At 38.8% G+C, this 121,896-nt stretch overlaps 2 protein-coding genes and 1 non-coding gene across 7 annotated transcripts in view; all 3 read right to left on the minus strand.

Moving 5' to 3' along the window:
• The window catches only part of TLR2 (toll like receptor 2), a 9,903-nt gene extending 9,781 nt beyond the window's left edge, over window positions 1-122 (minus strand). The window contains exon 1 of the mRNA XM_089527234.1: window positions 1-122. This exon is cut by the window's left edge and continues 2,203 nt beyond it. Coding sequence (XP_089383360.1) covers window positions 1-122 — 122 coding nt within the window.
• A 15,395-nt stretch (window positions 123-15,517) lies between these two features.
• Window positions 15,518-103,229, minus strand: TMEM131L (transmembrane 131 like). 5 transcript variants are annotated; one of them, XM_089525659.1, is made up of 35 exons: window positions 102,953-103,229; window positions 101,089-101,159; window positions 91,973-92,016; window positions 73,535-73,603; window positions 71,696-71,819; window positions 66,883-66,999; window positions 62,753-62,863; window positions 58,843-58,920; window positions 57,542-57,695; window positions 57,400-57,458; window positions 53,779-53,887; window positions 52,676-52,781; window positions 51,170-51,323; window positions 49,579-49,749; window positions 48,918-48,987; window positions 46,954-47,071; window positions 40,694-40,832; window positions 40,292-40,401; window positions 39,574-39,649; window positions 37,669-37,811; window positions 33,954-34,096; window positions 33,130-33,316; window positions 30,474-30,659; window positions 29,417-29,566; window positions 28,269-28,885; window positions 26,547-26,701; window positions 24,291-24,415; window positions 23,639-23,793; window positions 22,685-22,870; window positions 21,081-21,159; window positions 19,985-20,067; window positions 19,469-19,589; window positions 19,239-19,327; window positions 18,200-18,342; window positions 15,518-15,958 (listed from the first exon to the last, which is right to left on the minus strand). In XM_089525659.1, the coding sequence occupies exons 1-35, from the start codon at window positions 103,074-103,076 to the stop codon at window positions 15,680-15,682; spliced, it is 4,845 nt and encodes a 1,614-aa protein (XP_089381785.1). In that variant the 5' UTR covers window positions 103,077-103,229; the 3' UTR covers window positions 15,518-15,679. The 5 variants fall into 5 exon arrangements, with proteins under 5 accessions (XP_089381785.1, XP_089381784.1, XP_089381783.1 ...); XM_089525658.1 differs by having other exon boundaries at window positions 19,985-20,070; window positions 24,291-24,412; window positions 102,953-103,228; XM_089525657.1 differs by having other exon boundaries at window positions 19,985-20,070; window positions 22,685-22,867; window positions 102,953-103,228.
• LOC149312904 (small nucleolar RNA SNORA66) lies at window positions 60,315-60,446 on the minus strand. Its single transcript, XR_016281547.1, has one exon. It is a non-coding gene; the product is annotated as a small nucleolar RNA SNORA66 (small nucleolar RNA).
• Window positions 103,230-121,896: the final 18,667 nt, after the last annotated feature.

Raw genomic sequence — 121,896 nt, forward strand, 5'->3', positions numbered from 1 at the left:
CTGAAAGCCTTTGAAGAACAGTTCCAAAAATGAGTAGCAGCCTCAAACAGACAGTTCTCTTGGGCTGAAAGACTCACAGCTCCAGCAACAGAGATGAACCAAAGCTTCCAAGTTAGAATCATGATTATCTAAAAGATAAAAGAAAAAAAAGATAGCAAAAGAAGGATTATACAATTAGCTTCATGGTAAAGCCACTTGTCACATAGGCCCAGTACAAACCGCCGGTTTGCAGCAGCCTGGAGCCAATTCTAGGATTCTGGAGTGCGCAACATCCGCATGCTCCGGAACCATAGCACATATGGACGGTGTCATCTTTACGCGTTGCCATCCATATGGGGCGCACGTGCATGATGGAAGCATGGCGCCATGTCCACATCTCGAAGCATTGCATTTCTGTCATGGACAGAATGGCACACTGATGACAGCGTCCGCATGTGCCAAGAAGAACCCGTTTTTTCTGGGGGGCTTTGTCCGGAGGGACACCACATGGTTTGGCTGCTGTGGTGTCCCTCCGGAGAAAACTGGGCGCCTCCAGCCCACCTTTTCGGGGTGGTATGTACCATGCAATGGTCACTGGAGTATTTGTACATCCAGCATTTCCCCTCATCATCCCCTACTGATGCTGCTAAAAAAAACTTTTAGCTAGAAAGAAGAAAAGTAGGAAGGGGGATCTGGCCTGGGTAAATAGGCTTTACTAAAAAGAGCTTCTTTGTGAGAAGATTTGTTAACTGAGGTATGCCTGTACCTAATTTTACAAAGCCAATAGTGTGGGTGTGGTTTTATTTATAACTCAGCCAGCTTTTAAGTATGAACCCAAGGACTTTAGCTTTATTTTTTATATATTATAGCAGGGAGGGCATTTTTGTGCCCAGAGAGGGCATTTCTATAGTGGTAATCTTTTGGGGTCAAATGCCAGTGATCAGCAAGGCTGAAGCCAGTAGTACATGTGGGAAGAACCATGGGTTCCCTTTTCTCTTTCTCCTTCATATTCTGAACCTTGCAAGGTCTTGAAGAAAAGACAAATTGCTGTTAAAAAGATTTATTTTAATTTTAATTTTTTTTAAAAAAAATATTGCCCACCTTTCTCCCAGTAATGGGACTTGCCACTAACAACATATTTACAACAATACAACTTTAAATAACCATACCAAAGTGAAAATAAAAGTATAGGTTGAGTCTCTTATATGGAATTCCAACATCTAAAATAGTCCAAAAAGTGTACACATGGGTGGTTTAACTGTGTTTTAACTATGCAAAAGCACTCCTAGTTGCTGCTGAAACCTGGCCTCCAGGGTCAAAGCAGCAGTACCCCCCCCCCAACTGCTAACCTGCATTTTCAGGGGGAGTGTAACCTCATCTAAAACAGGCTGAATCCCTATTCTTAGATCTGTCTTTCAACTGACATGGGGCACTTCTGTTATGTCTAGATTAAGCTTCAGTTTTTTTACCTTTATCCAGGCCATTACAACTGTCAAGCTTTATCCAACAGTATCTTGGAATTAGATAAAAAGGAGTGATAGAGCTGGGTATCATCAGCATGCTGGCGATACCTACCCCCAACACTCCATACAACCATTCCCAGTGTTTTCATATAGATGTTAAATAGCATAAGGGATAAGACTGAACCCTGCAGGACTTCACAGACCAATGACCAAGGTCGAGCGTGAATACCCTCTGAGAGCACCCCCCCCCAGATCTTTACTTAAAATATGCTGAAGACCACAAGATCAGACTGAGGGCTATATGAGGACCTGAATCCACAGTTGCTCACCCTCATATTATATCCTGTTATCTTAATTACACTGTATTATACAGTGAGGCCTTACTTTATGCGGGGGATCTGTTCTGGAATTCCCCACATAAAGCAAATACCACCTATGCTCGAGCACCATTTAAATGAATGCGGCTTGTGCATGTGGTGGTGCGTCAGCGCGCATGCACCATAGGCACACGCCCCATTGATCCCTATGGGATGCGCCACCCCTTCTCCCCATGTGGCTTTCAGCGTATGCTGAAAGCCATGTAAAGCACGCCCACGTATGACACGGGTGCACTGCAATCATATGCAATCACTCAGTAGACCAAATAAAAACAAATATAAAGAAGGATATATTTACAACAGATTTCCCAGGTCAGGAACTCATTTAACAGAAGCTTTTTAAAAAGGAGGGGAGGCTGGATATGCCATGTGAGAATCTGAGCCTCAGAAAGAGAAAACTCTGACAGAGCTACTCTTGATCTTTGCAAAGAAGAATGCATATCCAGCATCCTCTTAATGACTTGAGCTCATATAAGTGTAGCTGACAACTGCATATGACCCTTTTTTTAATGGAGTGCAGAAGACTAGTCTTTTTCCCTTGCACTTTGTCCAAGGAACCACCCGGCTACTATCAGGCCCTAGCAGGACCCATGGTGCTGTCTTTTATCAATGGGGAGAGAATGGAGGAAGGGAGCAATTCAGACCATGAAGATCTAGTCCAGAAAACAGTGGGGTTTCCCCAAGTTCCAAATAGTTGTTCCCCTTAATATTCAACTTCTGTAAGGAAGAAAGTGATCCAAACCAAGAGGGTGACAAGCGAGTCAGTTTATTCCTTGATAAATCCAAATGCTCTAGCCTTGCAAGAGTGTGAAAAGCATCCTCCTCTATTGTTTGGATTAGATTAGACTGGAACAGAAGAATCCGGAGATTGACTGCAAACTTCAGGTTTGCTTCTCTCACTTGCTCGATCCTGCTGAAGGCCAAGTCCAGACCCAAGACATCACCTGTTAGACCAGATGGAACTGCACTGAAAGCCTTTGAAGAACAGTTCCATAAATGAGAGGCAACCTGAAATAGACAGTTCTCTTGGGCTGAAAGACTCACAGCTCCAGCAACAGAGATGATCCAAAGCCTCCAAACAGGAATCATGCTTATCTAAAAGGTTTTTTTAAAAAAAAAGAAAGAAAAAAGAAAGAAAGAAAGCAAGAGAAACATAATAGAATTTATTTATTCATTTACATGGTTTTACTGCTAAAAATAAACCCTCATCACAGTCACTACTTTGATACATTCTGATACGCTTTGTACTACCTTTACTAGATGTTTCACTAAGGGCTCGCCCAGAAAGAAAAAAAGTACCTATAAGTACTGATGTTAGAGGAACATCAACCATTTAAGATATGCAGATGATACCATACTACCAGCAGAAAATTGCAAAGATTTGGAACGATTACTGAAGAAAGTCAAGGAAGAAAGTGCAAAGGCAGATTTACAGTGGCCACAGAGAATTTTCATCATTTAGCCCATGGAGAAACAGCTAGTCAGATTTTTATGATGGTATCTTGTTAAGAGCAGTGCCCTGGGTTTACTGGTATAGGGGAGAATAACCTACTCCAGTCACTAGCTCTCTTTAGGACCTTGCAGACTGAAGCTTTTAAAAATGGAGAATTTACTAGAGTGACTTCATGTGAGAATGAGGTAGAAGGGAAGAAATCAGGTCGAGGCCAAGCTGATTTTGCCACAAAAACAAGTTTCTTTATTAGAAAGAAAAAGGTAGCAGTAGAAATCAACAGAAGAGTGTATATTCAATGCAAACTGTTTCTCAAAATATAAAGTGAAGCAATTGGCATGGGAGCTACTCCTAACCAATCTAAGGGAGGCTATAAGGATGTAGTCAAGAGACTACAGACTAAAGTCCTAAACACACTGCAGAAATAATCTAATTTGAGACTGCTTTAATTGACCTGACTCAATGCTAGGGAGTTCTGGGAGCTGTATCTCTGTGAAACATTTAGCCTTCTCTGTTTTAATGTTCTGGTGCCACAATAAACTATAATTCCCAGGATTCCCTAGCACTGAGCTGGGGCAATTAAAGCAGTTTCAAACTGGATTATTTCTGCAGTGTGTTTTGAACCTATAACCCAAACTGAGGAGTTTATCAGATAAGGAAAATTGGAAGTATAATCCAATGGCAATCTGAATGTAATCATGATAACCCACTACACACAAATTCGACAATGGGAAATCAGTCCGAAGGCAATCATGGGGTTTCATGTTATTGTGTGATAGACTGCCACATGCAAATTTGGGCAATGGCATGCTATTTTCCAGCAATGGGAAGCCAGTTGGAACGCAATGCGTATTCACGTAATTGCGCTAAACTAGCGACTTTAAGTGAATGCGTTCTGGCCCCACTTTCTTTTCATTCGAATTTAAGAGAAATTCCTCCCGTTTGATAAACTCCATAGATTTTCTCACCCTGCAATGTGAAGAGAAGTCTGAATGAATGGAGATCAAAGCAGCAGAAGTTGGTCTCCGTTTTTGTATTTCACCTTTTCCTAACTTGGGAGCTATCTCCTAAACATGAAGGGAATGCAAAACATGACCTCAGTATTGTTCGACAAAGGGTTAAACAATAGACTATGAAGACATTGAAATAGTTAAATATTTTCCATATCTTCAGTTTGTCATTAATCTGAATGTAGACTGCAGTCAAGAAAGCAGAAGAAAATTAAGATGTGAATTATGGGCATATGTCAGGAGTGCTTTGATAGTATATTCCTGGATGACTGGGCAATGGACTGGATTGCCCTTTTGATTTCTTCCAACTCTATGGAAAGGCAGCTTTGACAAAATCCTCAAGTGTAAAAATATATAACTTAAAACTTAAATCAGGATTGTCCGTGCTATCATATTTTTGATTTCTGGTTGTGAAAGCTAGGCAATGAAGAAAGCTAACAGGAAGAAAAATCAACTCATTTGAAACATGGTGCTGGGGAACAGTTCTACAGATATTCCTAAAAATGTATCACTCCTACATTTTCTCCCTATATTGTTACGATACAATGAAATACTATACTGAAGGCATTGTCCCAATACTATAACTACAGAGATAAATGTATCTACTCAGTTCATCTAGACATGGAGCCATGACAGTTAAAGTGGTGTCAAACTGGATTATTTTTATGGATGCACACAGGGTTTTGTATTGTGTTTGTATTGTGTATTTCAAAGGCCTAAAGATTTCAACTACTACTTCAGGTAGAAATGCTTCAATGCCTCTTGGCTCAGACACTGAGGGCAGGATTATATATTTTATATATATTATATCTTTCTGTAGAAAATATTTGTACTGTGGATGTTCAGAAGAAGATGGTACTGTATTCAAACAATTCCATGACAAAATAATTGGCCTGTAAGCAGAAAACTAGTTCTACAATCTGTGTATGAGTGACACTTATAGTAATAGTAGTTTTGGGTGGCAAATTCTCTTCTGAAATTGAACTTGAAGTCTTATTGTAAAGCCCCAATTTTTTTACTCTCTTAAGCACAATCCTCTACACCAACTGAGACCACATAGCAAAAAGTCTTGTTACCTAAATGTATATTTTATGTTTCACACCAGACCTGAGTTAAAAGTTATCCTACAGGACGTGCCTTTCATCAAAAGTCAAGTTCATACCTGGGACCTATGTTTCTAAGTACAATGCACACTCTAGCCAAACTTAACCAGAGTTAAGTATATGTTTAAGCCATTCCTCATGGAAATAAATAGGACCATGAATATTTTAACTTTAGGATGATCATAAGCATATTCTCTACTACAAGTAGTATCACTGAAATTGAAATTAGTATGGCCACAATCTTGAGCAGATATATAGAATTAAGGTAAATTGCCTTTTTAGTCAACAGGACTCAAGCATGTCATAGCCCATATAACAATGAATCTAACAGAAATGATCATGGTGGGAAAGTACATGCACCATCTTTTTTTTGACAGTTAGGCCCTATACAGACAGGCCAAAATAAAGCTGCTTCAGGTCACTTTGGAGGTATGGTGTTTCAATGATGCATGCGTCCTAAGAATCTGGAAGTTGCACCAAAGCTGCACTCCAGTCCTTAGGACCGTAGTGTGGCTTTAGTGCGGCTTCTGGACTCTTAGGATGCATGTATCATTTAAACAGCATATCTCCAAAGTGACTCGAAGCAGCTTTATTTTGGCCTGTCTGTATCAGGCCTAACTTTGGAAAAGGAGGCACTCATCTTGAGACTGTGTATATATGCATAAAGATACTTAAGCAGTTGTACTTAGCATAACAGTGACTTTGGAAGAACATCCACAACTGCAATCCTGTGTACACTTACTTGCCCTCTATGCACTACTGATTTCCATGCTGTGGGTCAGCCAACAGAATTGCAATCTAGCTTTTCATTATAAAGGTGAGCACTATGGTAAAGAAGTGTCATCATTTAAGCTGGAAGCATGCCTGGCATCATAATAAAAATTACAATAGCATGTGTAAGGAAGTGTTCAAGAGTTCCTCGACTCAAAGGGACAGTGATCCCTAATAAAAACAGTACATTGTCACTGGGAGATAATAAGAACAAATATGGAACCATAAAAATTAATGTCATACCAGTAAAAAAGGAATGCCAAGATAATAATAGAATTTAGATGTCTTTGAAACTAGTTCCTGATCAAAATGTAGTAATTGAGACATCTAACTCATTAAAAAATTGATCCATTTGGAAGATGTGAACAGTAAAATCTTAAATTTACTGCTATTTATTAGTTGCTTAGTAATACAGAAATAGCCAAGATTAGAAGTTAGATGGATCAGATATTTCTGAATAGTGCTATAGAAATGAAAACATTATGAAATAAAACTTCAAGTCTGCTTCTCTGTCCTGTTGAAGCCCAAATCCAGACCCAGAACATCAACTGTTAGTCCAGATTGAACTGCACAGAAAGCCTTTGAAGAACAAGCCCACAAATGAGTGGTAGCTTCAAACAGACAATTCTAATTCTCTTGGATGATGATGATGATGATGATGATGATGATGATGATGATGATGATGATGATAATAATAATAATAATTTGTTTATTTATATTTTCCCACCTATCCCAGATGGATCAAGGCAGGATCACAACCCAGTAAAAATACACAAAATACATAATAATTTACAATAAAAACTCCTAATTCCGTTAAAACAAGTTTTAACAGATTGACAGTGGGATGGAAGAATACAAATCCAAGGAAGGGAGGAACAGTATTTCTTATATAAAGCCAGGGGGATAAGCTAGTAGGAAGAGATCTGTCTTAAGTGCCCTCCTGAAAGCATCCAGGGAGGTGATAAGACAGGTCTCTTCCAGGAAACTGTTCCATAATTTTGGAGCCGCTGCGATGAAAGTTCTTTGAGAGGTTGAAACCAATCTTGTTTGTAATTCTAGTTGGTTCTTCCCCATTATTCTGAGAGTGTGGGGCGGATTATGTAGAGAGAGGCATTCCCTCAAGTAACTCAGGCCCAAGCCATGTAGGGCTTTAAAGGTAATAACCAACACCTTATACTGTGCTCCAGCAACAGAGAGTAGATTATGACTATTTAAAATTATTGTATAGATTTGTTACGATCAACTGATCAAACATCACAATTTTAAATAGTCATGAAAGTTTTGAATCTCACAGGCTTCTTCATCAGGCATACATGTTAGTCATTCTTAAGGGAAATGGAGACAATGGAGAATCACAGAGGTGCATCTTTTCTGAGATGTTAAAGCTGTTATTTAAGATGGTGGCAGAAGAAGAACTGATGAATGCAGAGGCACCCTTATAGAAGACATTGGGCCTGTTATATTTTTGAATGGAAAATCTATGTAGGACGTGGGCTCAGAGAAAGACAAAATGCTGTCTGCAAGCAAGCACATTGTAGCTATGGATGGAGCTTTATACAAATAAGCAGCATAGCAGCCAAAGAACAGGGGTGCTTTCACACTACACAGTTACAGTGCTATGATTCTCCTTTAACTACCATGGTTCCATCCTCTGGAAACCTGAGGTTTGTAGTTTAGGAATGGATATTTAGTATTCTCAGCCAGGGAGCTCAGGTTCTTCCTGGGGCTAGAACCTTTCCATGCATCATGCTACTATTAATATTTTGAAGAAGGTGTGTTTTTCAGGAGGGGGTGGTGGTTGTTTTTAGTAGGGCATTCAATGAAAGTATTCTTCCATTCCAGGCATTTTGACTTATCCATTCTCATAAGCACTGACAAATAGGCTACTGTTTTACCAACCTAAGGGAGGCAAGTGCTGTGTAAATTTACAGCGCTTCATAAATAAAGGTTAATAATAATAATAATAATAATAATAATAATAATAATAATAATAAATAAGTGATTCACTGCTCAGCTGTTTCGGGGCAACAACCAAATTCAGGCCTCTTGGAGACAAAGCTTAACTGAAGGAATTTACAGGCCTGGCTGTTCAGAAGCAACATTTTTTCCCTTTGTGCAATTTCAATTCATTTGGCATCTCTCCCACTAGTGGACATTAGAAGGGAAAATCCCTCTCGTTGTTCTTTGCCACTGCCCCCACTTTCATATTCAGGCAACAGAAGCCAAAGTGATTCATGCCAGATGTTTTGTTTTATTTGGAATTTCCCACATTTATATTATAAAGGACCGTGTGGCAATAGTGTCCTTAGAACATATCAATCTTTTTCTAGTTTGTTGTTGTCAAGTAGGAACCTGGAAACAAACATTAGTTGACATTGGACACCTAAAGGGGATTATATACCATACATTTGCTTCTGGATTTTGAGCACCGATGGGAATCATGATACTTTTGAGACAACCATGAAATTTCCTTTCAGTCACTAAACATCAAGTGCTACATTTGAGCATTTAGAAATATAGCTTAGGTATCCAAAGAAGAGGATTCTGACAGAATCCTACAAAATTAAATTATTTTTAAAAATGGTGCATTGTAAAGACATTTTCCCAGCTGTGTGTGAAAATTCATTCTCAACTTTGACATGTGCTGATACCAAATTTAGTAATCTTGGCTTTTGAGCATAACCTATTTGAAAGCATTACATGTGGACAATTTCTCTACCAGTCATTGAAGAGAGATTAAAATGCACTTAAAGCATCCCACAAATAAAGAAAAATGGCGAGTAATTGCATGAACAATTATCACACACAACTGCGTGAATAAAGTGATTATCGGGAATGCATTGTCGCTGCAAACCTGAAAGTACAAAGGAAGCGAAAGCTTCTTTGTGACCACTTTAGTGGCGGGTTTTGTGTGATGCTGCATGAAGTCGTTTCGCCAAGTTATGCGATTTTCCCGGGATGTTCACAGGAGAAATCTCCTTCATGGGAGTCATGGCAAAGCAGAAGGCAGGGGGAAAATTACAGGAGAGCTGGCCCTGAATTTGCAAGACCTGAGCTGCTGATGTCAGGCCGACTTGACCATCTCCCATTCATCAAAGTCAACTGCAAATAGGAACATCAAATAGTTGCAGTGATTGATTGGCACCCTATAAATGACACATCTGCTGGCGTATGTTGAATGCCATGTGCAGAGTGCTTTGCATTTATAGTTTTTTATGGGTTTTTCAGGCTCTGTGGCCATGTTCTAGCAGAGTTTATTCCTGATGTTTTGCCAGCATCTGTGGCTGGCATCTTCAGAAAAACCCACAAAAAACTATGTATGGGACTCTGGGGAACCTTGAGACCAGGGTTCAGGGCTCAGCCATGCAACCCACTGGGCAAGTCACACCCTCTCAGCCTCAAAGGAAGGCAATGGCAAACCCCTGGACCATTCTTGCCCAGAAAACCTCAGCATGGGTTCCCCTGAGGAAACCACTTGAAGGCCCACAACACCCACAACCGGTGCCCCCAGGAGAGGAGAGGAGAGGAGAGGAGAGGAGAGGGGGCAAAGGGAGAAAGAAAGCAAAGAAGGCTGCTGGGAAGGAAGACCTACCCTCTGACTTCAGACCAGACGGAAGAGCTGGAAGAAAAAGGCGGGCGTCTGGAGCAAAACCGCTTTCCACCCGCGTTTAGAGGGTGCCTATGCAGACTCCATTCTGAGCAACGCTTCTGGGCTGAGCCACAGCTGGAGGGCAGGATTTGAACTCCCCACCCGCCTGTCTGGCGCCTCCTCCTCAGCTGAAAACCGAAACCAAGGCTGCTTCCCCTAAAAAGAAAACTGGAATTCCCCTCACAACAAGAACAGCAGCTTCCTTTTCTTTCTTTCTTTCTTTCTTTCTTTCTTTCTTTCTTTCTTATTTCTTCCACTGGGAGTTAGAAGGCAAGACACCAAGGCTGCAGCCACACTGGAGAAATAATCCGGTTTGGGAGCGCTTTAACTTTGTCTGGCTCAAGGCTGTGGAATTCTGGGAGTTGGAGTTTGTTGTGCCAGACAAAGAGTTAAAGCGCTGCCAAACCGGGTTATTCCTCCAGTGTGGATGCAGCCAGAGAGTCCAAGCAGGACAGGGCTGACATGGAGGACATGGCCTGGAAAAGGAGGACCTCTGGTCAGGCTCAAAATGGAGGACATTTTGGCCTTCCTCCTGGACAACAACATCTTTGTCAGAGGCTTTTGTTAACTTTGGGGTACCAATATAGCAACGCATGAACAAGGACCAATCCCAAAGACTGTTGGAATAGGGAGCAACAATTCTTTGCTCAGTCCTTCCCATTTTGATTTTCTATAACAGGAGCTATTTTCAATTCCTGCTGACTTGTGGGAAATATTCATTTGGCATCAAGTGGCTGCTCAGCTACTGAGTGGCTTTCAAAAATGGTCATGCCCTTCTCTGCCAACCTTGTTTCTTAATAGTGGAGCTTCCAAGTGGTTAGGTGTGCCTCTGTGCAGTTACAAATGCTTTTGAAAGGACAGCTGTGTAGGCAGATAGATAGATAGATAGATAGATAGATAGATAGATAGATAGATAGATAGATAGAGTTCAACCCCCTAGTTCAGCTTCTAAGACCACTTTTCAAAAGTTTTGTGCTTATCAAATGTTAGAGGCTACATATAAAATAAAACCCAGAGTCCTTTTGAAAGTAGTATTATAACGATAGAATACAAACCTTCAAATGCAGTGGGAATTGTGTGGTTCTGCAAACGTTGTTGAGCTGCAACCCCCAGCAGCCCGACCCAGCATAACCAATGGTGAAGACTGCTGTGAGCTGCAGTTCAACAACATTTTTGGGACCACACGTTTCTCACCTCTCGTGTGTCAAACAATATTTGAAACATTCATTTCAAAAGAGACTTTTGCTAAAAACCATTAATAGGCAACTGGAAGGTCTCCTGATTCTCACTTTTATGTGTCACTGAATTTAATAATACATACTGGCAAATAAGTGTCTAGAGTTACTGCTGCTACTTTATCTACACTGCCGTCAGTTTTTTGTCTGGTTATATTATGCTAGCCAAGTCACTTTATGGTTAACTCATATTCATTTCCATATAGCTATGTATTTGTGGTGTAAGCTGTTTTGGTTGCAACTGTAAAAACACTGGATACAAAATATAGTAATACGTTACTGTGCGTTAATGTTTTTTGTCATGACCTCTGGTTTTGTATCCTTGTATTTTATTTTATATTAAGTGTTTCAGGATTTCTTAATAGCTTATGGCCAAATCAATTGAGCCGGTGTAGATAGCAAATCAGATATGACAAAGCTGTACAGATAGGAAGTTGTTCTTTAATCCTAAATAACTGGGTTCAGTTTAGCTTTACTCTGAGCACTTCACTTAACTGCAGTTCCTGGAACAGCACCCAGCAAAGGTACAATAAATGTTTTAAGTACAATAATCAAGATTCGACTGATCCGTTTGGAGATTACAGTGGACCCTTGTTATACACTGGGGTTTGGTTCCAAGATCCCCCATGGATAACAAAATCTGTGGATGCTCAAGTCCCATTAAATATAATGACATAGCAAAATGGTGTCCCTTATAAAAAATGGAAAATCAAGGTTTGATATTTGAAATTTATACTTTTTTGGAACATTTTCAAACCGTGGATGCTTCAATCCACGTAAAAAAAAAATCAGTTTATAAGAAGGGTCGACTGTATTATGTTCTGACTGTATCAGCAAAGCCAGTGTTAGATAAAGTTCTTGTGAATTAAACAATGCTATCAGTCAAAAGAAACACCCTTGCTGATGCATCTGGGCATTTTCTGTAGCTGCTCCCAAGCTCTGGAACTCCCTTCTGAGGCTGCATCCACACTGCAGAAATAATCCAGTTTGACCCAGCTTTAACTGCCCTGGCACCATGCTATGGAATTCTGGGAATTGGGTCGCTCAGAGTGGAGGTCAGATCAAGCCTGAAATCTCCCTGGAAGCCAAGATCAAACAGGCTATTATACTTTGGTTATATCATGAAAGGCTTAACTCATATGGTCCTATGCAGCGCCCCCGTCACATGCTAGGGGTTGGCCGCACCGTCCATATTGGCCTCACCCCTAGCACATGACGGGGGCATCAAAATGGCGGCGCCCTGTACACACGGGCAACGCCATTTTGACGTGAAGAACGCAGTGTCCACACATCCCAGCGCCTTTGTGATGCCGCAAGTGCGCCATTGTTGCATTGCAGTGTCACAAAGGCGCCACAAGAACCTGCTTTTTGCGGGTTCTTTTTGTTCCATGACGGAGCTACACGGTTTGTCCGCTGCGGCTCCCTCGTGGAGCAAACCAGGGCAGTGGGAGACTGCTCTTTTTGGGTGGTCTGTATCCCACCAATACTAGGAAAGATAGAGGGAAGTAGAAAAAGAGGAAGACTGCATGCTAGATGGATGGGACTCAGTTAGGGAAGTCACGGGTAGGAATTTGAAGGACTTAAGCAGAGCAGTGGAAGACAAGAGGGTCAAGATGTCTCATCTACAGGGTTGCCATCAACCTGAAGACAGTTAACAACAGCAAACCTTACTCTCTTTCTTACAACTAATGCCAAGGGGGTTATGTAAATCCTGAATCATTGTCTGGATGCAGTGTGAACTGAGATCTATTCAGACAAAACAGATGTTCTGTTGACTGACAGAAAAACAAACCTGGGATTGGGATTACAACCTGATCTATAGAGTTGCACTTTATTGGTAAAACCAGGTTCTCAGGTTTGTGATGTTCTTCGATCCAGCATTGATCCTAGAATGCTGGCCAGGATTGTCTTTGCCCAGGGTTTGCTTGGTGTTTTGTGTTCCTTCTGAGGGAGGGCAGATTTGGACACATTTGTACTACTGTGTTACCTCTTGATTAACCCCTGCAATGTGTTGTATGTGGGGCCATTCTTGAAAATGACAGCTCAAGTAAAATGCAGCAGCCATAATGTTATCAGGTGTTCACCTTAGAGATGACATTCCATTAGTTTTATACCAAGTGTACTGGCTACCAATCTGCTTCGGAGCTCAATTCGAAGTGTTAGTTTTGACATTAAAAAGACATTGTTTAGGACTTACTGAAAGACTGCCTTCCCTCCATGACTCTGCCTGGAATTTGAGGTGCTCAGCAAATACGCTGTTGTGTGTCCTAACACATTGAGATGCTAAGTTGGTGAGGATGCAAGACGGGGCTTTCTCTGTAGTGGCACCCTGGCTGTGGAGCCTCCAGTCAAGCTGGCTCCCATCTGTATTCAGTTCTGACAGTCAAGACTTTAAAAACTGAGTGGCTTTCCTATATGTTTTGAAATACTGTTTTAAAAAGTACTTTAGTCTGGTTTCTTAAAAGTATTTTTATATTTTTATTTGCTGTCGATTACTTCAGTGATGGTGTACTGAAAAGCAATAAACAAATACTTAAATTAATAAATGGACAGGCTATTAAATGAGTTACAGGCTTGTGGAGGGATTGCAAAATGCAAAGAACTTGGCATACTGTCTGCAGTAATGATGTAACCTACTGCATTTGGAAATGGCCAGCATGGTGTGATTTTTTAACTGCACTGTTTATCAAGACCTTCCTGAAAGCTTTGCAAACTCCCATGTATCTTAACAGAAGAATGAATTGTGAGGTGTTGTATGCCAATATGTTTATTTGATATCAGCAAATTTATGCAACAAGTAGTGGAGTGGCGGGGGAAGGGACCTGTTCAAGTGATGTAGTCTTTGCTGACAATCGCTGTTCCTGTTACTCGTGGTAGCAACTCACTTCCTAGCTCTACATTTTGCTGCCACTGCACTGCTCCCTTCCAGGTCAAGTTTGTGTTCTCACAGCCTGATCTATTTTTCTTTCATGTGTTGTTTCAATAACAAGAGGCCACAATGGATTAACAGTAAACTCTGTTACAGTCGGAAAACTAACATTTCATGTACTTCAGGCTTATTACTAAAGTCTTAAGTCCTCAATCTTATTACTAATGAACCTTCTTTTTTTCTTTTTTGTTTCACTTTCCATATTTACCTATAAACTACACAGAAGACAACCATAACCTCTGTTCAAGATTAGAGTTAACTCTGGTTGTGTATGTACAACTTCAGGGAGATGTTCAGCCTCCCTTAAGTATGCGCTTCGCTAAAACTATGAAGATTATCGCACTGGGGTTAAAATGTTCCCCGTCGCCGCAGGGCATTCCCATCACATTCCCATTGAATTCCAGGGGATGTCATTTCTGGTAACTGTTTCAAAGCGTCCCCAGAAATGGTGTCCCCTGGAACTCAATGGGAACACAATGGGAATGCCCAGCAGCGATGGCGGCATTCTGCTGTGTGGCAAAATAGTGTTCTGGGCCCCATCGGGTTCCCATCATGCTCCATGCGCGCCTCTGCGTGTGCACGTTAGAACGCACCGGGGAACGTTTTAACCCCAGTGCGATAATCTTGTATGTTACAGTTTTAATGTATTCCTGCTCATTTCAGCCCTTGGCCTAGAGAAAGGAAGAAGAGAGCCTGCCAGCTGAAATTGTAACCCGCCATCTTTGCCTTGTGAAATAAAGGGCTTTTAAGTAATTCAGTGTAAAGTGAGGGATTCCTGGCAGGGAACTGATGTTATTCACTAGAGAACAGCCTTGGATGTCCCATTATAAGTGCCATCTGGGAGGGACTGCTTAACTTTCTCCTCTTTCAGTGAGCTTCTGGCCAGGGGAACTTCAAAGTCTTCTTTTCTGTGCCATTCCAGGAAATCTAAGCCTCCATCCAAAACTTGGAAGATACATCAGTGCGTTTATACTCCAAACACAGAATATTTGGAAGGTATAGCAAGAATCATTTAGTTCAAACTTCTGGCAAAGCATGAATCCACAGTTAAAGCACCCCTTACAGATGGTCATTTAGCCTTTGGTCAAGGAAGGCAATCTGATTACACATCTCAATGCGCAGCACTCCAATGGACATTTCATTGGGCTATCGGAGGGAAATTGTCTATTTTACAGTGCCTTTTTAGTTACTGTTAAGCCACCAAGTGCTGGTTGAGGAAAGCATCCTCCCGAGCTAAACAAGTCAGAGCCCAGTAGTTTTTCATTCATTGCCACACACAGGATATTCTAGTACACTGTTTCTCAAACTTTTGTCCTCCAGATGTTTTGTACTTCTGCTCCCAGAATTCCTGACTTAACCAAGCTGACTGTGGCTGCTGGGATTTGAAAACTAAAACATCTGAAGGACCAAAGTTTGGGTATCACTGTTCTAGTAGCTGTAGCATCCACAGTAACTGTCATTTTGACAAATATACAGATGCAGGTCTGTTGCTTTCAACCACCACCTCAAACCTATTACTAAAGAATCTTCATATTTTGGAAACAGAACATGTAAATACTTCAGTAAAAAAAAAGTTTATTTTCCATACAAAAGTGCCAAAATATCCACCAACATTGAATTCTAGTTCAACAACCAGCTTATTCTAGTAATCAAAACTGAAAGCATATTTATTTCACATTTTTTTAAGAAAACAAAAACAAAACAATTTCCTTTTCACACATTTCCACAATAACCAGAGTCCCTAGAAAGAGGGAAATTTGCATTCCGGTTTGCTGCTGACGTCCATATGTCTAAATTCATATAGGCACGGAATGGGTTAAACCTCGGGTAATATTCCTGCTTACAAATAACTGCCTGGTTTTCCACCTGAGCTGAATGCTGATTTGTAGCACTGACTGGGCAGCAGCTTTCATAAACATCACTCTGTGGTGCCCAGATAGAACCAAACAGTCCAGACATGGGTGAGAGACTCCTTGTGCTTGAGAGGTAGGACTGAAAGACAAGAGAAAACACAGAGAATTTGATATACACGTGTACATTTACCGAAATCCACACTATTATAATACCGTCATTACACCAGCCAAAAAGGCACAAAATTGTGGCAAGATTTCAAAACCACACACTGCTTCACTAGGCAAAGATTTAAAAAATAAAAAGCACACCAGGGACAGAGGGAAATTATAATATTAGAGTCATGTACTCAACATGTTTTCTTAATACCTCAAGCAGCATTGAGACAAAGGAATTCAGAAACCCAGGAACTGAAACAGAAAGAAATTGAGGACAGGAGGAAGTTATACAGACTGCCCTCCAGATTTGCTGGGATTAGGGGTGCAGGACCCCTGTGAAACTGGAAAACCTGTGAATAACTCTAGCTGTAATATTAGAGCAGTGAAGTCTTGCATATCACTTAATAACTCAAATAATGCTGGGAGGAAGGAGATGAAAAACCCAGAGACTTGAATAGAAGGGATTGGACTGAAGTGTTCATATTAAACAATATATACATATGCCTTTAAATTACAGGCTAATGTTAAAACCCTTTACTGCATGGCCCATATGGAACTATGGATGAAAAGTGCATTGATTGCAGAAAATTAACAGATGGTATTGACTCAACAGTTGGGCTCCAGGAAGTAAAAATGATGACATGCATTCTATTCATCTCCTTAAATCTTTGAAAGAGTAAGGAAACTTGCCCTTAGCACAAAAAGTGATGGAACTAAGCCTGCTGCATCATATGGAGTGGGATATGCTGCACCATATGGAGTTGTAAGGCCAATACATTAGTAAAGTAAGCCTGCTGCTATTAATACTGGAGGGCTAAAAGGATGCAGTGTAATCAACCATTACCCAAACTGTTTCCCCAGAAATATCTCTCTCTCTCTCTCTCGCTCTCTCTCTCTCTCACACACACACACCCCAAATCTGTAAGTAAAAGCTGCAACACTGAAATGACAGAATGTTGGGCAAAAAATGAAGCACAGAGAACATCCTGGGCTACTCAAGAAATAGAATAACCGTACTGTTTTTTTGAAACGTTTGTCAACCAAGGCATAACTACACTTTTCTGGCTTTGTCAAAATAGAAATATTGCCAGAGCAACCTTTCTTGCTTTTCTTTACTGTTCATACTGAAAGCACAAACACTGACGGAGAAAGAAGCACAAGACTAATCAGCTTGCAAGCTTCCTTTCACTCTCTCATATACATATATACATATGTGCACACATGCATACACAAATATAAATAAACATGCACACTGTCTTCCAAAACAAGGATTTCATCCTTAGGACTGAAGAAACAACAAACTGAATAATCTATGCAAGCCACACTAGCTATAAAGCCTAATGTGATTGCTGCTGAAAGAAACTTTCCTGACCACATGTCTGTTTCCTATGCTATTTCACACTTCTGTTTCTATGCTAGTTCTCCATTTTTAAATGTCTGAAGAATGCCATGAGCAGATAGTTGTTAATTGCAAACTGACACAGCTGAAAGCCAACTAAAATGTCTATTTCCCAAGTAAATTTCCTTGTAGTATTTTTCCAATATTTGTTCAAGTTCCATAGATGAAACACTCAAATGCAAACTGAATTACATAACCAGCATTCAGAATATTTGTACCAACTGCAACAAAATTAGTACCAAATCAGGTGGAATAAAAACTGAAGACAGCTGGATTGAACTTCAAAATATGTCTATTTTATTCAAATCTATGAAAAAGAAATGAGTAGCAAAATGTATTCAAAGTACAGTCACAAATGACTAGAAAATTGCAACCATAACAGATCATATTAATATTTTTTTGTGGGTTTTTCGGGCTATGTGGCCATGTTCTAGAAGAGTTTATTCCCGACGTTTCGCCAGCATCTGTGGCTGGCATCTTCAGAGAATGCTTGCCTGGAAAAGAGTTGGGTATCTATATTGTGTGACCTGGGAAGGCAGGAGTGATTTGCATGTGCATTGTTCTGTTGCTAATGGCAGGCCTCAGGGTAGGAGGGTCTGCAAAAGAGGATTAGTGTCTGCTTGATTAGTGCTCATTGTCTGCTGGTAAACCCCTTGACCCTGGGAGATTTCTCATTTGCATTTGTTGAGTCTTGAAGATGCCAGCCACAGATGCTCTGCTAGAACATGGCCACATGGCCCGAAAAACCCACGAAAAACTATGGATGCCGGCCATGAAAGCCTTCGACTTCACAGATCATATTAATATAATACATATGACACTTACTGTTGGGTTGATATAAGGGGTGGGTTCCCAAGTTGGAGGGAGATTGGGTGGGGTGTTCCAAGTGGACTGACAGTTGTGATCAATGAAGGCTGTATTCTGTACTTCTGCATGGCATGGAAAGCCACTGTGGTAGTTCATATTTTCTGTAATTCAGAATAAAGCAAGTTTTCTGATATTGTTCAACCAAATGTACACGTCACACTGTTACCTATCTTCATACTTTAAAAAATGTTTGGAGTTGTGTTTTTTTTTGCAATAGTCTTTGGCTATCTCTTATATCTTGTTTTTTTGTGGGGGGGGTTGCTGAAGTTCATCTGGGAAAGACAGAGCAACAAAGGATGTTGTGCTAAGCAAGAGGATATGTGGACCTATAGAGGCACAACATCATCTGCCTGACAGGAGTCCAAATAGAATAGAGACCACAAAGGCCATGCAGTCCAACCCCCTGCCATGCAGGAACTCTCAGTCAAAGCATCCCCAACAGATGGCCATCCAGCCTCTATTTAAAGACCTCCAAGGAAGGAGACGCCATCACTCTCCGAGAGAGTGTGTTCCACTGTTGAACAGCCCTTACTGTCAGGAGGTTCCTCCTAATGTTGAGGTGGAATCTCTTTTCCTGCAGTTTGCATCCATTGCTCCGTGTCCTGTTCTCTGGAGCAGCAGAAAACAAGCTTGCTCCCTCCTCAATATGACATCCCTTTAAATATTTAAGCAGGGCTAAGTACTATTTTTTTTTGTATTGTATTGCAATTTTAATGTACACCGCTATGATCAATGCGGAATAGCGGTCTATAAATAAAAAAATATTATTATTATATTATTATTATTACTATGGCTACCCAGGTCACAGTGATCAGCTTGCCAGACAGACAAGGGAGGGCAGGATGAAAAGCATGTACAGAAACTGGGATGATACTCAGAAACTATCAATTAATGTCTGATGCTTCTCACTATAACAACATCAGATGGGAAATGACAAACCCTAGGCCAAGTGCACTTCTGCTCATATAGAACTGCTTATAGATCACTGGAGACTCACCTTCTGGAAAACTATTGTATTCATTCATTTCTACTGGACAGTACATGCTGGTAAACTGGCCATCACAAGATGCATTCCAATCAATGAAGCTGTAACAAGAGAAAGTTTCTGATTTTAGAAACCCTAATAAATTAAAAGCCTTCTTCAGTTATGAAAAAATACTTGCAGTGTCATAGAATGACATTATTGTTTTAGCAAAATATGTATGAAAGGAGGGGAAGGCCACTTACCCATTGTGTAATGAAGGGTTCTCCTGAATCATGCATGATATGTTGTTCTCAAGGTTATAGTTCACACTATTAGCCAGGCAGACAGATTGAGGTGGCCACAGGTCTCCTGTTGGATAGAGACCTAGAAAGGCAAGTAAAATGGTCAACTGTTTAACCTACAACTCAAGGTGCAATTCACTGCTGCTTTCTGCAACATATCCTACAAGCAGGACCAATAAACAGTAAATTCAAATTTCTTCTTTACACTTTGGCACACTGTCTCTTAATTAGTTGTAAACATTTTTCCAATGAAAAGATCCTGCCATTTTCATAACAAGCATTAGAACAATACACAAGAAATGTATGATCACTAAGCTCTCAAACATGAAAAAATGGACAGAAGAAAATTTGATTTTAAAACTTAAGTGGCAATTTCCTTTTTTAAAAAAAGATTATTAAAGGTTGTAACACTCCTGAGTAACACAGTGAAACATCAGTCAAGCAGCAATATCAGTGATGCAATTTCATTCAACTGACCTTTATTTTTATCTGGATCTACAGTGATGTCAGTGAAGTTAGGACACAGATTCTCTGGATATTGGGTGACACTATTCATATCCCTGCTAAAGACAAATTATAAACAACTTATTTTATATTTGGAATGACCAATTATAGTTGTCACAGTATGAAAGATATATATGCCATCAAGTGATCTCTGCATAGGTCGTAGTTCTGATAAATCTACATTCATTTCAGCATGGAAAATACACTCCACATACACAGGAATGAAGAACCAGGCAGATATTACAAGTATAAACCGGGCTAAATAACAATTAATGGGAAGGAAGGGCCACAGTTCTATCTTTACAATTAACTGCTTACTAGAAATAGAAAATATGCCAAAAATGCCAAACAAGAAAAAACTAAATACAGGTTGAGTATCCCTTATCTGAAATGCTTGGGACCAGAAGTTTTTTGGATTTTGAAATTTTTGGGTTCTGGAATATATGAATTTGCATATATGTCCATAATAAGATATCTTAAATATGGGACTCAAGTTTAAAGGGTGGTGCAGTGGTTAAATGCCTGTACTGCAGCCACTCACTCACAAACCATAAATTTGCAAGTTCGATACCAACGAAAGGGCTCAGGCTCGACTCAGGCTTGCATCCTTCCAAGGAGGTCGAGTAACCAGATTGTTGGGGGCAATTAGCTTACAGGTGTAAACCACTTAGGGAGTGTGTAAATGCACTGATAAGTGGTATAGAAATGTACTTGCTATTGCTATTAAACACATAATTAATTTATGTTTCATATACACCTTATACACATAATAGCCTGAAAGTAATTTTATAAAATAATTTTAATAATTTAGTGCATGAAACAAAATTTGTGTACATTGAACCACCAGAAAGAAAAGATGTCACTATCTCAGCCACCAATTGTAAAAGTTTTGTTTGTTGGAGTGTTTTGGATTTTGGAAATCCAGATAATGGAGACTCAACCTGTAGTATAAATTGGAATTACTATATAATACTTACTCCCCCTCCCATTCAGTTTCCTATACTAAGTAAATTTAGGGCTGAAGGGGTCAAACTGCTTTACAGAAAAGGATAATTATTAAAACATTTACCTGGTGTTGCAGATGTTGTGAGACAAGTTTAATGTGATGGGTGTTTCAGCTGGAAAATCACTGCATGAAATTGTTTCCCCTATAAAAAGCAGTAACAACAAATCAGACTTTTTAACAAGTATATTCATGTTAAAGCCAAGTTTAATAGTTCATTAACCACTAGGGGTATATGCAGTCTGGAATACAACAAGAGTGATCCTATCACAGAGTTTTCTTGGGAAGATTCTTTCAAAGCGGGTTTGCTATTGCTTTCCTCTAAGGCTGAGAGAGTGTGATTTGTTCATAGTCCATAAGGTTTTTATGGGTTTTAAGACAAAAGTCTTAAAACAGACCACTATACTTATACCACTATAACATAATAGCTCTCAAATATGCAAATATAGTGGCCCCTTCCCTTACACAGGGGATCTGTTCCACCCTCCACCCCCTACCCCCCGTGTAAGGGGAATTCCGTGTATGCTCAAGCTCCATTAAAAATAATGGGGCTAGGGTGCAACACGTGAGCCATGGGCGTGTGTGCCATTACCCCTTCCAGTGTATGCCAAGGCTTCTTCTGGTGGGCGCAGAAGATGTGGGCGCACTGTACTTTCTTTTTAAGGTGCCACGTACAACCTTAAAAGAAATGAGTATACAGCATTTTAGCTGCAACAGGAGAATCCTAAAGAAGAGGGAGCCAAGAGACTGACACTGAATTCCTTGAGGTTTCTACATCCAACAAAGGTACAACATTTTCACTGGGACTGCATTTGGCAGATTTTACTTCTACAGCACATAAAGGTTTTTCCAGATGCAACAGTTCACAGGTTTCTAAGAAGTTAATTTTCTCTGTTTAAGAAGTGGGTAAACGGCTTCACTCAGGATAGAAATACCCTGGATCTCAAGGGAAGTTATTTTTTCTGTTGTTAATGGAATTGGCAGTTTGTTGTCTGAATTGTATGAGTCTTTGTCTCCCAGTGCCCACATAGACAAAGTGGGGAGTGGCTTCTGTCTGCAATGATACTCCTCCATACCATCTTAACTGACAACAACATCTTAAAATGTAGGCCTGTAATTCTAACACTGTCATTTCTTCCATATCCATCTCTTATATGATCTTTAATACCTTTGCCTGATGAAGGAGCCAGTGGAGCTTAGAAAACTCACATGATTTATTTTGTGCATTTTTGGTTGGTATATAGGTATTGCTATTTTGTAGATTTTGGATGCATTGTATTTTGCTTTATGGCCAACACAACTACCCCTAGATATGTTTTATCTGTAATTGATAGTAACTTTCACTTAAAATTAACTTCTAGGGTTCCCCTCAACTCTGTACACATTTATTATACCATATTCAGGTAATCTCCCAATACTGAAATATGACAACACAGTTAACAGAGATGAAAGACAAAGTAGGAAAATTCTTGTTACCGAATTAAAACATTTAAAGAACTTGGAAACTACTTTGTGATACCTAGTAACTCTTATGCATATTTTTAAATATAATTTTAGGTTTTAAAATATGGTCCTCATGATATATAATTGACGTGGGTGTACAATGATGCTTTAAAAAAAGCGAACAAACAGAGATGAACACCCAGACACAGGCGTCTGGTTCCACTTACTGGAAGGAAGGAAGTGTCTGTTGGGAATCATTGGCTTTTTATCCCCATCAGAACTACTGGTGCTGCTCCAGCTGCCCCAGCTGCCCCGACTGGCACGTACACCCCCAGAAGAGCTTCCACAGTCTGAGCTTGAATCTGAGCAAAACCTTTCCAAGCACTTCTTTTTGGGCCATTGGTAGAAACCTTCTAGTGGAAAAATTGAAGGGAAATAGAGAAGAAATTCTTAACAAAACTAAACCATATGAGTATTGACAGCTTATTACCGCTAGTAGGCAAACATGCAATTACAATGACACTGGACATTCTCTTATATTCTCTCCCCCCCCCCCCCCCCTTCAGTATCTTTCCAAGTTGAGAGCATTTTCACAGTGGCTAACTGGTTGGGATAAGAGAACTCATTTCTAAATTGTTCTTTTTTTGCACTTTAACTTGCACTCCACAAGTGGTCACCAAGTGAGAATGTGCATTCCCAAAAAAGGACATAGAGCTACTACTAATTACAGTTGTCTCTCCCAATTCGCGTACTTGGAGTCTGAAGTCTCGCCTGTTCACAGACAGCAAGCAGGAAGGGACAAAATGGTGCATGCACAGAAGTATGCCACTATTGAAACCAATGGCAATTCCAATATTGGCAGTTTCCCAGATTTTGGGGGGGGGGGAGTGTCCCGGAATGCACAAATCGGGAGGGATGACTGTACAGTCGGCCCTCCTTACAGAGATTTTTTATATACGTATTCAAGCATCTACGATTTGAAAATGTTCAAAAAAGTATAAATTTCAAATATTAAATCTTCATTTTCCATTTTTATAAGGGACATCATTTTGCTATGTCATTATATTTAATAGGACTTGAGCATCCACGGATTTTGTTATCCACATGGGATCTTGAAACCAAACCCCAGCGTATAACAAGGGTCCACTGTACTTGCTTTTCATTCATGTTTCGTTACGTACCTGCTTCTCTCTGTGTAGAGAAGCCCATTTTCTCATCTCCTTTACAAGTTTCCCCATTGCTCTGAACACACCAATTTCTTATGTTAATGTTAGTTCTAAGTTCTGGTCTTTCAAATTCACTGCATACATGCTTCAGTTCTGTCTGTTCTGGAACCCTAGAACAAACCAACACATACATCAGAAAGATATTGTTTTCTCTTTCAATCATGATGTATTTTAAATAGCAGGTATGGAAACAACTGATATGTTTATCATTAAAAGAAGGAAGACTCTCACAGAGTTTTTCTCACAGTCAGTCTCAGAGAGTTGCTAATGACACTTTAAAGTCTTTGAAGGGGGGGGGGGATAATGGAAGTAATAAAAAAGAATGGCATGAATCAGAATTTGTCTCCTCCAAATAAGATTTCTTCTGTCTGTGGAAGTCTTCTAATCCAGCTGCTTTTTCCTCCCCCTGTTGTACCTGTGTCCCTTCTAATCCACTCTGGAGGATCAGGGACCCTCTGGAACAATGACAGAAGCTGCTGGCCAGATGGAAAATCAACAAAACCTCAGGGGCCTTCTGAGAAAATAGTCCAATAAATTTTAATTAGTAGAAATATTACAGGACTTCCTCTAATAAAAGATTGTCACAGATAGGGATAACAATACATACCGTGCAGATATATTAATATGCTTCTTCTTATTTTTTCTGTTTGTTCTATGTCGAATCCAACTTGTATTTGGTAAGTGTCCTTCTCTTTTCTCCTGAGATCTACTTTTCTGTTGAACATCTTCCTGCTGAAAGCAAAAACAAGCCTTGATCATATAACATATGTACTCAATGGCCCCTTCATGTAGAACAACATTTATGTTGGGAATGAGACCAGTCTAGTAATGAATACAGTGCGCCCTTGCCTTATGTAGGGGATCCGTTCCAGACCCTTCTGTGTAAGGCAAATTGCGTATATGCTCGGGCCCCATTGAAAATAATGGGGCTCGTGCATATTGCAACCCCGTAAAAGACGTTTGAGTATTATGTGGGCGCACTGTACTGCCCAATTACTCCCACTGTAAAACTTCCATTGTTGGTTTACCATGACATCTGAACTCAGAACTCAGTGGTCTGCCCTGTCTCTCCCATGAAAGTACAAAGAAATAATCCTAGGAAAGGGATGGCTCTCTAGATATTGGTGAGGCCAACTCCTGTCACACCTAGCTAAAACTCACAGTGGTAAGGGAAGATGGAAGTTGAAATGCAATACCATGAGGATGCACAAATCATCACTTCTGCACTGTGGGCCATGTTCACACGTTATGGCAAATGATGGTTTGGAAGGTGCATGATTTTATTCAGCCAGTCCATATCATGGAAGAATCAACAGAATAGTATGCATAACAGCATGCTGCTTCCAATAAGAAGAAATTCTACAGAGTTCTGGCTTGTTATTCTAGGCAAATATGCTTAAAACTGTAAGTCTGTGTGAACATCTCCCAATCAATCACCCAGTCAGTCAGTCAATCACTTTATTTATATCCTGCCTTTCTCCCAAGAATGGGACTGAAGGAGGAATTAACAGTCTGGTAGAGTTTAATGTCACAACACTATAATTAGAAAATAATAATCAAGCAAAAAGTGTAATTTGAGCCACTCTTAAGGACTGGTAAATAGCCTTCTGATGCTGAAATACAAAAATGTTTCATTCTCTTCACCCTTCATATTTCTTGATTCATTCCTCAACTAAATGCCACAGAGACATAAAAAGTTGAAATCCAAGGAACAATGGTCTATACAGTTTTTGTTGGATTAAAACCAGAACCATCTGTCAGATTTACGACCAGTTTAGTTCTAAACTCACCCACTATAAATCATGCCTTTCTTCACTTTTTCCCCCTGGCCTCACCTGTTCTATTCACCTGAATTGCTAATCTCATAAGGAAAAAAGATGCCTAAAAAGTTATTTCAGATTTAAATTGTACAGCTACAGAAATGCTTAACTCTTTTCAGGCTGCTGCCATACTGCAGAATTAATATAGTCTGACAATGTTTTAGTTGTCATGGCTCAATCATATGGAATCCTGGGATCTGTAGTTTGTTGTGGCACCAGAACTCTGACAGAGAAACTAAATATCTCACTACAAGCTACAAATCCCAGCATTAGAAAATAATAATCAAGCAAAAAGTGTAATTTGAGCCACTCCTAAGGAATGGTAATAGCATAGAGCTATGGCAATTAAAGTGGTATCAAACCACATTAATTTGGCAGTGTAGACGTAGCCTAAAACAATTAGAATAACTAAAATTTTTGGATCAAGTGCACTATACAGTATAACTCACCTCAAAGTAAACTCCACTCTTGCCAAGAGGGTGTAAGATTCCAACCTGAGTATGTTTCTGACTGCCCTTAAGAACTCATCTGAGTTGCAAGTCCACACAATGGAATGGATATAGCAGCCTCTTACAGTCCACTCTTGCTTTACACGGGAGATCCATTCTGGACTCCTCCGCGTAAAGCAAATACCACACATGCTCAAGCCCCATTTAACTGAATGGGGCTCGTGCACATGACGGCGCGGGTGCACTGTACTGGATAGCACTGCAGCAAATGCTGGCATGTACTTGGACTCTAGATGCACTATCAAAAAGTCAAATTCATATTTTGGGAGTTAAAAACATATAGTCTTGGCATTTCATCTTATTTAAGGTAAAAAAAAAATTCCCCACATCCTACACAAAAAACCAAAATCTCAAGCACCACCATAGAAACCAGTCACCAATGCAGATTGTATTCCCTCAAATTGTTACATGCCGAGAAATACCACTACTCTTCCCCATTAGCATGTCATCTCACTTCTTATTTTTGTGTATTCCTGAAACTATGCTCATGTTTGCATGCAAGTATTAAAAGCAGAAGTAAGCAATAATTCAAACCTCAGCAGAAGAAAGTTCCTCTTTTCTACAACACACTGGTTCATCTTTAGATCCTTTATTTATCACCTTCTCTGTGGAAGGCTTTGTGTTAACCTGTTTTTTCAAAGTCTCATAGTTTTCTGGTTCATTCCTGAGAGGCACTTGCTGACTATTTCCTGAAAAAAAGATAATATTACCCTCAGATTACCCAGGCTTGGAAGACATAAAGTTGGATCCAGGCTTGGAAGAGATGAAGCTGGATCCAGGCAGTGAGAAAATACACTGAAATCAATGAGATTTACACATTAATTTCAGTGGGACTATTTGAAGTATAAAGAAGCCTGGATCCAGCCCAGGGCCACTTCTCATGCAACACTTCACATTAATGTTTCTATTTCCCTACCTTCACAAAAAAAAGGTATCAAATCTACAAAGTAACACAATGTAAATTTTTTAGAACAATTTTTGTTTCTATGCATAATGAGCCTAACATCACAGGTTAAAGCCAGTTTTTCAGTCTACACCATCATTCTATGATGTTGTTTAGTAGTTAATTCCTGAAAATTATAGAATTCTCTTAGGAAACTGCATCTCAGCATACAAATAAACTTTCAAAAATAAAATTTAAAACTAGAAAATTCTCAGATTGTGAATTAGATTGAGAGCACATAAAAATTATATTTTAGACTTTGGGTTTTCCTAGGCAGTATGGCCATTGACCACAGTGGCTAAGGGATTCTGGTCATTGTAGTCCAAAAAGGTTTACTTTTCCAATCTCTAACTACACAAAAGTTATTTTTTCTCTGACATAAGGGCTGCTCTTTTCAGAGGAGAATACCCGGGGGGGGGGGGGGGGGCGAACCTCTGATAAAAAACCTTCACTATAATGACTAAATGTTTGAATTACCTAGCATTTTCAAAGATCCTTTTTAGTTTGGAATATAAATAAGGTACAGTGGACCCTTCCCTTATGCAGGGGATCCATTCCAGATCCACCCCCCAACATAAGGGAAATCCTACATATGCTTGCGCCCCATTGCAAACAATGTGGCACTTGCTTGCAGCGTGGCGTGTGTGCCACAGACGTGCACCATTTGTTTCATTGCCACATGGTTTCAGTGTATGTTTGAAGCCACATATAGTGCACCCATGTATGGCGCGGGAGCACTGTAAATAAGAGTTCAAAATAAGAACTGGCATAAACAAACAAAAAACAAGCCATCATTACAGTCAGCCCTCCATATCCACTGATTCTTTATCCATGAATTCAACAGCTTGAAAATATTCCAATATATTCTAAAAAGCAAACCTTGGTTTTGCTATTTTTATAAGAGGCACCATTTCACCTTGTCATTATATTTACTGGGTCTTGAGGATCCACTGATTTTGGTACCCATAAGGCTCCTGGAACCAAACCCCAGTGGATATCAAGAGCCTACTGTACTTTAGAATGCACAAATGTTGCAGTTCCATCTGTAATTCTGTCTTGTAATTACCATAAACTATGGCAGTTTGACCTTTAGGAATATATAAATACATAAAAACATAATACATAATAAAAGGCAATACATAGTAAAATAATTAAGTTTTTTTAAGTTCGATAACTTAAAGATACATCTGTATTTTTTTGCAGGCATCCAAACACCAAGTGATTTAGCAGAAGCTTGGTGCTCAAGGAATGGAAAAATCTTGACTGTACTGGCACATATTCAAAACATTCCCTTTCACTACTAAAAAGATTACCATTATTCTTCCTGGAAACATCTAGATATTCCGATTGCTGCTGAGGTGAATGTCTTGGAAAACGACTTTCAGACAGCTTTTTTGATGACTTCAAAGAACACAGATCAGGTTCTTTGAGTTCAGCTACATTTTCTGAAGTTTTAAGATTCGTTTCCTTAGGAAACATATTTGTTTGAAGACTCTCCTTCAAACTGCACTCTGAAGAAGTATTTTTCATAAGTGTTGCATTTTTCAATGCAATTTCTTCCTTATCTAGAAAGTTCTCTGGGTGTGTCAAGTTCTTTTGCAGGTTTACATTTATGCTATTTGCATACTTCAGGCTCAGCCAGCTTTCATTAACAGTGCAAATGTCCTCCTTTGGTGCTGAGGTTTGATTTTCAGTTGTCTGGCTTTGTTTGTCATCAGTAGTGAGAATGGTGCTACCAGCTGCCATGTTTGATTTCTGTTTACCATAATATACAGAACATTTGTGTTTCTTCTGAGAATGACTATATGTTGCTGGGCTCCTCTTGGCAGCATTCTGGCTACGACTGGTTGATGTGCCTACAGAGAGAGATCCTTTTCCTTTTCCTTTATCAGAAGAGCTGTAAGTATCTGTAAAGGTTTTGCAGCTGCTCCTGGATTTGAAATAAAATTAAAGTATTTATTCTACAAAAATGCAGTGTTTATTAATAATAAAGACAATTTTTAAAAAGTGACTATGCTCCCCAACTCCGTGGGGAATCAACTGGATAATATTTTGGCTTTTCTTTGACAAAAACGTACTTTCTTATGAGACTTTATAATACTAACCAATATACTTGAGTTGACTTTCCATAACAGACTGTTGAAGAACAGGAAGCACAAGTGCCTTATGCCTTCTGAATGGCTATCATTTATGGAATATAACTTTCATATTTCATTTATTCCCCTATACAACATTCAGCCTCCTAATGTGGAGACAGTTTGCACATCTCCATGAAGTATGTTATCAGGTGCTTTTATTATCATGTTAATCATGTCAACTGGTTATTTAAATTTGAAGAGCTGCCATCTCCCTATAAAAATTATAATTACTCCTTACACTTACCAATTATCAGAGTCAAACTGAAGCAACACCCACTAGTTTTCCCCTCAGAGTTTTTCACAGAAAGAAAAGGTTTTATTACTTGTAAGAGTCAGAGCTGATGATGTCCACAGAACTACTGTTTTGCAATGGAGAAGAATTAGGATTTGTCCTCTGTCTTGACTTCACAAATTCTGTTAGAATGTACTGTGCTTGTTGGAAAGCTATCAAAATCACACCAAGTAGAGACAAACTGAAAAACAGATAAAATATTACAGCAAAGATAAGCTGTTTAAGATATTAGAGGAAACATCCAAAAAGAATATCCAATTTAATGGATGACTATGAATATAGTTAAAGATGTTACAGTCAACATTTGTCTATAGTACAGATAAATAATCTGATGGAAAATCCTTGATTAAATACTCTGTTATAGGCTTCTGTGGAGTCTGTGAGGACTTCAGATAGTTTACTAAACCTGACACATCACAATGACCAGTTGGAAGGTGAGGCATAATATGTCTGAGGCACAAGACTTCGCAACAGCATACACCCTTTATCAGAAGTTAGGGCCTGGATCATCCCTTCAAAAATCTATATTTCTTATCCCAAATGAGAGCAAAATATTCACCCACAGAGTTCTCAGTTTCCACTTAGGAGCCTACCCTAACAATGTCTTCATTTTCTATTATTTTTGCCACCTAGGCAAAGCTAGGTGTACAGTAGTGGATAGTTGAGAAAACCCCTATCTCTAATAGTTGCCCTTATATATTGTAAGTAAATAAGTAAACCAGTTAGTTGTTAAGAATCTCTGGCAGATTTCTTCACCACCAAAATCAATGCAATTTTTCCACTCATGAGTGTTCAAAGCTTCAGTATTCAATACCAGCTACACTAATCTTAATAGTAGAATTTGGAAAAGTTACTTTCAGTGCCCATGCTGGCTTGGAGATTCTGAGACTCGGAGTTCAAAATATTGAGTTTTCCAAAATCTAGCTACTATATATAGGAAAAGGCAACAAAAAGAAATGCTCCAGTGGCATTTAATTAAAAAAACAAACAGCTGATCAAAAGAGCTTAACTGAGTAGTTATTCTAGCTTTGGTTACGGATTTGATTTGATAAATTAATTAGTATCAAATTGAGAATGAAATGTTTTACCTAACAAAGAGCACTGTAAACCTCCAGAAGGATTCTTCCCAGCTGGGTCCTGGCACCACATCTGCACACAGGGGTAAAAGATGATGAGGAAGAGTCACATTGAGTGTGAAGTGGAACTCAACACCAGCAGCCGTTACTAAGGTCAGCTCACGAATAACCCAAGAAGAAGTGAAATCTGGCGTAAACCTGCATCAAAGAAGAATGAGGGGAAAAGACAAAGCAGTGACATCATCAACGTTTTAATATTACTATCTAGCTTGTTTTATTGCTGAGGTATCTATGTGGAGGTTTAGGTTCTATAGAAACCTATTATTTTCTCAAAGAGTAAGACTCCTGCCCCCCACTGCCATATTCTTGTGATTCACAGGTGTTTCTTCCAACACATAGAACCATAAAACATGCTTCTCACAGTCACAGCTATCCAGTTCTATATATTCCCAAAGAATATCCTATCTCTCTTCTGTTGAGGCAGGATTTATGCAGGAGCCTTAAAGTATTGGGAAAATACTGGAACACCTTTAACAAGATGATTGACTGACTTCCACATTTTTCTTCTATGTGGTTTCAACGAACTGCTGTGGCTAGTGCTTGTTGCTCCAGCACTTCTCTCTCCATCTCAGCCAGCTGTATCATCCTGAAATCATCTTTACTCCCTGTGTCTAACCGAGACTTTCTGTGACTCATTTCAAAATAAAGCCAGAGAGAAATCAGATTCTACCTGGTCTGAAAAGTGCTGGGAGGAGTTCTTCCTGGCAGGAGTAACATAAACAGGGGAATACTTCCTCTTGCCTTGTCCCAAGACCTACACTCTGAAACCTTCACCCTCACAGGCTGTACTAAAAAGTGTGTTTGGTGAAGAGTGATTCCATGATATCAAAATGTGAGTGCAGTGGGCTTGAAAGAGTAGTGGAAATCCTTAGCTCTCTGAGTAGGATCTACAGTTGTGAGGCAGTAGCCATGAATGACAGATTCATTTGTCAGCCAGCATGTGAAGGCTAACTGTGAAATATCTTGCATTGCTTTTGTGGAAATCACATTAAATTTTGGCTTTGTATGTGATGTACTTTTACCTATGCGTTAGGATTTATTCTTTCTCACAATTCATTTTACAACTGTTGGATTACATTAATTTATTTATTTGGCAGTATGGACTGATCAATATTTTATTACATATGTACTTACTGTATACATAACTATGGTCTTTTTTATATCTTTCAAATTGTTATGATTACTACTGCTCTACTGAGTTGCTTTGGGAATATGATGATGATAACAACAAACTACTAGAGACTTAATCTGGAGTAGCATGCTAAACCATATCTGCTACAATTAAATGATTCTAACTCATGTAAGAACCCTAATTTATAGGTTTAAGGACTTTTGTAAATAGTTTGGAAACCCTACATCAGCCAAACCATCCTTCATGAACCACATGCGGCTCTATGACATATAATGTGCACTTCACAGAAGTATGTTGCCTCCTTTTTGCATTACAATTCATACAAAAGGTTAATTTTGCACCTCCGAAGGGGCGCCATAGCCACAGCAGCATGGCTTTATGATGCCCCTTCGGTGCTGCATCATACAGATGCAGCCCTGAAGTTGCGCCATGATGGTGCGCACTGTGTAGACTGGTGTGCACCAAAATAGCACCCTGGGGACAGGGATAGGGCATCCAGTGTGCAGGTGCTGCACCCTGGCTCCGCCCACAGGCTGGCACAAAGTGCCACTCTGTATTGGCCCATAGATCATTGAATTAAAAAATAAATTTAATGTGATTCAATATTAAATATTTTTTAAGAATTTAAATCTTTATGCTAGATTTGAGTCAGAGAATAAAGATATTTTGGATTGGTAAGGATTACAGACTGATTGTGCTGGAGAATCAGTAAATTGTACAAGCCAGCGCCGACAATGTTAGTTGTAGTTGATGCAACTTCCAATTGTGTGATTGTGGCATGTGTGGCTGTGTTGCTGGTGGTGAAATTATCAGGGTCTTAATGTGATACTGGGTGCTTAACAGTGTGGTTGCATTGCATGTGTTGGATGTTATTGTTTCTTTTCAGTTTATTTTTTAACAACATGAATGTAACAACGTGTGTAATATTAGCATATGTACTGCAGCTCTCAAACGGCTGATGTTTATCATATGTGGCTTTCACATTATTCATGTTTGGCCATCCCTGCCCTAGATAATGATACAACATTATATTTACTAATGAATAAGATGGAAAAAGAGAGCTGTACGAGCTGTCTAGTGCAGGATCACACAATTTGGTATATCGTCTACATTATATCACCACACCTTGGAAGAAAAAAAATTAATTTTGGACAACATTTAATCCCTGACTCAAATCTAGCATTAAAATTAAGATTTAAATTCTTAAAAATTCTTAAAGCACACTGCCCAAAATACTAAGAATTATGAGCACTACCCCCAATGAGGCAAATAATTCCTTGTCAGTAGGTGCATAAAAATAATATCATAAACTGCAGATAATTTAAACCATGCCATAGAAATAGTATCTTAAAATTCTTTGAAGAATGAGAAATTTGTAATATATTTGAGGAAAGAGGAAACCATTTAAAGGAACTAGCATCCTACTTGCTAAGGAGATTAAAATAAGTTCTTTGTTTGTTAAAGGCAAATGCTTACACAATGCTAATTTCCCGTGAAGAATTTTGTGCCAGAAAAAAATCATGACATTCAAGTACTTCAAACCCATATCCTTGGCAACTGTATCCATTAATCTTCATAGAGGTTACAGTAATAGGAAGATGACCAATATTTTCAACTTTAAAGTTCTTTGTAATAGATAAAATTTGCTTGCCATCTTTCAGTTCTGAAAAGAAAAGAAAAAAACCCAACACAGAACCAACCTTTAGTTATTTTTACATTCATCATTTAAAGCTATTTTGGAGTACCGATGTGCTAATGAGAAAAATTCAATTTCTCCACTACTATATTAAAACACATTTATATATATCATGGCAGAGAGGTGGGGGACCACATGGTGGCATGCAATACTGCTGCTAATGCAACATTTTCTTTGCATATAGGAAATAGCTGCATTAGCATATGATTATCAATGTGATGACAGTACAATTGCATTCATTCAAAAATTTACAGTAGGAAATATGGTTGTATTAGCAAACAGACACTATATTGGGAAAGAATATTCTCTATATAACCCTGACTGGATTTTGTGGACAACTAGGAATGTCATTCCCACTGGCACAAATAAAATATCTGCAGCTTCTGAAAGGACTTTCTCAGTACTTGAATTCCCACTATGGAAATTTATCCCTTTCAAATGCCAATAGGTAGCTATCAATGTACCATCTGAATGCTCGGGCTCTGAGATCATGTATGATAAGTACAGAAAATATTCTGATGCATGACTGCCCATTACCATACACATCTTTTTATACCATGCACACATCACTCCATCCCTTCCTGTCATACAGATTATCACTCACGTTGCCTGCAGTCCATGAGGGTTGACTCCGGCACCTTAAACCGAAGGGATCCTCCTGCCCCTGGCAACCTTCCCCCTACTTTCAATAGTTCTCTGGCTCCAATGCCTTCAACATAAACCACATCCAGAACAGTCAAATTATTCCTGTAACAAAGTAAGGAGGCCTTTACAACTAAATTTAAGAAAAAGAAAGTCAGTTTCCAGCCATTTCGCTCCTTGTTCAAGATGCGTGCCTCTCTTGGAAAAACATTTCAGCTTTTTGCACTGCTGAAGCAAAATGAAATTCATATGACTGTATACTATTTCTACCCTACATGAGAATTATGCAGCCATCCAGATATTTGATTGTTGGCTGTGCTGGACAGAAGTCTAACAATATGTGAATGGCTGCATAATTCCAACCCCTGCTATACACCATAACCAAGTTTTTTTAACTTTATATTTTTTATTTCATAACTACATAAAACATATGTTTCTTATAGTTATAAACATAAAAGATGGTTATTACAAATATAGCTCCTAACAGAAACTTTGCATTTAATTTGGCTTCCTGAGTCTCTTCAGTAATGAACCCCATATCATCCATATATCTAATTAACTTATTATAAAAAGAAAAATAGAAGTTACATAATAGGGAAAAAATCTAAAAGTTTTCCTAGAGCATTTTACTTAAATTCCATAATATATTTTATTATTATTACTTTTCATTGCTTTCTATCTTTCTACAATTTACTCCATTTAATGAAATCTTTTCTGATTTCTTTCCATTGAGTTGTATAGTTATTGTCATAAAGATCAGTATTTTTATTTGTCAGCCATATTTCTAGGTATTTAACTTTCTTTTTTATCTGACATTTGGATACATTTTCAATATTTTGCTCTTCCTGTTTCAGTACATTTTTGGTTATGAGTGGTGTCTTATGTCTATTAATTTTAAAGCCCGATACTTTAACAAAGTCCTCAATAATATTAAACAGTCTTCCTATTTGAGAGTCGGGGTCTTCCAAAATGATCACAAGGTCATCATTGAAGGCCTTCAACTTATATTCTTGTCCTCTGATCTTTGTAACAGCAATTTCCTTGTCATTTCTGATTCTATTAGTGAAAATTTCTACAACTGTTATGAAGAACAAAGGCGATAGGGGACAACCCTGTCGAGTTCCTTTTCATATTTCAAACTTTTTTTATTGACCCCCCCCCCCCCCCGCCTCCATTCACTATTAGTTGTGCATTTTGATTATCGTATATCTTTCTTATTCAGGGGACAAAGTTCTTGCCAAGACCCATTCTTGTTACTACTTCAAACATACAATTCCAATTGACATTGTCGAATGCCTTTTCTGCATCAGTGAATATAAAAGCTAGTTTTTTGTCATTATTCTTTTCATAATATTCCAAAATGTTAATTGTTAATCTAATGTTATTTTTCATATTGATGTGTAGGCAGAAATCCAGTTTGGTCCCTATTTATGTACTTTCTCAAAACTTGTTCAAATCTTTCAGCCAAAATATTTGTGAGAATCTTATAATCTGAATTAAGCAATGAGATGGTCAATAGTTTGACATTTCTTGAGTATCCTTTCCTTCTTTGAGAATTAAAACTATGTCAGCACTCTTCCAAGAACAGCATAACCAAGTTTTATATGCATGTTCCAAAGATCAGTTGTTAGACCAGTTAAGGCAACCAATTTTATAGACCACTTTGTTATAGTGGTGGTGGTGTGCCCTTCAAATGGCTTCCAATTTATAGCAACCCTTTATTCCTCCCTACTCAGCCAACCAAATATCAGAAAGTCAAATTACAACTCTTTTACTGTCAACTCTGTTTTAAAGGAGTTTTTTTGTTCCGCTCCCAAATTTTAGTGGCACATGTTGTTGGTGGGGCATTCCTGCTCTACATCTATCTCTTGCAGATGGGTTGGCAGAAGATGGGGATATCTATGATTATGTGGGAGACTGTAATTAGCATAAGGGCATCCAGTATCCAATCCTTAGATTGATGGGCGAAGCAGATGGCTGGGAAGGAGCAGCCTCTGGCCGCTCCAGCCACAATCAGTCCAGGACCATGGAAACTGCATGGCCTATTCCCAAAGCAGGCCACCGCTGCAGGTCCCAAGCTGTGCCAGCCAGGAGTTGGTTTAAAACAACTCCTTTCTGCAGTGGCAGTGGGCTCCTTTCTGTGGTGTTAGAGCAGCTTCCAGCCGCTTTGGGGGATGCGTCATCTTAACAACATGCCCCCAAAGCTGCCAGAAGCCGCTTCTTTTGACCCGTGTGTTAAGGCCTGAGACAGTCATATGTACTGGGGTAATAAACCTTTCCCAGTTCTTCTCTACACTGGTATAATGTAACATCTAGCTTTGGTAGTGTGCTTTGCTATGAGAATCTGACTTCCATAATGAATACCCAAGTGCTATCTTTCCCAAGTAGTTTTGGTTCTGAGTGTGAGTTAGTTTACAAATTGCTAGCCTGTGGGTCCAATCTGCACTGAAACCCTAGTTTGCTGGTGCGGGGGAATTTAACCCTCTCCCTCATTCCCTTGTTCTGATCTAGTCAGATTTCCACATCTGAAATCTGCACCTTCAGTAATGATGCACTAATTTCAATGGATCCTTTTTGATAATGGAAAGTACAGGTACAGGAAGGGGGAAAACACAACAATACTGCAGCAGGATAGCAAAGAGTTAAAGCTTTTTACCTAAAGACTTAAAACTTCTTGCCTTATTAAAGACAAGAACTATGCATAAATCTAAAAATGTAGCCTGACCTTGAATATATACCTAACATTATAAGACCTGTATGGGGTTCCTTGCCAGATATACGATTCTAAGAGCAACTGCAAGAGAAATTGAAAATGATGCCTTATATCAGTGTGCAAAGGGAATATCAGTATGCAAAGGGATCCTGTACCATTTCTGAGACTAACTGAAGGTTAACTGTATCATATGCTTTTGTAGACCTGGTATATATGCTCAGATGCATTCCCAGATGCACCAGGTCATCCCATGCATCTGAGGAAATAGACCATGTGTACAAAAACTACAAAATCTCTTGGCATACGTATGTTACACCTGACACTGTCACTTGGATAACCAAAAATAAGCAGTTCTGGTTAACCCAAATTAAGCTAGAATTTAAACTGTCAAATACAGAAAAAATGAAAGTGATGAAGTATATACAGGTAAAATTATGATCCTCCTGGTGGTCACTGTAACACAAAATTTTGGGATTTTGGCAATTTTGAGAATAACCACCTGCTCTACTTTGTGAGTTCAGAGAAGCATACAAATGAACTGAAGGAACCAAATTCTGAATTATAATGCTCTTTATATATAGTGACAGTAACCTCTTCATTCTCTCACAAAATATTTTCTGTAACTCAAGACACTGCCATACCCCAACATTTATTCATTTTTAAAAATGCCTTTTCCACTTTCATGCATTTTCAGTAACCCACATGGACAAATTATTTTATATATATAAAAGTTATTTACATGCAAGCTCATATTTTGTATGAAAAAAAGAAGAAAGGAAGGGGGAAAACAAAGGAATTAACAACTTTTTAAAGACTGATTTGTATTTTACTATGAGCATTTCATGGATATCAATCTATTCCTTCCAATACAATACACAGTGAATTTTGTAAAAAGTTTCAGAAATGAGCTTCAAAATGAACTTTTACAAGCCTCATTGCTTCTACAAAAATTAAGTAAACCTACCTCACCAATATAACAGAAGTTACTCTTTTGTAATCAAGAGGTGTGAAAACTACACCAACTCTCTTAGCTTCCAAAGGCTGTAATTTTAAATTGAGCATCTCAGAACTAGATCTGATAAAATCATAATCCTCTTGTACTTCATCCTGCAAAGCAATTAAAAACACACAATCACTACCTTTGGACATCTTTTTAGAATTTAAGACAAATGCATCTGGTGTAAATAATGAAGGTATACATATTTTTTTCAACCATAACATAAATACTTCACCTATCACCCTGGAAGTAACAGACTAAACCTTTTAGACATGGTAGAAAAAAATATAATTCATATTTTATGTTGTTCTTACTCAAAACAGCTCAAGGAGATAGGCAAAGTTCTCCTCCAACATAACTTTTTCTCACTTACCTATGAGGTAAGCTAGGCAGAAAGTGAGAGAAAGAGAGAAAGTGCATTGCTTGATAATAAAGTATAATTCCTCTTTTTAATGTAGGAAAACCAACAACAATTGAAACTCCAAATAACAGATATAAGAATAGATAAGGAACAGAACAGAATACAGATGAAGAGGAAAACATGACAAAAATATTATTAAAAAAAACCTCATCTAAATTATGAGGTTCTGTCTATAAGAACAGAATCTTAGATAATACTGTCATGTATGCCCTGAATGTGAAATGCCCTTTTGTGGCATGTAGGTATGAGAGATTCACCTGGGAACTACCTTATCATCTTTTTGGTGTCAAACAAATTTTGGGTTTTGTTTTTTGTTTTTTGTTTTTTTTTAAATCTTCTAGGTACTTTATGAATTGCTGCTAGTCCTTCTTAGTGCTTCACGCTCTTCTATCATGTTGCTGGTTTTCACACTGCAATGCTTTTATTATTTACTACCATTTTTATTTTAGTTTATATTCTCTTTAACACTGTTCACTGTTTGTACTTGTTTTTAATGAAATGTCCATTGTCCAGTTAATTTTGGTTGCTGGGTAATCTAAAAGTGTGATCTATCTATCCATCTATCTCTCATGATGTCTTAGACACTTACAAAGATGCCCAGAGCAACACATTCTTGAGAATGGTTACAGTGATACAGAAACTAGAAAATATTGTTAATATAACTTCTACAAACTATAACTTTTACAACTTCTAGCAAAAGGCAAAAAATATCTAGTCAAAATAAGAATACCACCGTAATTTGAAACAGGTGTCAAAAGAATATTTAAGTCCAGTTTCTGGCTAACAGCATATCCAAACAGTTGAGGGAGAGTGAACTAAATGGTGCAAAGGGGAAAAGGGAAGATAAAATGTGGGTCACATTGGGGTGAAGATTGCAGTTTCTCATCAGCCCCAAGCACATGCCATTCTACACTGCAGAAGAGAAAGGATGTGCATGCCAGGACACTTGAGCAGCTGGAGAAGGATGAAAGTAGAAATATTTGTGGTGTTTACAGCAATATGATGTGGATAGGAACACTGAAAATACAACTGAACCAGCACTCCTCTGTTCTGAGGTTTCCAACACAGGGAGAGAATAAAGCCCTGTTCAGTCCCACCAAGGTATGCTTTGCCGTGCCAGTATTTTTGTCTTTTCAGAGAGGATAGGGCTGGAGAATGAAATATTTTAAAAAATTAAGTGCTGAATGTGTGTGTAAGAATTAAAAATCCTTTCTGCCAAAAAAATCATCCATTTATTTGTAATTCTGAACACTTCAAATGTGTTTTCAATTTAATAACTGTGCAATCCAAAAAAATAGACTAAAAGTAACAAGCTCTACAAAAATTGCCAGCTCCTTTCATGCTCAAAAATATTTCCCACATGCTGCCAAAGTCTGTTATTATTTAATATTCATAAGCACTATTTTTCAGAGATAAAAGTATCAATGAGGTTAATGCAAGACATAGCTTACCCTATGAGGTGCTGTTGCTTCTGTCAATCTAAATTCAGTAGTTGTAAAATTAATAGACTGTACACTTTCACCAAACCTATATAAATCAAGATTAAAAATATAATGTATAAACCATTTAATTTTTTTATGCATGGCATTAGATATAGAGCCCAATTTGTACGCATATTGATATTACTGATTTTGATTCAAGATGCATTGTTGCAAAATTTTAATCTGTGTAGCATACACTTCTTGCACATACCTTTCATATACAGAAAGAGTCCATCATGCAGTACATCTTAATTAAAAACAAAGATGCTGACAGGCCTACTTTTATATTTAAATACATTTTAGGACAAATAAATTACTTTGTTGATATTTCCTCAATACACCATTTGAACGCTGAGCTGACTAGCTGATAGCATCTGTAATATTACACCTCATTTTTGGCATGGCTACATCTCTAAAGCTGACTGGGGGAGTAAGGAGGCAGGAAGTTGGGAATTCATAGAAATCTGTAAAAAAATGTCCTAACAGCACAACAAATATGCATGCATAACCCAGCTAAAGCCAGGATGGAGCACACATAGCTTTCCAGATGTTATTGGACTGCAGTTCACATCATTCATTAGCGTGTATGCTAAGACTGATGGGAGTTACAGTCTAATTAAATCTTGAAGAACATATGTTCTCCAATCCTTATGATAAAGGAAAAATGACATTCTTGAATGGTCATTACCATTTGCTGAGAAGAGTCAGTGGGGCTCGAGGATCAGGATAGAAAGACAGAGGCAGGAGTTGCAACATCACTGGGAAGGGTGAAGGGTTTCTTAGCGTAAAGTATTTTACCTAAATAGTCCAAACACAACAACATTAATGCCCCATGTTTCACAACTTAACCTCCCCCATAGAAGCTCCAAATTGTGGGTGGATTACATGGTGAAAAGAATTTCAGATTTCAGACTGAATCTTCAGCTGACAGATATGACCAGCCACAAGTCTCTTAAAGTGAATTATCTTTTAATTCACAAGAAATATAAGTCTCCATTTTTTCTTTTTTAAAAAAAGAATAAAAATGAAGATTATCGAATAATAGGGGGAGGAGGTCTCATCTAAAAACCCTGTCAAAACATGGCCTCACCATGCTATTCATAGGTGCAGCTGCACTGAAGTTCAGTGTAAGACCGAGTTCTGTAACCAAGTGGGGAAAAGACAATCCAAACGACTCTTCTCCAGGATTCTTTTGATCAGCAGCTTGAATAACTTCCCCTAGATTTCTCCTGTTGAGTTAAGAAGAAGTGAAATTGTTAAAAACCTATTGCAAATGGTTTTCCTACTAGGAAAAAATCTTCAGGAGTCCAACACTTTAATTCTTGTATTGGAATATTTTAAATACCTTTAGACTGTTCCACATACACAGAGAGAGACACAATTGTCCCTCCACATCCGGTGGGGTTAGGGACACAGGACCCCTGTGAATGTTGAAAGACTGCAAATAACAAAACCACTATGTTTTTACCTGAGATAACACCTCTCTAGGAATGCCTAGGTCTCCAGTGCAACTCTGTGGTCAAAATCTGCCAGACACTGAATTGCACTGGAGGAGCTACAAATGTCTAGTGCAGCACTCTCTCTAGGAATCTCTAGGTCAGTGATGTCCAAACTCTGGCCCTCCAGGTGTTTTGGACTTTAGCTCCCAACATCCCAGACCATTGGCCAAGGTGTCTGAGGCTTCTGGGAGCTGAAGTCCAAAACGCCAAAATTTGGACATGGCTGCTCTAGGGCCTTCAGTGTGACTTTTGGTTAAAGTTAACCACAGAGTTGCACTGGATATTCCTAGAGAGAACATATTAATAAAATCCATGAATAATCAAAGCCACAAATGTGGAGGGATGTGTGTGTGTGTGTGTGTATTTAAATATCCTGACTTCCATTTTATCAGTGTTTTACAATAGCTGAAAACATGCACTGAATTATCAGGTCTTCTAAATGCTCATGAAGATATAGTGCTTCAGGAGTCTTTATTGCAGCTAAAGTCTTACAATGCCTTCCATTTTCTCACAATTCAATTGATTCAACTGATAGCAAATGATTCACTGTTACCCAGAAAAACTTTTTAAGTAGCCACCATGAGTTTGCAAAGGGATCAAATGGCACCATTGTGACTAACTGAAAGATGTAGGTAGCATGAACTTTTGTAGATTTGACCATACTTCCTCAGATGCATGAGGTGGAATGGAATCCAGAAACAGACCTATATAAGCTGGTTGTGTATGAGAATGTCAACCAAAATTCAAAACCTCGTGGATATGGAGATGAGGTGGCAAATTCAGTTTTAATTATGATCATTGGGAGAAAAAACAGGAGGAAGTATGTTGCCTAAAGAATACATAACCACATGAATAGTATTGGAATGTAGTGTGAGAACCAGAGAGGAGATGTGATGAACCGGTCAAGGGTGTCCTCGTGAGGATGGGGGGTTAAACAGTGTTCAAATGTGTGTAGTGTGCCAGAAAACCATTATTTCTGTCCCAATGCTGATAGACTGGTGTCTGTGGATACATTCCAATTTTGCTATTTCTCATTTCAGTCTTCCTTTGTAGTTCTTTTGTTCAAGGACCACTGTTCCCAAGGTTCGAGTTTGAATGCCCTAGAAAATTTAAGTGTTCTGCAACCAGTTCTTGTTTCTTTACCTCCATTTCTAGCATCTGATTTATGTCCATTTATTTTTGGGCACAGGGAATGGCCTGTTTGCCCAATGTAGAGCAATGAAGGGCACTGCTAACATAGTACGACATAAATCACACTGGAGGATGAGCAAGTGAAAGTCCCTTAATATTGTGGGTAATATCATTGGGTCCTGCGATGACATTTCCTGAATAGATGTGTGGGCATCTAGTTGTACCAGTGTTGAACCACAATTACAGGTGTATCATGTTAATAAAAAATTACCTAATTCAACTGTATATACTAGATGTGTATATGCTATATAATAGAAAAAAATGCACATGATCTTGCTACCATAGTTTAGAAAAAAACAACTTTGTAAATATACAGCAATTAATTACAATACTATGCACTTGCATTATCAAGGGAATCCTTAACAATTACTGTACATAAAATAGTCAAATCAACGTTTATCGTACTAGCCAAAGGTCATGACAAAATGAGCTTATCAAAAAGCATAAAACATTTAATACAAAAGGCACAGAATACAAAGGACAAAAATGTCCCAACATTTAATGTGCAGTTAAAATAGCTAACTGTTAAAAAGGACAAAAGGAAAAAGAGACATCTTTCCTGGATATTAGTAAACATATATAATATAATCATGAAATCTAATACTTGGCGTCTCCATGGCAATTTATGGCAATTTTATTTAACTCTCTCTTTCTAATCTTTTTTGCAGCCATGGCAAAAAGAGCCACTCTATGTGTTACATAGTCATTGGTATTGCTGAGAAGGAATTGGACCGAATCAACAGTAGAGCTCCCACTTTTGTATGTCAGCAAGGGTGTTAAAAATTTCTTTCTAGGGTCGCTGTACAATGGACAAATTAACAAGTAGTGAACAATATCCTCCACTTGAGACTGACTGCAGATGCAGTCTGTTTTCAAAAAGCACTTTGTTGTAGTGTCCGTCTAGAACAGCAGTAGGCATTACTTGAAGTCGTGAATCAGTCCAAAAAGGAATTCTCTTAATTGCTTCTTATCCATGCCAATAGCAGCGTTCAACTCAGAAAAGTTATATTTTTGTAAAAGAATCTGAAAACTTGATTTCCAGAACTGGCTGTCGCACATTTCCAAGTAACACAATGCTGGAATATGATTAGTTGATAAGGTAGCAATATGTTTAAAATATCTTATCTGTGTAAAATCTATTATTGGTTAACTGAGGGGTGGCCAAATTCAGTGTGCAAAAAAGGTGCAGGAGTTCCATTTGGTAAAGTGCAGAGCTTTCGGAGAAATTTGTTTTGTAATATGTTGATATCTGATTCTCATATTTCTGCACCATAAAGCATCTGGGCAATAACTTTGCTGCTGAAAATTTTTAAGGCAGGTTCAATCAACTGGCTGCCCTGGTTGTAACAGAATTTCAACAACGCTCTCACTGTTTTGTCAGTTTTCAGTTTTACTGCCTCCCTATGGTTTTTCCAAGAAAGGGACTTACTGAAAACGATGCCCAGATATCTGAATAGTTGGGTTTGTTCTATGTTATGTTGGTCTAAGATCCATTTGTGCTTTGGAGAGTTTCTGCCAAATACTATTACCTTGGTTTTGGAGTACTTTACTGACAAGTGTTCTTGATGACAATAGTCACTGAAAGCATTCAATAGATTTTTGAGACCTAAACAAGATAGGGAAATGAGCACTAAATCATGTGCATACATCAGAATAAAGATCTTTCTGTTCCTGATAACTGGGAAGGGAGAATCAGCCAAAGATAAGAAAGATACCATATCATTCATACAGCTGTTAAAGAGAGTAGGTGCCAGAAGGCATCCCTGTTTCACTCCTCGGGTTGTTCTTAAGGCTTCTGTCAGGGAGCCATTTAAACCAACTCTAACCCTCATTTCTGTATGGCTATATAGTTCCTGTATGAATCTTAAAAGCCTGATATCAATCCCTAAGCTGTGTAGCTTTTCCCATAATCTATTTCTGTTAATAGACTCTAAAGCAGCTGTAAGATCAATGAAAGCAGCATTGACATGTTTCTTATTTTCCTTGGTATACTTCCTTACAATATGGCTTAATATAATAGTAGCAAACAGCGGGAAGGAATCCCATTATAATATAATAGTAGCAAACAGCAGGAAGGAATCCTTGACAGTTGTTGAAAATAAAATATAGTCAGTCCTCCACATTCGCAAGGATTAGGGGACAAAGACCCCCGTGAATGCAGAAAACACACACATAAACTCCCCCCCCCCAACGAGGCAGCCATTTCCAGGGTGAGAGGGGCACGGGAAACGGGAACGCTCTGTTCCTCTGGCCCCTCCTGCCCTGGAAATGCCTCAGAGGTACCAGGACTGGAGTGTTCCTTTCCTCCACCCCTCCATCCTAGAAATGTTTGTCAGGTTTAACATTCACAAATAACAAAAGCCATGAATGTTAAACCCATGAATGTGGAGAGCTGACTATAGTAGCAGGCGTCAGGACAGTGTATTCTGGGTGGCTTTCTTTCCGTTCTGCCAAAGATAAGCTTCTTCAGCTGTTTAGCCCACTATATAACAAACAAAATAAAGCTAATGTAATATGAACACTAGAATGAACAAGCAATTAAAATGAAACCGATATTTACAATCACAACAGCAATGTACAAAGCACTAATTATGATGCCTATAGCTTGCTGACACAAAACTCTTACAAACAAGATGGCATGTTACACATTGACTTGCATTTGACTAAATAATGACATGATTGAATGTAAAACACCTGTAATAACAGAGGCACTGGTAGAAAACAATTCTTAACACAGAAGGTAATTTAACCTCAACTAACACTTTAAACTTATTTAAAATGGCCACAGATAAATACATCAGAACCAGTAAGTGCTGCAACCTATAAAAAACAAGCCAAATCCATCTGTCATTTAAGCCACAAGGAACCACAGTATTAAGACTGTATACCCCAAAATTCTCATGTTTAAGAAGTGCCACAGAAATATCCATATATATATTGAACTGAGCTGTGTTATGTAAGTTTTTCTGTCACATGTGCATATAAACAGCTATACACAGCTGAATTAGGTAATTTTTATTTACCTGATACACTTGTAATTGTGGTTTGTTACTGTTTAGTCAGAGGCCTCTAATAGTTTGTGTTTGATTGTGCATTTTTGTACCAGTCTCTACATTATGTTGTGTATCCTCTTGTAGATAAGTAACTGTTTGAGGTTTGGAGGCTGTCTCTAGATGAATAAAAGCCTGCCACAAAGGCTCCTTGAGAAGGTAGTATTATTGTCTAGAATGGGTTGTAGTTTATTGATGATATGTCTGAGTGGTCTCAATTGGGAGTTCTGTGTGACTACTAATGGGGTTCTGTCATTTTTTGTGGGTGAGCTGTAGCAGAGGGCTTGGTTGTAGACCATGGATCTGGTAGTGTGTTCAGGTTGGAAACTAGAGGCATGTAAGTATATGTAGCAGTCAGTGGGCTTGCGATATAGTGTGGTGCTTAGATGTCAGTATTGTAGTTGTACCATAGTATCCAAAAATGAATTTATTCTGTTGATAATCCCAGGATAAGATTGATGGTAGGGTGAAAGTTCCTGAAACTCTGGTGGAATGTCCTGAGTGAGTCTTCTCCATGAGTCCAAATTATGAAATTGATTATCTATGTACTTCAGGCAGAGCAATGGTTTCTGAATGCAGGAGTCCTAGATCAGCCATTATGTTGGCATACTATGGTACCATGTGCATGCCCATGACAGTACCATTAACTTGAAGGTATACATTATTACCAAAGGTGAAGTAATGGTGTGTGAGAACTCACATAAGAATAGCAGCTTCTTTCTTTCAGTTAGCCTCAAAGGTGCTACAAGATCCCTTTGCATATGAAAACCTAATGGATGGAATATGCATATGGAAATGCTTTGTATACTCATTTTCCAGACTAACATGATTATGTCTTTGAATTCTACCACCATGAGTTCAGGCCAAGACCAAGAATTTTAAGACTGGTGCTTTTCAACTTGCCCATCAATGATCTAGAGTTAGAAGTGAGCAGGAACAAGGTGACCAAGTTTGAGGATATCAAATTATTTAGAGAGTTTTAAATTAAAGCAAATTGTTAGATCTCTACAAATGGGGGAATGGCTATTACAAAGACAAATGCAGATCAGTCTGCATGAGTGGTAGGTATTGGAGCAAAGAATCCCAGACTAACATATAAACTGGTGTCTGAAGTGGTGGTGATTGAACAAGAAAGATCTTAAGTTTAGTATGGATTGATTAAAATATAGTAACCAAGAGTAGATACTATGAAAAAGGCCCATTCCATGGGTGAATCAGAGTGACTGTCAACTGCCCGTATATAAATCTATATTGCAGTCACATTTGGATTATGTTTGGTACACTTCTAGTCACCACACTACAGCTAGAAAAGATGCAATGAAGGCCTTCTTCAGTTTGAAGAGGATGAAGCACCTCACATAAAAAGAAAAGTTAAAATCTTTGGTGTTATTTCATTTAGGGGAAAAAGATGAGTAAGGGAAATATGACAAAATGTATAAAATTGACATTATGGGAGAAATAGAAGTTTTTTTCCCTTTCCTCTTTTTGTACAATAGCAAAACATGAAAGTCATTCACTGAAGATCGCCAAAGACAGACAAAACTACAGCTCCTACTACAGACAAAACATCACCACTGCTGCCAAAATTACATAAACATTTTTATACAAACCTGCAAATTTCACTGTCCTTAATTTTTTGCCATTTTTCATGGAGTTCATGTGAAAGATCAGAATCCACATTCCATGTAGAACTGTCCAGAGAAAGGCTCTTTTCCCAAAGAAGGTTTGCTAAAATGATAATAATGTTCTATTTTATTGAAATCCATATTATTTTCTTCTGAGAATTCTCTCTGGATGTTACTTCCATCAATTCAAAAATTCAGTTTCAAGAAAACAACATGAAAACAAGTTCAAAAGAGGCTGATCAGTCTATAAAAACAGCAGTTGGGGCTAACCAAGAACTATGTTGTTGATGCACGGATGCACCTTCTAAGAGTGCATATACCATGTAGAAATAATACAGTTTGACACCACTTTAATTGCCAAGGCTTCATCCTACAGAATCCTGGGATTTGTAACTTTGTGAGGCAACACCACCACTCTTTGGCAGCAAAGACTAAAAACTTTGTAACACTACAAATCCCAGGATTTCACAGGATGGAGCTGCAGCATTTAAAGTGATATCAAACTGCATTATTTCTACAGTGTAGGTGCACCCTTTGACTGTTAAAATAGGCTCCTTGATGCTCTTTCTTAATAGCTGCATTTCTGACTTAGTATCCCTGGCAGTCTCCCAAACATACACTCCTTGTTTCCTTGTAGAATAAGAGTGGTCTAAAAATAAGTAAGAATCTGGCTGTTCCTTTTTCTCCTCTCACCTTTATTTTTTCCTAAAGCAGGCTGAGAGGTTTCAAAATTGTGTTTTATGCACCGCATAGGATATTTGTAGGACTTCAATATTAGGAAGATCTTTAATAATAATAATAATAATAATAATAATAATAATAATAATAATAATAATTTATTTATATACCGCCTTTCCAAAGATCAAGACGGTTTTACAACATCGTTAAAAACATCCATAATACAATAAAAATCCGACAATAAAAAACAGGATAAAACAAAAATTACATTTCCCCCCAGGAAATAAAAATCTCAAACCAGCTTCCAATGCTGTTGAGAGGTGAGGGGAGAAAGTAAGAGTAAGAGCTGATCAACAGTGGAACACACTTCCTCAAGGTGTGGTGGAGTCTCCTTCTTTAGAGGTTTTTAAGAGAGGGTGGATAGACATCTGTTGGGGTGCTTTGGTTCTGTGTTCCTGCATGGATAGCCCTTGTGATCTCTTCCAACTCTATGATTCTATTATTCTAGGACCATATTTTCCCACGTGAGCCTATTACTGTTTTGTGATCTTCAAGGGATGCCCTTCTCTCTGTCCCACAGCTCTCATAGGTACATCTGGTGGGAACATGGGAAACTGTCTTCTTGGTGGCTGCCTCCAGACTCTGGAATTCCTCTCCTAGAGAGGCAAGATTGTCATCCTCCTTTCTGGTCTTCTGCAGGCAGGGAAGGACCCATGCCACATGAGAAAGGGGACTTTAATAATGTGCTACATTTATTGTTCTTATAATGGGTATGTTTTCCCATTGCTTTTAGTTCTACTGATAGTTTAATTTTTTTTTAGATTGTCAATCTGAGGAGAAGGAATTGCCAAATTAACCATCTGTAAGCCACTCTGGGAGGCTGTTTGGCTGAAGGGCATGGTATAAATACAATAAGCAAACCAACAAATAGGATTTTTTACTTTCGTATAATGTGAACGTTTAGCTGTCTGTTTCAAATTTTTAAAATCATGGCTAGGAAGAAGGTGGGACATAAATAAAATGAAATAAAGTTACAGTATTATCGAATAAAGAACAATAACATTACTGTTATTAGTACTACTACTAGTGGGAAGAAAACATGGTCACTCTGTTCTATACTATAAAATGTTAAATACAGCATAGATACAAGTTTGCTGAATAATCTGTTGTTCATAAAAGTTAAGTTTACTAAATCTAATATTCTCCCAGTCCTTGTATTTAAAGCATTAGCACTACAAAAAGATTACAAACACACATTTTCCTCTATTTACCTGTGTCTGACATTCTCAAGGAACAATAAATATCATGATGTGCTATGGCTTCAAACCGAACCACTCCCTGCTGAAAAACATTAATCAAAACCATGTTAAATCAGCATTGCACATTTTCGTTTCAGTAATAATGATAATAATAAGCATATATATCAATAACACCTCTACAACCTGCCGTAATTTCCATCCCTCAATGCCCTGAATAATTTAAGAAAAACAATGAGAAAGAACACACCAACTGCAATCCACTGTAGACTAGATTAGGATTATGAGAAAATGCTTGCACTTTTGGCTGTTTCTTACAAACCACAGAATTGCCATTACAGAAAAATAGGTGTGGATGACAGATTATTTGTGCACTAATGCTTTATATTCTGCCATTTAAGAATATGAAAAACAGCAATTCAGAGCATTCCAAGTTTATCTTTGTACCCTATTCAAAATGGGGGAAAAACACAACATAACTTGGAAAGGAAGATTCAGTGCTTCAGTAAACCTGCTCGGATAAGTAGTTAATTAGACCAGAAGCAGTTTTCCTACCATTCAATATCACAGATAACCTTCATAAAAGATAATATTAGTAGAAGAGATAATACTACATTAGAAATGCTGTTACTGAGTAAGTAATACATATATGGAGCATTTCAGATCAATATAGTACCTGGGACAAAACAGAATAAATTTGTAATGGTATCTCAAATATCACTCCAATATTTGTGGTCACAAAAACTTTGGAAAATAAGCTTGTTACAGATTCTTGGATGTGAAGATTCAAGGAAAATACATTCCAACAGCCTGGAGGTAGAGTCAAAGGATCCGTGAAGTTCAAAACCTAATGGAGAAAAATCAGATCAAATCTGACTGCACATAAAGCAAGCATATGCAAAAATATTATTCTGCTCTACATCTTTTTCCACCACTGCCACAAAATATTAAAGGCTATAAATAAAAAACAAACCCAAAACCCCCCAAAAAACTCCTAAGCATTACAAAAAGATAAAGATGAATCTATTGAATCACACCATTTCCTGATATTCTGAACATAAGAGTACTGGCTTGATTGTTGCACTAGGACATCTGGAGATCCAAGTTTAATTCCCACTTGGTCATGGAAACCTACTGTGTGACCTTGGGCAATTCACACACTCTCAGCTTCATAACAGGGTCACCATAATTTAGAAATGATGGCCTGTTACAGACTGCCAAAATAAAGCTGCTTCGGGTCTCTTTGGCTGTATGCTGTTTAAATGATGCATGCATCCTAAGAATCCGGAAGTGGCACCAAAGCTGCACTCCAGTGCTTAGGAATGGAATGTGGCTTTGGTGCAACCTCCGGACTCTTAGGACCCATGCATCATTTAAATAGCATACCTCCAAAGAGACCCGAAGCAGCTTTATTTTGGCAGTCTGTAACAGGCCGATGTGAAGGCACACAATGACAAAACACTGCAGACTTTCCTTCTCTCATCAATAGCCCCCAAGATCCTACATGAAGTTGATAGATCATAAAGGTCTACCAGCATACTTATGTGGACTTCCAGAAGCTGGACAGGAAAGACAAGAACAGCCAGCATGAAAGAACATTCTTGTGACCAATAGGTGATTTCAGTCAGGGGTTAGAGCTGTGCCTGGGCACTGTCTGGCAACTGTTGTGGTAGCAACTAAACATCTTGCAAAAGGAAGTTCTAGAAATATCCTTAGTAGACACTGATAAGATTCTGTCCATCAATTACTGAGTGCTGAACATATCTAATGGTACATTACTGGGGAGGGACTACATAAACGCCTCTTTCTATTCAGTTATAAGATCAGATGTCTAAATTCTTCAATGCTCTTACTACGCTTGAAACATAAATGTCATATAGTATAGAGCTAAAATCAAAATTGGGAATGAGTGCAGAATTCAGCATCCTGATGAGTACCCATAAGGAATAATGAGCAAATTAATGTATAAGCAAAAGTTGTTAAGCTACAATAGGAAGGGGAAAGAAAAGCAGTCCTTTCTATGGTCTACATTGGGCTTTAGTACTCTGAATTATAATCTTCATCTCACAAAACTAGCACAAATCAAAGTATTTATGAAGAACACGCCGATTCATTCAAATACAGTTTATACTGGGCACAAAATTAAACTTTTATTTATAGGTGCATCATTTATTTTTTAGTACAGAATATGCAAATCCTAATGTATAAAAATAAAAAGCTATCATTTTTGTAAGGAAAAATGCATAACACCGAAAATAAAAACTCACCTTTAGAATATCCTCAGTTTCTCTTGAAACATAAACATCATTTAGAATTATGCTAAAATCAAAACTGTTTGTAAACCATATGGACCAAGAATTTGAAATACTGTGATGTGGCTCTGTGTGGAATACTGTCGCAAATGAATCGATACCAAGATACCTACAGACAGAGAAAGGAACATTAAACTGATTCTGACAGTGGCCTCCAAGAAATGGTTAATTTCCCCTGCGCCAAAGGTAATACTGCAATCTAGATTTTATCACTAGATTTGACACTACAAGATTCTACTGTAGTTTGGTTCCACGACCACATATATCTCTATATGTGCATAAGCTCTGAGTAGTCTGTGGCTAGAGATATGAGGGCAAACTGGAAAAATTTAGAAGAAAACTGGTTTCCCCCCATTTTTTCCCCAAAGCTTCTTTCCTGGAAAAATGGAGTGGGAGGAGAGAATGAACTTTATAATGTTTTCTTTTAGATTAATAAATAAAATGTTTAAGATAAGATGTTCCCATATTTATACCTCCAAAAACATTTCCAAAAGCTATGGAACAGGAAGACTTTTGTATGAAACTACAGCTTAAAACATATGGGCCAAATGATGCAGATTCCAGCTGTTGTAGCATTCAGATGACACGCATCCTGAAAACGGCGGGAAGCTGCAATGACAACATGCCATCCATGAAGAACCAGGCAAAGAAGGAGCGAATAGGATCCCCTCCTTCCGGCAGCCCAGTTCAGGACCATGATAGTGGTCTGGATTGGGGGTTGGATACATGCAGTTGCCATAGCCATGCCACAATCGGGTGGACTGCTCTTTTGGGCCTGTCTGTTTTGGGTCTACATTACAATTCCTGCCTTTGTTTTCTTTTTCTCTTAATGGGAATGAATACTTTATACAGTGCACCCATGTCATACGTGGGTGCGCTGTACACGGCTTTCAACTTATGCTGAAAGCTGGGCGACAACCAGGAAATGGCATGTGTACACATGGTGCACATGCCGCACATCGCCACATGCATGAGCCCGATTATTTTCAATGGAGCTCGAGCATACGTGAAATTTGTCTTACACGAGTGGGTCCAGAACGGATCCCCTGCATAAGGCAAGGGCACACTGTACCTGCTTGACACTATGGAATATTAGACCAAGCAAAATAGTTTTGTTGGTTTTGCTAATGCTTTCTTCTTATTGTTTTAACTCTCTTCTCTTCATCAATTGGCAAAACCACAGAAGCTCCCTATAGTTCATGTGTTTCTTACAGTTCTTGTTCACTTGTAAGAAAAGAAAACATTTTATTTTAAAAAAGTAAATTCCATTTGTAATTATTGTCAAAATAAATTGTGCTTTCAATATTGCAAACATTAAAATTCTCACACATAAAAAGAGAAGATACCCTAACATTCATATTTTCTAGTAATCACAGATACTAGCTAAACTACACAATTCATTTCTACATAATTGTATAACTACATCTTTATGTAATAATTTTAAGCATAAAGAAAACTCACCCTTCCACCACTGGATGGGATAGACATGCCTTTGGCAATGATGTACCATCCAACAGATTTTTCTTCTCATAAGTGTCATGACTACTTCCATGCCTACACAATGTACCTGATTCAAGAAAAAATGGCATCTTATTTCAACATATATTAAAGATATAATGTGAAGATTCTAACAGTTGCCAAGAAAAATTCACACTGTACTTCTATGGCTCACTTTATGTTTTATTACTGAGAACAGAGGGGTGTTTTCAAAAAAGTTTACACGAAATGAAACTAATCTTTTCAATATCACCAGACTCTTTTAAAATTTTATTTATTTATTTATTTATTTATTTGCTTTATTACTATGGTTTATGAGATTTATTTCATGTTGGATGTTTTGTTTTAAAATGTTGTTCCTTATTTTTGCCATTATTATAAGCTTTAATATGTCTATATTCCTTCAGTTTTGTGGTCTTCATTTTTAAGTTCATTATTAGAAAACTTTGTCTGGAAAAATGGCCTAAAATTGCTTAAACAAATAGCAACACTGTTTATTTAAATAAATAGTAAGCCCATTAAGTATTTTGCTACAGGGTATTTGTTCCTATCCTCCACCCCACATTTGTCAGAAGCATTAATGAAAATGTGCACAATTCTTCAGTTACATATCGTACTGGGGCTGAACAGACAGCTTGTTTGAGCCCGCTTGGGGCTGGCTTTGTGGTGTGGCATGGCTTTTAGATGCACCATGTACTCAAGTGGGATTGAAGCCAGACCAGCAATTACACTCCAGCCGGCTTCTCTCCCACTTGGGGATGTGGCACCTAGACACCACTTTCCCTAGAGGTGGCTTTTTCAAGGGAAAAGCCAACTCTTCAAGAGAAGGAGCAGCTTTTTTCTGCCCCAAAAATGGAGCAGATCTTATATGCTTCTTTTGGGGGTGAAATCTGGCTGGACTGGGGCCTGGCATTTGTTTGCCCAGGCCCTGATCCAGCCTAAAAGGGGTGGCTCTAAGTTGCCACTTTTGGGCTGTATGTATTCCCCCCCCACACACACACACACATTCACTCTGAGGCAACTCATCTTATAAGTATCATCTTGCAAGTATGTCTATACGCAAATACCTTTACAAAAAATAGAAGCAACTTTTGTGAAGTTCATGTTCAGTGATGGCAACAATATTGGCTCAAATAGCACAGAAAATGTTCCTTCCTGTGACAAGTGTTTTATGTCCTGCAAAAAAATCACATCACATTACTATGACACTATTACTGTTGTATTCATCTTCACGACAAATTTATTTATTCATGACAAATGTATTTATTTTATGTATTATTCATCTTCATGACAAAATTAAATTGTAAACTTCTACAGGTTGTTCCAGCAAGCCATCTTTACCTAGAAATAACAATAAATATTTTACAAATAGCCTTTATATGTACTTGTACTACTGTAGAAAAACATTGACCTGTATTTTAGTGATCCATTCAATTTTTAAAACACAGGCAGCAGACATAAAGGCAAGTTTGCTTTTTTAAAAAAGGACAATAATTTAATCTATTTATTCAGTCACAAAATACTCAACAGTATGTTCTGTTCCTCTCTCCGATCATCACTAGAAACACTAATGCTTATGTTCACTTGCAATTCCCAACTAGTGTAGACCTCTGTATCAACTGCTGAAGAGTAAGTCAATACTTATATAAATTCCATTGATGGGGTGGAGGCAGTCTACTCTAGTCAGAAATAGCAACTGGACATTCACTTGAGTGTTTAGCGAGTGAACAAATAGGCTACATGGTGGTGTTTAAAAAAACACAACAAAATATCATGAGTTTTTAAGTCTGATTACTTAAATACTACACAGACCACAGAAACACAAGCCAGTGTTCATTTTCAATAGTGCAAGTACATATGAAGATAATTTTGATTTAAGATTTGAATTTAGGACTAGAAATAGGACTAGGACTAGAAATATGATCTCTCACATATTTATACACATGCACACACCCACACAACAAAATGGAAACAAGACTGTTCAACTGTCTTATATTTACCATTTCTGTATTTCACCCCTAATTCCCAAGAAGAAAAGTCTCTGTATATAAAGAAAATAAATCTGAAAATAAAGCCTCTTCCTCATCATCTGTCCTCCTAAACTTACTGGAATCTCCCTGGGACCTTCTCCCTAGCATTTTCAATGGCCATGGTATACACAGTCTAAAGGAACGAATAGGTCCAGAGGAAGGGATGATCAGCCAAAAGAAGATGCTTTTTTATTTTAATGCCAGTAACCAATTACTCTTGTATTTTCCAAAATTTTATGTTATCAAAAGATACAACAGAACTCAAAAAAAGCAATAAAATCAGGTGACGTAAAGAAAATACCATAAGTGGAACACAACTATACAAGCCCCCTCTTGATGCACAATAACAAAATGTTATTAAGTCCTATTGCCCTTCCACACTGAGTTCCCAAGTAATCCAGAAAGCAGAAAATATGGAATTTTTCAACAACTTTTAAAAGCCCAGCCTAAATTGCCTTGCCTTGAGACTGGCATGTGTATCCTTTCGTGACAAGCCTTTCAAGCTTTGCCTGGATTGTAAAATTAATCAGAACCTTGCTGTTCTTGTAATTTAATTTCTTAATATTCTATTTATGTGGTTTTTAGCTGTGATTTAATAGCACTTTTTGTATAATGTGCTTAGAGATTTTACTATACTAATCAGTCTATACATATCATAGTACAAATAAAATTCTCATTCTTAATGCAAATAACTTCACCCTCCTTAGCATCTGTGACCTTGTTCTAATAGCTGCCACAAAAAGCCTGAGTGAATTATGGGTGATCACAATGGTAGCATCTGCCATTAGAGATGTGAACACTGCCAGAACTTGCTGTCCAGGAAGAGCTTTTATATCACTACAGGATTTACTATTTGGAAGTATATGAAGTACCATTACAGGTTCAGTCTTCCTTATCTGAAATGCTTGGGACTAGTGTTTTGGATTTCTGAGTGTTTTGGATTTTGGAATACCTGTATTTGAAAATACATACATAGTGAGATATTTTGGAAATGGGACAAAACTTATTTATTTTTATATACACCTTGCACACATAGCCAGAAGGCAATTATATAGAATATTTTAAAATATTTTGTGCATGAAACCAAGTTTGTGCCCACTAAACCATCAGAAAGCAATGGTGCCACTGTCTCTGCCACCCATAAAAAACTTTTATTTTGGGGAGTGTTTTGGATTTTGGAATCCCAGTAAAGGAGACTCAAGCTTGTACTATTATACCACATATGCGTGCATATATTTTCAAATGCCATGGCAAACTTTAAACTGGATGATTCAACACTGCAGTTGTGGGATATTCAGATTATTACTTCCTTTCATTGGGGCATTTTCTACCTCATACCTATCTTACAGTAAATCTTTCTGGCTAGAATATTGCAGCAAGTTCTGTGGTGATCTGGAGGCTTTCTTCTGTAGTCTAGAACTCAAAGAATATTTCAGGAACAGTGGCACAACATTACTTTTTGTCTCCACAACTTGAGAGCCGACATTACAGCAACATAGGGGGGGGGGGAACTACAGAACTACAGAAAGTAAAATTCTAAATAGATCCCTCCTGAAGCTTGGACAAAGAACTGAATTTCTACATACAATGCTTCTCCCACTGTAGCCAAGATTTAAAATACAAGAGACAAAGTCTTCCCCACAGTCTTAATCATACAAAATGAGTATGATTATCCACTGTCTCAGAAACAACTGCAGTATTGTCATCAAAGAAACAGAAAAAGGAGGAGGGGTAGTGGTAAGGAAGAACAACTTGGATTATGTACAAGAAACTGAAAGACAATTGTCCATCATCATATTTTAGCTATACATCACACTGATGTCCATCACCATATTTTAGATATACATCCTACTGATGAATACAAGAAAGAACTACACAAATTATTCTGAGACTTGACTGTACATAACTAAATCTATATGGACAGACCCCAATAACTAGATTAGGTACCTATTTACTAACACAAATACATAAACTGGACATTCATTTTCTGACCTGCAATTAGCTATTCTGGAACCAAAAAAAATCAGAAGAAAAGAAAGGGAAACAGCTGAATTGGGATATATTGAGAAATTTTAATCCTTTAGCAGAGGTTTAAACAGAGACAATGGTTTATTGGCATACTAGATATATTAATATAAGGGTTTTAACCATAGTTACACATGTAGTTAAAGAATTCTTCTGAGAAATATTTCCTACTGCAAGAAAACTGACTTTCGGGTAAGCAGAATTTATTGCCTTCACACTTCAAGACTAGAAGACCATACACAACTCTGAAGGTTTATGGCCAGTGTCACGTTTTGCATGATTCTGTATCCCATCAACCTCTGATTCTACCCCTACAACAATGTCATTGCTTAAATGCCTATGACATTAATTTGAACAAGTAGACTGAAATCAAGTAAAGCTCATGCTAAAATAAATCAGTGAGTCTCAAAGCTTCTGCTAGATTCCGTCTCCCCCTCTGCTTTCCTTTTTTGTGCTGAAACAGACTAGTAAGGCAATCTCCTTTAAAACAGCAAGTCCCAATTTAACTGCCTTCACCCAAAGGAATTATTTCATCCAACTATATTTTTTCCTAGAAAGTTATAAATGCTCACTAACATACTATTTAAAAAACAAATAATCATATGCACATGTAAAAGCTAAAATAATAATTACCTGCAGATACAGGAGGTTGTTCCCTGAATGTAACACATACAAGGTTACTGGGGAATCATCTGTTACAAAACAGACAAATTGAAAGGTCAGTGCTTGTGTGTTAATGAATACATCATCATCATCATCATCATCATCGACCTACCTGAGGTCTGTGTTTTGTCCACTGCTACGTAAACTACAAAAAGATTTTCCAGTAAGTACTGCCGAAGGTCCACAAATTCATGCTGCATATTTTCAATTCTGATCATCAAGCTTATTTCTAGTAGCAGCAGTCCATCAGAAGCGAAGCAGCAATTCTAGTGTAAAATAAAAGGAAAATCCAAAACACTGAACACAGAACAATCAGAATGTGTTATTCAGACTTGTCACTAATTGCTGATAATGACCACCATGAAGGTCCCTGCTAATGAAAAGGAGATGATCTGTTGAGATTTTCATCTGGCTTTCACTAGATCAGGAAATATCTTTCCAGCAGTGATGATAAATAGTATACCTCTATAGGATAAGTAGCCTTGAAGTACTATTCCAATTCATTCTGCACTGAAAATACTCCATTTGCACAGAGGTAAACAAACAAGGGATTTACACATAATACACACAAAAATATATGTAAGGGTATGTGAGAGATTGTAACCAGCTTGGTCATGCTGGATGGGTTTTTTTTAAGAACTGAAGTCTAAATAAACAACTGGTCCAAGCTTCAGCCAGGACTATAGTGCTGATGACAGCCAACACCACCTGTCTGGTCGTATTTTGAGTGCCTGCAAAAACTAAGTGGAACTGTATTAATGGCCTGTAACTCACAGCATGAAACCAGCCAGATTTCAATAGTCAATATGAATAAGACTTCACTTTGCACAGAACTCAATACTGCTGTTGTTGCATGCCTTCAATTTGTTTCCAATTTATGGCAACACTAGTGCAGTGTTTACCTGGCAAAATTTGCCTTTCTCTGAGGCTGAGAGAGTATGACTTGTCCAAGGTCACATAATGGGTTTCCATGGCCTAGCAGGGATTTGAGCCCTGTTCTCCAGAGTCCTAGTACAATGATCAAACCACTACACCATGTTGGCACTCCCTCAATATAGAATGTACCATTCAGACTTCTCCATCACAGCAGCAAAGCCATAGAAAGGAAGAAATACAACTTTAAAAAGCTAATAATATGGCAGTGTTATCTCACCACGACATTCAACTGTAGTACATTAACCTGTTTTCTGGCATGTATGTTGGGATAATTAAACCTAAAATTATTACACAAGCTTGTGTCAAAAAATTAGCCCTGAAGTCAGCCTTGGCCACAGAATAATGGGTCAATGCTACTTCCAGCCCAAAGATGAAGTTTGCTCAATTAACTTAGCTGAAGCTGTGAATGGCTGGTATATACAATGTTTATGTGCTTTTTTAAAAATACAGAACAAAGACCACATGTATGTATCCTACCTTAAAATGTTGATACAAATCGTTGTGTAAACTGCATTCAAGACGAACTTTTAAATGACTGACATTCCTAGCTTCGGCCTGGGGGGAAAGATAACAAAAAAGAAATCAAGATACAGAAATTATAATCTAGACAAAAATAAAGGTAAACTGGTGATATTTTAATTTGTATAGAGGAATGTGTCACATAATGTTGAGGTCAAGGAGAAATGTCTCTTGCCTTAACCAGAATTATCTATAGCCCCTTGTTTCAAGCAGGTGGAGAAGCCTTCCAGAAAACAATGTGATATGATGCCACATTCTCAGTATTTTCATTTTGAAAATATTTCACACTAAAATATGACATGTTATGACATCCTTATTTTTAGCACAAACACCAGAGTTTATATAATTTTGAGAATTTTCTCAAAGAAGTTGCCTTCTTGTGCTTTATGTTCTTGATTGTACTTGCAGATTCCAAATGTTTTAACAAACGCAACTACATACCAGAAAGAGGTCAGGTTTATTTATATTAATGCTTTCTCTATTTTCAAATGTGTACCATGCCTTACCACCCAAATAAGGCCTTCAGTTATACTTATGGAAGAGAATCTATACAGAACAAGCACAAATAATATTTCACAAAACATTTATTAAAAAACCAATCACTAATGATAAACACTGTCTTTTTTTGGTTCACAAAATCTTTTAAATTCCCACAAGGGGGAGCTACTGCACAATTTCATTCTGACTCATTTTGTACGAAAGATCTGCTTTAACTATTACTACTACCTTTTTGCAAATCAAGTTTTATTCAAGGCTGAAACATATGTTGATAGCTGGTTTTGTTACTGTTGTTTGTTGCTGTCAAATTAGCTTCACCTTATGGCAACCCTATGAATGAGAGACCTTCAGGGTACCTTTCATCAACAGCCTTGCTCAGATGCTACAAACTCAGGGCTGTGACTTCCTTAATTCAGTCAATCTACCTGTAATGCAAACTTTCTCTTTCCCTGTGCCTTTGGCATTTCAAAGCATTATCCTCTTCCTTACTGAGTCATGTTATCTCAGCATATGGCCAAGTATGATAGCTTCATTTTGGCTTCTAAGGAGAGCTGGTTTTATTACAGCTTGTTTGTACAGTCTGTATAGTGCAATGTTTTTAATAAGGAAAAACATTAGAGCTTATATTCATACAATATACAAAGAAGAAAATGCTTGGCAGAATTTTGGAGTCTTATGTGGAACAGTGAAGAGCGGAAGAAACATTCCTCCCCTTTACACCACCTATTCTGTTGCACAGTCAATGCATTAAAAAAAACCTTTCCATTTCTTTTCATGTTCTTACAACTGTAATACAGGCAAACAAGCAAAATCTTCCATTCACACTGGATGTTTGCCTAGCAAATCCATTTAATGAGAATTCACAGTAGTTAAGTTTGAGACTACAGCTTTAGTGCAAATGTTAGACGGCAAGACATTAATAATGTTGTTGTTGTTATAGTATGTATAGAATAAACAACCTTAGAATTATTTCTAAGGCCAAATGCCTCTGTCATATTTAATTTAGCAAACCTGTTTCCCCTTGCTTCTGCCACATAATGCAGAGCCAGGGATCGAGTCCGCAGTTACCGTTAAAGTACTTACGTAACTAAAGAGTTAAACAAATCCAACACCATCCTTTCCTTCTATATTTATACAGTAAAAGCATTTGTAAACACAACTACTACTGTGCAAAGCAGATACAACAAAAAAGAAGCTCAAACAAGCACTTAATTTGTTCCCACTATTTTGTGGACCAGAACCTCCACTGAAGTTAGAGAATATGCTGTCAAGGGCTGATGGGAGTTACTATCCAACCATACATGGAGAGGCAACAAACTGCACACTGTGATCTAAGTGGTAGCTCTGTTCCTGGTCACCAAAGAAAGTGGAAGCCAATTAAGGGCTCAGTTGAGGTGGGATTGTGTTTTCATTGCTACATCTATTTTGTAGAAAAGAAGGCTGGACTATATGTGACCTTCTAGATATTGTTGACTGTAACTCCTATCATCTTTCCCCATTAGATATGGGTGGCCGGGTATGATGGGGGCTATAGCCCAACAATGTATGGAAAAACACAAGCTGTTCACCAATGATAAAGACATTTGTCTAGAAAAGAGGCTCAGAAGCTGCCCTTGCCTCAAATTTTTTTATTCAATTTCACTTTGCTAAATATCTTAAGAACAATAATATGAAGTGGACAGTTTTCACCATATAAATAAAGCAGCGAATCTGGAAAGTGTGGTGATCCATTTACAGATATTGGCACTTCTGTATATAACTCATGTATATTGGCCCGTGCGGTCTCTTCCAACTATGATTCTATGATTCTATGATTCTAAGTCTAGAAATTTAGGTTAAAAAATAGACCCCAAAAACCTTAGTTGACTTATCCATGGATCAATGTAAGTACTGTACTTTAACTCATATTTTTTTAAAAAGGAACCATCTCCTGGTGAAAGGCAAGAATGTAATCTGTCTTGGAAGCACTGACTGCACTCTACTCTCTCATCCATCCAGCCTTTACTATGAGCACAAACAATTATGCCTGCGGGAATTTTGTTCTTTGGCAATATTTTTCTTTGCTTCGTTCTTTACATCCTTTGTTACACACCCCTAAGTTTTATCTTTAACTTATCCATGTGTCATATCAAAATCCATCATTTTGACCCCAAAGTTTGTCCTCGACTTATACATGAGGTCGACCTATAGTCAAGTATATACGGTACTTGTTTCTCTTCTCTCATTTACAAAGCATGCAGCATCGGGTTCCCAATAAATCTAAGGCTGCCAATTGCGTGCAGAGTATCCAGCATATAGGAGAAACTGTCCTATTCATAACTGTCCCAGTGAGAGACAAAGGAGATGGAGGAGGGAGAATAATGTTCGTCCTTCTTCATGAATTGATTCAAAGATGCTTTGTAAATGCATGAATTGGGCTATTATAAAACAGATGTTTCCTTATTAATTGTCAATATATAGTAAAGTATAGATCTTCTTCAAAGTACACAATTCAGGACATTATTAGCTTCCTGCAGAATATCAAGTCAAAGTTAAGATTAAGCATTTATTTTCACAGTCTGCAAAATGGCCATGCAACATATGAAAGAAACAAATCTCTGTTGAAATAATGGACAAATGGGATTATTTTTATTTATTTACGGTATTTATACCCCGTCCTTCAGCCCTAAAGGCTCTCAGAGCAGCTTACAATTATTATTATTTTTAATTAGACAGTTCCCTGCTCTCAGATATTACGAAGAGATATCTGCTTCTGTATACCTCTCTTTGGGACATGGAACAATAGAGCAACGTTTAGTGCCAATATTATAAAAAAGTATGAACATGATACTTTTTACATTTTACTAATTGGTCATCTGTGCAACACACAGGAGTGACAATTTGTGTGCAATGATTACATCTGGTGGCGCAGTGTTTAAATGCCTGTACTGCAGCCATTCACTCGAAACCAGAAGGTTGCGAGTTCAAGACCAGCAAAAGGGCCCAAGCTCGACTCAGGCTTGCATCCTTCCGAGGTCGCTAAAATGAGTACCCAGACTGTTGGGGGCAAATTAGCTTACTTGCTAATTAGCTTACTTGCTGTTTACCGCTATGATCTTTGGAATAGCAGTATATAAATAAAACATATTATTATTATTATTATTATTATTATTATTATTATTATCATCTCCATTTATGTGGTTGCTGATGCTACTTCCAAATGCTGCCTTATTTCCATCCTAACTCTATAAATGCTTCCAGACTTCCATTCTCCAAAGAATCAACAGTCACACTTAAAATCTCTGTCACAGTTTTCTGCTTATCATACAGAACAGCAAAATACCTTTCTTTTATCCCAGCACATAAGATCATCTTTAAAGAGATACTATACCAGTGTTTGTGAGATCTGGATACTGTTGATATGAGGAAGAAGTAAGTAAGTATTTGATAACTGTTTCCTAAACTCTTCTGAAATGGTCCTTGAAATTCCTGTTCCAAAGACCTGTTGTAAAATAAAATATTGTATTAACCATTTATTAATAATTTCAACAAATATGAAATACTACATTCTGGAACTAAAATAGCGAGAAAATATAAAGACAAACAGATTATGCTAAAAAATTTAAGTACCAGGGATGCATGAAATGTCCATATGCAAACATTTTCAATATGCAAAGGCCCCCAATATTTTTACAGCCTTTTATGCCGGCTACGGGAAGTTAAAAACACCCTGGAGATTCTTCCTGACTTGGCGACTCCCAGTCAATCTGGCACAGTAGTCAGTCTGATGATCTCATAATGTCCACAGCAATCAGATTTAGCTATGTAGTAACATGGGAAAGCCAATTCTGAAGAAGGGCAACATTTTCGGTCTTTTGTCTGTGTAGAAGAAAAAAACAGAAAAGGGGGGGGGGACCTGGGAATCATCCAGAGAAATCCACAGGAGAAATAAAGAAGTCAAATCCCAGCAAGCTAAAAATATGGTCTTTTATTTCCTAAAAAAAAGAGAGAGAGAAAAGACTGATTGTTCTGCTTCAGATGCTCTGAAGATGGTTTTTAGGGGGCTTATATAGAAAAGCCACAAAAGGATTTTTATACAATCCCCAAGGTATGTGTGTTTTTGCTGTTAACTGCCCTTCTGTCTATCCATCTGGCATGTGCTCTTCCTCTCTTTCTGCTGCCCTCCACCTTCCTTAGCATTATTGTCTTTTCTAATGAGTCATGCCTTCTCATGATGTGACCAAAGAACAACAGCTTCAGTTTTGTCATCTTGGCTTCCAGGCAAAGTTCAGGCTTGATCTTTTCAAGGACCCATTTGTCTTTTTGGCTGTCCACCAGATCCTCAGCACTTTTCTCCAGCACCACATCTCAAATAAGTTTATTTTCATTCTGTTGGCTTTTTGTCACTGTGCAGCTCTCACATCCATACATGGTGATGGGAATATAATGACTCAGACAATTCTAACCTTAGTGCTCAGTTGTATATCTTTACATTTCATGATCTTACTTAGCCCATTTCATATTTCTTGACTGCAGTCTCAATTCTGTTCAATGCCTGATCCAAGGTACAAGAAGCCTTTTAACTATTTTGATTTCTTCATTACCTAGGTTGAATTTATGAAGCTCCTCCATGGTCATTATTTTTGTTTTCTTTATATTCAGCAGTAAGACTGCCTTTGCACTTTCTTCCTTGACCTTCCTTAGTAACTGTTCCAAGCCTATGATGTTTTCTGTACAATTTGAACAAATGGAGTTATAGAATGCATTCCTGCCTGACCCCTTTGCCAATCGGGAACCATTCTGTTTCTCCATAGTCTGTTCTAACAGTAGTATCTTGTCCTAAGTACAGATCTCTCACAATTATTTTTTCATCATTGAAGATTATCAGATGGAGAAAAGGAAGTCCTTGTCCTGTCCTTGTCCCTGGTTGCATAAAGGACTTTCACATGATGTCATGCAGAACTGGACATTTTCCCATCCGTAAAACACTAGTGACCATGATGGAGAAAAACACTTTTATACAACATTGCACTGATCCTGTCACTGATCTGTCAGTGAGATGAAGTGCTCCTTCATTGCCCTTCATTTTGTAATACAGTGGGTCCTTATTATCTGCTGGGGTTTGGTTCCAGGATCCCCCGTGGATAAGAAAATTTGTGGATGCTCAAGTCCCATTAAATATTATGGCACAGCAAAATGGTGTCCCTTATATAAAATGAAAAATCAAGGTTTGCTATTTGGAATTTATAACTTTTTTGAATATTTTCAATCCATGGATGCTTGAATCCATGGATAAGGAAGGCCAACTGTAATGGAAGAACCCGTTAATACATTTCCACTTTGCTGACAGAATGACAGGATCAGTGCAACATGTATGAATGTCTTTCACGCGATCGCAGTCACAGATGGGATAAAGATGGGAGAGCCATCCACTTTTCTCCTGTCCCTGTTTTATAATCTCCTATGTTTGTGTGTGTGCCCACAAATGAAAGACCAACTTTTTAGCATCCTGGGACATGCATCCTTTTTTTCTGCGCAGACAAAGGCATCTTATCCCATTCTTGGATTTTTGTGCAATATCCAAAGGAGAGGGGCAGGACTGAAAAGGGTGACTGTATGCACAAAAAGATATTTTGACTGAGATTATTCTGAACATTCCGCATAAAAGAGAAAACAACTGATCTATCAGCAAAGTATACCTATGTCAGACAGTTTTAAGTATAAACATTAAAAATCAATTTCTGGAGCAAAGCAAATTAGCTAAATCCATTTATCATCCATAGCTATCTAGTGTACTGCCTGAAAAAATGGTTAAGAATACACACCTTTTACCCAAACAAAACCCTTATTTAAAATGTGCAGAACTTAAATGAGGTTCTGAACTCTCAAGACAGAGCACTGAGGGAAATAGTCTGAAAGACAAGTTTATTCATAATTATTTATGCTGTTTAGATGAAAATATGTAAGACTGGAAAGTAGCTTTCTAGTTGAGCTTCCCAAGAAAAGCAGATATCCAACTCTCTGACAAGATAGCTCCCCAGTGCTACATAAAAATGAATTTACTCTGAAGAGAGAAGAATAAAGACAGAACAGAATAGTGTTGACCAAAAGATCAGGATTTCACAAATCCACCTGCCTGCTGGCTCTGTCTCTTTGGCAAGTGGTACTACTTCACATGAACCTCACAAAAATCTCCTCTCCTAACTTCTGATAAACTGAAGAAAACCTGGAAGGAAAGCAAAATAAAGGAAGAGAAAAGTATCACACCAGACACAGGTGTGGTATAACTGAAGCCAAGTGACATCTTTCCCTTCACAGAACCTGGATTACAAACTATTTGGTTCCTAAAATCAAAATGAAGCCTCCAATAATTATTTTGTGTCACCCACACAGGTTGATAGGGCAAGATACCCACTGACTTTTAAAATGGACATGATGCAATAATTAAATTATTTATTTATACATTTTTCTATGTATTAAATAAATCAATTTAAGGGCTTGTGTTGTAAATGTGCACGTGTATAATGTAATTTGTAATTTGATCCATTCTAATGAGATACCTTCACTGGCAAGTTCCACTGTCTTTTACACCCCAAAGTAGCATGCAACAGTACCACAACATGCAAGATATTCTGCATGAATAGGAAAACAAATGATATAGCAAAATGTAAGCTATGTTTTGTTCTTTAGTCTTGTGGGAGGCAACTCTCTGCACTTGCATCGGGAACTTATTGTGATGTGTTTCTAAGCTGGAAGGAGAGCAAAGAGTTTGCATAGCATACTACAACCACTGTGACTCCAGAAAAATAACACATTTGATATGTTGCAAGGCAATACTTGCCTACCCTGTATTTCTCAGTCCCACCAAAATGTATCACACATAACACTGCTACCTGTAACATCTTGCTTTGGGTTAATGAGGGAGCAAGAAAGGTCATTTCAGAACTAATACAATGTTAAATGTTCTAAATGAGTAATTAGAAAAACTAGCTAATGATGATGATTCTGTTTTCAAAATAACTTTCCAAAATCTGGGCACACTATAGAAATTTAACTCTGGGCCTGTACAAACAAATACTTTCTTCATTCCCCCCCCCTTCAACATTGTGGCCATACATCGTGCAGGAGCAAAGTATGACTGAGCAATACTACATCTCCTTTTAAAACAATTTATGTTCAGGCTTAAAGCACTTAAAAGTTTGGTAAAATATAAACTTTTAAAATAATCTCAGTTTACCAGTGCCTTATTAAAACAGCATGCAAGCTCTTGTCCTCAATTCTCAGAGAGAGCACACTCTCATTTTCTCTCTCCAACATACATGTAGGAAATCACCAAAGGTAGTACAGACCAGAGGGACAGAGACCCTTATGCGCAGCCTCTTATGTATCATAAAGCATTCTACAAATCTTATTTATTCATGGTCAAGAAACACTAGCTAATTCTTTCCCCCCTTTTTGCCAACTGTGACATTATTCAAAAACAATTATCCTTTTATCTCAAGCTGGTGAATAATAGATTACCTGATAGGAAAATACTCCATGAGATGAGGTATTTATAAATAATGAACTTTCAAAACTGCCTTCTTCAATTGGAAGAAACAGAACTCTGAAATAAATTTTTCCCATTGCTGGAATCACCTACAGATAAAATAAAAGTGTCTGATGTTCAATATACTTAAATTGCAATAATTTCAATTGCTGACTTATAAATTAAAACTCCTTAACCAATTACCCTACACCTAGGGAACAGATATCCCCTTATGCCTCCCTCCACAAAGCCTGAAGACCAATCTGGAGGGTCAACAAGTAGCAATGCATTGAGTGTCTATAGCAGAGTGCTAAGACTGATTGCTCTTTCTTTCCTTCTTTCTAAAGAAGTCACAGTAGAATCAGAGACAATGGCTGGGTTAAAATGCAACACTAAACTCTAACTTAGTATTGCATGCAAAAGTAACCATTAGCCTTATGCTTGCATGCTCTCTGCGCCCCCAAACCATAATTAGAAGTTTCCAATCATGATTAGTAGCAAACCATGATTTGCCCTAACCCTGGTAAAATATATAGTTGGTCCTCCTTTATCAATGAATTTAACCATCTACAGCTTGAAAATTATTCAAAAAGATATAAATTCTAGAAAACAAACTTTGATTTTGCCATTTTATATAAGGGACATTTCACTATGCAACTGTATATGATGGGACTTGAACATCCATGGATTTTGGAATCCACAGAGGGTTCTTGAACAGTTCTGGATATAATGGCAAACAATGATTTGCCACTGACTGCAAATCAAGCCAGTGCAGCCAGAAATGTCTATGTTTACTTGAGTCACAAAGTGTTTTGAATGCAACAACAAATCACGATTTAGTATATCATGAATAAATAACAGTAGCCTCAAGCTCATGCACTCAACATTGGGTTCTTCTTATCCAGCCCAGCCTTAAAGATGACACTGGGATCATTCATTTCTTGGTTTAAATTAACTGGAATTTTTCATTGTATCTGAACTGGGGAACTCTGGTTAGTTTAAACCATGGGGGAGGGGTGGAACATGCCAAGACCAGAAACCATCATTTTATAATCATTTGTTTCTGTATTCCATAGTTTCAGTCAACCACATTTTACCCTTCTCAAATACAAAGCCAAAGTCAATTGAAAACAGGAAGCAGCCATTTCCAATCTCCATCATGTACCCACACTGGAAGAGAGGGCAGAAAGAGCATGCAAACATGAGGTTCATTTAGATTACTGTTACATCTGAAATGAGACATTCTTTTTCTCTTTAGCAGAAAGAGAAAGAACAGGTTAAGAATGTGACATGCATGGCTGCTAGAGACTCTTATTGCACCAACAATAAGCATGGACATGAAAAGAAGCTTGCTTTTATTTTTATTTTTTAAATTAAATTTAACAGCAAGGCCAGGATGCAAAAAGCCATCATGTGAATACATTCAAATACTCCATTTGTGTTTCTCAGATAACAGCTGCTATACCACACAACAAATTGCATTTGAAGCACAGGGCAGTTTTAAAGATGTTTGTAATACATCCTGGGGAGAATTATCCCCAGGGACATCTTGAGTACTTGAATAGTAACTTTGAGAGTATGAAAGGTGCAGTCCTTGCACATGTGCCTCAAAGTAAATCCCACTGAATTTATGGGATTTACCTCAGAATAAGCAAACACGAGGTTGCACTGTAAGAAAAATTTTATTTGCAGTTGGAAAATTCTCACAATGGTGCTATTTTAAAAAAAAGAAGCACTTCGTTAGCAATTATTTTAGGTCCTAAACAGACCGTCACTTTGTGCCGGCCTGGGGCCAAAAGTAGGGCTAGATACGGCTGGGTGTCCACATGCACCAGCCCTACTTTTGCCGTTTGTGTGCCATGTTGATACGCGTGCCATGATAACGCATGGGCATCAGAGCCCCCAAATGGCGCTGGCCGGAAGGAGCGTCATCATGGTGCACAAGCGTCATCATGGTGTCCCTTCCAAGAAGCTGCTTTCAGAAGCTTCTATTTTTCCTGAGAGGGAACGGATTGTTGTGCTGTGTGATTGCTGCAGCAACAATCTGGGGCAAACGGGCAGCATTTCGCCACCCATCTGTCGAGCCCCTTAGTCTCAGCTTTTGCTCACTGCCCACAAATGATGTTATTTCATACATATTTAGCTGTAACAAAGTTATTCAAATTCCTTTAATTTTTTTTTATTCAGCTGTCGAAACAGTGTTACTAATCTTTCTTTTTCTGACAGTAATTCATGGTTGCTCAAGTAATCTATTCAACAGGTACACATCTGCTTCCCTCCATACAACCTCTATGCATCTGCTGTTTGTCCTCATGTACTGTGCAAGAACCTAAGGCCCCATTCCCATTTACAGATAAATTGGTGTGTGATCCAAATCGATGGATAGATTTGACTGCGGAGCGTGATTCCCACTACATTTGTCCCGATCGCATTTTCCCCTCCAAAATAATCCACTTGTCGTTCACATTCAGGCATGAATCGATTCAAAATGGACCCGCTCTATTTCAATCCACATGTGGTTCACACTTGCGCAGATTTGATTTATCAAAAAAGAAGTGGAAAAAAACAGTGTCAAAAAGACGTGGGTTAAATGGGTCTAGTACATGCCCCTCCTCTCAGAATCACTTCAGCGATTTGGATTAAGTGGGTCCCAGGGTCATTTGAACCAGTTCGAACTGATTCACAATCCAGTTTAAAAAGTACTGGGAATAAGGCCTTGGAGTGAGCATAAAAGATCTAATTCAACCAGGGTTCCAAAATCCACACAGATCCCATTATTGTACTCCATTCAATATGCAGGTGTCAAGAATAACAACCATATGCAAGTCAGAGGAGAAAGTCAGCAGTTATGACTCAACTTCCTTCCACATATTTAGATGTTTAGATTTGCCAGCTAGCCAACTACACAGGTGAACGGTAACATTCAATGGATAAAGTTAATAGGGATTTCTTGAGTATCCCCACAGAGCAGCATGACTGCTATAATGCCAATAATGATGGTTATAAGGAAGGCATTTCTATAGCATTGTTAATGTTAACACTTTTCACTTAATCACTTTTCACTCTGTGCCATTTTTTAAAGTGCAGGAAGAAGGTCCCTAAGGAGCTTACAAAGTACAAGACAGGTCCTTGCCCCAAGGAGCTTACAATATAAAATGCAATACTGATGTGAAAATAAAAGGAGGAAGAAAGAAAGTGTAGGCAAAGGTAAAACAATATGCACAAGGCTTAACACAAACCCACACAGTTATACATGCTTAACCATTGTTTCAGTATGACACAGGAAATAGAAGGTGACACTAAAGGTTTAGCAAACAAGATTTATTTTGAGCAATAATTAAATAAAGCAAAAGAGACAATCATACTGGTGTTCAGGAAGACATATCAAACATGTAAGGCATAAAGGCAGAACACAGCAATTTCAAGGGAGGAAGACACCCTTGGATGGTGTCACATGGTGGATGTACAAGAGGACATATTGCAGGGACAGTGTAGATATAAGGGGAAGGCAAGAAAAGACCATGAAGAGCTAAGGAGCTTCTGCTAGACTTAAACATACAGAGATCCAAAGAAGGTGATCATGCGATTAGAAAAGGCATTATAGGTTAATGATTTTTGGCTGCAGAGCACTGGATAAATGGGGAAGGAAGAGTTTTCCTTCTGTCACAGTATACATCTTTTGATATCTAAAGCAGTTTCCTATGTAGCTCAATGACTGATGACTGAGAAACTTATATTCACATACTTTTCGGCAGACAACTGTTTGCATCCAGACCTTACATGCTTTTGTTTATGCTGGCTTCTACAAAAAGGATTTTTGGATTTTGAGCTGTACAACAATATTGTTCTTTCAAAAATTATTCAGACACAACATTATGATCAAAAATGACAAAGCAGATATCCTTTTTAAAAGTGGTCTACTGTAGTTCACCTTTATATGAAATATGTAAGACAAACAAGTAAAGATTTTTTAAAAAAATTTTTTTACAATATATACAGCCACCATGTAATACTGTAATTATAATGTGTTTATTTCAGAGAAAAACAGAAGTTTGATAATATATGCTTTTTCCTTCCAAAGCTGCAGACTAACTATGTATTCCCTCTTTGTGAGTAATGTTTTCAACTCTTCTCACTTGCCTTTTTTAATACATGGACTCATACTAACAGCATTTTTTAATTTTAACTCAAATTTCACAGTTTTCAATTTTAACACAAAATAGCCCCTTCCCTTCCCTAACATACTGGGGAGAGGGACCTTAAGAGATTTCTTCCCCTTTCAGAAGATTCTGTTCAGATAGGAAAGACATAATTCCTAACACATGTTCTCTTTAACCAAGCCTCGGGTACTGGCAGCATTCCATCTTACACCTTCTGCAATCTTGTCTTAAAAAAACAATGGGCATTCAAGTTATTCTTTTTCCAAGTAGCAGTGGCAGTACCATGTAGAAATATCTGATGGATTCCACAATAAATATCCCTACTACTAGGAAGAAAAAAAATTATTTTCCCTGGGGAGAAAAATGAACTGAAGCTGCAGCCAATTGAGTTTGCAAAAATCACCATACTACTATGAAAAAGAGAAGCTTCTGTGGGTCTTTGTCACAGCTGTGAAAGGCCAGTTTTTCAGGAGAATCTTCAACTCAGTCTTATTAGAAATATGGAAAATCTTGGAAAATCAGGAACAAATTGATGGGTGGGACAGTAGGGAAGGGAGAGCCAACAACTAATGCTTCAGGCCAAGAAAAGCATGAAGCTCTTGGCACTTCATCACAGCATAGTTTCCAAAATTACATCGACACTTACCCTGCTATGAACAGGAGACACATGAAAATGTCTAGTAGCTGTAAACACTGAATTCACTATAATGTCTCTATCCCTACTAGGATTGTAAGCATATAGCATTTTAGCTTTAGGCAATCCCAGTAACCTAGGGGAAACAAGAAAGAGAAACTACTGTGATAATGAAAACAACATGCAATCTTTTAAAAAAAACTTTCCTATCCATATGCAGAGTTTAAGACACTACATAAATTATGTTATCCAGCATATATATTAGTAATATGGAAACTCCTCCTCTCGTTCCCCCACACCACCACCAGCTCTCATGGCTCTCCAGGGAAAAGTTTGTCTTTCATAAGAAATAAGTTGTCAGTTTGGATGTGCTGGCTAATTATACTCTGTGCTTGCCTTCTAATCCAGGAGTGTAACATACATTGCGTTTTGCTATTCTGGTTTAGAGAGAGCAAACTATTATTAGGATGTAACATCAATGGTCTGTGTTAAAAAAAAAGGAACTGTTAAGAGGACAGGATGGGAGAAGTAAGCACATGAGCCATATGGATTGGTAGTAGGAAGTGCATGGATCTCCAGAAGCTGGGCTTCTACTCCACTCACCACCAGATATGTTTGAAAGAGTTTATGAGGGCTATGATCCAATGACGTCTGGAGAGCCACACATTCCACGCTTGCAACATCTGAAATGAGTTTCTGAAATATATTTGGTTGGTCAACAATTTAAATTATTGTAAAAAGTGTCCAAGTGTCTGTTTAGATTTTACTTCCTTTTCCTAAGGTTACTATTAATTTGAAGTGAGCAAAAGGTTTACTTAAACTGTTGCTTCACCATTTTAAAAAATCATTTTTTTCCTGCTCTTCCTTTAGCCTTGTAAATTACACTTTTTTTATCAACAACCACTATGAATATGTACCATTCTTACTGTATATTTAATGGCAATACTACTATGGGCAAGTCACATATTTGAAACCACATAATTATGGACAATCAGAAATAATGGAAGAATAAGTGGGAGCATGTTATGAACTCTTAAAAATCCTTTTTAGTAAAATTTGTGTCACTGGTCCCAGTGATGCTTCTGTACAAATCAGGGGTGGGAATTATGTGGCCCTCCAGATACTGGGAACTTTGATGTGGATTCAAATACTCCTTATGGTGGACTATGACGACAAGGCCTACTGGGAGCTGGAATCCCACATCAAGAGTGCTGCGCAACTCCCACACCTGGTATAAACAGTAGTCTGGTACAAACATTGGTCTGGTTCTAAAACACACCTTTTCATTACCAAATACTCAAGAGTCTTATTTACCTCTCTTCTAACATGGTCATGAAAAGATTGGAAATTTCACTTGCCTAATTTAATCCAGTCAATATTTGTCATTATAAACAAACTATAGTTTGTTTGAACTATTGTTTACAGCAGCAGTGGCTGTTTTTCCAGCTCAATGAGCATATAAAAAGAGACATAAAACTGTTCTCTTTCACCAAGCTTTACCACATCTAGTCCATCAGTTGCATGCTCTCCACACCTGGTTTAGTGAACAAGCCAAGATTTGTTTCTGAACTTGGTTTGTATGTAAACTATAGCTGCCGTGCTAGCTGGGAGGTTCTGGTATGTGTATTTCCAAAGAGCAACTCTTCTAAACTCTGGTGTAAAATAACTATAGTTTGACCTAAACTGGACCGCTAAGCAGTTAGGGACTCCAAACTCCTCACAAACAAGACAGTGAAAAGGAACTGTGTGTGTTGGCCAAAGTGAATAAAACAAGAGAACATTAAAATTTCTTTCTAATGTGAACTCGTGGTCAAAGTTTTCCCCACATTTTTTAGTGCAAAACATACTCACTGCATTCCAAAATGGAGAATTGAAGGGTGAAAATGGAGGACCCTCCCATTAGGCATTTTTGCAGAGAAGCTGAAAAACAAGAAAAAAGTGTATGTGTATATATATATATATAAATGTATCTGTTAAAAAGAGATGAAAACAGAGGTCTAAATCCAACTGCTAGCTCTAATTAGAGCAGATGCAATAGTAAGTTCCTGAATGCTGCATTTATGTAAATCGCGCAAGTTGAATCAATCTGCTCTAGGTGTGATTAGCAAATTGGATTTATGCCAACTATAAGTTTAAAAGCCTGCCATCTAGTTTCTTTCATATTCACTTTGTATCAAAACCGCCTATAAAAACTGTGAAATTCAATAATACCACATTCCACCCTTTACCATCATAATTTTAGGCTTGGCACATACCACTTTCACAAGAGCTCAGTTTATGTGTACATTTTTGAAATATCTGAGATCTATCTATTTATAAAAATTGTTTGTTGTTGTTAGGTACCGTCAAGTCAACTCTGATTTAGACAACCCTTTCATAGGATTTTCTTGGCAAGATTTATTCTGAGGAGATTTGCTACTGTCTTCTTCTGAGACTGCAAGAAAGTGACTCAATCCATTGGATTTCTGTGACTGGGTTGGGATTTGAGCCCTTGACTCTAAGAATTGTAGGCCATCTCTCAAACCACTACAAAGATCCATCTGAAGAACTCAGTGACTGGCCAGGATCATTGAGGAGAATATCTGTTCATCAGTTTCCTAGTTGTAAATTACTGCTGACAGAACCCTCAACCCAGCATAGTATCAGAAAAGCAGTGATTCCAGACTCCTTGGCATGCTATTACTGGGAGGTCCTAACAACACCCAGGCAGTTGCATTCTGTGCTACCTGCAACTTCAGAAAAGGGAATACTACAAATCACAATTAAAACTTTATTACAAACTGCTATTGGTTCTATCAGCTCTGTCCATATTCATATCATGAAAACACCCGTGTCAGTGTGACTTCGAAAGCTTGCAACATGTACGGTAATTGTACGTTTTGGTTGGCACCATAAAGGTATCATTGTTTGGATGTTATATGTACATTTTGCTTCACAAGAAAAACAGCAGCCAGATACTTTTCCTAGAAGGTAATGATTAGTCACACCAATTTCAACAGGTGCAAACAAAAAGATTATACTCCAGTTTACCTCTATTATTATAAATACTTGACTATTAATACTTTACTAACCCCACTTCTACATGTTGATCACAGCCTGAATTGACTTTTATGCCCAGAGCTTAGAATTTACTTTTAGCACTACAGTGCCTAGCAAGTTTATAATTTACCATGCCGGCAGAGGGATTCTGGGAACTCTACTTCAAAAAGTAACTTTTTTTCCTGATATCTATGTGCATATACCCAAAGCAACAAATTGCAAGGTAGGAAACATATAGCCCATGTGCAGTGTAACTGTGGTTAAAATCATATGGGCATGCATGTCCAACAACATAAATATTTTTAAAGTTTTAAAAGCTGGACAAGGGAAGGGGTGAAAATCTGAAGTCTCCCCAAATACCTTCTCACTTTGACTTATCCTCCAAAAACCCTTTGATTCATCCCCAAGATGAAAATGGATTTTTAACAAAGAGGTTCTCTTTTCCATTCTTAGTGGTTCCATGCTAAAATGGGGGCACAGTGCCCACAAAAATGTCCCCCCAAAACCCAAAACAAAAAAGATCCCCAAATTTGTATTTTTGTCTCCTGATATTTTTAAATGTAGTGGGACCCTCAGTGGGTCCCTGGGTGAAAAAGTGGTCCTTGTACCAGTAGACATTTCCCACCCTTGCCTTAGAGGCAACACCAACCATACAGATCTTCATTTTCCAGTTACTTTCCATTGACATTAATGTGAAAACTTAAGTCATGACTTACTTAAGCTCCACTGACTGGATCCAGACTAATTTTCTGTGAATTGAAGTAACAGATGGCAGCAAAGGGGAAGGAAAGGTGTTTTGGGGGGGGGGGGGTCTGTCTCTCTGCCCCTCCCCAGAGTTTCTCCATTGTCCCAGAAGGGTCCCCCATCTCCAGAGAAAATTTCCTGGGTAAAATGTTAAATGTTACGTCCAGCCCCAGCAGCAGAAAAAGGGGAAGCCTGACCAGATATCCTTTGTTTTGTATTAATTAGGGATTATAATGACTGGCCTTAAGGATCATTTTGTTTAAGTGTTATCAACAGTTTGAAGTTAAATAGGTTTTCCTGCAAAGTCAAAAATAGCTTTAATGTTTCACTTTCAGCTGGGGGCACTTTGCAGAGTAATCCACAGCTACACAGAAACTAGTTTATCTCTTGGTAGAAATTGAGACAAATAAAGGAAGTAAAATGAAGTTGCAAAAGACAAAGTAATAGGAAGTTAACACACTTGTTAAACATCATTACATACATGTTCTTTGTTTAACTACTAATGTAATCCTATTTCTAATCCAAGTACTTTAAAAAAGGTCATTTAACAATGCATGACTGAAGAAGAGCTAGCCAGCCTGATGTCCTTCAGATGTTTTGGGAATGTCACTACTACAACCAGTGGTCAGTGATTATGGGAACAGACATCCCAAAACATCGGGAGGGTGATGGATTGTCTGGTCCTGTAGGGCTGGCTGCACAGAATGATTTCATTTATATGATCTACAACCCTGCCATATATAATTCTTCCTGCATGAAACTGATAGCCTGGGCTTATCTGGTTCTTCTTAAATGAAGTAATACAGACTCAGGAAATACCAAAACATGGCTCATATGAAACTTTCTAATGTGCCTAGTGCATGTAGACACAAAGTAACTCTTTTCCATTTTCCTGAAACTTGTTTTAAAAAATAGCTAGCAAAAGAAAGATCAGCAAAGGTTGAAGAATGCAGAGTCAAGGGTTCAGCTGTACCACATTTCATTCACAAATGTTCTTGTCATTTTGTACGATCCAATTCTGTTCCAGTGAGTTATTTCAAATGTTGTGTGTGATGCAAAGATTCAGGCAGGACTGCTCTTTGCAGAATTCTATAAAAAGGATAAGACTGTTTATGTTCAAGAACTGTGTGGCATTCTGTCAGTAGGTTTCAGTATGAATTTTAAACAGGGAACTGAAATTATAAAGAGTGAAAGTGTGCTGGTGGAACATTGTTGTTGAGGGCATGCTCTCTCATCTGAGAAATCTATGCTATGTCAAATCAGCAATAACACACTGGGTGGCCTTGCAAACCTCTGTCTTTCTGTTTCTCTTTTTCTCAGGAGGTCCCAGATACATTTATCAGATTATTATAAGGACTACTGAGATAACTAATATGTGTGAAGAGTCATATGAAACCAAATATTTTAATCACTGATGGAAAAAGAGATTCCACCTCAACATTAGGAGGAACTTCCTGATAGTAAGGGCTGTTCAGAAGTGGAACACACTCCCTCGGAGTGTAGTGGAGTCTCCATCCTTGGAAGTCTTTAAGCAGATGCTGGATGGCCATCTGTCGAGTATGCTTTGATTGAAAGTTCTTGCATGGCAGGGGGTTAGACTGGATGGCCCTTGTGGTCTCTTCCAACTCTACAATTCTATGAAAACATTAAAATGGTTTTCTATCCTATTTGTATGTCTCAGCTTGTAATTGGGTATTTTTTCTTTTTTTTATTCAAACTGGCTTTCAGTGCTGCAAATTAAATATGAATATTTGAAAATTAATGTAACAGAACAAGTTAGACAGAATAATAGTTACTTCTAAGGGCCATTTGTCAAACCATTACCCAAATTTAACTGGCTGCAGATCTTGTCCTAGAAAGAGGAAAGCCTAATTACATCTATCATTTTGGTAGAAGATAACCAATCTAATGCCAGAAGAGTTAGTATGAAAGGGATTTTTCCCTAGTGAAAACAGAAATGTTTATTTTTCTATTAAAATTAATAATTTGTAATTTTGCATTACTAAGCACTTGCTTTTAGGCTATGCTGAAAGTAGAAAAAGAAAATACATTAGAGAAAAATTGCACAATTTATTGCTAGTCAAACAGTTTTAGCATTGTTGCAATGAATGTGTAGACAATGTATAGACTCCTTATGTCTAGAAAACTCTTACTGCTAATATCTGAAATAAATATAAAATTAATTCACTGAACAAAGTATACAGTACTCCAAAAATATAAATAGCATTATCATTAGCAGAGAGATATGGTGTGGAAATAAACACAATCCTCAACTTCTGAGTTTTGCATGGTGTGCCATGACTGTAATATCTTGGGTAATCATCCAAATAGCTAATGCATCAAATGTAATTGTTCAAATGTAACTAACAATACATAAATTGTGCATTAGGAACCAGTTTGATCAGATGCTATGGTTTACTTGAATCTAAGGAAATTAACTAAATTTCAAACTGAATGCAGCACAGTGGCTTCTAGACATATAGACACAATATGAAACAGAGATGAAAGAGCAATCCAACTCTCATCATACCAAAGCCCAAGAGTGATGGAAGATACTTCTGTGCCCAATGTGGAAAATCTAGATGGTGCCCATATGCTTCTCTCACAACTAGAGGTGTGCCCAAGTGCACATACTAGATTTATTTATTTATGATGCATGACATTTCCCTCATATATAATAAAGTTCTGCTGCACCATATAAATATGGTTCAACTTGATTTAATCTAATTATGGCTTGAATAACAGCTCCTCCATTAAACAAATGTCAAGCTCATATACCTTGCAAGTAGAGCACTGGGTTATTGTAATTTCCCCCCTCTCTTTTTTCCCTTCTTGATATTGTCAATGTTATACTGTATTTCAGATCAATTCAAAAGTACTATAAAGCAGAGGAAAGCAGTAACACCCAAATAGGAAATAATCATCTGTAAGAGTGCTCAGATGATGTGTCAGATTCTCTTAAAGGGCAATTTAAACATTTGCAAAATCACTGTAGCCTGAGTGACAGAAAAAAAACAGGAGCTAAAGTGGTATAACTGTTCTTACATTTTTCAACTGCACAGATCAGTGTTAGTGATGGTGGGATCATATTTATTCCTTCTCACTCCCCTGATCAAAAAAACTCAATATACACACAGGCTGCTAGATTCCCTCACCTCTAATATTCTGTGTTCTGGCCTTTCCAGACATTTCACGAGGTACATTAGGCTGAAAGTGTGTGTCTGACCGCAAATTACACAGGTTGTCTCCATAAATTAGCCAGGATTTCAACACTGTTATTCTTGGTCTACAAGGAGACCAATGGTGGGCAAAGTACCACATGCAGCTTCCGAGGCTGTCCCCCCCCCCCCCCCAATTGCTTCAGAATGCCCTCTGGGGATGTGAAGGAGATTTCCACCATGTTTGGGAGGCCCACCAGAAAACCCTTTTCAAAATGTTCTACAGTACTACTGAAATTTACACTACTAGTTTTAAAGCATACTGTTTAAAAAGGGGGAAAAAATACAATTTGAAAAACTTTCAAGCACATGTGATTTTTACTGAGGTTAATACCAAAGTAAATATTTCCCATCAAGAAGACTTTTGATCCCTAACTAATAAAAACCTCACTATAGCTCTCTTTGTTGCAGCACCCTCCAGAGGTTTTTGATTAAAACTGTCATCATAGTTGTGCTAGGTGAAGATGATGGGAGGTATAGTCCAACAAAGCCGGAGGGCTCTGGTTAGTCCCCAACTTTCTGCGTAATCTATTTTTGCTGCATCTGTACTCAGCCCTATCTCAGAAGAGCTCAGTTTCTTGCCACTTTATTCCAAAAGACATCCTCATGAGTGTTTCATACCTGAGCTGCAATTTGAACTCAGATCTCTTCATTGTAAAGAATGATCTTCTGTAAGATTTTTCAGCACACACACACACAATATTAGCAAGTATGTCCTTACAATTCCAGTACAGCCATATGCCAGCTACCAAAGCCTCTGAGAAGATCCTTTCTGCAAAGCCTTTTTATGCCTGCCCATTCCCCCTTTGTTCTTTGTCCCTTGTCTAGCTGGAGATTTTGTGACAGCATCAACATTGGGAGAATGGTGAAGGAGACCTGGAGAAACACAGACTTTAAGTGTTCAGTCACAACAGCTTGTCTGCAATAAATTGTGCAATAAAACTTGAGTTGGAAAAGAGCAGGATCCTACCATAGCTGTGTGTGACTGTCCTACAACAGGCAAGGTGAATAGTAGCAGCCTCCAGAATCCCTTACTGAGCTTGCATGAACAGCAAATCAGCGAGAAAAGGGAGAGCAGATAAGCCTGTTTTACCTGCTCTCCATTCAGTATCTTAACATGGAGCGATCAGTTTGACCACCCAGCAAAATGAAAGTCTTAATAAAAGTGGAGGCTGGTAAAAGAAAAAGTAATCCCTTGATGTACAGTACAGTATACAGCGAGTGTAATGAGGGAAATACCCCATGACCTCATTAAGAGGGCCAGGCTTCACCATCTGCATGACCTTGAATCCGCGTATGGTGAGCCCGCGTATGGCGTGGGTGCATAGTACTTTGGAAGATATTTTCAATGATGTCTAGAAAAATACAAAAAATATTTTGATTTTGCTTATCTGACCTGGTTGCTTCATTTCACAAGTAAATATTGTTCATTTTGGACAAAAGGTTTGCTGTAACATATTAAACTGCTCTTGTTTTTCGGTGATGTAGGGACTATCCCTATTCTTTCCATGTTAATTCTGCCTCTGGTATCAAAATTTCTATTCAAGAAGTAATGCTCAGGAACACATCTGAACACATTTAACTGAAGAATTATAGCTGTACGTCTTAGCAACTTTGCAGCCTGTCCATCATGTGTCTCCTTGGACTCAACCAATTTGAGAATTCTTGTATAGTAAGTGACACCATATACTTAAAGCCTATTGAATCTTCTCTTCTAACATGGAGAAAAATCTTATGATACACCCACTTGACAGTGCTGAGGCTTACTGTATGGTGGGGGGGGGGATACTAGCACTAAGAAAAGCAGGACAAAACAGTGGATCCTAAAAGACTTCTTTATAAAAAGGCGCATAAGCATTTCCCAGATGCAGCTTAATATTAAGTTATGTTAAGTTTTTAAAAGAATGGCATTGTTGAGAGGCATACAGAAAACCTTCAGGTTCACCAGTGGAGTAAAACTGTAAAGAATTAAGCATTCATTAGCAATAATCTTACTGGACAAAAAGCTTTATACAACAAGAGAAAAAAGTAAGAGACTCAAAGTGGGAACCCTGCAGAAAAAATCAAACTGGCACTGAAGAAAAGCAGTTAACAGCAACAAAGCATGTAAGCCACGGGTCAAGGAGCTGGTCAAGCAGAGGCCTTTCAACTCTATATTGTTGCTACATACAAGCAAGGCTTTGGGGGGGGAAATGACAAACAATAATTTACTATGGAAAATCCTTTCCACATATAACCAGCCATTCTCAAGGCAGCATATATTTTGAAATAGATTTTTTTTTAAAAAAAAAACTGAGTCCATGATCAAATAATCCTTTATTTCTTTATCAAACTACACTAGGTTGACCGGCAAAATGAGAAATTGTAAGGCAACAAAACTTCATTTAGGTAATTTTGCAATTTGCAGTTTTTTCAAACACCAAATGGCTCACAGCAACTGAGTATCTAAACTTGAATATCAGACTTCCTCTTTCCATTCTGTTTTCTTTAATTTAACTTTTAATAATTCATCCTTGTTGCATCCCTGAAGGTATTGCATATATTATCTTCCATTATATTATCCTAATCTATTTAGATTATGGAACAATGTTTTAGGCAGGAATACATAAACTACAGGTTTTTTATGGAAACCTCGACATCCACTAATGCAAAAAATAGAATTCAAGATCTCTGACCATAGGAATTATTTTTGCACTTTCCAGAAATGAACAGAGATTACAGAGCTGTTTATACACATACATGCACATGCACACGCGCACACACACGCACACGGACTACCCTGAGCTTTCTGCATTTCAAAGGTATAATTTAGTGCAATTGAAGAGTATCACTTTATTGCTTCTACTGTAAAACAAGTGATTTTAAGATTAATTATGATTAATAACTTATAGAATATCCATATATACTCGACTATAAATCGATCTCATATATAAGTCGAGGGCAAGTTTTGGGGCCAAAATTATGGATTTTGCTATGACCCATGGATAAGTTGTGGGTAAAATTTAGGGGCATATAGTAAAGGATCAAAAGGATGAAGCAAAGCAAAACAATGTCAAAGAACTTATAAAATTCCAGCAGACATAACTCTGTGTGCTTACTCTTAAGATTGGATGGATGAGAGAGTAGAAGGGGGTCAGTGCTTCACAGATTATACTCTTGGTTTTCATCAGGAGATGGTGCCTTCTTTTAAATAAGATTTAAGATACAATACTTACATTGACCTGTGAAAAAGTCAAGTCAGTTTTTTGGGGTCAATTTTTTGCCTAAATTTCTAGACTTATATATGAGTACATACAGTACTTAGCCAGAGAAAAATGAGAAATGTGGCACAATAAAAAGTTCAGGAAAGAGGAAGATAATTATTCTGCCACTTGGATGAATACAGAGACAAAGGAACTGTCATTACTGATATGCCTAAAAGACTGTTCTTTCTTTTGCTCAAGAATGCTATTTTTCCCAGCTCCTCTTCAAATAATCTTTTAAAAATAAACCACATACAGTAATTATCTGAAACAATTTCAGGTTCCTGATTCCCTAGATAAAATTTCATTTTCTACAATGAAATTGATGCTTACTTTGAATTGGCCATTTCAAGGAATAAAATTTCAAGGAATAAAAAGCAAAGCTAATATAACCACCCTAGCTATTTTACCAAAAAGGACAGATTGTGGAAGTATGAATCTTGTTCCATAAACCTATGAAAAAGTAGGTTTAACCTGTGGTACAGGTTGAAAGTATCCATGTAAGGACAAAGGGAATCCATATCTTTACTAGCAAGTAAGAGGAATGGTGAGATGCTTGAATTCCTGTATTTAGGGTCTTTGTTTAGCCCACAGTTTAAACACAATAAAACTTACAGAAAAGCTGAATAGGCAAGAGGGACTAATGGCTGAAAAAGGTGCTGCAGCTGATCAGCCAAGGCAAGTACCAATCTGTATGATGCATACTTTTGAGTAACTTCTGACCTGTGGATAACCTAAAGAAACCTATCACAGGGCATTTGGTCAGAGACAGTTTGCCATTACCCTTCTCTAAGGGCGAGAAAGTGTGATTAGCCCAAGGTCACCCAGTGAGTTTCTATGGCCAAAAGGAGATGGCCTCCCAGAATCCTAGTACAGTGCGCCCGCGCTGCTATACGTGGCTTCCAGCTTACGCAGAAGCCACATGTCAATTAAAGTAATGGCGCACACGCTGCCCCCAAGTCGTAAGCACATGCCGTGTTGTTTTTAATGGGGCGTGAGCATACATGGATTTCCCCTTATGCAGAGGAATCCGAAACGGATCCCCGCGTAAGGGGAGTGCCTGCGGTACATTGAACCCATTATGGCACCTGGCACATACATGATCTAGTGAACCAATAAAAGCTTCATATAAACATTTCCTCAGTTTTATTTCTCAGTCTGAGCAATATATCACAGGTAGTATTTTAGGTAGTGTGTAGCTTTTTAGAGAAAAGCATCCATTATTTGTTACATGGTACTATGTGGCACAGTGGTTTGCATAGAGATGTGAAGGCCTGTGGAAAAATTAGGAAAAAAACCTTTTTTGTCCATGTTTTTCCTGAATAGTGCTAATATGAAATATTCCATTATTTTCTTCCTTTTTTCAATTTTTTGCTTTTTTCCTGGTTCCAGGGGAAAAAATGGATGGAGAGGGTGTTGAACGACATTACCAAGACTGGCAATATTTGGAACCTGGAGAATGCAGAATGTGCACCTGGTAGAAGGCCACCCCCAGAGCTCGATGCTGATGTGGGGATGTGTAAACAGCCTTGAGCCAAGATTGGCAGGCCTTACCTTAGTCTACACTCTGCAAGGTACATGAGTGAACCATGGCGGAGTGATGGGAAACTCATGAATAATCAAATTCATGGATGTTGAAACAGCAAATGTGGATGACCATTGGTATAAGCTTAGAGGGAATGCCAAACAATTTTCTGCATTCATTTCCTTCTAAGTAAAGTTCTGGTTTTCCTTTTACTAAAAGAGTTTGTGACTCGTATCTAACCAAGAATACTAAGAAACATGTCATGCAAAATGAAACATAATCTGCAAGCTGGGCACAACCACATTTCTGGTTCACTTACTGCAGTGCTTCTCAATTATGTTCTGTCATGCCCCCCCCAGGAAGAAGAAAACATTTCGCGCGCCCCCCGCGCGACTGTAAATAGTATCATTTGTCTATAAAATTGTTATAAGTACACCTCTGCATAACAGAGCCTCGTGCCCCCCCCGGGGGGCCCGCCCCACTATTTGAGAAAGGCTGACTTACTGTAAGCTTCATATAATCATGCAATGTAATACTGATATATAGAATATGATTAGCATGTCACATCTACTGTGATTCACCATCTGCCAAGCACAGGAGCCATTTTTAACAAATGATATTTAATTTACATATATGGCTGATTTAATGCTTGAACATCTTATTAACATCTTGAAAGCTACAGTATTACTGAGATACTCATGGTAAGCCCCCAAAATTCTACACAGGAATGCACAATTGGATGAAATATGTCCCAGACAAAAATTAAGCAAGCTGTAGCAACATCATTAAAAGCTATAAATTCTAACTTTAGATATTTGCACTTAATATTGGGAGGGGGGAAAACATCCAGTAATAAATCATTTTTTAATAAAAACTGGTCATGTTACAGGACAACTAACTAAAACCCTCACAGTTGAGAATGCTAGACACAGTGTGAACCTGTCCTTCTTTAAAATTCTCATTCATTTCAATGTGTTTTGCACCATTTCTATTATGATTTCATTTTAAAATCCTTTTCATTTGACCATCACTTAATCCAGTAAATAGGCTATTGTAACTACCTCTTGGGGAAATAAACTGAACTATTTGTTTAGAAACTTACCTGAGTCTCAAGAGGGTATATATTTACATCTGAGTTTAACGGTGGTACATGCTCTGGTAACCTCTCGCTTGGATTTCTGTAATGCACTCTACATGGAGCAACCCTTGTACCAAGCCCGGAAGCTTCAGTTAATACAAAATATGGCAGCCAGATTGGTCACCGGTGCGTCCAGGTTTGACCATATAACACCTATTCTGAAAGATCTGCACTGGCTGCCTATTCGTTTCCGAGCACAATACAAGGTGTTGGTTATTACCTATAATGCCCTACATGGCTTGGGCCTGAGTTACTTGAGGGACTGCATTTCCCCATATAATCCGCCCTGCACACTCAGAACAACCGGGAAGAACTTGTTGGAAATTCCACCTTCTAAATATGTTATTACTTCCCAGATGGCCTTCTCAGTAGCGGCCCCACAAATCTGGAATACTCTTCCTGATGAGCTCCGTCTTATCACCCCCCTGGAAACATTTAAAAAGAGGCTTAAAACCTTCCTCTTCTGTCAAGCCTTCCCCCCTGGAAAATGAAGTTGTGTACTCTGATCCCATTGACTCTCTACCTCACCCTATTGATTGATTGAATGATTGTTTTTAGATTGTATATTGTATTTAGTGCTCTTGGCTTTATCTATTTTATGATGTTTTTGTAATTGGTTTTAAACTCTATGTAAACCACTTTGATCTTTTTGGAAAAGTGGTATATAAATAAAATTTAATATTATTATTATTATTATTAACAAGTGTGTGTGTGTGTGTGTGTGTGTGTGTGTGTGTGAAAGCTACAGGAAAAGAGATTTCACCTCAACATTAGGAGGAACTTCCTGACAGTAAGGGCTGTTCAACAGCTGAATGGCCATCTGTCAGGGATGCTTTGATTGAGAGTTCCTGCATGGCAGGGGGTTGGACTGGATGGCCCTTGTGGTCTCTTTCAACTCTACGATTCTGTGATATACATACACACACACACACACACACACACACACACACACACACACCTGCAACATATTTAATCTATTTTGCTTCCATACTAGTATATAAAAAACATACTGTAATTATCCACTATTAAGGGATGTATCACATGTCTCTATAGATTTACATAATTACTTCTATCCACAGCAAACCACATTGTTCTTTACTGACATTCCCCAGAAGTGTCAAGAACTAGAATGGAATCTATCCACATGGAAATACAGCTAGTGATATATACATCCTATATTCACTGAGATACTTCCCGAGGGAGTTTGTTTTGAACTCCCAGTGACTTCCTTTCTCTGGTAGTAAAGGCAAAATTTCCCAGGATATAGAGCAAAAGAATGACAACCATATGCCAAGCTCTGAATAGGCTTGATTTATTAATAAATTCTGCTTTAAAAGCTACTAAAGTCACTGCTATATACTGTAGTCTACTTCATGTAACCACTTTTCTCCTAAGCAAACAGACCTATGTTGTGTTTTGAGACAGGAGAACAAAACAAACAAGCCTATAAGTAGATTGCATATCACCTCAACTGGAAAAACAACAATGCTCTGTAGGCATAAGTTCAATTAAACTGGAACCATATCCATAAATCTGATCCAACTGGAAGCAAAAACTCCTCATCTTGAAGGGAATTCTGGACATTGGTCCAAGATTTACTGTGAGTTCAAATGAGTCACCAGTAAGCCACACTACTGTCCCAACCAAAAGAGATCATCCTATCAGTATATAGACAACACCTCTTGTGGTGAAGAGGACAGGGTTCCAATGTGGCAGGAATAGCAATTATGTAGAATCTGCAATTTCCAACATTCATCACCTCTGGTTTGCTAGCTAGGGCTACTGAGAGTTTTAATACAATAACATCTGGAAGACCACACAATTCCAACCCCTGCCATATGATAAAATCTGATTACTCTTACTGCATGCTGAGGTTTCTAGGAACAAAATAAAAAAATCCACAACTTTTTAAAGTTCCTTTTTATTTTAGCCCTTGAAGTTACTCAGGATCATGTTCTGTTGTTAGATATTTATGAATCCTATTTTTTTCCATCAATGAATACTAGGTAACATAAAGCATTCCAAAACTGCATCCACACTGAAGAAATAATCTAGTTTGACACTGTTTTAACTGCCATGGCTCAATTCTATGGAATTTTCAGAATTGTAGTTCTGTTAAACATTTAGCCTTCTCTGGTAGAGAGCCCTGGTGCCATACTAAACTACAACTCCCAGGATTCCCTAGCACTGAGCCATGGTAGTGAACACTGTCAAATTAGATTATTTCTGCAGTGTGGATGCAGCCCAAAATTATCACGTAGGACAGGATAATTGGCAGAAGGCCACTCAACAAGTTCCATGGCTCAGCAGAGACCTTAATCTGTATCTGCCAGGTCCCAGTCCAAAGCTGTAATAATCAAACCACACTGGCTCTAGCAATTATGTCCTCTTCTCCCTACTTTGTCCTCCACAACTATGTAAGGTTTGCCTGAAAGGTGATTAGTAGCTCAGTGTCACCCAAGTCACTGTTTTAATGATTTAATTGTTTAATAGTTAAATTATTCCTTAGTGTACATACAGTGGGACCTTGGTATCCTCGGGCTTGCCACCCGCAGATTCAAGCATCCATGGACCATTGTTGTTCCCAATGGTGGGGCGGTGGCCACACCGCCATTAGGGACAGCCCCCATTGTCCCCTGTGGCAGCATGTGCACATGGCCATGCCACCACTAGGGACAACGGAAGTCCCATTGTCCCATATGGCTGAATATGCCACCACTGGGGACAATGGGACTTGAGCATTCATAGATTTTGGTATCTGAGTGGGGCTCCGGAATGGATCCCTCTACATAAACAGAGGTCCCACTGTATTACAATACACAAGGTTGTGATATACAGAACACTATTTCATGTGTGGTATGGCTTATGCTTCCCCCAAAGTTACACAAGAACCATGTTGAAACAAAGCTGAATTTCACTGATGAGAACATGTTCTATCTGCAGCTATAGAGCACCTGCAACAAAGCTCTCTGAGCAAAAGTACTCAGAAGGGCAAAGCTCTGCCTGATCCAACTGATGAACTGAACCAGCCACATTTCACTTATCTTGCATAAACCTTCCCTAGTACAAACCATGTAAATTTTAGGAAGATCATGTGTACAGCAGCAAGTGCATTTGTGTGGAAATCAGGCACTCAGAGAGGCCATATCATATACAAACTAGTAAGTAAAAAGCTTACTGAATAAGTCTACAGACAATATCAGACAATAAAAATATCAAAGACTTCTGAAGTGTAGAAAAGAAAAAGTATAAATTAAAGGAGAAAGTTTTATTTCTCTTGCTGAAATTCATCCTATGTAACCCTGCCAACTGCAATTCAACTGTCTTTAAATATTTCTAGTTTGTTATCATATTTAACTTTTTTTCTTTACAAAAGGTTACATCTTTGTTAAAAACACACTTCTGGGAAAAAAATAGTATTTTAATGCATAAAATCTAATATTTTCAACTGGCTTATTTGACAGTTTATTCTGCTCCTACACTCAATTTTAAAAAAGCCAAACCACATGATGTGTAACAGTGTCACATCCTTTCACTGTGCTGCAACACAGATGTTATCTAATCTTGCCTTTAAAACTATAAGAATGTTTTGCCTATTTGAAATGATTAATCTCTGATGAGATTTTTTTCTTTTTTATTGTATCTAAACAAAACCATTTAACAATTACTCCTGGCTATTCAATATGTAACAATTTAATACCATTTTTAGCTTATTACATTACAAAGGATAACCTTTGGAAGAAAATAGGTAAATGCATTTACAAAATCTTTTCACATGTTAGATTTCCAACTTAAAATGCTAACTAGCTGAAGACTAAGCACAGGCAGACTCATGCGTAAAATTTTCCTTATGGTCCTTCATCATTTAACACAATGATGAAATGAATCCTGGGAAATATTTCTTTCACAGCTCTGCCATGATGTCATCCTGGACATATTTATACTTGCACTTATTTATTTCTAGCCCAAGACAGTCATCTGGTATAAAGAAAGACATTTGGCATAAAGACTTTCACCATCTTATCTGTGCATCATTTTGAAATACCTAAAATAGAAATTCTGAGGTAACAGACTACCAGAAAGTAAGTGAATTATATGTGTATCAGAAATAGTTTCTAAAATTATACTTTTGTTTTGTCTTGTTTTAAATTACAGCATTAGGCGTTGCTATCTTATGTGCTAAGAAAACGCTAATTATGTTTTTAGTCACAGGATTTTTTACCAACATTATAAACATTCAACTTTTGCTGTTATTTTAGATGTAATGGATATAAACATGCAAGAAACACTCACCTCCAGTGAACTATAGTTTTTAATTGTTAACTATGCTTTGCTGTTATAGAAGCACTGCTGTATACCAAGATAGATGGAAGTTAGGTTTTGTCAACACCTAAGGCACACTGAAGGTCAGTGTGGTACAACAGTTTGAGCACTGGACTATGACTTTGAAGACCAGGGTTCAAATCCTGACTTAGCCCATGTAAACCCACTGGGTGATCTTGGACAAGTCACAGTCTCTCAGCCTCAGATGATGACAATGGGAAGCCCTCTGTGAAGAAAGTTGCCAAAAAAAATCCCTTGATAAGGTTACCTAAGGGTCAGAAATGTCTTGAAGACACACAACAATAAGACACTGACTACTGCTCCCCTGGACTCCCTGACAAGCACTTATTTTGTTTGGTGAACATGGAACATGGAAACCTGTTTATCGCTAATTTGCAAAAGTGAAGGGCTTGTGCTTTCATGGAGTGGAAAGTTACAGCATTAAATGCATCAGTATAATGCAATATTTAGATCTAAATAATATTCACAGTGGGCTGGGCCATAACATCTGTAGATAATAAATCTGGCCAATCTATTAAGTGTGGTAGTATAGTAAGTTGTACCATACAGACCTATTTTCCATATTTTGTTAGTGCACACTTTGTTTCAATCTTTTTTAAAGGCCTTGAAAGAAATATACTGGGCTCAATAAAACATACACTTTGAAACAAGTTTATTTTTGGTCCAGGAAGGAAGGGTAGACCACTGGCTTTTACTGTGACTATGGCTCCTATTTCACTATGGTTTGTTTTAGGGTCCATGTATTAGATAACCAGACTTAGGCGTGTTCCAGACGGGCGCTTGGCCTGCCCCCAGTACATACTAGAGGTTGGCCGAGGACGCAGCGTCCAATCAGGCCTCACCCCTAGTACGTACTGGGTACATCAAAATGGCAGCACCCAGTACACATGGGCACCGCCATTTTGACGTGGTGGACGTTTTGACGCCATTTTGATGTGGCGTCATAACTGCACCATAAAAAGAACCCACTTTTTGCGGGTTCTTTTTGCTGCGCCGGGGAACCACGCGGTTTGTCCGCTGCGGCTCCCTGGTGCAGCAAACGCCTTAGTTTACAATGACAAGGAAAAAAAAATGTTTCTTCTTGTAAGATCGAAGGAGCAAATGACCATGCTTCAGATTTCTTCAAGATATAAGTGCCATTGTACTGAGTTCATCTTTTTATATGTGTACATCAATATAAAGTAAGATACCAGTATGTAAAAAAGAAAAGAAAATGAAATGTTGGTCATAAATGTCACAAAAACTAAATAAAAGTATGTTATGTAAACAGTATTTTCAAAATTGCTCCAGTCCTCCATAACTGTTACATTACTTATATCAGCTCCTTCCTAAAGCTCCAAGAATTGATAGATTGTTACAGAAAAATCCTACAACACAGTGGGCTTAAATTCTGAGGTTGAATTGTGAAAATACAGAAATTTGATCTTAAAACTATGAAGAACCTACAAGCACAACATGAGATTTTGGGATAAGGAGTTGGACATGATTTTTTTTTTTAAAAAAAAGAAAGAAATATATATCTATCTTGTTATTGGAATGCCATACTCAAATTAATTTGAGTTAAAGAACCTTTTCTGAGAGATCACAGTAATTTCCATGAAGTAGAGAACATGGCTACCTATACTGCATGAACTATAGTTGTGTGCCATTATTAATCATCTAAAACTAGAAGCAAGCAAAAAGAAAATACACACAAAGATGTAAACACAGGAAAGGTAGATTTGGCCACTGTGATATATGCCTTCACTATCTTCCAATCAGACTACTATAACACAATTTAGTGGGAGCTTTTAAAAGCTACCACTCACGTAAAATTCAGCAGCCCAAATGCTCTCTGGTGTATGTTTTAGAGACTATATAGCACTGGGCTTGTACCAACTGCGCTGGCTTCTCATTTGCTTCTAAGCCAAATTCAAGGTGCTATTTTTGATCTACAGAGCTCTAAATGGTTTTGAGGCCACAGTAACTGAAAATATATCTCTGCCCATACAAGTCTATCCAGAATCTGAGATAATGCAGACCCTTTTGAGTATTGCAGATCACTATATGAGGCCACGTTTTGTAGAGTACATAAGACAGGGCTCCTCTATAACAGATTCTCAACCACAAATCTCTCTCCCAAAAGAAAGCAGGTTCTATCCCTATTTATTTTTCAATGGGCTGCTAAGAATGTGTTGCCCTTGACTTCAATTTTAGGTTGTTTTAATCTGTTGTTAAAAAAATTTGGCTTATTATTATTATTAGTAGTAGTAGTAGTATTTTGCCTATCCCTAGTCTCGAAGAACACTGGGAGGTGATATTAAGTATACTGAAAGAGAATACATTGCCAAAGTTATAAAAGAAGCACATCTCATAAAGTAAAGCACTGGTTGGGTATTGAAGCATGCATCCAGACAATCTGTCTTCATAAAAGGAAGTGGGTTCAAGCACATTGGCCTGTTACAGACAGGCCAAAATAAAGCTGCTTCGAGTCACTTTGGAGGTATGGTATTTCAATGATGCATGCATCCTAAGAGTCCAAAAGCCGCACCAAAGCCACGCTCCGGTCCTAAGGACTGGAGTGCAGCTTTGGTGTGGCTTTGGGACTCTTAGGACTCATGCATCATTGAAATACCATACCTCCAAAGTGACTCGAAGCAGCTTTATTTTGGCCTGTCTGTAACAGGCCATTGTTTAATAGAGTTTTTACATAATGATAAACCACAGTTGTTTTTCCTTACAAAGAACTCATAGCTGATCACAAATAAAGAACCTGCTCCAACAAGACTTATGGTCCTCATAGATTTGTTTGCATACATAAGTGGGCCACTCCCATAAAAAGGTCAGAATAAAAACACAGTAATATTTTATTAAATAAATAAAACATAAGATCAAATCTTAAAAAGAAAATCCATAGAGGATAATAATGTGTAAAATGCATATAAATTCAATTATTCAAAATAATTGAATTTGCTGTTACCGTGTGGAATGGCACAAGTGATACATTATTTCATGATTCAAGGTATTTCCTTCTTTATTTTTTTTTTTAATTTTTATTACCTTTGCTCCTGTGGATGTTCTTCCACATCTTCCTCTGATTCAGCCTAGAGAACAAAGAATATACAATTAAAGACTTTCAGCAACAAATACAGGTTTTCAGTACAGTTACTTAAAAGCCCTTTTCCAGAGCTGCTGCATGGCACTTACGTCAATGAGACTCTAGTACTGCAAGATGTTTTAAGCAGCCTCATGCATTTTACAAACCAGTGAGGATCAGCAAATCTTTACATATAAAATATAAGAACTGTTGAGGAACTTTCACCTTGGCTAGTACTGGCTAGGTTTACTAGCAACATACCATGCTAAATTATATAAATACATGTGAAGAGCACAAGTAGTAATAGCACATTTTTTAAAAAAGCAAAGATGTCCAAGCAAGCTGTATCAGTATTTGTAAGAAGTAAATTAATTCAGGATTTCTTTTCACAAGGCAGCATTTGTAGATCTGCGTTATGAACTCCATATGTCTTAGAAAACCCCATAAGCTGGTTACCACATGAATGTACATTAAAGAAATAGTAATCTTTTGAATGCTTTTGCTACAAGCCTCCATCAAATCCAGGTGTCTTAAATGCAGAGGCATATTCATGCTTACATATGCCTTCAGTGTTTCACAGAGAGTGGGCCCATGAGCGAAGAATGCCTAGGTACTTCCTTCTAATAATTTTCTTCAGGATAACACACATCTAACCGACAGTTGTCCAGTGTTAACCAAATCTCTGTCAGGACAAATATTTGCCCTTTACCCAAAAAAAACCACAACAACCCATATTTGACATCCAAAAAGCAGATGTATCAGTTCAAGAGCATCCTCCACTTTAATGGCATAAATATATTAGTATTTTGCTTCATCTGATGTCACAACTCACCTTAGACTTACAGTAGATGTCTTTAATAAACCAACAAAGAAATCCATGATGAAAATGATACCAGTAATAAATCATGCATATATATTAAAATTATTTTTATTCATTTCCCAGCCCTGGGAGTTACAAAAATACACCAACATTTTTAAAAGTTATATAAAAGCTAGGTCTGTATGGCAGCAGATCTGTTGCACTCCTGGCTGTTGCACTCCTGTGAAGCCAGTTTCCATATATATGTTTCACTATAAATACATATACAGTGCACCCTTCCCTTACCCAGGGATCCGTTCTGGATCCCTCCACGTAAGGGGAAATCAGTGTATGCTGAAGCCCCATAGGAACTAATGGGGCTTGTGCCCATGCACACCCCATTAGTTCTTTCGGGGCGTTTGACGAACTCTTCCAGCATGGCTTTCAGCAAGTATATGTTTATTAGATTTACTGAAGTTTTTTTTTAAAAAATCCTTCAACCCTTTGTGGACTACAAAAAAAAAAATGGGCATCCTATGACATAACACCATTTAAGACCTCAAATACATCTGAAAGTTATCCCACTTCCCCACATGTAACTAGCCAGTTAAAAGCAGCCAACTGGCCATAAGCTAAAGTGTAGAGATGACACTTTTTCACTTTTTCAGTAAAGTATGGAGACGACTTCCCTGAATAGCCAAGATAACACTGGAAAAATCATTTATAAATTGGTGCTCCTATTAACACAAATTAAAATGACATGAATAAAAGCATTAGCCAATAGGGGAAAAAATGAAAAGATGGTAAGAGCCAGTGCATCAGTGGCATTTGTAGCTGCTTCATCCAGGCCTTTGAAAACATTGTTCCCAAAAACACTAATGGTAGTCCAATGACTCACTAACAATAATTGCAGTGAATCTCATTGCAGAATACCGGAATCTAGATAAATACAAAAACCTTCAATAGTCACTTGAAAAATCTCGATGGACATATACTTCAGGAACATAATTCTAGTGGATTGCTTCATTTGTTCTTGTGAAGATTTTTCCTGTTATCCATGGCAAGTAAAAATAACCCAAGAAACTTTAATTTTGTACTTCAGACTACCAGAATATATTCTTCCACCCCTACCTATATTTGCATCTGAATGATATATCTTACATAAAATCCAAGGGAGGATTAGATTCCATTTTCCCATAAAATTCAAATTGTGTGCAACCACAGGGACTGTAATAGCTGCAGCCATGGCTTGGAAGTACAGGTGTGTGCTCCCATCAAAAATTATATCTAGAACTGTATATTTGACCAGGAGTGCTCTTCTTATAGCTGGCTATATTGTTGCTCTCAGAAAGTTTGTTTTTTTATTTCCCCGTGCTCCTAGGCTTTCTCTGCATTCAACCAAGCCAATAAACTATTTCTTCCAGTTTTTTGGCTACAGTGAAGACAAAGAACAAAGCAGATTTTAAGCTCTTGATCTCTGCTTTTGGCCTATGAGAGATATAAATGTAGTTTAGCACATCAAGATTAAAAAAATCCAGAACCTTTCAAGGTCTGTAATTGTATTATAATATGGATCCCTCAATATTTGGGCTTATTCAGCTATCAAAAAGTATTGCCAACAGCAGTTGCTCTCTTATTTATATTTAGCAAAATATATCACAAGTACTCAAAGTAATCTGCCCACTTCACACATTTAACACAGGATCACAAAATAAAGAGAAGTCACATCAGCAGTCCTATTCAGGCTGGTGATTAATATTATCAGATCATATTCCTTCATGAAACAAGCAAAAAATAACGATTCTGACAAATAGCATCCTCTGCACCAGTTCCTTCATTATCTGAGGAAACATTCATATTTAGATAGGCAGTAGATACTTTGAATTTTCAATCTTGATCTCATCTGACTTAATTTTCCTTGGTTCATTGGGTTTCTTTTCTTTAATTAGCATCAATTTTTATTAATGCTGTATAATCTCATTCATGTCACATGCAGTCAAAATACTTTTGAAATAGTGCATGGTTATTTCAGTGAAATATCTATGGAAATTTTCTAACAATTGAGATAAGACTCTGTTTTAACACCCTCTACAGCTACTCCATTTTGTTTAATTTATGCCCACAAGCAAAACACAATTAGATGAGAAAATACTGCCCCTTTGAAGACAGATAAACCAGGGGCACGTTCCCACTATGAAATAGTGTGAATTGCCAATCAGTGTAAATGACCCTTGTTCCCATTTGAAATTGGTTCCTCTCACAATGTGATCGATTCGTGTTGTGATAAAGCGAAGCAAAGGCAAAAAACCCAGATTTTTTCAGACAGTGGTTTGAAAGAGATTCTTTTGAGAAGAATTGATTCTGAAGCAATTTCAGAAAGTGGGAACGACAGATCAGCATCGATTCATTCTGGAGGGGAGGGACTAATGGCAGAGGGGTGTTTACCATCCCTCCTCAGTTTTTGGCAGATCCACCATTTCCCTCCCTTGTGCCGGTGCATTTTATTCAAAGTAAAATTGACAGAATATTTGAATGATTGATTGACTGATCAATCAACTGAATATTCTATCAATTTTACTTTTTTAAAAACCCATTGTCCCTCCTTCATCCTCCTGCCTCGTTCCCTGGCTTTCCTTCTGTCCCTGGCTTCCTCCTTCTGTCCTCAGCTGGCTCCTTCTTCCTCCATCCCTGGCTTCCTTCTCAACAACAGCCGATTTGAAGTGGTGCAACTAGTGGGGATGACAACCATGCCAAAAAAAAAAAAAAGCGATTACACTGGGGTAAGAAAAAGATCTGCTTTCATGGTAGGAACGAGGGACCTTTTGGAATCAATTTCCAACATAGTTTAAAATGCAAGTGGGAATGAGCCCCAGGACTTCCACAAAAGAACATTCAAAGCAAACTAGCATTTGTGGTTATTTTCATATGCATTTTGATGACTTATATTCATCCACAGCAATTACTGCTGAAGTGCCAAAAAAAAGGAAGAGCTAAAGCATGGTTGGTTAAAGCACACCAAAACAATCCAGGTTTTGCTGACCCAGGAAGACTTTGAAATTGTAGTTCCCTTGGGAAGGGGCATCAAATATAGAAACATTAGAAAAACCCTTATATTGATTCAATCCATTTATCTATTTAACGAAGTACTTGTTAATTTTGACAGGCAAAGGTTCTTTGGGGTTTCAGACAGGAGTGTTTCCTTACCCTTTCTGGAGATAAGTTGTCTCCAAAATATTTTATACGGCAGTTTTCCAAATAATAAGCAGGACCAATTCTGATTAGCTTCCAAAATCTGAGGCAGTCAGATGTGTTCAGGGTGGTAAGGCAGATAAAGGTAAAAGTAAATGTTTCCCCTTTGATGTCAGACTGTAGAGGTTGGTGTTCATCTACATTACTAAGCTGAGAAAGCCAGCATTGTCAAAGACGACTCCATGGTCATGTGGCTGCATGGAACACTGTTACCTTCTCACTGAAGTGGTACCTATTTATCTACTTGCACTTTTACATACTTTAGAACTGCTAAGGTGACAGAAGCTGTGACCAGTGATGGGAGCTCACTCCATCACACGACACTTGGGTCTCAAACCGCCACTCTGTCAATCTTGCGGTTGTCAGTCTTAACCATGCTATAGCTTAATCCAACAAAGAAGTTCCTGTTTTCCTGTAGGAATCTCCAAATAGTTGATAGTTGTATGCACAGGAATTCTGACAACCACTAACATGTATGGGAACTGCCAAAATTTTGATACAAATTCATAATTAACGAGAATCGTTTCTTCCTAATACAGGTTTACTCATGCAACTGCCTGTTTTACCAGGTAAGCAAACTGTAAAGAAGTTCATCTTCTTAAGCTACAGACTTTTAAAACTGGCATAACAGGAGCAAGCAGAGTAACATTTTTTCAGCAGCATGGTTGTTTAACTGCTTCTCTCAGCCTAAACATAACAATCTTTACTTCTTTCACTGTTGCACTTAATCCTACTCTTAAAGAATATGGAAAAAGTGCCTTCTATCTTTTTATGGGTATTTCAAAATCATCCAATGATGTCTTAAATTCCACAAGTCCTTAAATAAGGACTTTGGAATCTCAGTAGTTTACAAACAAACAAAGAAACTCTCCAAAAACTTTTTTAGCCAAGTGAAATAGTTTTGTGAATATCTTGGCATTTCACACAGGCTGGAAATAAAAAAATACAAGCCACTAGAGAGATCAAACAATATGAATCTAAAATGTAACTCCTTCCTTTAAAGGGCTTTTAAGAAGTAGCCAAATATGGATAAACATATTTCAGAACTCCGTCTGTTTGAAATCCACTTCTCAGAGTTCTCTCATAGCAGATATAGCAACAAGCTATAAAAATCTATCCTCAATTCACTTCTCCTTTCAAACTATTAGCAATGGAAATGCCCAAATCAGACCAATTATGTTCTGAAAGTACTAGTGTATACCTGGAAATTATTATTTCATAATAAAATAAGAGGAAGAGACTGAGGGGAAAGCATCAGAAGAGGAACCTGCCACCATTTGAGAAAAGGCCCTAGATAGAAAAAGCGCAATATTTTATGTTATGGATAAATATTTTTTTTGTCGCAATGGCAAAACAGAATGAGTATTTCTAGTAATCTTCAGGTAAAGGATTTGAAAAGTGATTCATATCCCAAATACATAATGATCATCAAGACTAACATACCCCAATAAAGACATTCAGCACTAAACTTAGTTGTGCATTTGACAAAGTTTTTATCTGTGAGTCTGCTTCAGGATATGGGCTTTGCAAAGGCCTCTGATTCGTCACTGTGCGAACAGAATGCTAGACTAGATAAGCCTTTGTCCTATCCACCCAGCATTCTCATGTTGGACAGTGGTGAAACAATGAGGAACTCTGTGCATTAAATATACTGCTGCCACACAGGCAGGAAAGCAGGCAGGCAAGGTTTAGAATTAAAAAAAAACCCCCACAAAACAACTTCCAAAGAATCTGTTGTGAAGTACTTCACCCATAGTTCCCTTGACAACAATGTTCTACACTATTTGTCACTATGGATTTTCAATATGCACATATACAGCTTGAGACTGGTGCTCCACCACGCTCCAAGGAAATGTCTTCCACTGTAGAACAGCTCTTACTGACAGGGTTTTGCCTTCCCCTGAGGCTGAGAGCATGTGACTTGCCCAAGGTCACCCACTGGATTTAATGACTTAGCTGGGAATTAAACCCTGATTTCCAGAGTCCAGTGTCCAACGCTTAAACCACCATGCCACGCTGTCCCTAGGTTGAGCTTATGGTAGCCCAAATCAGACAAAGGGACCAGGTTACCCTTAAATGAATCACAACCAGGCTTGAATGAATACAAATCCTCTCCCTTTCTTCCTTCTCTGCAGGTGCCAATCTTCCAGTTTTCACTGAAAAACAGCTGTTCTGCATTCCCCATATTTGGGGAAATATGGTTAGCCTAAACAGTGGTCCTCAGCCGTTAGCCCTCCAGGTGATTCGGACTTCAACACTCAAAATCCCAGACTATTAGCCATGTTGGGACTAGGGTATCTGGAAACTTAGAACTACTGACCATACAAATCATGTATCCCATGACCAGCTCTCAAGTGAGCCTTGGTCTAATTTCAAATGCCCTTAATTCAGGACTTTAGAAGAGTGACCTATCCCACTCTGAGGAGAAAGGCATGGGAAGAAAGGAGATGGCAGGTAGAGAAATTGTGGACCAATTTCCTTAGGTCTTGGGCTCATCCACCACTGACTTGAGCCTCATCTATTGCAGCTAAGGGAATTCAGCCTTGACATTTAAAAAGCTGCCTAGTCCTGATTTAACAAGTAATATATAAGAACATTAACAGTTTTTTAAAAAACCATCACACACTTCCAAATGCAATATTAAAGCTAGGTAGATATGGTAAGCTAGATTTCAGAGAAGGTAATGACAAGCCATCTCTGGATATCCTTGCCTAAGAAAACCCTATGAAATTAATGAGGTCACCATAAGTCAACAGGTAACTGAAGGCATATGGACACACATAATTACTCACACAAGCCTTAGATAAAAAAGATAACCACTGAACAGTTAAGTGTGATACCAATAAACAGTAAATAAATATAAAGTAAATAAATGTCAGAGAACTGAAGATGATTCTGCTCACATAGCACAAATAGGAAGTACATTCCATGCACACTGTACATATCAAACTCCAAAAGGAAAATAAAAACACCCTGAGAGTCCAGCTATCTTGGAGATTCCCCCATGCCTGGCCAGAAATATCACCTCCCTTCTCTCACAGGTGGCACTCTAGAAAAGCAGTTCTCCTCCTATAGGTCCACAGATGCTATTCAACTACAACTCCCCAAATCTCTTCCTGCAGCTGAAGTCCAAGAACATCTGGGGACCAGCAGCTGAGAAACGCTATTCTAAAATACCCTCTTCTCAGCAGACAAACCTATGCAGAATGCATCATGAAAGAGAACTACCTCCTTATGTCTGCTAATGAGGTAACTTCCAAAGAAGTAAACCAGTTTGAGTAACAGCTATTCAGAATCTACCAACTGCCCACAGTGGCCTCAAGTCATGATCCCCAAAAATCACTGCTCATCTAGTAAGTACTCTGTTCTGGGTTCCCCTCTCACCTCTCTTTCCTTTGCCTGAGAAGATGGCAGATGCAATCCCCATTTGAGTCCAGTGATGGTTACAGAGGAATTTGGTAGGAAATATTTTGCCAATCTCATGCCCTCTAGATGTGTTGGGCAGTGGCCTACTATTCCACCATCTTTACCCAGCATGGTAAATAATCCTTCCCTGCAAACTGCTGCAGATCAATACAACCTATGCACGTTTACAGTATTATAAAATCAAATCCTCTTGAATTCAATGGAAATTATGCCTGACTATGCAGGCATAACTATACAAGGCTTCACTGGACCGGTCTGCTGCTTCTTAACACTCAGAAAATCTCAATGCAGCAATTATACCTTCCCTGCATTCTGCACTTTTTGCTAACTGTTGTGTACAACTACAGACAGTCCATGAAAAACAAATGTACACTGATAGTTATTTACATAAGAAAATATTCATATGTGTAACAAAAGTGTTGAAAAAGAAGCCAATATTTCAACCTTCTTTTAATAGTTTTTAAAAATAGTCTGAAGACATTAAAAATAAAGTATAAACAGCTGGCATGTTGATATAATAAGATACTTGAAAATGCTATTATATTGTATTTTAAGAAAATGTTACTAAGAAATCAACCTGTTTTTGCATATGTATACAAATTCCAGAAAATTATATTTTAAGTCACTATATCCTAGCATGTTTCTTTTAGGGGAAAACCCAAAATAATAATATATAAAATAATATCTATAAATTTGTGTCCTGAGGCAATGCATCTTTTAAAAAATACCAAGGAAATGGACAAATGCATGCCCCTGACTTGAAGGATGCTTACTCTCAAGTAGGAACAGTACTGCAGTGGTAGGTTAGAGCTCTTTCCCTTGCAAAGATCAGGTGCAACTAAACTTTGTCCTGAGGCAATGCATTTTTTTAAAAAATACTAAGGATTTTTTTTTACATAGGTTCAGGATGCCACTGACTTGAAGGATGCTTACTCTTAAGTAGGAACAGTACTGCAGTGATAGGTTAGAGATCTTTCCCTTATGAAGCTCAGGTGCAAGTAGACTTTGTCCTGAGGCGATGCATCAAGATTAGGTGCAACTAGCCTTTTTTTAAAATTCTGCAGCATCATATACTCTTTGACATTGCCAGCACCTCCCTTTCAGAATTCCAATGAATGAGAGACTGCAACCATAGCCCAAATCCTGTCAATGTGATGCCTGAGAAGATGGCAGATGAAAGTGCTGCTCCATCAGTGCATGACTGGCAAAATGGTAAGAGAGGTCACAAAGGCATCAAGGGACAAACGGATAGAGGCTGCAAAAGCATCAAGGGAGAGATGGATACCATGAGACCCATTGGGTGTAACAAATGTTACCATTTCACAAGTGTCTAAAATCCTACCGCAAGCCAGTGTGGCATAGTGGTTTGAGTGTTGAACTACGACAGTAGAGACCAGGGTTCAATTCCCAGGTCTGCCATGAGACCCACTGTGTGTCCTTGGGCAAGTCACATACTCTCACCTTCAGGGAAAGGCAATGGCAAACCTCCTCAGAACAACTCTTGCCAAGAAAACCCCACGATGGGTGGCCTTGCAGCCTGCCTGCTGGACAGGCAACCTTGTCTGGACACTCTCCTGTTCCCCAGACTCCCGGCCATTTCCTTACCTGGGCGGGCATGAGCAGCTCCCCGTCCTCGGCTTGCCACAACTCCACCACGTTGGGGATGGGGTCAATTGCTACGAGAAAACAAAACAAAATGAGGCCCTCATTCCAAGCCATGCCAAGGGACAGTGGAGGGTTGAGTCGGGGCAGGCCTGGCTGGCAACAAAACCCTGGCCTCTTCCCAACCCAGGGCAATGCTGAGCCCTCTGTGTTTGTGTGCACGCATGTGTGTTTGTGTGTTGGGAGGGGAAAAAAGGAGGCTTTTGTTTTGTTTCGCCTCCAGCCTAGGAGACCATCCCATGCTCAAAGGCTCCCCAGTTCCTGCCCACATGTAAGCGATGCATGGAGAAGGGGGCTGAAAAAGCCCACTCCCCATTCCCCTGAGGCCTCCCTTGTGTAGCAGAGCCAGCCTGAGGAGGAGGAAAAGGAGGCTGAGAGAGAAAGCCTGAGAAAGGGAGGAAAGCCAGGGACCTCACTGCCAAGGAGGCCAAGGCCCCACAAAATGGAGGACCTTGGAGGAAAAGGGAGAGCAGGACCCAAGGAAATCTCACAGAGAGAAAGCGAGAGAGACACGTCAATTCGTGCTTCTCAGTCCTGCTCAAAATGGAGAGCGTTGAGGACAACAAATGGAGGACAGGACCAAAGAAAGGCTCACAAACACTCCTAGCAATGTCAATTTGTGCTCCTCAGCCCTGCTCAACATGGAGGGCATTTGGGGAATTCCTCCTGGGCAGGAAGGCTGAAATACAGGACATCTGAGGTGGTCTCTGGTGTCCTCCAAGATCTGCTACACATGTCCTGGAAACAGAGGACCTCTGGTTATCCTGGTCGTGCTCCAAATTGAGGACATTTTGGAATCTCTTCTGAGCAGAAAGGTTGAAATGGAAGATTATGTGCTGGAAAAGGAGGCCCTTTGGTCACTTTGGCCATGCTTCAAATGGAGGACATTTGGGAATCCCCCCCCAGGCAGAAAGGTCGAAATGGAGGACTATGTCCTGGGAAAAGAAGGGGACACGCTCCAAATGGAGGGCATTTTGGAACCCCTCCTGGGCAGGAAGGTTGAAATGGAGGACTATGTCCTGGAAAAGGAGGATCTCTGGTCACTTTGGCCATGCTCCAAATGCAGGACATTTTTAATGCCTCCTGGGAAGAAAGGCCGAAATGGAGGGCTACGTCCTGGGAAAGGAGAGGGGCATGCTCCAAATGGAGGCCATTTCGGAACCCCTCTTGAGCAGGAAGGCTGAAATGGAGGGCTATGCCCTGGAAAAGGAGGACGCCTGGGTCCCCCTGGGGAAAAGGCTTTGGGCAGAAAAGGTGCCTCCTCCCCCTCGCTTTGCTCGGTTGCAGAAGCCAAAGGAATGTAACAACAACAACAACAACAACAATCATAATAATAATGTTGGTGGGTTTTTCGATGTGGCCCTGTTCTTTGAAAAACCCACCAAAACCCCCCTATGAACGCTGGCCATGAATACCTTCGACTTCACAATAATAATAGTAATAATAATAATAATAATAATAATAATAATAATAATAAACAGTACTGCAGCCCAAGGGAAGGCACTGGGTCCAGCTTTTCTTTTGTGAGAGCCAAGAGCAGCACAGCAGCTCAGCCTCTGCAGCAGCAGCAGCAGCAGCCACACAAAGAGAGAGAGAGAGAGAGAGAGAGAGAGAGAGAGAGAGGCAGCCAAGGGCTGAGGGAAGGGCTCTGTCTCCAGCCTCCTCAGACCCTTTTCACCTCCTCAGCTTCTCCTTCCCCGCAACAACCACCGCCATCTCCGCCACGTTGCCCTCCAGTCCCCCCTTGGGCTAAAGAGTTGGGTCCTTCGTGCTTGGCAATGGCATGGCCTTTCGTCCCCCTCCTCACCTTGGCCCTGGGCCTCTCCAGGCCGACAGCAAGGCAGCAGGACCTGGAAGACGCCCAGCAGGAGGTTGAAGGCTGTGGCTGCCCTGCAGTAGCTGCTTTGGGAAGGGCCCCGCAGCCCCGCCATGCTGCCTTGGCTCTGGCTTGCCTGGCTCCTCACTCGGGGCTGCTGGGGACGAGGCTGCAGCTGTTGCAAAAGCAGCAGCCAAGGCAGCAAAGAGCCACCGCCTGCCTGCCTCCTCCCTCCCTCCCTCCCTTTGCGCCTGTGTGCGCCACAGATAGGCAGCCAGGCAGCCAGGCAAGGCTGGCCTGCGCAGGGTGGAGCCTGCCTGGGCAAGGGGAGGCAGCCCTCTCTCCTTTCTTTCTTTCTTTCTTTCTTTCTTTCTTTCTTTCTTTCCAGGCCTCCTTCCTTTGGGCTCCACCCGACCCTCTCAAATGCTGCCTGCTGCTGCCCCCACAGCGCAAGGCCAAAGCCCAACATGACGGGGCTCAAGGGTTGCAGAGGGAGCCCCTGAAGGGACCCAAAATGCCCAGTCCAGCCACAGATGCAGGGAAAACGTCAGGAAGAAACTCTTCTACAACACAGCCACCTCGCCCGAAAAGCCCACAAATACTCACCCTGGCAAGAGTAGCACAAAAGAAAAGAGTCTGCTTAATGGCTAGCTCAGACGGTCCACCATGGTGGAGGTTGGAGTCTCCTTGGACTACAAATCTCCAGACCAAGGTTCAATTCCCTGCCTTGGCATTTTTTTAAAAAAAATATAGCCCTGGCAAGTCACACTCTCTCAGCTTCAGAGGATGGCAACTTGCCAAGAAACGCCACTGCTAGGCTTGCTGTGAGAGCCAGTTTGAGTGTCAGAGTACAAATCTGGAGACCAGAATTCAATGCCTGTTGCAGCAGAGGAAGACGCAAGGCACCGCAAAATTGGGGAGGAGGGGGCCTTGAAGGAAAATGTAGCAGGACATGGCCACTATAAAAGCTAAAACCCATAGGTTTTGGGAGGGGGGGGGTTCAGGCTATGAAGCCATGTTCTAGAAGGGTTTAGTAAAGTCAAAGGCTTGCACAACTGCCACCCACAGTGGGGGTTTTCTAGGGGTTTTCGGACTATGAGGCCATGGTCTAGAAGAGTTTAGTGAAATTGAAGGCTTGCACACTGGCATGGAAGAGAGTACTGTGTGTTGTTCTCTGTAGGCCTTGCCATTCAACAAGATAACGATATGTAGATTAACATGTAAATCGCTTCCTCTCAACCAACAGTATATATACCCCTCTCTCTTTTATGCCAGCATCCTCTGAAGTTGCTAACTACAGCTGCTGGCAAAACGTCAGGACTAAACTCTTTTAGAACATGGCCTCATAGCCTGAAAACCCCACAAAAACCTACTCATAGAAATGTCCATTCATCCTTCTTAGGCATACTCCAAATGGAGGTCATTTTTGGAATCCCTCCTGCACAGAAAAGGCTGAAATGGACTGGAAAAGGAGGGCCTCTGGTTACCCTGTTCTTGGTTTAGATTCTCTCATTTAGGCATTGGACATGGAGGGGGAAGAAGAACCCAGTTTTCTCAAGCTTATTGTGTGCCTCCAGATCATTTTTTCACTTATGGAGACCCTGTTGTTGTTGTTATTGTTGTGTGCCTCCAAGTCATTATTATTAATTTTTTTTGCTTATGGAAACCCTGTTATTGTCATGTGTCTTAAAGCCATTTTTGTTTTTTATTTATGGTGACCCTGTTGTCTGCCTTCACATCACTTTTGTTTTTTTGTTTTTCACTTGGCTGACCCATGTTGTTGTGTGTCTTCGATCCATTTCTGATTTACTGTGATCCTGTCATGGGTTTTTCTTGGCATTATTTCTTCAGAGGTGGTTTGCCATTGCCTTTTTCCTCTGAAGCCGAGAGCATGTGACTTGCCCAAGGTCAGCCAGGGGGTTTCATGACCAAGTGGAAATCAAATTCTGGTCTCCAGATTTGTACTCCAACGTACCAACCACTAAGCCACACTGGCTCTCATGGCGAGCCTATCAGTGGGGTTTCTTGGCAAGTTTACTCAAAGGGGGTTTGCCATTGCCATCCTCTGAGGCTGAGAGAGTGTGACTTGCCAAGGTCATCCAGGTTTTTTTTTAATGCCCAGGCAGGGAATTGAACCCTGGTCTCCAGAGTCGTAGTCCAACGCTCAAACCTACACCATGCTAGGATTTCTTAGCCAGCTATTATGCTGTCCAAAGCAGAGTCTTTTGTTTTGTACTCACCTTTTCAGGCTTGTTTCTTACGTTTTAACTCTGGCTTTCTCCAGAAAGTCCAAAGTGGCATTTTAGGTTCTCCTCTGCCTCTGCAACCTCCCCTATTTTGACACAGACAGACAGAGAGGCCTTCTTCCAGGAGGTGAATTAGACTCTTTTGAGTTTACCTGATTGACCCCAAATTGGCCTCTGAACTTTATGGCAAAAGGAGGAATTTCAAGCTTGCTCTCACAGATCTTAGCCCAACACTCTAACTTAACCTCCAGGCCACGGTGATTTTCCAGTCATTGATACAGTGCATCTTAGCAGGTTGGACAAACTTTGGCCTTACTGGTGCTTGATGTTAACTATTATCCACCTTCCCTTCAGCAGCAGCCAGGGATGATGGGAACTGTGGTCCAGCAACATTTGGAGTGTGACAACTTTGCCTGTGTGTGCAAACCATGAGAAATTGGATTCTGTATTTAGATTTGTCAAGTCTCTCCTTTTCTTGGGTAACAAAGAGGGTGGTGGCATTGTGAAGACTGCCCCAGCCTTCCTGGACTACAACAGCTTGGGCCTTTAAAGTTTATTCATGTGTGTCCGCTTCAAGTCACCTGCCAACTTATGGTGACCCCATGAAATTCATAGAGTTTTGTAGGAGGCCCTTTATCTCATGCTAGTCTGTTGCAGAACAACAACAACAGAGTATCTCGATTGTAACCACTTCCAGATAATGTGTTAGTTTTATCTTCCCACACAAGGGGCATTTATATACTTGAGGAAAAAAGAAAGAAAGTGTTGCTTGGAATGTCTATTATGTATCACTAAAGAAGCCCCTTTCCTAGTTTATGAATAGTCTATCCATGTGCAGACCAGTACTATACATATTTACAAGAAGTAAGCTCCACTGAGTTAAAAGGGACTTATTAGTCATTTGGTATCCTAGCCCTGGAATGCAAATACCATAGGCAAACAACACATTAGCAGGGCTGGGTGACAGCTCAAAAATAAACAACAGCTTGCCTGGCTGTACAAGAGTGCCTTTTTCACAGAGTTTCACAACTTATAAATGAAGGACACTCTGGAATCTATGTGGATTTCCAAGCACTTAAACTTCAATGTTCTGAAATAAGGATATTCATCTGTTGTCTTCTGTCAAATTCTGCAACAGTGCAGTGACAGCCTTTAAAATGAGCAAGAATTGTGTGGCCCTGCAGATGCTGAATGGCAATTCTCTTCATAGCTAGCCAACATAGCCAATGGTGGTGAATGATGGGAGTTGCAGTCCAGCAGCATTTGAAGTGCCACAAAGTTCTCACTCCTGGTTGAAAAATCTTGTTGGTACATTAAAGACTAGTTAGTTACATGCTGCTGTTAGAGAACTCTACAGTTTTCTTCTAAATGGGCATACAAACATTAAAAGATTGACTGAAGTCCAAAACACACTGCAGAAATAATCCAGTTTGAGACCATTTTAACTGCCCTGCCTCAATACTAGAAAATCCTGGAAATTGTAGTTTATTATGACACCAGAGGTCTCTGACAGAGAAGGCTAAATGTCTCACAAAACTACAGTTCCCAGAATTCCATAGCATTGAGCCAGGGCAATTAAAGCAGTCTCAAACTGGATTATTTCCTCCTAAGTGACACACATAGGAGGAGTCTGGGATGCCTGGACATGAGTTTGGGGGCCAGGACGATTTGACAATCCCATATAATAACTGTATTAGCCTCAAATAATGTGCCACTGCTTACTCCATCCCTCTGTATTAGAGGATTTAGGATTTTATTTAAAGCCAACCTTTTTTGTTTCCAAAAGAACAATCCATGGCAACTGACAACAATCAGGTGTCAACTCTGGCTCTACTCTTGCAACATTATTAGAGGACCTATGGCTCACAGCAGGACAGACTCACTTATTTGTTCACAATCCAATGTGGTATAAGTAATCATTTCCAAGCAGTCCCTTCCTGCTTTCTACCTAGGAAAAACAGGCCAGTCACAATGCAACAATCATAAATCAGGAATTCAGTCTTTGTAGGTTGCATGGTTCCCAGTGAACAGCTATGCAATTTCTGTGTCCCTCCATCACCAAATGCACAGCACTCAGGTCCACTGCTTCCACCCATTCCATTGAAGCCAGCATGAAACAGCAGAGCCAGTCAGGGTCAATCTGGGAGGAGGAGGAATTACAATCTCCACTATTCTTCAGTGAAGCCGTACGCACTAGCAGAGGTGTTTCCCCTTGCTAAAGTCTTAGCCTCCCCATCCATATCTCCCCATATGAACCAGCCAGAGTCCTAAGATCTTCAGTAGGCTTTCTTTTGGTCGTGCCAAGATCACAAGCTCACTTGGTGAGGACACAAGAGAGCGATTTCTTGGTGGCTGCTCCCACCCTCTGCAATGCCCTTCTGTGGAAAGCTAGGTTGGCCCCCTCCCTGCTTGCAAGCCAAGATGTTTGATATATAATTCATAGGGTGGTTTTTACGGAGGAGGTGAGTTTTAGTTATGCTTTTCACTTTTGTATATTTTATATGATTTTATATTATTGTAAATGATTTAAATTGTTTTAAATTTTATTGAAATTTTAAAATATTTTTTATCTATGAGCAGTGTTGCCAACAAGCCTCGAAGATATTTCCTGGAATGTTTTACCAAAATCCAAAATCTCTGGAATTCCCCAATATTTACTGGAATATTCAGTCAAAATCCCTGGAAAAAAATTAATTAAATTCCCCAGATTCTGAGAATTCCCTGGAAATTGGCAACACTGTCTATGAGCCACCTCAGGTGCCTCCTGGGAGAAAGGTGGCATACAAATGAAATAAATAATAATAATTAGTGTGCCTCTCCCTCAGTGGTGGATTTTGGGAGGAAATCTAGGTTAATGCCAACCCACTTATCACCCCTAGTCATGTGTGCACATCTCCATGTGCGCATATATATCTATATATTGGGCACAGACATAGCCAAATGTGACACACACGGGCCTGAAAAGTTTGTGCTTGTGGTCTATATGGGCACAAACATGACATTAGAAATGGGCAATTTTAAAAAATTTAGGGGGACATTCCAGCTTCTCTGCTCATGCTGTAACCGATCATAAAGTGGTCACACTTCCAAAAGGAACCTCAGAGGAAAGGCTAGGACGCAAATAGTTGAAGAGAGAATCAAGAAGTTCAGGGTTATTTCCTGGGGCTTGAATAGGGACAAAGAGTTCTTTCTTTATTATGCAACTTACATGTTAATTGACTTACCAATGTAAGAACAGTTGTGTTATCATTATTATTGACAGCTGTTATGAAGAGCCTCCGTTAATAACATCATTATCACTGTCTGTATTTTCTGATTTTGCTTTCTTCTGAGATCACTGTTTACCATCTCTCCCCATCCCTGTTGCCACCCATACCATGTATGTATATGGCTAAAACCACAAATATGTTATTTTTCCTGGGGCAGATTCAAATTAGTATGGTTATTGTTAAAGGATTATGAAATTTTGAGTGCAAAACATCTGGAGGGCCATTTTCTATCCCAGCTTCCCATTATAAGTACACATATATTCATTCTGAAGATATTTATCACCAAACATAGTGGGCCCAGTGTATTCATGACAAATTAAACCTTTTCTTCCCAGTTAATCAGTGCCAGTAATGATTTATTTTTAATTCTCTAGGATAAAAATTGTAAAAAACAAAACAAAACATGCATCTGGTGAAAGAAGCTGAAATGCTGGTCTATCTTAGAATTGGTCCAATTCTGATGGCAGCAGACTTCGAGGGTTTCAGGTAGGATTATCTTGCTACCTTGCCTGGGAGGCCATTCACACAATGTAGATTGTAGTTTGGTGAGGGATTGGTGCTCTCTGGCTGAGAACCCTAAATATCCCTCACTAAACTGCCAATCCCAGAATTCCATGGGATGTTGCCATGCTAATTAAAGTGGAATATAACACTATATTTATGTAGTGTGACTGGGTGATTGGTTGTTTCTTGTATTAACCAGATCTAACTAACCCTGTGTAATGGCCCAAATCAGACAAGATGGGGTGGTATGATGTGATGAAGTAGGCTACTGTCCATGAAAGCTAGATTATTTGTCATTTTCTGTGAAAAACTTTTGGCTTCCTTTATTTCTCCTGCTCCTCACCACCATATAGGAATGAATGTATGTCAGGGTGACCAGATGTCCTCCTTTTCCAGGACATGTCTTATATTTCAACCTCCTGTCCAGGAGGAATTCCAACATGTCTTCAATTTTAAGCATGACTGAGAAGTCCATTGAGTAAACACCTTTTTTGCTGTTTCCCTTCAAGAAGTGAATCTACAAACAGGGGGATAGCATGCATTCTTCTAAAGTTACTTTTTCCTAGGAACAGCAGCAGACAAGACTTGCCCCCAGAGCTTCGGGGCACATTTGTTTCTCGGAGAGGAAAAGGACAACAAACATGTTAGGCAATGGGTTGCTTGAGGACACAATGCAAATGTTGAAAAGGATTTTTCTTTAATTTCAACACAATGGACAAATGAAAGGAATGCTTTAAATGTAGATTCAGTCAAGGGGATGTTTTAAGCATTTAAGCAGATAATGATCACCAATTAGCAGACACTAATCCTCTTTTGCATTAGCCTCCCAGCCTGAGGCCTGCCATCAGCAACAGAACAATACACATGCAAATCACTCCTGCATTCCCAGGCTCACACAGTATATATACACCCAACTTTTTCCAGGCAAGCGTTCTCTGAAGATGCCAGCCACAGATGTTGGAGAAACGTCAGGAAGAAACTCTTCTAGAACATGGCCACATAGCCCGAAAAAACCACAAAAACTATTTTAAGCATTAGCCTTGCTCAGAGTTCTATAACTATATAGCAAGCGAGGAAGGCATTTTAAAATAAAGATAAGTTCATCAGAAAAATAAGTTGAGTACATAATAAAATACTGCTACTTGTAATATAGTTATAAATAAACCATATGAAATGAATTTATATTAGTATTTTCAGCTTTTATTTGCTAAATAAAGTTTTTTTCTCGAGTATCCTTGCAGTATAATTTGCAGTGCCTTGTCCTCCATTGCGGTTATGATACTAGGTCACCCTGGTTTATATCCACACTGAAGTTGAAGCTTTTTTCTCTTATTTTACTCTTTATTGTTTGGAGTGGGAGAGTCTGCTCTTTTCTCTTTCCTCTGCCTCACATACCCTTTTATTCATCTAGGGTCCTCCACAGTATTAAAGCCAGATGTGTGCTTTCTGATGCCCAGCAGCAACAGTGTGCAAGAGAAGGCAGTAGGTAGGCTCCCAAAACACACAAGTTCCCTTTGCTCCCTTGCAGAAGCAGGGGGCCTCACACCCCTTCTTCTAGGAAAGCAGCAGCCTGTGGAAGGTTGTTAAGTTATTGTTATTTAAATGTAGCATGTGAAGATTTAACTGCTGGTGTTCAGTTTAAAGAAACACTCTGAGCATGCAGAGAGATAATATTGGGATAGGCCAGCTTTAGTTTTTTTCTTTCTGTTTTTAAAGGGGAAGAAAAATATAACCAGAAACATGTCAGATAATGTAGAATGAAAAAGAAAAAAGTGAAAGAGATAAAGAGAGTTTCTTTAAAAGCAAATATTGTTGGTTTTATGTTCCCTGAAATTCAATTTAATAACATTTGTAGATCACTGTTCTTTTTCATTTTTCAACAAAAACAGATTAAATAAAACCAACAAGCTAAAAATAATGAAACAGGAAAATCCATTAAAACCATTAGAAAACATGGCCAAGTGAAAATGTTAAGAACTAGGTAAATCAGTGGTACTCAAACTTTTCTTCTTTTTAATATGAATATGCATGAATTTGCACATTCATGTTTATTCATATTTTAAGAATTTATAAGGAAATAACATTGTTCAAATTAGAATAATTTTATTTACATAAATTCAATATTTAACTCAACACGTGTGTAAATTTTATACATTAAAAAGTTTGGGAGGAAGAGAAGGGATCAGAGCCTCCCAGTCTTGCTCCCCCCCCTACAACAGCTCTTGAGTCTCCACACCAAACCATTTTAGAACCACTGAGGTAAATAATCATAGAATCAAAGAATCATAGAGTTGGAAGAGACCGCAAGGGCCATCCAGTCCAACCCCCTGCTATGCAGGAACTCTCAGTGAAAGCATCCCCGACAGATAGCCATCCAGCCTCTGCTTAAAGACCTCCAAGGAAAGAGACTCCACTACACTTCGAGGGAGTTTGCTCCACAGTCGAACAGCCCTTACTGTCAGGAAGTTCTTCCTAATGTTGAGGTGGAATCTCTTTTCCTGTAGCTTGCATCCATTGCTCTGGGTCCTAGTCTCTGGAGCAGCAGAAAACAAGGCAGCTCCCTCCTCAGTATGACATCCCTTCAAGTATTTAAACAGGGCTATCATATCACCTCTTAACCTTCTCTTCTCCTGGCTAAACATCCCCAGCTCCTTAAGTTGTTCCTCATAGGACATGGTTTCTAGACCTTTCTCCATTTTAGTTGCCCTCCTTTGGACATGCTCCAGTTTTTCATGTAAGTGCCTGTGCTGACCAATAAAGCTTTTGTTGCTAGCCAAAATACCCAACACTGGAAGCTCAGCTAGTCTCCACAGCAAGATAATTCCACATGGTGGATACCACTAGCATTTTTTAACTCATTGTGCCATTACTTAGTATTGTTTCACATTTCAGAGTTATTGTTTTATCACTGTATGACAGTTTCCAGCATATTTCAAAGATAGGTATCCAATTTGCTTTTTAAAATGCTAGATGACAGGTAAGTCTTACTATATAGTGTTTACAAATATTTAAGTTACAATTCCTGCTGAAAAAAATAGAACTTAAATACATGTATTTCAGTAAAATCAACCATAATTTATCCCTCTAGGCTGCAGTGGACATTAAATGTCCTTTAAACCTACAAATACATATGTAAAAGTACATTTGTCTTTTTAAATACATCCATTCTTTTTCAGGAAAATTGGACTATGACAACAATATTATGATTGTATGATACCCTGAAGGAACAAGATCCCACCTGATATTGGAAGCTAAACAGGGACAGCCCTGGTTAGTACTTGGCTGGGAGACCACCAAGGAATACCAGATGCTCTAAGCTATATTTCAGAAGAAGGCAGTGACAAACCACCTCTGAGTATTTCTTGCCTAAGAACATGTTTCAAAATTTCATGGGATTAACAGAAGTCAGTAGGTAACTGGGAGGCACACAGACACACCCCTTTCTTCCATGGAGATCTGCTCACATATGTGGTCCTTCAGATTTATCCACATAACAATCTTGTGACATAGGTGAGATTGAGAGATAAGACTGGACCCAGGGTGTAAATTTTATTTTGAATTCCCCTTTCCATTATCTAATACTTCATCTACCACACTGCACAAGCTCTTGATAAAATTGAATTTTAGTGTTTTATGACTTTTGTGTCATGTATGTCTTTTATAAGATCCATACAGCACCAGTACTGCTGCAGTAACTCCAGAACCTCTTATTTAAATTCATTCCAGGCCTAACCCTTCTGTTAAAGGGTTTAAAGAACACAGATAGCCCACTGCAGTTCCCAAGTCCAGTGCCTTGCAAGACCTATGCTTATGACAAATCTCTCCCATTGACGCTTTTTTTTTTTTAAACTCTTGGCAAATGTTTGTTTAAACTACAGCTCTGGTTGCCATAATGCTCCAGCCAGACGTTTCTAAGAGTTGTGGTTTTTAAAAAAATGTTTTCAAACTTTAGTGAAGCACTCACATGGAACCTTTCTTGCACACATATCACTGTCCCATCTCATGATTTGTATGCACATCCAGACATCGCTAGAATATGTGTCTGAGAGAACACTAGAGGTCCTACTACCAGCAGTGGCTTCCACTGCCCCTGAGATCAGGAGACCTTACTTTTATAGTGTTTTTTTCCTTTCTACTAACTGTCCCTCCTGCCCACCTTCCAAAGTACAAGGGTTTTAGAGACTGATAGCCCTTAAGAGAGTTTGCAACATAAATCAGCACAGATCTTTCTGTCTCACAAACTAAAAGTCACAATGTTAACTGCATGGGCACGTACTCTCTCTTCTAGAGAAAGCGCTGGACAAGTAGCTCACTGTTCAGTATGTTGTTTGTTTTATGTTAACACCACTTCAGTTGGTGCCAACAAATTTCACAAGATCAGGATAATAAATACATAGAAACAGGGTAATGTGTTTCCATAAATATCCTCTAGGGTGATCTATAATTTTTACTCATTTTCCTCTTCCAGGCAATGGAGTTTAAGTCTCAGCCAGCCTCTTGTCAGATCCCTGTTCCCATGCTTGGGCCCAGTGGCATCACTCAATGATGGCTCATGGTGTCGCTCCCTCCCCCCATTGTCCCACAAAACACACATACAGAATCCTTAGTAATGTTTTTAGTACTAATGTTACTCATAAAATCATAATTCCTGTACACCACTGAATATAATGGCACTAGTTGTGACATAAACAACTAGCAAAATTAAAATTATACCTTAAACTACAGTATCATATGCTGACACCACATTACTTTCTTATCCCAAAGAGCAGCTGACTGCAGCATAATTTGTTTCCCTTCTCTGTAACTCTACTGGCAGATGGGATCAGAGAATTCTCCCTCTTTGGTCAAGCATGGAAAGAAAACTCAGGGCCCATTCCCACTTACATTTAAACCGGTTTGCAATTTGCCGTTCCCACTATGAAAGCGGATCTTTTCATTATCCCCTTGTAATCACTTCTTTTTTGGCATGATTGTCATCTCCACTAGTTTGCATCACTTCAAAATGCATGTCAATCATCTGTGCATCATCAGTGATGTAAGCAGCAGCCCAGCTTCAGACTATTTTTTTTAAAAAATTGATAGAAAATTTGATTCATTGGTTTTGCCACTATTTGTCTCACTGAACTGCTGTCAGCCCCATCACCCAGCTTACTAATTGCATGTAGTTGCAAAATCAGTGAATCAAATCTTCCATCATTTTTTAAAAAAAATCATGCATCAATAGGTCACACCACAAGCACAAAGGCAGCGCTGGGGGGGGGGGGGGGAGAGATGGTGGATATACCAAAAACTGAGGAGGGAAGGTAAATACCCTTCTGCCATTAGTCTCTCCCCTCCAGAATGATGCAATTCAGACACGTCGTTCCCACTCGTTGAACATGCTTCAGTAATGATTTTTTCAAAAGAACTGCAAAGAACTAATGTAGGAAAGAGCAGGTTTGTTTGTTTGTTTGTTTGTTTGTTTGTTTGTCTCACTTCATCATGATTGAAACCAATCACAGTAGGATTGGAACCAGTTTCAAATGGGAATGATGGTCATATAACTCAATCAGCAATTCGCTTTAAATCATACTGGGATTTGTTTTAATCATATTCGCTTTAAATCATAGGTGCATATGGAATGGAGATCACTTTGTATGCTTTGTATGCTTACCAATAAATAAGATTTACACCTGGCCCAATTCATTTTGCTTGGGTTTCAACCTGTGTTTCTACCCTGATCATGTCACATTTCCATTGCGGCTTAGATCCACTGGTTGGTCTCTCTTCCTGCTTATGTCTGTACTCTTGTTCTCTTTTGTCATCTCTTTCTGTTGTTCTTTTTTCTGCTCTCTGGTCTGGGGATTGGGGGAAAGCCCAAAAAAGGAAAGGAAAGGAAAGTGTCTTTAAGAGGGTATTGTATGGTTCTGACTGTACCATTTTTACTGCTTTGTTTTATTTTTAATCGTATGTTTTAAATTGTTTTGATATGATTGATAGTTTAATTCTATTATAAATTTGTTTGTGTTCTGTATGTGTTCAGCTTTATTTCAATTTATTGAAATAAAGTTCAAGTTAAAATTCAAGACACTTTATTTCAGCTTTATTTCCTGAACAAGAACTGCCCATAAGCCACAGGGAATATTTTATCTTCCTTCTTACCTTATGACTAAGAATTTGCCACAGGCAGTACATGCTCATAGCCAACTGGAGTATTGCATCAGAGGCAATGTTTTAAAGAATGTCATCTACAATATGAAAAGCTTTCCAAATAGGAAACTACAATTAGCAGCAAATACTGAATTATTCAGGAGGAACTGCAGATATCTAAGAGGTTTTATGAAGATATTATCCTCCCAAACCCCAGCTATAGACACAACTGACTAATATTTTGCAGGTCAGCAGGTTCTCTTGCCAACTGTGATACATGGAGAATGCTAAAAAAAAGTATCCAACTCCCCACTGAGAGCCAGTATGGTGCAGTGGTTGAGTGTTCGACTATGACACTGGAGACCAGGGTTTGATTCCCAGCTCAGTCATTGAAACCCACTGGGTGTCCTTGGGCAAGTCACACTCTTTCAGCCTTAGAGAAAGGCAATGACAAACCTTTCTGAATAAATTTTGCCAAGAAAACCCCACGGATCACCATAAGTAGGAACACAACTTGAAGGCACTCAAAAACAACAAAACTAAAAGTCCCTAGCTTAAAAAAATAAAATAAAAAAAACCGAAGTTGTGTAGATGGAACTGAAAAATGAAAAGGAATTAATCCATGCACTCTAAGAGAACATGGAGTTTGGGCACTGTAGAGGGACAGTTCCAGAGATGGAAGGAAGCAACATAGGCAGACATTTGATTGAAGAATAAACTAGTCACTGGGTGATCATTGAGAAGAAGGTAAACTGGAGCTGGAGAAGGCCAGGAATCAGGAATCATGATCAACTGGGTACAATCTATAGGCTCCAGAAGATAGACAATCTATTGATTCAGAGCCAAACTGTGCCTTTATATGACCTGCTATTTCTTAATTACTCTCGATTCCTTAAAGGAGCCCAACTCAGGTTCACATCACAGTTTTGTCATATTTTGTCATACTATAGTGATTCAAGGACTTCGTTATTGCAGAGTACCAAAGACCTTGAATAGTATGTCAGTATTACTACAAATTAATACAGTTATAAACTATTTCATCAGTGTTAATAATTTTTGGATGGCTTTTTCTCTGGCTACTTCAGGGAGATAAAATCTGGGTTCCTACTATTGTGGGTCTGCAACCGGCAGGGTCGCCCCTTTTGAGGCTCCTTTCTACTTCGAAGTGGCCAATCCCTTTGCTTGAGAGGGGGATGAATGCATTGTTTTTTGTAACTTTTAAAATGAGTTGCCTGTCAGCAAAAGAAAATCTGTCATGAAAGAGCACAAGGGGAAGATGCCAAGGGAACAGTCATTACAACAATGATGGGTGGGGGGAAATATGGTGTAGAGAGATAGTCCTATTATCATGGTAGAAGGGAAAGTCACAGGGTATTGGTTAGACATAAGCTGTCCTCCAAATAGTCTTGACAACAAGCCCCCTGGACTGAAAATGTTGCTGCAAAGTGCCAGGTTGGGGAATGGAAAAACATCCTCAGTCCAGGACCTGATCCTGGATGAGCATGCCAACCTGACTTGTATTGCAGATACCTGACTGAATGAAACTAGGGGAGGGGATCAAACTTTACCAGCTCTGTCCACCTGGGTTCTCTGTACAGCAGCAGGCAAAGCAAGGAAGTAGAGTTGCAGCAGTCTATTGGGATTTCATCTCCTTCACCAAGTGCTCTGTCCTACAGTCTGCTGGGTTTGAGAGCATTGAAGGTGGGGGCTGGTACAGAATAGGGATTCTGTCAGTGTACTGGCCTCTCTACTGCTCAACAGCCTCCTTTCCTGAGCTATCTGAGGGGTTGTTCCCACTGGGAAAAGCCTTGAATCCAGATTTGAATTATGTGCCCCTAGTTCCCATTGGAAATCGATCCCAATCCTCATTGGATCGATTCCAGTGGAAAAAACGTGGGGCAAATGCCAAAAGCCCAGGGTATTTTGGTAGCTGGTTTTTGGTGATTCTTTTGGCAAAAATCTATTCTGACACAATTCCTAACAGTGGGAACGCCAGATCAGAATCGATTTTTTTTAAAGGGGAGGGACAAATGGCAGAGGTGTGTGTGTGTCATCCATCCCCAGAGATGTTACACATATACCCAGGACATTTTCTAGATCACATTTTCTGTTCTGGTTATGATGATGGTGATCTGGATATGGAGGAACTTTCTTTAGTTCCAGTGGCATGGACCGATCACTACCTGGTGGGGTTTACACTCACTGGGACTCAAAACCGTTTGGGGAGGGCACAATTAAGATGGTCCAGCCCAGGAGATGTATACATCAGGAGAGATTCCTGACAGCTCTTGGGGAGTTTCCTGTTGTCTTGGCAGGTGATCCTGTTGAAGCCCTGACTGATTTCTGGAATAGGGAAATGGCAGTGGACACAATGGTCTAATGCTCCCTCTCTCAAAGTGAAGCCAAATAAGTCACCTGGTTCACTAGGGAGCTGGTGGTGATGAAACAAATGGGAAGAAGACTAGTGATCAGTTATATTTCTTTGCCACCATTACACCTACACAGTGTCATCCAACAGAGCTTTCTCAAGTTTTCAGGAGCTTTTAATGCTCTGGACCACAAGAAGAAAACAAAGACCACTTGACAGCCCACTGTGATGAATTCGCAACACTTTACATACAAAATTGCTCCAGTTCACTCTGACTTAGCGGCTGTTGTTCAGACAAGTCCAGTGGATCTTGGCACCTTCTTGTTCTGCTTTATTGGATACATTTCTATTTGTGCAGTCTGAGGATGTTGACACGGTCTTTGGAGAGGAGAGATCTACTTTGCTTTTTCTGGCTTCTGAGAGCAGCTGCAGGGGGACTGGCCATGTGCATAAGGGGAGTGGTGAATCTCTCACTGCAACGAAGAAAGTTTCTCTATCTAGTAATGTGATGAGGCCATTACTATATATATATATATATATATATATATATAAGCCTTCTTGGATCCCACCATTCTGAATAATTATTGGCCAGTCCCAGACATTCTATTTTGGGGCAGGTCCTAGAGTGTGTGGTGACCTCCAGGGGTTTCTGGATGAGAAGGATTATCTAGATCCATTTAAATTTTGTTTCAGGACTGGCTATGGGATAGAGACAGCTTTGGCTCCCTTGGTGGATGACCTACACAGGGGAAGTGTGTCCCTGTTGGTTCTGCTGGACCTAACAGTAGGCATGCACAGGTACAGTTTCATCTAGAAATCCCTGGAGCTGGAAGACCACCATAGTCCCCTTGAAACCTCAGGCTCACTTGGGTGTATACCTGGACTTAACTCTGAGCCTGGATGCCCAGATCTCAGCAGTGGCCAAGGTGTGCATTTGCACAACTATAACTAGTGCATTAGCATCCTGTTTGCATTATTGTAATGCACACTACGTGGTGTTGTCCTTGGAAACTGCAACAGGTCCAAAATGCTACAGTCAGAATACTAACTGGGACCATTTAGAGGGAGCATATAACTCCCTTGTTAAAAGAACTTCACAGGCCACCAGTTCATTCCTGGGAACAATTCAAAGTCCTGGTCATGACAATACAGCCCTATATCACTTAGGTCCAGATGATCTGAGGAACTATATCTCCCCCTAAGAACTTGCTAGAGATCTAAGATTTACAGGGAAGGCTTTCTCATGCCACCAATATGGTGAGGGCATGAGAGAGAGCCTTCTCAGTGGTTGCTCTCACCCTCTGGAATGCCCTTTGGAGGAAGGCTAGGCCCCCTCCCTGCTTTCATTTCTTCAGTAGACAAAGAACTTTTTGTTTAAGCATGGTTTCAATTTGTTGTTGTTTGTACCCAACTTTTCTCCCAAAACTGGGACTTAAAGCAGTTTAAAGTACAATTTAAAACATACAAAAGTGATACATTAAAATAGAATTACATTATTACAATATTAAAACAGATTGTGTAAGCAGTGGAGCTCTTAGAAGGATGTTTTAATTATCTTTTAAAAATTTTGTATGTCTTTTAAATGATTTATGCTGTTTCATGTGGTGATTTTAATTGGTTTAGTATGACAATTGTTTAATTGATTCTGTCTGGGCCACCTTTGGCCCACTGTGGAGGAAGGTGGCATACAAATGAAATAAATACAAAGAAAATGCTGCCCTGATAAGGTGTGTGCATGTGCATGCACAAGCACAATGGATGTGGCCTACTCACTAAAAGGCACTGGAAAGATTAGACCATCTCCTTGTCCACTGACTCCCTAAAATAATACTCCGATGGATGAACCTTAAGAAACTTAGGTGTGGCTCCTTGTTGAATAGCCAGATGAACCTGCCACCCCTTAAATAACCCCCTCTTGACTAAATAATGAGTCATACTTTGTACACAATAGTGGCACTGCATCAATGTTACCTAGAGAGCTGGTCAATCTAATCAAAAGCATTTGAATTAGTCATATTCTAAAAGAGCCTAATGTGCTTTCTTGAAATGAGTGGTTAAAATTGTTCTTTTGTCTTCTCAGGTAAATTTCCCTTTGCTGCTTCCCCAATAACTGCACCAAGTGTTTGGTATAAGAAAACAATGGAATATTTTACTGGCACCAACAGTAGACGAAACCAATATGACTGATACTAAAGCCTGTGGTATTGCTGCCAACTTTGCATACAATTAGTAGTTGAGTATACTAAACTGCTTTAATTATGTGTTGATGACCAGTGCAAAGACACCACTGATAGTCCATACAAGTCAGGCAAAATGACAATTATGAACTAAAAAAGGCAAATAATTTAGTAATCTGCTCTGGTACACCATATGCCCACCAATCATTTGGGCAAGCCCACATTACATCTTTTCTGTAGTAGTTTCAAATACAGCGGGCCCTTCACATGGACTAGGATTTGGTTCCAGGACCTGCCATGGATACCTAAAGCAACAGATGCTCAAATCCTATTATATATAATGGAATGGCAAAATGGTGTCCCTTATATATAAAGGGCAAAATCAAGGTTTGCGTTTTGGAATATTATTATTAATATTAATATTGTCAAGTCATGGATGGTTGAAACTGTGGTTAAAGAATCTGTGGATATAGATGGCCAACTGTACAATCCACAAAATGGCTATGTCTGACTAATGGCTGCCCAGACAACAGAAACACTGGCACCTCTGCTGGTGGCTTTCCTGAAGACCTATCGGGTATATGAGCAGGCTTAGGGAACCCTACGGTTTGCAGAAGTTTTCTTTTTTTATGGCTTAAGAGAGAGGGAAAGCCCCATGACCTTTAAACCAGCCCCATGTGAACTCAATATGCTTAGCAGGTATTGTGGAGGAGAGCTGGAATGGAGTCCTCTGAAGAAAGGGCTGTCTGTCTGGTCTTTGAAACAAGAGTACTACAGACTGTAACACATTATTGCAGCTCCTGCATCCTGTGTTATATTGTCAAAGAATCTTCACTACTCTTGCTAAAAGAGCCAACAAGGAAGCATCTGTTAGTGGACAACGGCATTGAAAACAGATGGTAAAGCTGCACTCTAGTGAGCCTGGTTCAAATTAAACTTGATCATTGATATTGTCAATTATCTCCATTACATCTATACATTCACCTAAAACCTTGAAAAAATATATTTTGTGTACTGTGGCCCCTTGGTATCTGCTAGGGGTTTGGTTCCAGATAACAAAATACATGGATGCTTAAATCCCATTAAATACAGTGGCATAGTACATGGTGTTGCTTATATAAAATGGCAAGATCATTTGCTTTTTTGGAATGTACATATATTTTATACATCTATCTATCTAATATATTTTTTGTAGATTTTCATGCTGTGGATGGTTAAATCCATGGATGAAGAATCTGTGGACATGGAGTGCTGACTGTACTATCATTTTTGTTATCTTGTTTTTTCCTGTAGTAAACAGTGTATGAGCAAATAGTGTATGAGTAAACCTTTCTAGCAAAAAGGTAGTTGGTAGTGGGAGCCTATGAAGACAGTAAGGCAGCACCAAGGAGAGCCCCACATGATCATTTTCTGATATGATCTCAACTTCTGGCTCCAGGCTACTCCTCCCAGGCTCCACCCCTTCCAATGTGGTGGGAAGATACAAAGGGATCATTTTCTGACCTGACATCCCCTTTCCTCCAAGAGCTTCTGTCATGCCTGCTGTTGGCATGAATGCATTGGCTCTTTAATAATAATAATAATAATAATAATAATAATAATAATAATAATAATACAGTTTATTTATAGCCCGCTTTTCCAAAAAATGATCAAAGTGGGGTACAGCATAAATGTAAGCAATATACAAGATAAAAACATACAATATAAAAACATCATAAAAACATCCCAGTAATAAAACACAGTAAAATTCACAAGAGTAAAACCAAAGAAACAAACTAGCTGGATAAGACCCTGGAGCTACTGGGACAGGGCAAGCTCTTCCACAGTTGGAGCCAGATCAGAGACTGCCAATGCTGTCTTTGAGACAGAGATCTTTGGGTCAAGGATGCTGAGCCTTGTTGGCTCATGGATGGGTCCATGTGTCATCTTCTGCAGTACCACTGGCTCCTTATCTTCTCAGTGTTTTGGACTCCTGGGTCATGACATCTTAATGACACAGACATGCTATGAAAAACCTTTTTCAATCTTGTAGGTGTTTTTCATGTATTCATTTTTAAAAATTAAAAAGCATTATTAGACTAATTTTGCTGATTTAATATTACAGTGGACCCTTGTTATACGCTGGGATTTGGTTCCAAGATCCCCCGTGGATAGCAAAATCCATGTATGGTCAAGTCCCATTAAATATAATAACATAGCAAAATGGTGTCCCTTATAAAAATGAAAAATCAAGGTTTGATAT

Source organism: Sceloporus occidentalis, unplaced genomic scaffold (assembly GCF_023333645.1).
Source record: "Sceloporus occidentalis isolate IW3139 unplaced genomic scaffold, rSceOcc1.0.p SCAF_5, whole genome shotgun sequence".
Classification (NCBI taxonomy): domain Eukaryota; kingdom Metazoa; phylum Chordata; class Lepidosauria; order Squamata; family Phrynosomatidae; genus Sceloporus; species Sceloporus occidentalis.

Coding starts and splice junctions, on each gene's coding strand:
- TMEM131L (XM_089525656.1), bottom strand. CDS start 103,076: ATGGCGGGGCTGCGGGGCCCTTCCCAAAGCAGCTACTGCAGGGCAGCC. Junction 73,604..91,972: donor GAACATCCACAGGAGCAAAG/GTAATAAAAATT, acceptor CTTGTTTTTCAG/CTTCTCTGCAAAAATGCCTA. Junction 20,071..21,080: donor CACAACATCTGCAACACCAG/GTAAATGTTTTA, acceptor ATTTGTCTTTAG/CAGGGATATGAATAGTGTCA.